Source organism: Phalacrocorax aristotelis, chromosome 4 (assembly GCF_949628215.1).
Source record: "Phalacrocorax aristotelis chromosome 4, bGulAri2.1, whole genome shotgun sequence".
In the NCBI taxonomy this organism is placed as follows: domain Eukaryota; kingdom Metazoa; phylum Chordata; class Aves; order Suliformes; family Phalacrocoracidae; genus Phalacrocorax; species Phalacrocorax aristotelis.
The window spans coordinates 78212922-78355712 of record NC_134279.1 but is presented as its reverse complement, the minus strand read 5'-3'; the positions used below and the strand labels follow the sequence as shown (position 1 = coordinate 78355712).

Genomic DNA, 142791 nt, shown 5'->3' with positions numbered 1-142791 from the left:
AGTCCTCGGTTCCTGCTCACATATGTTTATAGCCACTTCCAAGGATGATAACTTCTTTGAAAGGGTTGCAATTTGAGCATTTTATATACCCCAGGTGCATTGCGCCTATGTAACTCTTATTACCATATAACTCTTTCTAACTATAAAACTCCTTTAGGGAACATAATATTGTTTGCATTAACTCAGGAGCGAGGAGCCAGTAGGCAGGATCTGGGGCACGTTGCGCAGGGCATTGCACATGTCCACATCCTTTATTCCAGGATGAAACAGGCCCAAGAGCCCTTTTATTCCTCTTAATGGCCAAATAGATTATAAAAACATTTCTTCACAGGAGTGGCTCTGGAGAAAAGAAATGTTTATAAGGATTCAACAGGAGTGAATTTAATTCCAGTAAGTGTTATCTCTAACTTTTCTATTGCGCACCTGATGCCTTCTCACGTTTGGCTGTGATGGAAATAACATAACGCCATTACTGACAATGAAAAACCAGTAGCAGGAGATGAGAGACGGAAAGCTTGTTGCGCAGATGAGTATTTATAGCAGCATTGTGAGCATCTATTTTCTTCGATTACACTAGAAGATATGATAACAACACCGAAGGAAATTACTTTATGAATTTAATACCCATATATTTTCTGTACTGATTTCATTCATCTAGGTTTGGTGGCATTTTATGTGGATGGTAAACTCTGTTCTATCATTATTCTTCTTACAGCTAATAATAATCATTATTGTTATTGTAATTAATTGCCAATTTCCTCCTAAAAATCTTCTATAAAAACAACCACGACAAAGATACAATAACAATAGAAATAGATACACGGTACATTTAGAAATTGCTTAAGCGGTCACGCTGCCTAGGAGCTTGTGCTAAGGACTTCCCGCAGCTAAAATATGTCTCTGACATACTTAATGGCATTTTACTCAGCACTGAAGTGATGAGATTACATTCAAATTAGGAACTTGTGTCCTTTTTTAAAAAAAAAAAAAAAAGCACATACAGAGATAAATTGTTTCAATTGCCTTGAAAACCTCTTAAAACTGCTCCTGTAGGGAAGAGAGGACTTGGTTATAATGAAACAGAAGCTGATTTAATGAGCACCGGACACAGATTTTGGAGGGTCTATCCAGCTTCCAAATGGTTTAATGCAAAGCACAGTACAGTTTCCCCATCTGAGGTGCAGACAATGAAGAGACATACAGGCACAATTCAATGCCCACAGTTGGTACCTTGGCCCACCTGGGATGCACTGGGGTATCAGAGAGCCTCACAGAGCAGGCACAAACCACACAGGACCTGTGGGAGCCCCATGCCTTTCTGTCTAATGGGACATTTGGGGCATCTCAGATAGCACATGGTCTCTCCTTTAAAGTCACTGGACCCTTCAGGGACTTTTCCTTCACCAATGTCTGCTAAATCCATGCCACGGCCAGGCCCATCCCTCTCCTGTGAAGGTGGGTCTAGGAAACAGAAATACCTTCTACCATATTCAGAGTTTGGTTCTCCCAATGCTTAAAATGCCATTGTAGCCATAGGCCCTACCCAAGCCTCTGTCAGTAACCTGATGTCTCCTGGAGCTGGACCACGGCATGCTACCCTGACCCACCTCTGCCCTGAGAAGCCATGGCTCTAGCCCTCACCTGTGCAGGGCTGCCCTTTCCTACACCTTCTCCACTGCTCACCAGCACTTAAGCTGGAAGTATTTAAATGTTATTAACAATTAGTATATTTGCTAGCTTTCAGCAACACCTTCCTCATTTTCTACTGCAAACTGTGATTCAGCCTTCAGTGTTATTTCATGTAGACACTAAAGCCTGCTGAATAATAAGTTTCTACAGATTTTGCCCTAACTCTCCAGCTAGACAAGATCAGCATCGTTAATCCCCACGCTCAGCGCAAGAAAATAACATAGCACAGAACGTTAACAGATAACATTAAATATGGGAGATTAAGCCATCCCCCATATTTGTCCCTGTTGTTTTTATCATTACACAAACACAATAAGTGGCATCAGCTGGAAATTATCTCTCTTAAAGCATTATGCCGAGAGGTATCTTTAAAGAGATCTGGAGTCCACAGACAGTTCCAAAATTCAGTAAAACCAATGGGTTCTCCAAAGGTTCTCCTCTTGACAAAAGGAGCGATTAAGCCCTTGTTTCCCTAAAGACACAAAGGAAATGGAGTTGTGTTTAGCCTGATCCATGTCACTGATGGAGAAGGGAACTGCAGCAGCACAGCAGAGCAAACACCTGGAGAAGGTGGTCTCGCTGCCAAGACAACCTTGCCTTGAAAGACGACGGAGCTCACAGAAAGTGATTTTGAACTTAATATGTGAAGAAGCAGGTGGAATTGGCTCCAATTATTGGCTGGCTGCCAGCAGAGGCAGGCTGGGCAACCAAAATAAGATATCAGAAAGCAGAAGTCAGGGACAGGGTCTGGGTCTCCTGAAAGGCTACACCAAGCTCACCATGGAACAGCTATGTCTCTATATGGGTTCAGATACAAGAAAACAACTGGTGGCCATTTCAGTACATAAGAGAGACACAGTGTCACTGCCCAGGACAGGTCCCACTCTGCCAGTGTCCCTCCTCTCTCCACTGGTGCTTCAGATAACAACTAGTCCCACCGCCCTCACCATCCTGCTTAGCTCTCATGTCACTGTTGAGGTACCCCTTATCTCTCCCAGTCTCATCTATGGCCTTTCTCAGCTGGCTTTTCTCTCACCTGGTTAATGTGTGCTCCGAGATATAACCATATTTTAGACGTGTTTGCGGGGCGACTGAATTACTACTGCTTCTACTACAGGAGCATGTAGACACACTACAGTATTTATAGCCCTATTTCTCAAGGCACCATATAGATGCGTTTGAAGAGACAATCCCTTTCCTGAGCTGGGTATAGACGAAATAGGCAAAGACAGACCCAGGAAATTTATTATAGATATTCAGCAGCAGAGCAAGTTTAAAAAAAAATACTAGTCTCAAGCTTGGTGTTCTGCCCAAACAATTTTACCATTCCTGCCTTTTAATACATTTAACTCTCCCTTTAGCTGGCATTTTGTTGAAACAAACTTTATGGTCCATAGCATCAACGGTACTAAAATATGACAATTAATCACAGTCAGCCGCCAAGTTTCCACTGAGTTCAAGCATTTAAGTCACAATTAGCAGACACAATATTTCAGGATATCAGTTTAGTCGAAACATTGAAACACTGAACCGTATTTGATCTATGACATTGGCAGAGATGCAACCAGCCCATTATCATACAGCTGTATTCATCATAATTTATCTAGTCTCCATCAAACATTGCTTGTTCACCAGGCCATGAAGGAAAGGGCTGTAAGTGATCCTTGAATCTGCAGCGATAATGGTTCGAGCCTAGTTTGCCTAGCAAATTTTACTGTCCTGTTTCACACACGCACAGCCCGTAAAGCTCCTAAGAATAAGCACTTTAAGGCCAAAAAGATCAAATTTTGCAGTAACAGTAGCGCCAGACCAGCTGTACATTGAGCTCCCAAAGATAAAGCAATAGCAACCAGCTCCAAAGCAAGGTAGGGCTCATCCATAGCTTTCTTATGTTATTCCTCACTTCCAGACAAACAGCCACTAAACACCAAAACAGAGAAGAAAATACCTGTAACTGCCATTGACCACTCTTTCTCCTTTCACCTCTATCCCTGTGAGACCAACGCAGTGTTTCAGAGAGAGGCTTCGAGAGGACAAAAAAGACATTTGGAAGATGTTACTGGGTGATAGAGTAGCTGCTGAGGGCTCAGACTTCTAAATCAGCTCACCAGCAAATCAGACGTCCTTCAGGATCAGCCTCAGGCACAGCTAAAAGACCGGCACAGGTGAAGCAGATGGGGCTAAACCTGCCTATTGAGATGCACATCCTGCTTGGGCTGCAATTCCACCTGTCTCCAATAACAGGGGTGCAAGGCAGTCCTCACCTCTGAGCTACACATTCCTCCTGAGCCCTCCTAATTGCACCTCACAGCTGGCCAAGGCGTGAAACTCCCCTCCCCATCCACTTCTCTGGGCTTTATTCAGCATCGCCACCAACTTCATATGCACTTCAGATCAAGTCATCAGAGAGGAATAAAAGCAATCTGGCACATCTTGCTATAAGCACTGGTGTCACCGTGTCTATCTTAGTGCACACTAACACTGGACTCTTTCAGCCTGAAAGGTACTGCTGGAATTATAAATGTTATACACTTGCCATGACACCCACAAAGAGAGAGCTATAATTGGACTACGGTCACAAAAGGGCATCTCATGAAAAGAAGCATTTCCCCCTCCTCCTCCTGAAAAATTTTAACTAAATGGCTGAGAGAACCAAAAAGGGAAATGAATGAAAAAACATCAAAAAAATGCTAGGACTGGTTCATTGTCTGGCTAGTCACTGGTGAATAACAGGGTAGAAAAAGAAGAGGAAAAATTAACCCCAAAGCATTAACAAGGATGTGCCCAGTGAGACTAAAATGTTGCTTACAGATAAGCTGCATGCAAAGGCACATATCTGCATTGCACAAAGCAGCGCCGGTGAAGCAAATTCATTCCCTTCATCTTCCCATCCTCATGGGCCTCTGCAAGCCTGCTGAGCCTCCCCACTCCTCTGTCCATGAGGTCTGAGCAAGGTGATGGGCAAGAGGCAAAGCCAAGACTGCTGGGTCTTTCTTCCCCTTGGCCCCTTATGATTCAGCCCAAAGAGGCAGCACATCATTGCCCCCTGCTTGGTTGGCCCAATGGGGTAACCACCACTGTCATTCTCTGTCCACCTGTACCCACCTCCTGAAAAGGAAGAGAGATCTTGAAGCCAAGCCATTCATCCTGCCATATGGTGCTCTAGACGTTTGCCCCTCATGTGAGCCTGCACTGACCCTCTTCCACACTGGGCAAGATGATGTCTGCAGCCTGAACTCAGACTGCCTGGTATCCATCAACACCCTCTGCCTCTGAGCTGTGCCATACCCTGCTGGGCACCAGCCATCTGGACGGTGACATCTTCACGGTGTTGATATGGATGTCTCCAAGCTCTCAAAGCAATGGATGCCCTGTCCAAGTCTCTACATGTGACCAAAACGACCTACTTTCTCCACTTGTCTAGATCTAAAAGTCTTGTAAACAGGTTGCACAGAGCCTATTTCTGGCTTGGCAAATGCATGCTTTTCTCCACAGTGGACTTTTTTAACTGATGGTGCTTAAGATGATTTATGGGTTTTCAAGAGCCAAAGTCAAATCACATCACTGGGTTATTTTTGTATTATTATTCATGAAGCCCATTCAAAGCTCAATTCAAAGGGCATCTGTAAGCAGTTGGTAAAGAGCTGGAACCCCTACTGTAATAAATGAGTCATTTCTCAGTGGAAAATTAAAAACTTACCATGTCAGCAAGATGACTGCACATGGTAGAGCATTGAAAGAAAGATGAAATGGGATTAAGGGAATGGAAATACAAGGAAATCTTAAGAGAAACAGAGAGAGCAAACTATACAGGTGGAGAGAGCCTTAGATGGAGTTGTATAAAGAATTTTCTTATGAAGTTCTTCAAAAGCTCCAGAGCTTCAGAATGAGAGAAAATAACGTGGTTTATGAAATTACTTTCCACCTCCCTCCCCACCGAGCTTGCTTCAGAGACTGAATGGCCAGGTGCAGAAGAGGCGGTGCAGAGAGCCTCAAAGGCAAACAGGTTTTGTAGATGTATTGATCCATGTGCAGGGTAAATTTGCTAAGTCAGGACATTATTTTCTAGAAAGTACTTGGCTCAGAGCAGACCGGATGGCAGATGGGGCAGGCTTCCATCTGAAGTTTAGTCCACCAGCCTAGTACCATCGTTCTTTAAGGAGAAGGTAAGGATGCAGGTAGGAGCATTCGAAGTACATATGCTAGGGAAAGCAGTCAGGAATATTTTTGCTTGCTGGACTGTCCATAATAAGTTTTTGATCCTTAAGGACAAAAATTACTTTTGCACTGGGCAATGTCAGCCTTTCCCGAGCCATCTAGCTTTCCTGCCTGATGTTTGGTTAGAAAAATACAGTGGTCTTAGCTTTGTATGAGCTATATCTGAGCTAGGCTACATCAGTATCCATGCAGTCAGGGGAGTAACTGATCTACAGGGGTTGCCAAATCAGAGCCAGGCAAACATCTGTCTGATACACAGTCCTAACAGCATCAAAAATGAAGGTAGAAAACCTTCACAGTCGGCAGTCACACACTGCTGCTCATAGAAGAAAAGATTTCTTTCCGGGACAGGCCAAAGCTTGTTAACTTAGAAGCCAAGGTACAAAGGTTCATCTGCCTCTTGGGCAGGGCTCAGCTGGAGGTAGTTCAGTCTAATTTAAAATAACGAGGTGTTAAAACCATCACTAGCTCCTAGCCTGTTTAAAAAAATATTCCTGGGCTCACTAAAACCTTCCCCACCTCAAAGAGGAGGTTTCCACTCTGTCTACCTTTGCAGCTGCCTCCGTCCCCTCCAGCTGTCCCCAACCCAGGCATTTCTACCAGCCGTCCTGCTGCGATGGCTATGCATTTGGGAATGTGCTTCCTAGTTATATTGTCAGGCCAGAGAAACCACTGACATTTTGTTGTTCTTAAAAGGATCAGTTCCTTTAATTCACTGTGGTTTTCTCAATAAAATCTTGTGACTGAAGCTTTTCCAGATACTTCTTTATTTATTCAGAGGTGTTTGCTTTCATCACTTTAAAATGTGTTTCATTAGGATGGTCCTTGTTCTGGTATGACCAGGAAAGCCTGAGTGATAGACTTACCTTTTACCGCATCATCTTGTATTAATTTCTTCCAACAGAGGTTTTTTCATAGGGGTGATTATTTTCATCTCCCTTCTCTGAGCTTTTCTTATTGCTACCCTGTGCTTTCTCCAACATGGTGATCAGAGTTACACTGGCCTTATGGTATGGGTCTCAAACTGACACAATGCTAACTGTGATATTTGCAAATCTGTTCTTAATATAATCTATCATGTTGTTTGCTTCAGGGCCCTTGGTTGGCCGCTAAGCAGAGGTTTTTCACACTGCTGCCAAGAATGACAACAGAGGATTTTCCCCTGCATGGTGACTGTTGCTGTAAAGCCCAGTGCTCCAGCTGGGTAGCTCGAATGGCTCACTCCAGAGCAGGTAGCCCAGCAGATCATCACCCGGCTCTGAGAAAGCAGCATTTTTAAATTTACCACCTCACCTCTTTTGCAATGGTCATAGATGTAATCCTTCACGATTACCTCAAGGTGGCACTTCTCCCATTCAAATGATTAATCTTGTGCAGTGACCACCAGGGACACATCGGAAGAGAGAAAAAAGGAGGGATGAAAGAAGAAAGGGATAACTAAAAGGAAAGAGAATACAAAGGAACTTCTGCATTGTCTCCTTTGTCTCCCTGCCTCCCTTATTTTTCCCCTCAGAATTATAAATATGGCCCAAAACGTTCAGGTTATTTACAGATAACGCTGAAATAGTTTGCAACAGCAAAGGTGATGAGTGGGTCCCAGGAAGGTGGAGCGTAGAAGTGAAGGACCCTTCAGGGCCGCTGAGCTATGTTTCATGCTGCTTTCCACATACTCTGGTTTGGTTCCTTGCCCCTCCTTTCTCACTTCCCACTATAGAGCAAGACAGAACATTAATCCTTCCTTTATTTTCCTAGTTTCAGTAGAACCATGTCCAGCCTCTACCTTCCTGTCCTTGCATCACTATTGTCACTTCAGAAGCTCTTTTCCTTCCTTTTCCATCCCTGTCAATTATCTCCAAGCAACCTGGACCAATTGCCCATAGTGAAGATCAGGGCTCTTCTCACAGACAGCCACTCAGCCATCCTCATACCTGGAGCAGAAAACACTGGATGTTGCTGCATCAGTGATTCTGCATCAGTTCTGTGCTCTGCACTAGCAGCCTGGTCATGCTCTGTGGACTAGCATTTTGAAAGCTTTTCCCTAGACAAAAGCACTCAAACATCACATCCTTTCTCAAATGCTTGATGTTCCAAAGCAAACTCTTCTGGCCACCTTGCAGACAGTCCATTCTCCTTCCCTGCAGCCATCCTAGCTGACTTTCTCTACATGTCTTCAGTTTAATGCCATCTCCTTCTGAGCATGAGTACTTCAGTCATGATAAGGACTCACCATACCATTTACATGGGTATTTATTCTCCCTCTCCTGGAAGTACAGCTTGGGAACACTAGCGCTCTCTTTATGGCTCCATCATAGCAATGGCCTGGCCAGATACTGCATTAACCTAGACAATCCCTCACCTTTTTCTGTGCCGTAGCATTCGGGTTTTGTGAAGGTTGGTCCTTGGCCATAGAGAGAACTGCTAAATAAATCTTTATCCCACCTGTGCTCTTTGGTCCCCTTATCTAATACAAAAGACTTGCTTCACAATGTAGCTGTGATTTAAACAATGGGTATCAGAATACCTTGCTGTACAAGTTTCTTCTATATTGGCATATGGGCAATCTTCCATGCTTCTCAGTGAGGTGCCTGGGTAAACTTTTCAAAGATTAAGACTTATGGCAACAAATAAATCAGGTGCAGAAATACCAGCGTGAAGGGAGGTGAAGAACTTTGTGGCTTCTTGCTAGCATGGCCTGTTGTGACACGTATTTCACATCCCATGACATGATTGCATACCTGGACAGTCCCTGAAAATTGACAGTACGGACAGATCCAGCCCTGCCTAAATCTGACTGTCTTTGTGCTGCAGGAACAAGCACCTACCCAGAAGGTGAGACGGCAGCATGGGATTGTTGAGGAACAGAAATTTTAAATGCCAAACTAGTCTGAAGCCAGCATGAATTAGAGAGGAATGCAAAGTCTTTACCCAAACAGGAGGCAGACCACTGATGCAGACTTTCACAGAGAAATGTGAACTTTTCCAAAAACATCTAACAGTCCACCAAACCAGTGGCCATCCAGTTATCCTACAGTGCCTGCTTCTATGTCCTGTTTGCTCAAGGTCCATTGTTGCTGTACCAGACTTGTAGGGGTACACAAAGATGAGTCCCAGCTATTGAGTGTGACCTCTTGAACCATAGACCAAAGCATTTTAGCAAAAACTTGCCATGGACCAGAACCCCCAGGTCCATCTCTGCAGAGCTGCTCTCCAGCCTCTCGCTCCCCAGTCTGTCTGTACAGCCAGGGGTGCCGTGCCCCAGGGGCAAACTCCAGCACTTGCCCTTCTTAAAATTCCTACAGTTGGCGATTGCCCAGCTCTCCAGTGAGTCCAGATCCCTCTGCAGGGCCTCTCTGCCCTCCAGAACGTCAACAGCTCCTCCCAACCTTGTGTCACCAGCAAACTCAATTAGCATTCCTTCCAGTCCTGCATCCAAGTCAGTTATGAAGAGATTAAAGAGTACCGGCCCTAAGATGGATCCCTGCAAACCCGCCTCGTGACCGCCCGCCGGCCCGATGTAACCGCATTTACTGTAACCCTTTGGGCCCGACCCGTCGGCCGGTTGCTCACCCGCTGCATTGCGTGTTTATCCAGCCGTGTGCTGGGCATTTTGTCCAGGGGGAGGCTGTGAGAGACAGTATCGAAAGCTTCACTGAAATCCAGAGGGATCACATCGGCTGCCTTCCCTTGGTCAGCGGGTGGGTGACCTTGTCATGGAAGGATTCAAATGTGTTAGGCAGGCCTTTCCCCTCGTGAACCCGTGCTGGCTGGGACCAATGACTGCACTGTCTGTCAGGTGTTTTTCAGTAACTCCCAGATTAATCTTCTCCATGATTTTGCCAGGCCCAGCAGTGAGACTGACAGGCCTGTAGTTACCAAGGTCATGCCTGTTGACCTTCTTAAAGACTGGGACAATGTTTGCCAGCTTCCAGTCGACTGGAATCTCCAGATTCCCAACAGCATTAAAAAATCATTGAGAGAGGTCTCGCTATGACACCAGCCAGCTCTTTAGGTACCCTTGGATGAATCTCATCAGGCCCTCATGAAGCACTGCAGCGTGTAAAACACACAGAGAAAGGTCCAAGCCTTGTAATATCTCATTTATATCTTCCTGAGGTGTGGAGTTAACTAAATGAAAGAAAAGCCAAGAAATTCACTGGGTATATTTTTGCAAGTGCCACCTTCAGAGAGGATGAGTCTAGGGAGTAAAACTGAGTCTGAAGCAGAAGCACAACTTTCATAATTACTGTGATGGGCAAGAGCAGTATGATATATTTTCTTTTCTCTTGACACAGCTTAAAGATGAGTCACTCCACTTCTAGACCAGGCAATGAATACTGAAGAACAATCAAGCTCTACCAAAACAGACAATTCAAGTGTCCATGTAGACGAAGATCTTAAAATACCTGAACTCTACTGGGGCTGCTCCAGAATCAGGCTGCAAACATGAAACTGAAGTGCAGGGTTACTGTGGGGATAGCGAGCAAAGAAGAGCAGCTACACTTTCAAATAGCAACTTTCTGAAACAAACACTGCTGCCAGCCTGGGTTTGCTGCAGTAACCTCATAGTTGACCCTGCTTTGAGCAGGAGACTAAGCTAGAGGCCTCCTGAGGTCTCTTCCCAACTTGTATTATCCTATGATCCCCCAGCCACTCACCGCCTGCCATCTGGGCTGTCTACTTCACTGGAGTTTCCCCTGGGGATAAAGTGTTGGCAGACTTTGGTTAAAGCCCTCCAAGAACAGTTACCCACCTTACAGATCCAGACCACTATTTCACATGCTCTGCAGGCTCACATCAGGAGTGAGCCTTGGGTTGACACATGGAAGTCTGCAGAATAGAAATGATTTAACAGGTGTGTGGGTGTTAAAAGCCAGAAAGAGCCTTCCCGGCCATTGAGTGTGACCTCTTGAACCACAGGCCCAAGCATTTTAGCAAACACTTCTTTGCAACGATCACTTTGCTCATAAACGCAGAAGCATTGCAAACACCTTCAGAAGCTGAGATACTTTGAGATCTTAACTTCTTAAGAGGATGCCAGTGTAGGAAAGAGGCACTGAAATCCTTTCACAGTCCCGGGTGCTCGCTTATTAACCACAAAAGGAAAAAGGAGGCCCCATTTATGATTTAAGATCTCAGAGAAAAGCCTTTTTTTTTCCAACCATCCCCATTCTGTCCACACGGTTCACAGCCTGTGATTAAAGCTGGGTCTGGGGTTCACATCACACTGAAAAGGGCTATAAGACTGACCCAGACTTAAGGAACTTCTTAAATCTCTTGGCGATGAAAAGCGACACAAAATACCCTTTATGTCACAGGCTCAGGAGGAATTTGAACACACTTCTATTTTGCCAATTGAATTAATATATTAACAGCTGAACACAAAAAGACAGACTGATCACACTGGTCTGGCAGCACAGACCTGCTCAACAGCAGCAGAGCACAGAAATGTAGATGCTTGTCACTTTGGTCAGACAGGCAGCTTGACAGACAGACAGACTCACAGAGGAGGAAGCTAGTTAATGGACATATCCTCCTCTATGGCAAAATTCACACACCTCCCTTTTAATTTAGTAACATTGAAAATGGGATTCAGCTCCAGTGAAACCTATGCTTTGGCATCCAGGTACAGGAGTTAGCTGGTTGTTTAAGCTAAGTCTCAATGGAGATCTAAGGGTCAAGGTAGCAACCAGCTGGTGCCAGTTTGGATGCCCCAGACTGCCCTCCCTGGCCTCCATCTGCTCTCCTTTAGCCCATGAGTCTTCCACAGGTGCTGTATCATATTCACAAGCCCCATGTAGAAGTTTTGGCTACTTGGCATCTCCATGTGGGAAGTTGAATCCCACTCTTATATTTGGCAAAAGCCAGATTTAGGGGCCTGAATGCAGAGTTGAATAAAACCATCCTCTTCCTCTGCTGTGCCCGCTGTTGACACCATCAGATATCTCTTCCCCTTCTGCTCCATCTTACCACCTCCTGAAATCTCACCTAAGGAATCATTTGCTAGTTCATAATATTTCTAGAGTTTTCAGACTCTTTAGGGGGAAAAAAACAAATTACTAGATAAATCATTAATAACCAGGAGACCGATATCGTTATTGCTGATGAGCAGGATTCAAGCTGTCCCATCTGTGGAAGTAGTGGTTCAAATCTAGGTCTGCTTCTTCAATATTTTGCATGAGAGTGCTTTGCCAGGCCAGACAAAAGAGAGGGGAATGGTTTGAAGCAAATAGGAGGTGAACCAGAGTCATCGATGGCTCAAATGCATCATCAGACTTTGTAGCCTTCTGCCCTTGAGGGACCTTCTGTTACCTGGGATAATTAGCATTTATCAGCCATTCTTCAGAGCTGCATCTGTGGAGAAAATCGTTTTCAAATCCTGAGGCTGAAGTTCACTTCTCTAATCAGAAAAAGAGTCACATAAAACAAATAAGTGAACAGGATAAAAATATTCACGAATCAAATGTCAACAAGCTGCTAACCTCACCCTCTCTTCAGTCACCTGGTTCATTCAGCTAAGTCAAAGAATGCTGGCAACAGAAAGAGTCCAGGCTGCACCGTCTTCTCAAAATCTCCACAAACCTGAGCTCTCAGGGTACGTAATGTGGGGTATTTCTGCAGCCACATGGGAACAGGGTGTTTTATAGGCCTGAAACGAGCCAGAAACTTGGGTGTGCTTTTCACATGGGTTCATGTGCAAGAAGAGCCTGCCCTACACCACCTTTCCCTCCCCAGGAAAGTTCCAGCTAACCATCCTCTTCGGCTGTGGAAGATTGATGTGGGGCAATTACCAGGTGAGGAGAAAAGCTTTTAAACTTGCATTGCTTCCTTTCGCAGAAGGATGCGTGCAGGCTATTGCTTTCCCCTGTCGCAGTGCAGGCACAGAGCAGGTTAGAAAGCATCAAAGTGCAGCTCTCCGTGTGGAGACCATCTCTTGCCACCAGGAAACCCCCAGACCTGAGGCAGCTGACTCACATCAACTGAAGAGGTTTGGTCAGGAAAGTAACTTTTCCATTTCTTCCATGTTCAGATCTTCTCCGGGAACTTTGGCCAAGTTACTTAATGACTTCAAAAATGAGAAACTGCTGCAAGGGTTAGGAGGGTCCTCAAACTTCCAGCTCTTTAACACTATAAAAAAATCATTTCCTTGCTTATGCCCTTGCCAAAAGGAACTCTTCAAAGGATTTTATGGCTACACTCGTCTTCAGAGTGCACAGTGTAGTTCCCCTGATTTAAGTTTCTGAGCTCATCGGTTGCAGCCAAGTCAGGTTTTCAAGCTTTTCTCCAGTGTTGGGCTAAGAGCTACCAGGCTGCCACTCCCAATGAAGACACGGTCAGCACAATAGCCCGGCAACCTCACAGGGACACTTGGCTCCTGGAGCTGGGCATTTAAGGAGCAGAATTAACTGACAAGGCACACAACAAGAACTTGAGAAATGGCAGTATAGCTTTTGGTCCAAACTTTAGACTGACTTCCTCTAATCCAAACCATCTTCAAGTTTCTGCATGACTGACATTCAGGTGATCTTTATAGTCAAGAGAAATGAAACAAACCCCAGTTCATTACAAGTATCCTCTGAAAAAAATAACAGTTTCAAGCTGTAAATCCCAGCACACAGACTCTAACAACATAAAAACAATCTATCCAGGAGAAGATGTTCTCCCCATCCTGCTAGCATTATTCACACATTAAATCAGAACTGACAACGCAATCTTTTCAGCTGAGCTGTTCTCATTCTTCTTTTTTTATCACGATGAAATAATTCCCCTTTTTAACCACTTCCAAATGTTCGTACGGATGCGTTACTGAAGTGACAATGCAGATTTCCAAGAGAATGTGCTTGATTTTTTTCAAAGCAGTAAATAGACAGGATGTTAATGAATTGGAGAAGTATTAAAAATGTTTTGCAAAAGGAAATATTTTTAACTATATAAACCGTTGCAACAGCTATTGATTGCATTTCCCCCACAACAAGGCAGGCAGAGGCTGATTTATGGCAGCAACCCACCCTAACTATCTAACCAGATTTAATATAGTTGCCATCCCATGACACAATGATGTATATTTTTGTGGCAATCTAGAAAATAATTTGCAAGGAGTAACAGTTCGTTCTTCAGCCATCGGCCATAAAGCTGCCAGGGGAGGGTCTCCAGTGCTGTCTGTGGGACAGTGATGTAGCGAGGAGGACTGCAAAACCTCGTGGGCTGGGGGGGAATGAGGGGATCTCAAATTTATGGATATGAGCATTTTCAAGAGACTGTGTTGTTACTGGTTTTATTTTAACCATAAACCAAAGGTAACAGTCTCCACAAGAATACGCGGTGTTTACCAAACCTCACTTTTCACTGTCTGACAATAAAATTCAAATGGGGCCTTACTGTGTGAGCTGACAATGTGGTACTGAGTTGTCTGGAGATAGCTGGGAAACAGCTTTCCCTCTGGGAACCCTGAGGTCAAGTTTGAGGAGAGAAGAGGAAAGTAGAAGAAAAGTTCCTGTCCACTTCTTTTCTTTCTTCACGTGAAACATTCTTGTTTTAGCTAAAGCTGAGCAAAACTCTAATACCAAATACTGAAGCCATTCGGAAAACACAGTCTCTTCCAGCCTGAAATGCTTTACAAGGTTTCTTCAAGCATTTTTGTCTGGAGAGGATCAGGGGGTCCCCAAAAGCTGACAGGGAAAGAAACAGCACTTACATCATACCCAGCTGCCACTGTCGCCCAATGCACAACTGCCGCAGCAGGAGGGACTCAGATACTTGGATGGAGGTGACCGACACACGAAGCCTGGGGGCTCCTTGCTTCATGGGTGACAGCAGAGATGGGGCCCTGACATTGCCAAAGTGCTGCAGGGGGCTGGTTCTGGGAAGACTGTCCACAGCATCTCCTCGGGAGGGGCTGCTAGAAAGGATCTTGCCAGGGGAACAGAGCCAAAGGGATAAGGGTAAGGCAACAGTATGACTTAAGGGCTTTCAGGAAGAAGACCCGTGTTCACAGGCTGCTGAGACACAAAAAATTGTGCTGAGATATATACGTGGCTTTGCAGATCCAGCCACCACCTTCACTCTTGGGCTAGGAGGGTTTTGAGGAAGCTCCCGCTGGTTGAGAAGCTCATTTTCTATCCAGTCCTCATTAAAAGCCTCACACAAGAGGATTTTTACCTATTTATCAGAAGCAGAGCTGATAAATACCTTGACAAGCATTTTTTTCTGTGCTTCAACCTAGACTACATTAAATAAATGAGCAGTAAATAAAACACACACCCCTTCCCCTCCACCGTCTTCTCTATGAGGCTCTCCAACACCCCCATTTCATGAGGGTGTCACGATGGATTCTTGGGTTGAACAATGTGGCAGAGGTTAAACCCCCTTCCTTTCCAACCGGCCTCAGACAATTCCGGGAGGTTGGGGGTGGCTGGGCTTAACTTCTGATTGACTCCAATGTGTTATCCTGACTAGGTTCCTGTTACATTCTCAGAAACAGAATTAAGATTCAAAACAGGATCAAGTGGCAAGTCACCTTAGTTGGCCAACAACAAGTACACAAGAGAACGGGAGAGAACAAGAGAAAAAAGGGAGAAAGGGAGAGCTGGGATAGCTACCACCACGGATCTGCGGCGTCCCGTCAGTCCGATGTATCTCCAAATCCGGTGGGGGAATGTTCCAGAATGCTCCTCATGGTCTCTGCTGGTTTCCCCTTTTACAGCATTGTCCTCTCACAGTCAGTAACCGTTCTGCACAGCCCTGCCTCCCGCTCGGCGGTGGGGCGCAGGACCAGTACCAGCACTAGAGGGTGCTGGAAAGTTCTAGAGGGTCTGAGCCCCCCCATATGTTGTCAGTTGACCCTGGGCCCAGGCGCATGCGCAGAGGACACGTGCTCCGAGACAACAGGACACACACATTCTGGTCGGGTAGAACTCACTGGGCTGCCGTGGGGATTAAACTGCCCCCTCAGGTGCCGAGGTGATGAGCCTTCGGTAGTTCAACTGTCCTGCCAACAGTGCTGAGACAAGTTTCCAGTCCCTTACAGAGGGTCTGGGTTTTTTTCTTTCATTTTTGCTCATCATTATATCACCCCCATTTGGGGTGCACTGGCTTCTCCACCAAATCTCAAAGTAACTCCGATCCACAGGAGCAATAACACACCCAGAGACCCTCCAACCAAGTTTCAAGGTGGAATGCAAAGGGGACAGGAGGTGCCCACTTCAGGCTGAGCGACTGGCACCGCAACTGGCTTCCCTAGGGAAAAATCCATGTTTGCAGCCCCTAAGGATTCCTTATTTGCTAGGGGAAAAAAAAAAACAAAACAAACAACAGCAACAAAACCCCCTGAAGTTAACCACAGAACACAGCCCCTTCTTGAAACAAACTGCGCATATTTTCTTTAGTTGACTAATTCTTGTTCATTATTTGAAGGCTGCTGCTATAAAATTCTCAATCCAATTACAATTTCCACGCTGAAGGAATGTCTTCTAATTATATTGTTTTCCATCATCGTTAGAATCATTGCAAGAAAGACTGGATTAATGCTGTATGATTTCATTCCCTGTACAAGAATCAGATCTCAGCATTCTCAAATGATTTATAAAAGACACATTAAATAAACTATTAACAGTGTTTTTGCAACAGAAATGGGCTGTACCATAAAGAGGACAAATGGAAAAATATGGATTTGCTGCTGTGTTCCAATGCATCAGAAATGAGGATCACACAGCACATACTGAGTATAAACTTGAAATGGGAAGGAAGACTCGGGCGATACTTGAAATGTGGACCTCGGCCTCAGGAGAGCTGGCTTGGTGTCTGGCCTGGCAGAAGCCTTCGACATGACTTTGGGTAAGTCACTTGGCCAAGGGCAGGAGGAGCACATCTCCACATAGAGCCCACCTAGCTGTCCACCCAGGGTAGCTGTCTCCATGCCATGTGAACGTGCGTGCTTTGGGCGTCTATGGTCCTGTTATTATCGGGAGAGATCAACAATCCAACACGGATGAATAATCAAACGCATCTACGTGACTGTTTCAGAGGTTCTGCTGTCCTTGCCTGTTTCTCACATGCAGTCCCCATGCACCCAGTTCTGCCCTGTCTGAACTTTGGGAGGTGGATATGGATTCTCGTCCCAGTTTCCATGTTTCAGGACAGGGCTGAATCAGAGTCTAGGCTGGTATCTATGAAGCTTCAGCTGGATTTACTCCCAGGTCATCTGTACTGTGGGAAAGAAAAAAAATGTAGTGCCTGTCTTGAACAAACAGTGACAGTTGCCTAGAGAAAGATAAATAAAATATATCCAGTTAAATGACCAAAATGATTGGAGACTAACTCTCCCACCTATTGCTTCTCCTCCTTGCAGCTAGAGCTAGCTAACAGCGAGTCTGAAAACAGAACAAGGAGAGGACAACCTTGAGCAAGACACAGCCCTTCAGGCTGCGAATCCTTCCGAGACAGGTTTACACGCAGGTGCAAGCACACATCTGTCTCCGCATACACAGGAGCGGTTTCCAAGCACAGCTCCTAGCCCACAGGACCCCCTACAGCCTCTTCCCTGCAAGGGCGACATCAAAGAGCCTGAACCCGATCGGTATAGGGCCTGGTGGACAGAGAAGTCTGGAAGATGCTTTTCTTCCAAGCTCAGTCTCCTCCTGCTTCTCCCTAGGGAGCCAGCAGTTGGTGGCTACGTCATCGTTCCTTTTATTATGCACTGGTTGGGTTTGGGTTTTTTGTTTTGTTTGGGTGTTTGGTTCTTTTTTTTTTTTTTTGCTATTGTAAATAAAAGAATTCCTTGTACGTCTGACAATTCATTTCCCTCCTCCTTAACAGCCCCACCTCTTCTCCCCCTCTTCTGCTCTCCAGCCTTGGGCAACTGAATAAAAGCAAAAAAAAAAGAAAAGTCAGAAATGCTAAGGCCTTGAAGAAACAGTCTAAGCCATTTATTGCCCATTCCAAAATGAAGATAGGTATTTCTCTAAGGCAGGTCCCATTCGCCTGCCAAAGCCACACAGTTCCGACAACATTACTCATACCAGCCCGAAAAACAAGAAGAAATTTCAACATCATGGGCGTATTGAGAACACAGGGAGGAAGAACAGCTAGGTTCTTTACCACCTCTCCAACTCACATAAAAGGATACGATGATAAATCAATATAACAGCCAGAAAGAAGAAAGTAGTAGTGTTTTGTTTTCATCTTCTATTTCTCCAGCACATTTCTGAGCCCGAGTTCAGAGCGGGAACCAAAACCACATTTTAGTGTCAAAACCTGCCACCTAGAGTGCAAAACCGCAAATGAAAAGAAATAAGTTTGCAGGCTTTTTTGGTTGTTTTAAAGCAACTATCTCGTAACAATACAGATGTGCTGAAAGCTATACATTTGCTGTGCTGTCTTTTACAGCAACAGAACAGATTTTAAGAGACCCTTAATTATGTATCTGCACAACACAGACACCGTTACAGGCTATCGCGCCCGCTCCCAGCACAAACACTGCTGTGTGCGGGTCAGTGATTACAGGGCAACATTCTTTCTCCCGGTTCTACGAATTTATGTGGTTTGTGTAAACAGAGACCAATCTCTTCTCTTTCGAGATCACGTAACTGTTGCAGAAAGCAAGGGAGTTTTCAATTAGAAGTTTTGGGTGCACTGAGCGGCAGTGAACTGTCTGGGTCCCAGTCTGCTAGTGAGCTGTGATGCTCAGCAGCTCTGACAGATACCGGGCTGAAGACACCACGGGCCAGAAAGCCTAGACTGGAACCACCAATAAAATAATTTAAAAAAAAATAAATCACAGTGTGCTTCTGAGAAATTTTCCTGAGGTTTTTAACGGGAACAAAACTTTCAGATTTCCACTTCTAGGGAAATATCCTGTTTGCATCTCAAATTCCAGTGGAAAAAAATTGCCAATTTCCTTTTGAAAATGGAAAATGTTTCAGCATTTCTGAGCGAAGAAACATTTCCAGAACCGTAAATTTCGATTCCAAGTCAACTCAACACTAAATCATATTCTTACAGATAAGAGGAAAGGGGATATATTGAAATAACCCCCCTAAAAATGCTACCTTTCAGGCTTTAGTGCCTGCACGAATCACCTCCATAACATATCCAGCCTCAGGGCTCCCATGCTTCAATATACAAACCATGCAGAAAAAGGCTAGAGGAAGGAAGAGAAGAAGGTGAGACATTGCTATAAATTCAGAATAGCAAATTACTCTTAATCATGAGTTACCTTGCTTTGCTTCCGCTAGCTGCCAGCTCAGTTAACCCTCAGTCCTTTCGGCTGCACAGACCAAAGGTTAAGTGTGAACTAAACACCAGTTCCTGTATGTGCTGCTGCCTATAGCAACTCACACACCTTAACTACAGGAGACCAATATACCACGCAGCTCCAGGATGTACCTCCGACAGAGAAATACAGTTTAATCCCTCATTAAATAAGTCAGAAGAACTAATAATTTAATAGTACGGCCAAAGACATGTAGCACAAGCCCCTGTTTAATTGCTAGTGTGGTACTGCAAGTTGATGTCCAAGAGACATTTTTATTTTGGTGTTACTATTTCTGTGGAAAATGCCAAACCTGGGCTCTCTCCCCTCTTCACCAGCTACTTCTAGTCCCCACAAAGCCCGGGGCTGCCTCAGCACTCCCAGCACTGTACAGATGCTCTGGGAGGAACAGCCCGCTGCATAGAACACCCCGAAGCTGCTGCCTGCCAGGGGTCTGCAGCAGCACAACTGCTCTTATTGCCGCCTTGAGAAATCACCAGCAGGCTCCTGTCCTTACTGTCAGACTTGCACATAGACCCTCTCACTAAAAGCTTTAATCTAATCCTGACGAGTGACAGACAGCGGGAAAGGGAGGGCAAGGGCGATGGTAAACTGAACAAATCACTACGTTAGTGCAGGCAATACTTAATTCCACAGTTTCAACATAATTAGGAGCTTATTCTTCAGGCATCACTTTGAAGCCAGCAGCACAGAAGCCAGCCCCTGAGGTTCTTCTTGAAACCACCATCACGTCTCTCAGGGCTCAGATCCTGACATTTTCTGGCCCAATTTGCTCTGCCCCCACCCCTCCCTTGGCTGCTCCCAGGGGATCCAATCACTAGACCTGCCCGAATCTGAGGAGAGGTCAGCCACCACCCCGGGCCGAAGGGCAACGCGACTTTGTAGGTACTTTCAGCCTCCCTGATTAGCAGCCTTCTGCCAGAGGGCAGCCTCTAATCCACCTGTCACCGGTGGAGCCCGTTAGAGAGTGCTCGTCTCCTCACCTTAAAGCTTTAAACCTATTGTTTGATCTGCAAAGAATTAAGTTGCATTTTTGATTCAACTAAAACCACCGAGATCATCTCAATACAGCAGCTGCCCGATTTTGATTAGCACTGTGCTCGGGCCCTGTGGAACTGCAGTCCACCACAAAGGGAAGCAGGTAAGCAAGAGGATGAAAAGTAGTACCTCCAAAAAACGGGACAGCTTGAACTGTGATGAACCTCAGAAACTATGACAATAGTAATTGAGAAATCCACCCCTAATCATCTCAATAATCCCATACAGCTGACCATCTTTCACCAGCCCTCCCTCCCCCACCTCCAGTGCAGGAAGGAGACCTTATCTGACCAAATGAATTGGCATCAAATGTTTTCGTTTTCATTGGCGACCTTCGATAAAGTGAATCTTAAGAAATCCCCTTGCCAGAGTCTCACGCTTCAAGTACAAAGGCACAGAGAGCAACTTACCACTCTCTTCCCCCAAAATATTGCATAACAAAACATTCACCCTGGAAAACAGCATAAACACAGAAGAAATGAGGCATGAATACATTCTAAAAAACAGAAACGGCATAGCATTCGTTAGGTGTGACAGACCTCTCTGATCAACCTCAAAAAAAATTTAACACCCTCAAACTCAAGAAGCACCTCCTAGTGAGAGTGTTGGGTATCATTCAAACACAAATATTGCCCAGTAAGAGAAAAAAAAAAAAAGCATGAAGTGGATCTATATCCTCTTCTTTTTGTTCAAGAAAATCAGCGCAGCAATGAATTCCCCTGACCAAAATGAACACCTAGAATTCAAACGGAGCATCTAGAGTTTATCCCTCTAAAGCACAAGCGATTTATGGACAGACACCATTGCCAAGTCTAGAACGAGGGAAAAAAAAAGATTATTTCACAAAACTTCCTGAGAACTCACACAGTAACGTTCGCAATGTTTCTCTGGCACATAAAAACTACTAAGTTATAAAGTAGCAACACGTTTAAGGCTCAACACTAACAACTTTTGCCTTTAAAAAAAAAATAAACGAACAATTTTCCAGATTACTCAAAATATTTATTCACAAGTACATACGGTATTAAACAGATGTGAATACGTTTTCCAAAGAGACATTGTCATTAGCAATGTAAGAGGCTCTGATGATATTTGTCAAGTGCACATATTCAGGCAGCAAGAGAAAACTGAAAACTAAGCCTTTCTACCAGCCAAGGTCAGGTTTCTTCCCCACCCTTAGGTGACGCTCCGCTCCAGGCCAGTACAGACCGCTTGCCCAGGCTTGAACAGAACCGGGCAGCTGCTGAGGTGCAGCACCAACCGACTGCTGCAAACATTAGTATCAAGGTCGCGTTTTTAAACCCATCCTCAAATTTCAAGATAAGAGGGAACACTTTCTCAGGGGACAACAGTCATTGGAGTTTATGGCTGTCTTCTAAAACAGCTGGTACCTCTAAAAGAGCTTCCATGGAGCAATCCCTAGCAGGAAACTTACTACACCTCAGCTGACCTGGAAGGTCATCTGCTCTAACACTGGTGGCAACGATGAAGTTCAGGCAGTTCATCAAGAAGCATTACCCATCCCAAAAGACGCGCTGTGGAGAAGCCCATCGCTATGATGAGTTACTTTGATTAGCAGGCTCGTAAGAAGACAGGCCGCAATATCCTGGCATTGGTTGGTGAAGAACTGCACTCTTACACAGGCTGAGACACGTTAGCACTGGTACTTCTCTAGTGAAAGGGCACCATTCAGTCTTTTTGCTCCAGGTTAAATCAGGCACCATCAGAAAACTGAGCAGATCTAGTAAGAAAATTCCTATCTGTTGTCAGAGGCTTTATCAAATGATTTACCACTCGATGCTGCTTTCAGCCACCTAGTGACAGGATGTCACGTTCACTTCAGTAAATCATACCAAGGTGAATAATGCAGCATCTGCTCTCTGTGTCCTAGGGCCTGTATCATCTGACTGATGCCTGACCGTATACGAAGCACACCAAAACACAATCAGTGCGGCGGAGATAGGACCTGTCCTTTTATGCATTTCGTCAGGGCTTAGCTCTAGGAACTGTAAATGTCGCTGTCAAGACACCTGCCTACTGCTTGCATTAGGAAAGGAAATTCCACAGGCATTTAAGTAAGAAAACTAAGAACAGTTTTAAACAAATAACGACACAAGTTTTCGTAACAGCACCTTTATGGAACACAAGGTTAGCTTTAGACAAGTGCCAGGTTACATGAACTTTCAGTCCTCTTTATAAAGAAAGCAATCTTGGTTTTAGTCCATCCTGATAAAACTTGTAACACTCATTTATAGGCACAGTGCTTGGGCTATTTCCAAAGTAAAAAAAGGGCTTTCCATTACAGTGCTGGGAGTGGTTAACAAGAAAGTTACCTTACTACATTCTTCTCCAGAGAATAATAATTCTCCTCCATTATGTCCCAATGCTATTAGGATTTCAACACACACAAGCAATGCAATCCTAGTTAAGATAAAGAGGAAATTAAGGTAATGTTAAGCTACAGACCAAATCATTTTCATAGATACAGACAATTCTGAATATATGCATTTGCCTGGGAAATTAGATTCATTTTTATGAATAAAAATTCCATCTCTCCACACAACAAACAGAATTCCTTGCCAGTAGAGGACTACACTGCGCATGGCTCAGCAGCCTTGAAAAGGAAGTCTGGGCTTCAGGCATATCCCGCTACGTGGATCAACAATCAACCCCTTCAGATCCAGCAGCTTTGGTTTAATGGACGGAAACTTTGGCCTGTTGTTCAAACAAACATACTCGCCAGCAACAAACAAGACAGACTGGATTTTTTGAAAATAAAGGGAAGTGTGATATGTGCATAAAGTCAGTGCCTTGATCCTTTAAAGCATCTCTATAAGCGACTTTACCTTAAAAAACAGGCGGTGCTTAAGTTACAAAAGATTGTTTTGTTTATGGTGATTGAAGAAATGGCTCTGCTTCAGGAATTCAAAAGATGAATCAGATTTAGTAGTAGATTTATTAATTTGCTGTGATTTACAATGAGGTGATAATGTCTGAACCAAGGAGACATCAAAACCGGTTTAGCCAGAAGGTTTATGGCTTCCAGGTCAAATTCGTACACCAGTGTCAGTCATTTGGGCAACTGAGGATTAGCAGATGTAAGATAAGCGGAGGCCAGGTGCTGCACTGATGTTTTGGAGACAGTATTCCAAAGTGTCTTCTCTTACAGCAATTTCCTTTTCTCAAACTCCTGCAAATAGCACACAGCCATTACCGGTGGGAAAAGAAGAAAATGCTTCTATTACCATTTTATTTTAAATTACTTTGTATTTATCTTAGCAATCTGATTTTAGGAATTAAAAACCAGAATTAAAAATTAAAATTAAAACATAAAATGTATAAAGTTGCAAGTTAGGGGAAAGGAGACTAAGTATTCTCCCACCTCACATTACCAAACCAGCTACGAAAAACCAGTAGTGCTAGGCTGCAGCCAGCGCACTGCACTCAGGCTGCAATGCTGTCAAGGAACCATTTGCTCCCAGGCATAGTGTAACAGGCTTGAATAACACGACTTCTGCGTAAGAACTGCAGTAGAATCCTTAGAGCAAAGGATTCAAAGCCAGGGAAGCAACAAAGTAAAGATTTTCATTTCAGTAAGGGAAAAAACACAACAGAAGGGAAGAATCCCACAGCAGTCTGAAGATGCTCTATGATGCAGTCAGCACTGGCAAAAAAATCTACCTAGCACAGCTGAATTGTGCATTTCTTCTGCTGTGAAGCAATGCCTTTTTTTGGATACGAATTAAGAAAAATGCAAACAATCCTACTCCGTACATAAGTTTTTCAGCTGTATGCATTCAACCACAGTTCCGATTAGCACTTAAAATGGTACTTAAAAAGCCAAGGCTTTCCTTCCTCAAATACCCTATTTCTAAAGAATGCTTTCAAATTTTAAACTAATTCTGTATCTCTGCATCCAGAAAACACAATTCAAGAAGTTGCTACGCTTGAAAGCGAAATGTAATCTCTATTTTGCTATGTTTACTTTTCTGTAAAGGCAACATTACATAAAACTACGTGCACGTATTACCTAAGTAATAACTGCGGCTTGTTCAGTCAACAGAGTTCCTATGTTTAACCAAATTCAGAGCAACATAATATTTGGGTAAGAGAATTACGCCCAACTCGTATTCCCTCAAAAGTAGCTTCTTGCTCTGGGTAAGTATGTATACCAATTTCCAAGCAACGAACCTTGTAGATGGTGCTACCTAGCTGAGCAGGAGACATGCTGACAACAACACCAGCGCTCTGAAGAGCGGCTATCTTCTCTTTAGCTCCACCCTTTCCCCCAGCAATGATTGCTCCAGCATGACCCATCCGCCGGCCTGGAGGAGCAGTCAGACCAGCTATGAATGACACTACTGGCTTGGCATTTGGACCCTGTGAAGAAAGAAAAGATACTGTTTTACATACGGGAGAGTGAGATGAAAACTAATTCTACATGGCAGGTTTTGAGTCTGGGTTTGGTTTTTTTTTAATATCAACTAGCCAGGCAAAGACATCAAACAGTTAGGAACCTCAGACAACATGGAATCAGGAGTCTGAAGAGCCTGGATTACTTTCTCTCCTGATAAGCATCATAAACCAGAAGCGATCAGAAACTTTAAAACACCCCTCTACAGAGCCACATGTATTACAAAAAACAGAATGTTCACCAGAAATATGACTACAGGACTAAAAATCTGAAGTTGGCACGGCTCTCCGGTTAGATTTACTCTGGATAAAGCTCCTAATTTCATAGAATCACAGAATGGTTTAGGTTGGAAGGGACCTTTAGATGTCGTCTAGCCCAACCCCCCTGCAGTGAGCAGGGACACCCCCAACTAGATCAGGTCGCTCAGAGCCCCGTCCAGCCTGGCCTGGAATGTTTCCAGGGATGGGGCATCGACCACCTCCCTGGGCAACCTGGGCCAGTGCATCACCATTCTCACTGTAAAAAATTGCTTCCTTATATCCGATCTGAATCTATCCTCTTTCAGTTTAAAGCCATTACCCCTTGTCCTATTGCTACATGCCCTTGTGAAAAGTCCCTCTCCAGCTTTCTTGTAGGCCCCTTCAGGCACTGGAAGGCCACAATGAGGCCTCCTCACAGCCTCCTCTTCTCCAGGATGAACTACCCCAACTCTCTCAGCCTGTCCTCGTAGCAGAGGTGCTCCAGCCTTCTTTCAACTCTTTCTCTTTAATAACAGTAGGGCGGTTTGCTTTTTTTGTAAATAGAGATTAGAGATTGAACTGAGTTTTCCTTGACATGGCAGAAGAAGATGGCTAACTACCAAGGTGTCTGGGAGCAAGCTGTTTAAGACTTACAGAATTATTTTCTTTCAAGAATGCTGCTGCATCTTCTTCGGCATTTCCTCCAATCTCCCCAATCAATATGATACCCTCAGTATGAGGATCCTTCAAGAAGACATCAAGGCAGTCAATAAAATTAGTTCCATTGAAGGGATCGCCTCCAATCCCTGAAAAAAATTAAAACCACAAAAAAAAAAGACTAACTCAAGATAATGATACTGCATTTACAATAAAAGCGTCAAAGTAAATTTCAGCATTCCCAAAGGCTCATAAGAAGGGCAACTCCGAAGGCTCTTCCCAAGTCCAGTGCCAAATTCCCACTCCAAATACCTCCCCGACAATTTACAGAAAACTTTGATATCTGAATAATCACCTTCCAAACTGTAAACACAATGTTAGGCCTTACGCAGAGGTTGTGTAAGGCACCCCAGGACCCAGACCCCAGCTCTAGAATTTTGCTGGAAGAAACTGAATTTACTTAACATACCCAACTGAATGCCTAACAATGCTTCTTGGGAAAATCTGTTTCCAAACTGACATTATATTTGCCGGCAGTTCTCCATTCAAAGCTGGTTTACAGGCTTTTATTAATCTGATGTGGAAATGGTAATAGAGGGGGGTTATACTCTTCACAGCACTTAGGGATCTCATTTCTCAACACAATTGCCATCCAGTAATTTCTACACTTGCAAAAAGGAATTACTTTGGATTTCTTCTAGTAAAGAAAAAGCAGGTTAGTACGGGTGCAATAGGCTGTTTCTGAGGAAACCTACCAATGCATAGAGACTGCCCCAATCCAACTTGCGTCGTCTGATGAACAGCTTCATATGTCAGGGTTCCAGATCTTGACACAATACCTTTAGGAAAGAAAAGGAGATTAACTTAACACTAATACAGCTAAGCACATGACCGGAGGCAGCTGTCCTCATATTCATGAAAATCACCTTAATAAACTGAACACAAGACGCCAGGTTTTCCAGCTATCCTTGCCAAAACATGAAAACTCATTATATAAGATTCTATCTGTACTGTTTTCTGGTTGGCATTTTTTGACACTTAATTGTCAACAGACTCAACCTGCCCAGAAAGTCAGTAATATCGGCTGAGACAGCATTCCTCACGCTACAGCTTTACCAGGAAAGAAAACCGAACACAAAATAGAAGAATATACTTGTCTTGCATGAGAGTAGCTGATGCACTGAACTTGGAACAGAGTTGCAGCTCAACAGTTAACGTAAGAATTCTGTATTAATCACATCTCCTATATGGCCTGGCTCATAGGAGATCCTCCAGAACAGGAATACGCCGCGCAATTGCAAGTTATCACCATTAAGGTATTTGTTGAGGCAGCTCACTGCTCTACAATACACATTCAGCATTTATATTACAATATTACAAGGGATCACAGCCTTAATTTTAAATTTGGGATGGAAGGTCATACAAAGCCTAGATCAGGGGCAAAAATTTGCATGCTTTTTTGTTCATTTTTACAAGATTTCTGTTAATACTACAAGAGGGAAGGCTTCCAGGAAAAACAGACATCATCTTCTATGTATTTCAAGCCATCTAACAAGGAATATAATAAGTATATTGCATGAACAGAGGAAAAAATACACCACTAGACTAACAACATTGGTTTTATCAACTGTTTATACTGTTGAACAGCACAGATGTCTACTAGCAAAGGGTTTTTTTCTTGCTAGGTTTGCAAAGGGCTTCCTGTTTACTATTAAGATCAGATTGCCTCAGAGTAGCTACAGATAAAGGTCCAAAGACTGTGGCTATTTTTATAGCTTGCATCCCAAAATTATCAAATGATTCTCGGATGCCTCACAGTAATAGAAAGCTGGGGGGCATATCACCAAAGGTCAGAGTGTTAGATGAAGCTGAGAGGATGGCAAAGTTACATTTTTATTCCCTGATCGTTGGATCACCATTGAAAATGTTTCCAGCAACGGTGGGGCAACCAGATTCAGGATTTAAAATATTCTTTTGCACTTGATGTGTCTTGCATTCAGATTCTGATATCTTGTCACTACAAGATATTTCTTGTAGATATTTAGAAAATCTTAACAGAACTTTGATTCAGAAGGGAGCTCAGGGCAACAACGGCTGATGCTTTTACAGTCCTAGAGCAATATCTTGATGGTATCTACAAAGGGCATAATTGCAGTCATCTGAGTTTTCAATTCCAGGTTTATAGGTATTTCTGAAAGCTGGAGGTGTGACACGAGTGTTAACGCATCCTCCAGCATTCACTAGGTACAGCTTATTCTCAAGTCAGAAGTGGTTAAGTAGCAGAGATAGTTTCTTGTGTTAGAAAAAAACTGCACTGCATCCACATAGTTCAAGAGCACTAAACAGGTCTTCCCACAGTAAATACGCTTTTCAGCAAAAAAAGTTGTAATGTTGCAAAGCGTACTGTGCCCAAGTTAACCTGGTTACCCCACTGACAGGTGACAGCAGCATATGCTGTCGGTAACAGTGTTTCTGGAGCCCTGTAAGTACAAATGCATATTTTGGAAGAATTTTCTTTATAGCTCCTGCACAGCACTATTTTAAAAATAATCAAGTTGTTATTTCTGCAGTTTAGAACAAGGAACTAATAGAAGTCAGGACAAGAGACTCGCATGCAACAGGGTGTGTAACTAACATATGATTATGAATAAGTCACTGCCTTTTTGACCTTAATTCCACTGAATTAGGTGAGTATATTTGTCACTTTCTCCACTCACGATAGCATAGTTGTCTAACTTGTCATGTTATAAATTTGCCTGTAATCTCTTCTCTTTGCTCTAATACCGAGTTCACTACAGGTGGAGGATCCTAGTCCTCAGGAGCCAAGTTGTTGGAAGGAATAGTGTTGGAGAGCTTAGTGCTCTCAAATCCCAAGATAAATGGAGGTATCCTCAAAGGAGGGTGTTAGGGAAACTTAAATCAATCACATTACCTAAGGAAACTTCCACTTGCTTTGCCTCTAACATCAGTACTCGGTGCCAGCTATGGTAGACTGACTCATTTTGGCCTTCGGGATTGATAATGGTGAAGTTCACTTACAAACTGAAGGGACAGACAAGCTGTTACACTGGGTGGCAACTGTCTTCAGGGCAGGATGTGACTAACCTCATTAACAAGAGCGCTAGAGTACCAAACTTCTGTTTTAGATGATGCATAAATATTCAAAAACTCACCAATTCTTCCCTTCTTGTGAATGTGACCAGGCATGATACCAATTTTACATTCTCCAGGCTAAGGAAAGAGTGGGAGAAGTCAGATGGAACATTCACACTATCACTAAGAATGGTTCAGCCTTGGAGCAAATCCAGAAGTCACTTACATTGATGACTCCAGGGCAGTTTGGGCCCACTAGTCGAGTCTTATCCTGCCGAAGCAGCCTGTGTTTAACCCGGACCATGTCCTGCTGGGGAATACCTTCAGTAATGCATACAACTAAGGGCATTTCTGCATCGATTGCTTCATTGATTGCAGCAGCAGCAAATGGAGGAGGTACATATATAACAGTGGCAGAAGCACCAGTTTGTTCTTTGGCCTACAATGGACATAACAAAAGATATCAAGCATTTAGTGTGGTGGAAGAGAACACTGGACAACTAGTCATTTAAAATATGTCCATTTACAGGCATAAATTAAGTGAATGGATATGAATTAATTTATTATAAGCAAAGTAAGCGTTAAATACACTGACACATAGGACCGTATAGGACACATACAGCCCAACTAGGGAACTGAGAACTAACCACTGTTGGGAAAGGATCTGCCCCATGAACACCACTATAAATACGCTTAGGTAACAGTTTACTAAAAATTCACTGTACACACCAGAATCACTTAGAAATGAGCTGCATGCATGAAGTAAGTGTATCCAGACTCTGTGAACTTCACAGTGGAAGCCAAACTCACGCTTGAACACACTGAATGCTCCCTCTTTTAAAAAGCTTCTATTTCACTCCTTGCTGAGTGACATCCATGGCTCAAATATTTCTCTCTTCAGTGTGAGGAATTAAATAAGGAGCCTTTTAGCAGCATTAAATTGTCTGCCCTCCAGTCATTGCTGCAAATTACCTCCTTCACAGAATTAAACACAGGCAGATCCAGATGAGTTTTTCCCCCTTTCCCCGGAGAAATTCCTCCAACTAGATTGGTGCCATACTCCAACGCCTGCTGGCTGTGAAAGGTGCCCTATGAGAGAGAAAATAAGTAAAGTTAAAAGGCATGTAGTAGCAACTACAATGAAGCAAAAGAAGTTTATGTTATCTATAATTTTGAAGGCAATTTATGGCACTTAAATTGCCACGAGAAGGGAAGTTTCCACTACATATACACAACCAGCTGTTCTGAAGAGTGCATCAACATGTTTTAAATGGATTCAGGATATGCTATGCTGTCTCTTTTAAATCAGAGCACTGTGGTTGCACACTGGAAGATATTTTGTAGTGTATTGCTAATACACCTGCAGACATAGCAGCCACATTTTATTTTCCGCATCAAGTCTGGCAGATGACAAACACTATAATGAAATAGAAGAAATTAGCATTCTCATCCATGACTAGCTGCTACTTTTAGCAAAAGCAGTCTCCTCCCCTTGCAAACGTGTAAAAGAGTGAACATGCGAAAATTATTAAATATGCTGAAATAAAACCAGAAATGTAACTCACAGACATTGATACTCAAAGGCATTTGTGAAAAAGGCATGTCTAAGATGGTAAGGTTTTTGTAGTTTTTTGCAAATCTCCCTTTACAAAGAAACCCTTTCAGCTGTATACAGTAAACAGGTTTAAGACCAAAACCAACAACAAAAATCAAAAGTACTATAACACACATGACTCAAAACCAAGTTTTAAGCTTGTGCACAAGTGGAAAAAACCAAACTAGTCTATTTAAGAAAAAAAAAAAAGTCTATTTCAACCAAAGAAAGGAAAGTACAGTGGTGAAGGGACCCTCCTGACCATGAAGTCCAGCTTCCTATCAATACAGACAAAGCCAGTACATACTCCCTTTTATATATATTATACATATTGCGGGGTTTGGCCAACTAACTTCCCGAATTGAAAGGGTAATAGAAGAAATCATTTGTATACATACCTGTTTGCCTGTAAAACCCTGGCAGATAACCTTTGTATTTTTGTTAATGTACAGATTTTTCCTTGATGCTGAGTAGGAGCAGTGTCGTACTCCATTCTGTTGCACTAGAGAAAAAAAAGAAAAAGAGAGGACAAACCATTAATCCACAGCTTCATTAGACTCTAAATCAAAAAACATCCTATCAAGTAAGTGCATATATATTAATGCCTATATCGAAAGAAGAATTGATCCAGTAGTTCATGTTTTCAAAGAGCAGCTCCGAACGTTTTAAGTATTTAGGACTTGTTATTCTAAGATATTAAACACCTGCAATTCATTCTGTTTAACATTGTGATTACTCAGTTTGCTAGGAGTCAGGCTAGGTATCTCTTATATTGGGTACTTAATATCAGAACTCCAGTCACCACAAACAGCAGACGGAAACACCATCTTAACCACTATTTTCAGTTAAAAGTGAGCACGTTTCTGTCCTCTAAGAAATTCTGCAAAGTGACAAAGCAGAACTAATATCCTGGTATCCCAGAGGCTGTTATAACATGGGTACTGTTACACCTTCTGTGTACATAGCACAGTCTATACGAGACAATGAGAGATACTGAAGAGGTCAAGGGTCCCTCACCCCAGGTGAAACCTAATGCCAAGCAAGACATACAGTGAAAGACCTTTTTTCAACAGATGCCTAGCTACGGGAGCCTAGGCATCACTGCTTGAAACAGGCTTGGGCTCATGAGGAAACACAGCTCTCCAGATACTCCACTAGAACCATTTTCAATTTAGTTCTCACAACTCTGGTACTGAAAAAAACAAAAGAACACAACTACAGAAAAACAGCACAGTGCATGCTGGTATCAAAAAGACAAGGAGAGTGACTGCATCTCTGCTGAAGGGAGAGATATGTTGACATCAAACGATGAAAAAGAAACACACAGTAATTTACCATGCAAGAAAGCTTGAGATGAAGAGGAAAAAAAGGTCTTCCGGTATAAAAAGGATGTATGCATTGCCTATATTCCTTGCCATATGCTTTTTCAAATACCAGACTTTTGAGGGGATCAGAACTGATTTACTCCCTCTATGTGTTTTAGATAAAAAACATATTTCATGCTCAGAGTGAACACGGGAGGTACCAATCCTAATACAGAAACTAACACCAGTATGTTGCTATATACCTCTTTAGCTCTTTTAAAACTTTACCACTTAAGATTTGAGGAAGTAAAATGTGAAGTTGAAATAAAAATAAGATTCTGCATCATGGTCCCTGGACTGTTCCACATATTGGCTAGGCATGCCTGAACAAGGGACGGACTTTCTTTTTCTATTTTTAGAAAGGAAGCAAAAGCTATTAAGTGGAAAAAGGAAAAAAGCATTCTTCAATATAAACTGCTAATGCACAGAATTTATTGGGAAGCTTTATTAACATCTAGTAATAACACAATTTCTATGGGGTAGTAAAAAAGTCCAGAAAATTTAAGAGCCGTGTATATACATATTTCTACCACAGAGCTACGTAGGACTCCTCCAGAAGTACTTTTGCCAACTAAATTTTAGTGATACACTGCTTTTACGCTTTAATTCTATTCACAAAAAGTGAGAAGAATAATAAACCCATGCCAGAAGCAGCCTACAGACACCGGTGTTATTGCTAAATCTGAAGTCCTTACTCCGTTCTTCAAAAGTGCTGACAGAAACACAGGACTTCAGCTCCAACCACCTCCTGCCATTCTCTAAGGAGTTGTGGCAGCACATCATCTTCAGACCAACATAAAATAAAATTCAGCTAGATTTTAAAGAGAAATCGACACACTAGCATGCAGTAAACTTGTAAGAAAAGTGCTAAAAGTGCGTGTCAGCATATTGACCATTAGGGTTTTAACCTAAATCACATCTTTATCCACAAATACTGTTACAAAACTTTTTATGCCAAGGAAAAATACAAAGCAGTAACAGACCAAATATGTCTGAAGCAAAGATTTAAAGACCAGGGTTGTGAGTTTGTCTGTGGAAGGGTACAGGAAAGTTTTGCTGATCAACTGCCACAGCTACAGGAGACAGCACAGCATGGTCTTAATGCTTGGCCAACAGCTTAGCCTTCCTAGACAAGGCTGCAACGCTCTGCAGGCTGCACCTGAGCTGCAACACCAAGTCACTGAAACACACAACTGAAACAGCAGCCTGCCTCCAACAAAGGAGAGAGAAAATAAGCACAGAAACAGCTGCCCTGCTGGTCAGGAGAACAGGGCATCGCCCTACCTGATCCCGGCCATCTAGGCAATCCCTCGCAGGTACAGGATACAACTGGGTGAAAACCAAGCTTGAAAAAAAGCAGAGGATGATCCCCCTGTGAAAAAGCCGTTACAATCAAGACCTACCACCAGCAATGCCTTTCGGAGGACGGTCTTGGATACCAGAAGTATAAGAGTGCACGTTTTGAAAGCCCTCTGATGGGCCTGCAAGGGTAAGGAATAAACAGGCAACACTAAACCAATTCAAATCTAAGTTCTACACATATTGACTGTGCTACAACGCTGACAAATCCACCTGCAAACTAAGAGAGGGCAGCTTGCCAGGCACACAGCGTGCATCCAGTAATTTCAGTATTTGGGGAAAATAAAAAAAAGAACCCAACCTTTGACAAATAGTCACTCCTTTCTCTATACCATAAAAGCAATTCTACAGTCCCAGCTCAGCTGTTTCATATCTATTTTCTACTATTTATAACCTTGCACAAAAATGTTTTGAAAGCTTAGTGTGTCAGTTCTCAGTTTTGAGAAGTCTATATAGATATATTTTTCAAGGATAAGAAGCTTTTGAGCATTTTCCAAGCTATCAAAGTACAACAGAAAAAAAAAAAAATTGAGGCACTGATAACTAAGAGACAGCTTAAATTGCAAGCTTTGTATGGATTTACTCTTGAAAACTTTATGTGCTGCTTACATGCCCGAAGAGCCCTGGTTCAGAGAAAATACAGCTGGTTCAAAAAAGCCTGGCCATAGCCTTGAGCTGTTTGCTGTCTTCAGAGAGAGGCAGCTTAGCATGGGCACATGTCTGGGGAGCGATATAGTTTTGAAGAAATTAAAAAATATATATATATCACCTTGAACTTTCTGGGCTGGATGAGTCTCAGTTTTGGGGGGTTTTTAAACTGACATGATACAACCCTGTATTCCTCTCCACAGCCTTGCCTGAAGCGAAAAGTTTGCCCCAGTTATCAGCACAGTAGGAGCAGCAGGGGCATTGGTCAAGATGAGGTTCTGCTATACGTGGCACAAACGGCAGGTCCCGGGTGCAAACAGCTGGCAATTTAAATAGTTGAGACAGATATAAGATAAGAAGGAAACAGGTGGGAAATCAAAATGGTATGCCTAAGTTCACAGCAAGTAAGAGTCAGAAATAGAATCCAAGTCTCAATTTCCACCCAGGACCTTCATTCACTAACTCGTACTGCTTCACAACTTCCAACACCTGTCCAGGCAATTGCTTTTACTAGAACAAATGAGGGTGCCCGAGTGTAAATGCACATTCCTTCAAGAAGACAGGTCACACAGAAAAAAAAGTTATTTGCTCTCCTGGTTACCAGGATTCAGCCGTGAACCAGTAAAAGCCAAACTCATTGGCGATGCTATTTTAACGCACAAGTCTAAATTACAGGCCACAAGTTACAACAGTGCAGGCTCCAGACGAAGCCCCAGAGCATAAGGACAAGTCTTATCAAATACAAATCTTACCGAAAGCACACAGAACTGCTGTATTTTGTATAATCAGAGGTCTAACACAACATTAATGTGTCCGACAAAGGCCCATGCTCTTTTGAAAAGAGTATTAAAGCTAAAATAAGAAACTGGATAATCTTTCCCAGGCAATCCCTTTCACTTCAGCCCCATCCCTGTTCCGTTTTGCATAGTTTGTGGTTCAAAAACAAGTTATGCAAACAACAAGACACATTTATTTTGGCTTTCCAGTACTCCACCTTCTGCATAGCTGTGGCAAGAACCTACTTTAGTCCATTGTACAGGATGACCAAGTAGCTATGAAAAGTACTCAAATACCAAAACTTTGCTATCGCAGGACAGGTTTGAAAAGTGTGATCTAAATTTAGCAGAGGGGTATAAGTCTGCATATTTAAAAAAAAAATCAGTTTTTTTACAATAAAGAAACCTTTCTAGAAACGAAGAGACAGAAATACCTCCAGCACACGTGCGGCTGGTAGTTACTCTTCCGTTTCCAGGGAACAAGGCCCCAGCCAAGCCCAGAACTCAGCGCAGCCCAACTTAACAGGAAAACCCAGCTGTGTTTACTTCTTAAAAGAAAACTCACAATTTGTAGCCCTGAGTGGGGCTTTAAGCCCACTTTTGTATTACAACTAAAAAGCCTTTATAGAAAAATACACTACTATTTATCATGAAGTCCAAACATGAATTTACATGTCAAAAAGAAAACTGGTCTATCTATTTGCAAGGTATTTTAAAGCACACATCGAATGCAAATACTGTTTACACGGAGCTTTCAGGCAGTCATTGAGGAGCAACACCTCCCAGAGCAAATCTCAGTTAAAGTTATACTACACAAGCTACATTTACCCAGCTTATTTGTGTTGTGTGAGCCAGCTGACAGTACAGATACTAAGGGCTAAATCTCTTCCTCACTCAAACTTTACAAAGCTGAAAACTTGTTATTTTCAGGACTTCTTGCAAGACCCCCTAGAGCTACAGGCAGGATCCAAGTCACCGCGCCTCCCTCTTGCCCACATTTATCCCACACAAAAACAAAGTTTGGAAGCTGGGGTAGCATCTGAGCGTGCTCACAAAATGAGCACAACACAATAGCATAGCAAAAGAGCAGATATTCCTTTCTAGAAGGACCTGAGCAGATACCTACATTGCCAGAAGACTGAAAAGTAATAAGTTAAATTCTTCATCTCCAAGTTCTCTGGCTATTTCAAGGAGTAATGGAGGAAGGAAGATAGTCCTTTTCCTTTCTATTACCTACATAAGGAAAAAAGAAAGCCTTGGGTATCATATGGGCTCCAGCAGAAATGAGGAAAACTGAGATCAGTGCAGGGGAAACTCGTGGAAGGACTGAGGTACAAAGAACGCTAGTCAAAATGCTAGAAAGTGGGTTTTTTTCACAGCCCTTCCCTTTATTTTCCATCAGTTACGGACCTTCAGTTTGTTTTTGAGAAATCCTTCCAACATTTTGTATATTTTTAATGTGCTTTTTTATGACCGTCTCCCTTCTCTGGCTACAAATGCATGGCCTGAAGAGGACACAACAAAAACAGCTCTGGACAGCTTCTTACATTACAGAAGAGTATAGACATTGAAAAAAAAGTTTGGCAAAGACCAAAGTGCTGCAGCAAATTTCAGAGCTCGCTGACTAGAAGCTTGATATTAACAAGAACATTTCAGGTTCCCATCCTAGTTCTTTATTAGCTTTTAGTCTTCATTATCAGGCCACATGCATATATTCACACCCCTATTTATATTTGGATAATTCTCCCTCCTCCCCAAACCCATCTATAGAATTCACCCTTAAAGGTGTCAGTTGCATTAGAAGATGATCCTTATTGACAAAGTTTTCATGCTATTGAGGGATTGCTCAAAATATCTTACTCGTGTTTTTAAGGAGAATCATGTACTCAGAGAAGGACTTCTAGGTATTGTACCCCAGCCTCTCTTCTCTCACCATTCCCTTGCCAAATTCCTGTTAATTACAGAAAACCCAATTTATGTACATGGCATAGGAGCTGAGAAATTAAGTAAATTAATCGGTCTGTAAAGGACAGACGCAATGACGATGCTACACCTACCATATTAAACAAAACTAGGACTAACAGGCAAACGACATTCAGAAAAATTTCAGTCCTTTCGACACACCTCTCTTTCCTAATCAAAAATCCCCGCTCATTGCGATGGACGTTACAGGCTACATGAGGTCATGGGAGACACGGTGGCATCTGAAAGAAAAGCCTTCTTCCAAACTTGAGAAGCTGAAACAAAGTGAAGCATCTCAGTGAAACTGCAGGCCCTCGAGGAAACAAGCACATTCTTCTCAGTGCCTTGTAAGGCAATCAGTTTTTCCCATGTATACTCCACAAGAACATGTGCAGCTAAAGGTTTCGGAGCTTTCCTCCCCCCATACTATTTACATAAAAAACTACTAACAAATTCTTCAATTTACATTGTTATTTCTGCAGCAATTCTTTGCAAGGGTTATTCACATAATTTACTGTAATCTTTTAATCTAAGAGCTCTACAAAGCTTTCTAACATGCCTGGAACATAAAATCCCTAATCCTGACTCTCCGATCACAGTTAAGGTGCCTACAGAGACTCAAAGCGTGGTATAGCCCGACACCAGTCTTTCTTGACTCTGTCCATATAGAAACGCTGCTTTGAGTTGACCTTTGAGCAAGCACTTATCATTCACTGACATGTTTCATGCTACGTTTTCACAACTTCCTGAACTGAACTTTATGGATACACACCCATGTGCATCGCTTTTGCAACAGAAAACACTAGGAACTCATGATTTTAAATCACCCCTCAGAGAAGCAGATGTTAATTATTTCTTACTGAAAATGTGCGTACGAAGTCCAAATTTAAGGTTTCAGCCACCTTTTAACGTTTTCTAAAGAGTATCAAACCAAACAAAGGAAGGTTTCCAATGAAGGACCATTTCATGTTGCAGGAGTTTCTTTAAAAGGCTTCATGAACTGTTGCGAACAGAACACTTATTGAGCCACTTAGACTACTTCTTCCCCTCCACCCACCCAAAACCATCTTAATCGCTTTTCCCTGAATCTCTTACTGCTCTTTGTAAATGGAACAACGTGGGTTTTTAACACGTAAAACTGCACTCAAGAGTAGCTTTGCTGGGAGCATAAATTAACCTAAATTGGAGGTACTACGTTCCCATCTGTTCCTCTTCATCAGAACCAATTCTCATGAGACTCAGGGGAGACAATTCAAAGAGCTGAACTGGAAGAAATTAACAGTACAGCAAGAAAATAGAGTTTTCTGCTCCTGCTCATGGAGGACAACAGGTAGGAATGGATGGATACCTGAGGGGATGGTAGGTGTGCCACAGGAACAACTCATGCCAGCTTAAAATTTTGTGGGATCACATCACAAGACCCTGACCTGCTACTTACCACCACACCGAGACAAAAAGAAACTGCGTGCAGTGAGATGAGGTACGTTTAAGTTTGTCCATTTATTCTCAGTTGCAAGAACCGAGACTAATACACCAATTCTTCAGTTTTGATTCCAAGAAACAGCTCTTATGCCTAGGCACACCCACTCTGATTTCAGTAGAGAATACGGCATTAACTGCACAAAAGTGCAGTGTAAAGAAAAAAAAAAAGGGCACTTTATTTTTTTATTGTGTTCTTCAGAACAATACACATAAAAACTTTCAGGCTGAAGCCCACACCTGCGGCTGACCACCCTCAATGCGGACACGCGGGCCGAGGCCCGGGAGAGAGGTGTATCCGTCCGCCGCAGCCCCGCGCCCACGGGCCTGCCGGTGCCCCCGGGGACAGGCCCCCCCTCCCCCGGGTGACCTTGCCCCGCACAGGCCCGGCCCCTTCCCCTCCCGCAGCGGGCGGAGGCGGCCGGGCCCCGGCGGCAGCAGCGATCCCCCCCCTCAGGCCCCGCGGAGGCCTGCTGCGGAGGGGCGGCGCGGGCGGCCCGGGGGGAGCAGGCCGCGGCGGAGAGCGGTTGCCAGGGAGCCCGGAGGGCCCGGCAGCCCGGCGGCGACGGCTCGGTACTCACGGCGCAGGACGCGGCCCAGCAGGCGGGCGGCGGCGCGGCTGCAGTGAGACATCGTCCCCTTCAATGGCAACGGCAATGACAGCAGCCCGGCGGAACGGAGCGGGGAGCGGCGGGCGGGCGGGCCCGAGCGGCGCCTGAGCACTGCCCGCCCACCCCGGCGCGGCGCCGGGCAACACCGCGCGCGGATTGGCTCATCCCAGAGTACCGCCCTTTCCCTTCCCGTGGCGGCAGCCAATCAAAGGCGAGGCGGTGGGGCGGGGCCGGCGGTAGCCCCGCGGTGCATTGTGGGTGTGGTAGTTCGCGGCGGGCCCGGGGAGAGGCCGGGTGGCTGGGCACAATCACAGAATCACAGACTCATAGAATCATTAAGGTTGGAAAAGACCTCTAAGATCATCAAGTCCAACCGCCAACCCAACACCACCATGTCTCTTAAACCATACCCTGAAGTGCCACATCTACAAGTTTTTTGAACACCCCCAGGGATGGTGACTCCCCCACCTCTCTGGGCAGCCTGTGCCAATGCCTGACCACTCTTGCAGTGAAGAAATTTTTCCTAATACCCAATCTAACCTCCCCTGGAACAACTTGGGACATTTCCTCTTATCCTATCACTTGTTACTTAGGAGAAGAGACCAACACCCTACTACAACCTCCTTACAGACCCGCAGGGCGGGTGACAGCAGGGTGATGGTGACAACCAGCCCTGATAGCGCCTAAAATGTGCTAAATTCAGGCCCAAAACACTTTTTGATCGGTGCCTGGCGTGGCTGCCTGTTAAAAGCCAGCACGGTACCTCAGTGGGCGGTCAGTAAAGGTGAGGAGAAGCATTTCCAAACAAGCCAAAGGCATTAGCGGACAGGGAGGGCTCACTGCCTCCTGTGGCTGTGGGGGCGTGCAAAATCCAAAAAAAGTCACATTTTTCAAGAAAAGGTGGTATCTTTTAATTGAGTAACCAATATATAAACCCACATATAAATTAGTTGGTCAAACAAATTAAATATGTGCTCCTTCTCTAAAACCTGACCTTGTATGTTATCAGTTTGTATGAAGTGCTGTAGAAAGAGAGCAAAACCCCTGTCCTGACGGGGGTGGGGGTGGGGGGGGCATTAAGTGAATGCTGTGAGGCACGAGGATGACACAAGGAGGACACAGACAATGGTCCCAAGAAGAGTGACTCGGCCGTAATAGCCAGCCTGATAAGCAGCAGTCCTGAGCATTTGCTGTTTTATTGGGGCTAAATGGTTTGAGATTAAATAATTTTTTAAAAACGGTGAACAGACAATCCTCTTTCTCATCCACCATTGTCAGTTTACTCACCTGGGGCAGGAAAAAGAGTGTATTTGAATAAATCAAACAACACAGTTCTGAAACAATAATTAGTCTTTTCTTTCCTCCCTACAGAGATTCTTAACAGCTGCATTTTCTTTCTGCTAAGCATCAGGGGGCCTTTGTTCCGGAAGAGAAAATGGTTAATGAACCACAAGAAAGGCTCATTTTTTTGACAAGGGAGTTTAGGTAAACATTCACAAAAAAAGAGCATGTTTCAGGGACAGTGATTATAGGAGAGGCATCTCCAGAGCAAACAGAGGATATGTCCGTACCCGGGACCTGCAGGAAAGTTAGAAAAACCAGGGAAAGCCGTGAAATCAGCTCCTTTATTAGAAAATGCGCAATTCTTGCAGCCATGAGTAAATTGACCTTAGATCAGTGTCACAAGAGCCACTGAACTCTACAGTGAGGCTTCCCACAAGTGGTTTTAAAATGCTTTAATTTCTACACATGAGCTTCAGACACAGGTCAGTCCATCATCTATGCCATCAGCTGCCTTCAGAAACAACAGTGCATATACTTGTGTGTCTGTGGGCAGAGGCGTGTGGGCATGGGGCAAGAAAAGACAAAGTGTTCTTTTAGGACAAAAGTGAACACGCAAAGTCATACTCTGGTTTCATTCTGATTATTTCATTCCCTTCATGGCCATAAAACTGAGGCCGGAATGAAAGCGTAATAAATAAATGAAGCAACCGAATGTTCAGCTTCATATGAGGTATATATGATCCCCTTAGGAGGACGTACAGACTGATTTTATAAGGAACCCACGCACGTCTAAAAGATTTATACCTGGATCCATTTCCAAATCAATTTTCCCTTGACCTGAGGCTTTCACTAAGACTCTTGTGGAGATTATAGAATTTGAGTTAGATGCATTCATTCTGTATACAGGGAGACTTTGCTTTTAGCAGTTTCTCAACAAAACTCTATTTTCAGGAGCGGGAGGGAGAGAAGCTGATCTAGAAAATAACACACAAAAGAAATGAGAGAGACTGACTGGATAGCAGAAAATGAAAGGGATCAATAAGAACCCCAACTGTTTCTAAGTGATCCCCCTCACTTTGCTGCATAGGTGGCAGTGACAGGCAGGACTGTCCCGCTGCCAGGGGTCAGAGAAGAGTCCCAGTCCTGTCAACAGGGAGATCTGGAGCATTTGACCCCAGCCAAATGATAGAGTGGGTTCTTCTTTCTCTCCTTTTTATGTTAAGCTATGTAGTGTCAGAAGTCCATCTGTTGGATATCAAATGCACTTAAAATAACTCAGCCATGAAGTCAAACAATATGACAAAATAAGGACAACCGCAATTTTTTACTGTTTTTAGTAGGATCATGCAAGTTGAGGGGCTTTGGGTTGTTGGGTTGTGTTTTTTTTTCAAATCTCAGTAGCAGAAACATCTCTTCAGTCATTTGCATTCAAAACCTGAATGCATATAGAGTCTTTTGAATCTTAATATTGATGCAAGTCATTATCACCCTGACAGTAAAAGTTTCAGGGTACGGAAACCAGCTGTACAGTATATAATTGGACAGACGTACATGGAATTGAGAAAAATAAACCTCTTTTCATTTGGTTTAACGCAATGATTTGGTTCCTGCCAGAGAACACTCTGTCCCACTGACATTAATTTAGCTGATTTAATCATCTGCCTAGAAAGAAACCATTCAGTCCAGGGAGAAACAATACAGCAATTAGCAACACTCAGGTATCAATGACAGGGGCTGCCTTACAAAGTTCAGGACAGACCCAGTGCTGGCTCAGCCAAAGGATTAAGACAAAATTATGAAAAATTTGGGGATTTAATCTAAGAACAATAATTTTCAACCATTGCAGAAAGCCCAAAGGTCAGATAGGGGGTGGAGTCTCTCCCCAACACATTTTTAAGTAAGCAAGTTCATTTTAAGCGCAACACAGATCCTGGAACTGAATCTTACAAAAATCACAAATGCAGGGACAGACTGAATTCTAGGGAAAACATTTTTCTTGCTTTCTTACTCATAGTTGGGCTTTAATTCTGTTCAAAAGCAGAACTTCACGATATTAAACACAGGACTTTCTGCTTAGTGTCCCTCTACAGAGGACTCAACCTTTTGCTAATAAAAAGCCCAGAGGAACATTGTGTTAATGTTTACCTACCCAAGGAGTTTCAGCTCTAGCAGAAGAGAAAAACATACTGTCTGCTAACATTTTCCCTTTTATAGATCTTTAGATGAAAGGGACATTCACTAAATGCACAAAATGCAACTTCTTTTCATACTTCCTCAAAGCGAATGGTAAAACGTTTCTCTCTTCTTTGAGATAGTGGGTGGGCAGCTGAGGGACCTGGGTGTGGTGCTTGGTGGCTGCAGGCTCCCTCTGTGTCATCACTGAAATCACTCAATCTCTCCCAGCCTTGGTTTCTTCTCCATGAGAGAAGTCATTGCTAATGCTTTGTTTACTTGCACCATCAGCCAAAAATGCGCAATGCAAATAAATCACCAACCCCTTAAGTGTCTAGATTTACTAGCACTTAGACATCCAGATTTTTCAGGGTGTCCTGTTTACACCCCAGAGTCCAGGTTGGATATTATACCACAGAATAAAAACTGGCTGTGCTTCAGGCACTGGCACTTAGAAACACCAAGATATAGTTGTCAACTGCACCAACCCGCCTGTGTCTCTCTTCTCCACAAGGCCTTGATGGATACAGCAAGTGCCAGCCTCCATCTTCCTCATCCACGTGAGGAACTCACCCATTAACTCACACAGTACCCTCTGTTCCATATGCACATTTCCATGTATGAATCCATTTATCTCCACTTCTGGGTTTCATACTGACCTTGGCCTTGCTGCAAATAACAGAGAAGACAGTTGAACTGCAGCTCAATTCACTTGCTTGTGGACTGGTGTCTAGTGCAGGCTGAGCTGCCCTGCGGCACCCTGTCCTGCTCCCTTCTTTCCAGGAAAGCTTGGGTTTCCCTTAAGTTCTCTATCCCATTAGCCAGTCCTCCACAGAGGTCTCAGATACCCCAGGGCACCCCACATGGCTCTAGACACCTATATTTAGACACCTAATATGAATCTTTGCTCTCTGAACGGTATGCAGCTAAGGCTGAAATTCAGGTCCAGATTCAACCACCTGAAGGTATCTGCATGACGGGTGTGTACGTGTGTCGTCCCAGCTCTCATTGTGCCAGTGGAAACCTAGTCCATGCAGTCAGCAGAGACAAGGGAGCAGTTCCCATGCTGTCTATAGGTGTCTGCTGCAAGGAGAGGGTTGAATTGCTCTCTTGAAGCCCTCGCAGTGCTGGACAATCTCCACTAAGCTCAACAAGAGCTTAGAAACCCACACATGTGGAGGGCGCCCACGGTGGGTATATCTGCAGGAGGTGTTTGAAGCTGGACCTGACTCCCACCCAAAAGTATTTTGAACCCAGTGAAATCTGTCGCTAAATAAGAGAGGCAGGGTCAGGCGGGCTAATGTGGTGGTTGGGGAAAGGCTTGGTTCCAAGCTTGTGAAATAATGGGGGCTGCAGACCACACAGGTCCATTATAGCATAAAACTGAAGTACGGTTGCTTTTCTTGAATAAAGCCTTTAACACTTTTTTCTACCCCATAGTCATGTCAAATGACTCTGAGCCCTGTTACTGCTTTGCCAGAGAGTGACAATGTAAAACGATCACCAGGGGAATCCCACTGCCAGCATGTATCACAGGGTATTTGCTGTTCACGTTCACATTTGCACAGCCGGAGGTTAAACGCTGCCACCAGTTACTTAGGGATTTGAGCCTTGCATTTGATTGACAGCTTCAGTAGACACTGTTTTCATAGCTGACCCGTCAATACATTCATGTCTCTGTTAAATGTTATCGTAAGAGAGTGGTAGAAAGCCAGCTGCCGCCTCCTTTGCTCCCATGCAGTAGTTCCTCCTGCCATCTTTTTCTGCAACATTGATTTGTGTGGGTGCTTGTAGGACTCCATCAACCTCTTGCCACTTCCCAAAAAGGAAGATCAGAACTTAAACAAGCTTCTTGCACACCGAGGTCTTCAGCATTCACTGCAGCACAACTTCCTGGGAATACAAAGTGCCTGGACTGCCAGCACGTATCTCTGAGCTGAAGAAAGCACTGGTCAGGAATGTCATGCTCCTGCAGACTTCTCTGTAACGCAACATGCACCCACATCATGGCAAAAAGTAGCAAACCTCAGTCTTCCAAATCATGATTGTATATGAAAGGGGAAATAAGAAGTGGTGTTTCCCTTCTGTGTAGCAAGGTCTGTTCCGAGCTCTGCTCAAGGAGGTTTTCGTGCCAGCGAGAGACCTGCTCCATCATTTCCCTACTGGCTGCTCACTGCCTTAGGACTACAGCCCTTTATGCCACAAACTGTGTGTTGAGCTTCACACCAAGCAGAAATCCTTTGGGGTGATGGCAGGAGTCACACACTTGATCCTTACGGTAAACTCAGACATATTAAAAAACTTACGGTTGTATTCAGTCCAGCAGCAGTACAAACAACACCGCTGGTACAGCAACAGAATGGACTTTGTGGGCAGATATTTAATAGCATAAAATACACCCCAGACTTCCTACTCAGAGTCAGAAACAGGTTTGTCTTCTGGTGCTGGCCAGAGCTAAAAGATATCCCTTTGACAAATGCAAGAGGGTTTAACAGGAGGGCCGTCCTTAGAGGGAAAGCCTGTATTTAGGGGATTGCTAAACCAGGGACAAGCTTTTCAGCTCGTTTAGCCCTTACTCATATTAGTGATGACTCCTGGCACCAGCTGATGTTTGATCACGGTCTCCCATTCTTACCCTCACTGAAACAACCCTGCAGCTTGAAATCCTCATGCATCATGTTAGCTTTAGTGGCATCATCACCTCCTATCACTGGAAGTTTAGAATGTGCAAACATATTGGTCATTCCCCTCATCTCCCTGGGATCAAGGCAGGGACTCAAGCATGAAGCTAAACCCTGGCCTCACCTGTATCCTGCTTCCAGCAGCTAAGGGTATCGGCCCTTCTAAAAACAGACTAGTTTGTGGTTTTCTATACTTTAATATAAAGGTTGTAAGCAAAAATAGTCCCAGCATCTCAGCCCTGGGAGAGTCACCAGGAGAAGCTGGACCACTGCTCTCCTTTCCTTTGTAAAGAGCACAGAGAAAATCAGAGTTGAAGATTCCCTCTGGAGGCATTGGCTGCACTTGTGCTTTAACCTGCTTTTTTTTTTTCCCTATGGCCTGTGTTTTTGCAGTAACAGAGCTATGGCTGAGAGCATCTACTAAGGAATTAGTTAGAAATGGGCTTACTGGGACTTCTGGTGTAACTCCAGATAGCAGATATAAGGACCAGTTGAGAGTTTACAGTGGGGAGGGAAAGGTGGTTGTTAGTGGCATCATCTCACTTGCTCCTTTTCTGTGCAATCCCCATCCTGCTTTCAGCAAACAAATTTTATATTCTGATGTGTGCTTCTGAAACATCATGCAAACTTATGTGGTATTGCTATTGGTATAGTCATTTTAATATTTTTTCAGTATCAGTAGTGCCAAATGAAAATAAATAAGCACACAAACACTACCCCCTTCTTCCCTAAGCAGTGCCATGGCTTGGTATTTCTGCAGAGCCTGACATTTATATGGTGCTTCAAAAACGGTGGGGGGTCAAATTTCAGCTTGGCACCAATCGGGGTCACAACATCAACATTGGAAGGACGCTAGGGCGAAGTACCCAAGGATGGACACCAAACTGGTACCCGCAGCCCGCCAGTCCCAGACTGACCCTTTCAGGTCCGTCACAGCTTGGATTTCTCCAGGAAGAGAGAAGCTGCTGAAGACCTGCGCTTATCCTCATCTAAATACTTTTTTTTTTCTCCTTTGCTGTGTGATCTGAAGCAAATCTGGCTCTGTCACATATCAGGGGCTTATCGGAGCTTACTCATTTTATTCAGTAAATTTTGCCAGAAATGCCTCAGCAGCTCCAGGTCTTAAAGAAAAGCTTGACATTTGATGGGCTTTTGTAGCAGTTCACTGGGCTGCAGCCAGAGCAGCCATACACATCTCACTGCCTTTCTCCCTTCTGGAGGTAGGGCAGCCAAGCACAACGATGTGGTTTATTAAAAACACAGGTGTCAGACCTGGGACTCCTCTGCAGTGCTGGGAAATGTTCATGTCTTGGAGACCTGCTCTTGCAGATGATCAGGTTGCCCTGCTGGTCATGAGGAATGGAGCAGACCAGAAGATGGGAGGGGTTCACAAAAGGAAAACAGCAGTTTGGGGAAAATTCTGCTCCCAGAGACCCTGCATGGGGTTCTCCTGGTGTTGGAGCAGGATACAGGATCCTGTGGAACCTCTGCCATCCAGGAAGAAGTGGAAGCAAAATGGGATATAGGTTCCTTGAAATGCATACACCAGAAAAGCCTTTCCTCACGGTTTGTCCACTTGTCGTAAGGAAATGGGTTTGGCTGTTCATTCTTTGCCCTGAAAGAGACTTCCACAGAATAACAATGACTCCCTCTGTGATAAACTCAACTCTCCTTCCCTGGAGGCTTCAGGATTGTGGTGTGTAGCTCAGCATAAGCTTAGCTGGAAACTGATACAGCCCTGAGGTCTAAGGGCCAGACATCAACTAGCTTAACAGCAGAGCTCAGAGGGCCGTGATCAATGGGGCAGAGTCTGGATGGGGGCCTGTCACTAGTGGTGTTCCCCAGGGGTCTGTGCTGGGGCCAGTCCTGGTCAACATATTCATCAGTGACCTGGATGGAGGGACAGAGCGTCCCCTCAGCAAGGTCGCTGATGATACCAAGCTGGGAGGAGCGGCTGATGCACCAGAAGCTGTGCTGCCACCCAGCGAGAGCTGGGCAGGCTGGAGAGCTGGGCCCAGGGGAACCTCAGGGGATTCAACCAGAGCCAGTGCAGGGTCCTGCCCCTGGGGAGGAACAACCCCCCGCACCAGCACAGGCTGGGGGGGACCTGCTGGAGAGCGGCTCTGCTGAGAGGCCCTGGGGGTGCTGGGGGGCAGCGAGGTGACCCTGAGCCAGCACCGGGCCCTTGGGGCCAAGGAGGCCAATGGTGTCCTGGGGTGCATGGAAAGGAGCGTGGGCAGCAGGGCGAGGAAGGTTCTCCTCCCCCTCTGCTCTGCCCCAGTGAGGCCACATCTGGGGTGGTGCGTCCAGTCCTGGGCCCCCCAGTTCTAGGACAGGGAACTGCTCGAGCAGTTTCTTTGCTCAAGAAAGGTCTGTTCTAAAGCACCTTGACCCTCCTGAGGAGATTTTTCTTTGAGGTGTTCCCTTTTGCTGAAATCTTGCTGACTCGGCAATTTCACGGTGCAATGCTTTGCAGGACCAAGACAATGTTCTACTGAAATTCTTTGCTTCAGGATTAGTTCTTAAAAATGTCTACAAAATGTAGAGAAATGCCTAAACTGAATACACAGAGGCTAAGCCTTGTTTCACAGACTTGCAGTTAAATCTAGAGAAATAGCAGTGAAGAACTAAAAATCCCCCCAAATAAATGGCACTTTTACCTTGAATGGACTTTGAGCCAAACCTCCAGTGGGTAACAGAATTTTTGTCCTGCAGCTCCATCGTAGAGGAAAGGTGCAGGGTGGTCATGAAGGCTTGTCCTTTTGATCAGTTGGTGGTCATATCCATGTTTATGGTGGTATTTTTCTCTGTACTGCAATAACTACAAGCACCACTAGATGTCACGGCTGCTTCACTGTTTCACTTTTCTCCCAGGGCTGTTTTACTGACCGGCCCTAGTTGGAGCCGGAGCTTTGCAGGTTTAGCTGAAGACTGAAAAGCAAGAACCATGCAACTAAGCAAAACCAGGTTTTTATCCTCAGGAAGTTCAAGGTGCTTTAGAACAGATCTTTCCTAAGCAAAGAATTCATATGCTGCTGAAATCCTCCAGCTGGACTAGGCAGACGCAAAAAGACTCTGCAACTTGTTTAGTCTGAAGGAAACTATCAAACCTGCAAGACCTTCCTGACTCTTTGAAGCAGAAAATCAGGGAGGAGGAGAGGTTTGAAGAGGGGCAGAAAAAACTTTGCTGAAGGCAGGAAAGCGAAGTGACCACAAGGATATTATTTCCTCCTTTATTTTGATAATTTCAGTGTCAGAATTAACTTTTCTGTACTTTCTCTAGAGTTAGCATATGGCATTTGTGTTGTTGCTGTGGTTATTGACGCTTGCTGGTCCTGGATCTCATGAGAACCTGCCTCCTCCTTCTGAAGTAGAAAAGAAATAGCAAAAACATCAACTGACCGTAATTAGCCCAAACTCGGGGCATTTTCTGTCAAAGGGAGCTAATTATAGTGCTGAACTACTACAGAGGCTGGCTATATCTCTGCCCTATTTTAGCAACTTGTGGCAGAGAGGGAAATGATTGGGCCGCAAAGGAGCAAGCACAGTTGCTTTAGCCCATGCAAAGGTCAGGAAGAATATTCTTCTCCCCCCTTCCCAGGATAGTCTGATTTCTGTCTTCTAGGAACCTCTTCACCTTCAGGACTTACCACTGAGGTTACCACAAAAGAAAAATACACCTTTTTCGGAGGGAGGTTCAAACTAATTATCTCCCACAGGCCTTCAGAGAATTTTTCTTTCTCCTCTAAACCCACTGCAGTCAGTGCACCAGCCCGTGTCATCATTACGCACAAGAAAACAATAACAAAGCTGAAGATAATTAATTCATTTATTCACTCTGTCGTGACCAGTAATTGCTCCTGTGGATTCCTTTTTCACGCCAATGACAACATTTATTACAAACAAAACCAAAACTGAGTTACTGTGAAATTGCTATTAAAACATACCCTGAAGGTAAAGAATAAAGAATAAAAATAATTTTAAAAGAAAAAAAATAAAAAGAGCACAAAAGTGATTGTCAGAACAAACTGCATATTACAAAAAGCAGTGGATGTGTTCCGTGGGGGTATTCTTGCTGTGCTGAATTTGTGCAATGCACACCAGCCTTGCACGCCTTCAACGTTCCGTCGTTTCCACAGCATCACACCTGCGTTCTCGACAGACGCCAACTGGAGCCTTACGTCCCTGCCCAGCGTCGCTCCATGTGTTGCTTCTAGCACCAACCAGCTGCTTTTTATGGAGTTCATTTTAGACAGCCCAGGGTGGACAAGTGTTAATTCCCCTTGCTGTTTCCAGACAGAGTAGGGAAACTCCCACGTATCCACTGGGATAACCTGCAGGTGCCTCCTCTCCGGCATGGTGTTGATGAATTTTCGTGCAAACCAGACGTGCACAGCTCACACCTGTGCCGTGCCACACTGCCACCCATACAGACCCGCTGTAAGCTCCCCACCTCGCTTCTCAGACACTGTCCATCAGCATCCAGCCTAGCACACACACCAGGGGGGTCTTTCAGGCTCGATTCATCTGGATGCTCCTACTCTTCATCCAAGGCAAGGATTAAACCAAGGAAAAACCTGGTTTAACGTCATCCCTAAAATGGAGGTGAAATGGAAAAACCCAGGAGCTTTGTGTCCCACCACTTCAACTCTTCAGCTAAGTTCATTCACATCCTGAGTGTCCTTTTCTAAATGCTGAGTGCATTTAATGGGAAAATGAATTAAAATTCCCACAAACATAAATGGCAGTTTTACCTTGAATGAGCTTTGGGTCAGACCTCTTGTGGGTAACAGAGGAAACCCACGGAAAGCTCTCCCACCCACGGCTCTCCCACCTCCTTGCGAGACATCCCACCGCAGGGCATCGCAAGCACCCAGGCGCAGAGTTCTTTTCTTGAGCAAGGGGCATTCTTCGGCTCAGTGGGGTTTCTGCTTGGTTACACCACTTACATGGGTACCGCAGAGGATTATTAGCCATCTGCCCTCACACACCGCTGAAACACCCAGAGACGTTTACCATCAAACAGAAATATTTGCAATACTGAATTCAGTTGAAAATCACTGGTATTATTCACAGGTTTAGAATTACAAGACCCCAAGTCCCAAAGAAGGCCACAGTGAAACACTCATCATACAGCTTCAGGTGATAAAATACGATTTTGATTGGATACACTTTGTGCAGTAATATGAAAATCACACCTTCTGTGATGAAACACATGAAGACATTCAGAAGATAAGTTTTAAAATGGCCAGTTTCTAAGTAATTTACATCATCCTTATGATCAAACAAATTAAGGAAATATTGTATAATGGAGAGCTAGGGTTGTAGTGGGATCTCAGATAGTCATCATCTTAAAAGTCTTAATGAGTCAAAGATGACAAGTAAATTATAACATATGAAAAGGCAGATGTAGCCATGGAGGAGACCTTGAACACGTCATCTGAGAGTGCAGGAGGGCAAAGCCACCAAAGGTCCTAGCTGCAGGGACCAAGTCATCTGCTCACTGAATGTCCATCCAACACCTTTATCTCCACAAGCTGGAGCAATGTTCCCCTTGTCTCCAGTTCCCCACATCCATCGCCTGTGCACTTGCCGATTGCCTTCGAGGTCAGCCTGGTGTCCCCTTCTCATCCACACTGGCCTTCTGCCACGGCTCTGCTCCTTCCATTTGGGGTGGACTGCAGAGGAGGAGGTGGACCGTGGATTAGGAGATGGATCATGAGGGAGGAGGTAGCCCATAGCTCTCCACTGATGGTCTGTAGCGTGAACCCAGAGTGGCATGAAGTGAACTGCCTCACCCATCTCAAAGCTTGGTCAGATGGTTCCCACCCCGTTTGACTACATTCACCTAATTTGCGTGATTTGCCTGTCATGAGATAATTTACTACATTGACTTTATTCAAATTCCTCTTCCACACTTTAAAGCAATCCTTTTTTGTCTGTTGGCTTCAGATGCAGACTAAAACTAACTGAGGCCAATAGGTCTACTCATGCTTACACGTTTTGCTAAATGAGCATTTTTGTTAGGCTCAGTGATGCTTTCTTTTGAGATAATACCAAATCACAGCTCACCCGAGCCTGATGCCAACTGCTCTTCATGTCTGGAGGAAAAAGAAACTTAGCCCATAATTTACCCCAGGTAGGATATGAATAGAACAGAAATATAGAATAGAATAGAATAGAATAGAATAGAATAGAATAGAATAGAATAGAATAGAATAGAATAGAATAGAATAGAATAGAATAGAATAGAATAGAAGCAAAACCAAAAAAAAACCCACCAAAACCAAAACCAACCTTTTTTCCCCCTCCTATCCTCAATATATAGCCCAGCTTTTCCTAAGTCAATCTGGCAATTCCTAGATTAAAACATTAATAATCGTAGCTATAGACACAGCCCATCTCCTGCCCCATGTCAGCCTGGAGAAGCACTGTGTGAGACCCAGGGAGGCTTCCTCCCTTCTGCGTACTGCCCAAGCTGTGCCATTTGGACCAGCCTGTCCTTGGGGCATGGAGGGATGGAGCTGCACCAGACGTGCCCTAGGTGATCATCTTCAAGACACCAAAGGCTCATTGTGTATTTTGCCTCCATTGCATCGACTGACCTCCCCAAGCATGGCATATATTTGTCTGGAGAGTCCTTGCCCATTTCCAGAAAAACAGGATGTTTTCAAACCATCTGTTTATCAACAGGGGTGACAACTAGTATTGCCAGGTGAAAACTGAGAGCCCTTGTGTCTTTTCTCTTCTTGGCACTGTATCGGAAAAAAACAACCCCATGGCTGGTGAGGTTTGGTGACGACCCAGCAACGCCCTTTAGCAACCTGGCTGCTGGCATCTGAGTGCGTTAAATCAGACCCTCACAGGTGGTGAAGGCGACGGCAGGGCTGATACGGTGGCAATCACTGGATGCAGGGAGTGACTGGCTGCCTGGCAAGCAGCCCCGTCCCCAGCGCAGCCACGTTTCACCACCCATCTGATGGGAGGTAAACAATGTAAGTATGAGTGTGTTGCCCTCTGTCTTACTCTGCAAAAATCAGCTGTCACGTTTCTGCTGTGCCCTGGCAGGTTCCCAGAAAGCATGCCCAGCTCCCACCCAGGCTTTGTGGAACCTTTCAGCTCATGAATGTCCATATCCTCCCCCTGAGCACACCCTGGTGCAGAACAAGCCCAGTAAGTGTGTTGTGTCAGGGTTTTTTCTATGAATAACCTAGATTTTTAAAACCACATCTCACTCAACATTTCAAAACATCTTCCTTCTCCATCTTTGGATCCATCTGCAGCTAACACCGATTTCTTGTTCGATAGCTTCACCCCTCTCACCGGAGTTGTTCCTGCTTCGTGCAGAGGCGAGGAACTGTGGTCATCACCCTCTGATGCTTTTTACCGGATCGAGCTTTCCTAGCAAGTAAGCAACAGCTTGGGCTGACACGAAGTACTCTGTATGTTTTCTGAAGTAGCTCTGAAAAACTCTTTCTGCATCCTCCAATGAATATTGTGAATTTGAGAAAATTTTGTATCCATCCTTTTCACTTTGACCCATCTCTACTAAAATTGCATTTTCTGCTTTAAGTAATGCGATATTTTGCTAAAGTTTTGTCTTGGTTCTTTGATGTTGAGAGGCTGGGAGGCAGGGGGGGATGTGGGTAGCATTTATGTGGGGTAGACAATCCCAGGAATTGATGGGTCCTGTGTAAAATAGATGGGGTGAATCCATTTGGCTCTTTCCATGTTTGTTCAAGCTAACTGCTCACGTAGCTTTTGAGTGGGAAGGTAATTGAGGTAAATCCTGTTACTGATGTGGTAAAACTAGGAATAAGTTGCTCCTGGTCCTGCTATAGCTGTCGGTTTGATGGGTGCAAAATGCGTGCCGAGGTAGATTGATAGATGGATAAATGTGTTGTAGCAGACAATATTTGTCCATGCCTGGCCAGCTGTCTGGCTACATAGCACTATTGATCCTGCAAATAATGACATTCCTAAAATATCTAACTTACTCCTCAAGCAGTAAATACAGGCCTTAGGGCATGAATTTCTCCACTGAATTTTTCTAGGGAAAGGCAGCCATCCACTGCAGAGTAACTGCATGATGTGGACTCTCTCTCACACTGGTTGTATCTTATATATTTCTCTTAAATTGGTTAAATGAAGAATAGAAATGTATCAAGTTTCTTTTCCCTCTCATTTACTGAATATTCAGTTTGGAACTTTGAGTATTATTTAATTCAGAAACGTTCAACTTTTGCTAGCGGTCATTGACCAAAGCAAGCTTATTTGTTCCTTTATAACCAAAATGTTCCCAATCGGGATGATTGAAACAAGCTACAAGAACTCGTATTAAGCACTTAGTGGCTGCACCACTTTCATGAAGGCAGGTATGAGAGTTGTGTTAAAACACAAAACACATACAGAAATGGCATATCATCCCCCATGTGAAATGCAGCTTGCCTGGGAGCTTAAAAACATGTCCATCTGACTTCCAGAAAAGAAACATCATATCTTTTCCATCTCTTTTACAGAACCCAAAACTAATTTATTTGAAAAGCAGTAAAGGGAAGAAATTTCCCAGGCAGGATAGATTAAAAATACCAAACCTGTGAATAATATTTTGATGTGATTTTTGACTGACACTTGTGGCAAAACTTTGCTGGCACCTCTAGCTGTACAGTCCTGCAAGCAAAGAAGATTTTTCTAATGATTCTTCTGCAACTGAGGGTGCTCAATCTGTTAAATGTTTCTTGCTGACTTGCTTTAAAAGTGATAAAAGTGGACAGCCCTTGGCCACTTAGCTGCTGCTGAGGCAACGGTGTCGGTCGGGCAGAACATCCGAGGGACTGGAAAGAAAGCTTGATGGGCACCTGTGGGCATCAGAAATATCAACGCATCAACCCAGCCTGTCCCGTGAGCTGGTGTCCCTGCTGACAGGGCGAACGAGACAGGCTGGGGAGCATGCAGGTCCCTGCTCTCCTGGGATAACCATGATGGGGGAGATCTGTGCTGGAAACCACACCCCGCTGTACAACAAACCTAGGGATTAAAAGTCAGATTTTAATGGTCTTCACCAATTTTTCCATCCTGGAGGAAAGGGGTGCTGCAAGGGCGTGGAGGAGGGAAGAGACCCTTCATGGAGTGGCGGTTCTGTAGCTTCCACGGATGCACGCAGAAAATACTGCTGCAGGGGCTTCACTGCAAGCGGGACCTGGTGAATTACAGCAATGGTTATCACAGAGAAACACAATAATAAGAGGGATCCAGATCCTCTTAAACACTCATTTCTATTCAAGTTGAAAAACAAGCTTTTTTAGCAAAAAATTCTCTCTCCAGCCCCACATAAAACTGTCTGATACCCTTCCCCCTCCAATACCCAAGACATATGGCTAAGTAAAGAAGGGATTAATTGGTTTTATAACACAACATTCAAACCAAAATAATTTGTGAAGCATCATTTGCACTGACTGTACTGTTCTGCTTTCCCAGCTAGTGCAAGTGCCCAAACGCCACCTTCGGTTTCAAATATTCCAGCAAAATGGATTCTTTGCAGATACCTGCAGATGTTACTCCAGCCTCATTGAAAGTATTTCCAAATCAGTTAAGTAATAGCTACAGAGACAATTCTCTATATTCCCAATTACTATTCCCAAATTTGTTTTCCAGTATAACCTTTTCTCCATTTAAAACCCAGATAGAAGGGTCACCACTGATGAGATATTAATAACTCTAAAGGATCTGTAGTTGCTTTTCACTTCCTTTAATCCATCCTTTGCCCTCCGATAGAATGGGCTCCATCCCTGGCAGAATGACTAATGCCATCTTCCAAACTCAGAGTATGGAACTGGATCTGTCTGTGGCATCTAGATGTGTACAAGCAACACTGCCAAAGTCCTGGATCAGGGCAATGATTTTGTTCAAGAACCTGCCCTAGGGAAGGGGCTCCTAGGATGAGTCCCTGCATCCAAAGATGCAATTGTAGGCTCAGCTGGCTACTGCCATGCTTGTTTTCCTCCAGATACTGCTAGACACCATGTTGGAGGCATGATAGGCTGGGTTACAAAAGACCAACCCAAATACTAAACCCTCATCCTTGGGGATTTTGGGTGCCCAATGACATTTGTCCAGGTCATTGCAGGAGAGCACAGAAAGAAGGGTAGTTCAGGAGTGAACTCTTCCAGCCCAGGTATCCCTCCCAAACCTTGGTAGATCCATGGGACATATGGGCCTCTGTGCAATAATATCTCCTGACCCACAGCAATCCATCCTGGCTGAAGGGCAGAGCTCAGAGGGTCATTACCAATGGGGCAGAGTCTGGATGGGGGCCTGTCACTAGTGGTGTTCCCCAGGGGTCTGTGCTGGGGCCAGTCCTGGTCAACATATTCATCAGTGACCTGGGGGAAGGGACAGAGCGTCCCCTCAGCAAGTTCACTGATGATACCAAGCTGGGAGGAGCGGCTGATGCACCAGAGGCTGTGCTGGCATCCAGCGAGAGCTGGGCAGGCTGGAGAGCTGGGCCCAGGGGAACCTCAGGGGATTCAACCAGAGCCAGTGCAGGGCCCTGCCCCTGGGGAGGAACAACCCCCCGCACCAGCACAGGCTGGGGGGGACCTGCTGGAGAGCGGCTCTGCTGAGAAGGCCCTGGGGGTGCTGGGGGGCAGCGAGGTGACCCTGTGCCAGCACCGGGCCCTTGGGGCCAAGGTGGCCAGCGGTGTCCTGGGGTGCATGGAAAGGAGCGTGGGCAGCAGGGCGAGGGAGGTTCTCCTCCCCCTCTGCTCTGCCCCGGTGAGACTGCATTTGGAGCACTGTGTCCAGTTTTGGGCTCCCCAGTTTAAGAAGGACAGGGAACTGCTCGAGCAAGTCCAGCGGAGAGCTGCCAGGGTGATCATGGGACTGGAGCATCTCCCTTGTGAGGAAAGGCTGAGGGACCTGGGTTTGTTCAGCCTCAAGAAGAGAAGGCTGAGGGCGGATCTCATCAATGCTTATAAATATCTGAAGGGCGGGTGTCAGGAGGATGGGCCGGACTCTTTTCAGTGGTGCCCAACACCAGGCCAAGGGGCAACGGGCACAAGCTGGAACACGGGAAGTTCCACCTGAACATGAGGACAAACCCCTTCCCTGTGCGGGTGCCAGAGCAGGGGCACAGGCTGCCCAGAGAGGCTGTGGGGTCCCTTCCCTGGAGACATTCACACCCCGCCTGGACGTGGCCCTGTGCCCCTGCTCTGGGTGTGCCTGCTCCAGCAGGGGTTGGACGGGATGAGCTCCAGAGGTCCCTTCTGACCCCAACCATTCTGTGATTCTGTGAACCCCTTGACAAGCTTCCAAAGATCAGGTGAGGGAGCGATAGTAGCCTTGGGCTGCTGGGGAACCTCCTGCCAGAAGAGTCTAGGGAGGAGGCTTGAGTGATGGCATGCTTGACAAGGCTTTAGATAGCCAGGGCTAGTGACACAAGTAAATCCATGGAAAAAATGTAGAGTCTCAGCAAAAACGTGCAGTGCAGACCCCAAATCCCTGGCCGGAGTCAACACATGTTGCTTGAGCTGTTAAACAGGGATGGAAGAAACGTCATAAATGATAAACCACAACCACAGGAGCCTTCTGCACACAGCTGACCTGCAGAGACACCTGCAAGTAACCTGCCACACAAGTAAGCGGTGGTCTGCAGCAGAGTGGCTGAGGTTTCCAAAGATGATCATATAGTGGATGATATCCTGAAGCCACGTGACCATCTCAGTAGGGAGAAACGGTAGCTCCTTGCTCTTCAGTTATACAAAATTTTGGTACGTTAGTTATGAGCTGTTGGATTTGACTCCTCGCTGATCTGGTCCAGCCCTCACTAATCTATATATAAAAGTATTGAAGCGAGTGATAATGTCCCCTTCGAAAAACAACACTCATGTAAGGATTAGAGGAAGGCAAGACCATCTTTTTTTCAGCAAGGAATTAAGATAGTAAGAAAAGCATGACAGTGTACAGCCTAGATTTACAGCACGGTTTTTCAATTTAATTTGTCATTGCCAAATACATTACGTTGGGATTAAACTGTACAGGTTATTAAATACTGATTACAAGAAGACAGTGCGCTGTGGCAGGCAAATAACTTACAAGTTATTTAAATTAAGGCTTTGAAAAGGTTTTAAGGGAATTAATGTTTAATTAACGATTTTGATATATAAGGCATTCCAGTAATAGCTTCAGTAAGAGATTACACAAACCTGCTAGACATTTGTAAGCAGAGGGATACTTGGTGTTAGTGTCTTTTTTAATTAATCCTGCATTGAAAGACCTCCATGAGGAATTTGGAGTTTGGTGTACAATAAAAGGGTCATCCCAGTTAGCCGGCTCTTCACCTTCTGTGCTATTTTTTAGATGTTCAAATTTATGTGCACATCTTTTTAACAACGCAGCATTAGATGAACTCTGAATTTAGCGTGACTGAGAAAATTCCTAATTCAACACCCCAAGTTAACTTGGATGTTAAACTGCAGGGAGGTTTACAGATATGAGATGGTTGGCTTAATAGTCACTTTTTTCTTCCACTGAATTTCATCTTTCTGCTACTGACTTGCAGAAACAACATAAATCAGCAGCAACATTTAACTTTCCAATGTGACTGCTGATGTATGTTAGAAAACTTATCTTACCCTAAGGAATTGTTACGCAAAGTCTTTTCTTCTTTTCACTAAAAAAAATGTAGTGTATGTAATTTCTTATAGTCAAACCCAAGTCACGGATCCTTTACTGTTTTGCTCACTACATTCACCTCGATGATCTGACATTACTTTCACAAGGCTGTAAGCGTCATTAAGGAAGTTTAAAAGATGTTTGTGTCGGTAGCTGTTAAAATACAAACAGGGAAATCTACGGAACTGAAAACAGTACCTGGCATCGGTGCCTCTGCAGAGATGATGTTACAAAGACTCTTCTACAGAAAAATTTTCATTAGGGTATTTAATTTCATGGTAACTTATAAGTGCCTTGGCAGGAGATAAATCCCACATGAGATTCAAGATATCTAAATAGTGGACCTGTCAAGTTCTGTAATTATATAGGGGCTTTTTAACTCTTCTGATCCTGATGGGTTATGGAGATACCAGGACGATACAACTCCCATTACAGATACTGGAAGGGGAAATGAATATGTTTTAGAAGATTTCAGTACAAGAAAATGGCAGTTTATAAGTCTTTAAGTTCATCTTCAGTCTGCAACACGTCACCTATTTGCTGATGTACTGAGTAAATAAAACTGCAAAGAAGTTTTGGAGGATTCACAAGGCGTGATAAGTTTGCAAAATCACTTTGAAAATGAGGACTTCTTTCCTTTTCCTCCTTGTCTTCTGGTGCAGCTGGACCAAAGCCAACATCACTACACAATTTTTGGTTAAGTCCATCTGGTTACAAAATGGATCTGGCTTTATGTTTAAAATATATTAATACTCATTACAGCTTACTAATATTCATTACAGCTAATTTTTATCACTGGTTATAATATGCTTTGTTTCTCCTCATCACTTTGGCTATAATCAGTTGGTTTAATACACAGAGCACGTGTCCTCTATGCTGCCTGCTTAATTATTTTCACCTCTTTTTATGTCACATTTTTCAGAACAATAATTATGTCAGATCATAAATCCCATCCTACAGTGACAATAATAAAAACCTGACGGATAGTAATAGTTGTTTTGTAACACAGAACAGGGTGATTCACTTTAACTAAACACTTAATTTCTTTCTACTTAGTTTAATTAATTCAGCTTAATTATTTAACCTGCTAACCAAAGGTTAATTAAATTGAATCTCAAGTACTCTCTTACTATATTTATAATGCTTATTTTTTTGGAATGGGACTAGTCTTTCATTACCTCTCTTGCTCATTAATTTTAGTGCTGCTGTTACTCGTTCTTGAAACATTTGTTTTCTCCAGGGCCAAATTAATCCATAATTCAGCGCTAATGGTAAATCAGTTGTGCATTACCCGCTGTGCACGGCCCACAAGGCGACGCCAGGGTTTGCATGCAGGAGATGGACTGCACTGTCTCACCGCGGTTAGCATCGGGTGACAGGACCCACTGCAGGAATGCACCTTAGACAGCCTCAACCGTCCTGCCTTGGGCTTTAAAAGGACACCTTCCACCTGCTTTTCATACTTTTTTTTCCAATGCCGTCTTCTAAAAATATGTCCCTGCTCTTCTTCCCACGCTGCAAGCGGGCAGGGTGGGACAGAGGCGGCAGCCCCGTTTCTAAAGGCTGTTTTGAAGAGCACCTTGAAAAATGAAAGTTCAAAGCAAATGCCACAGTACAAACCAGCCAAGGTGTTAAAATCGAACTCAGCAAACCCAAGCCCAAGAGCTGTTGGGAGCAGCCCAACTGTGTGGCCACAGCTGAATTGAACTGCCCCCATCAAGGGAAGTCGTGGGTACCTGCAGTGCCTGCTCTCGTCTGCAGGGCTACCATGGCAGGCTCACCTATAAACTGTTATCTCTCCAAACAACTTACATAATGATAATGGCAATAGTCTAGAAAAACAAGGACCAGGGAATAGAAACACCTCTATTGCCTGTACACTTAATTTTCATCGGACACGCTCGTGGCTAGGCAGCTAAGCATCGGCGTAAGCAGGCTGTGTCGGTGACAGGGCAGAGCCACGGCACGCCAAAGCCACGCCGGGAGGGGACGGACTCCCTGCACCACATTGAAATGTGCCCCACACGTGCCAGCAAAGATATGGATGGTTAAGACAGGCTGGGGAACCTGGCAGCCTCTGAGGGAAAGGACCAGACCTTTCTTAAGAGACACTTAACACAAAAATCCATCTACTGACTCTGAAAGACTGAGCTGGGGGAGTTTACACAGAGGAAATGTGCACAAAGGCTCCAGAACGGCTTGACATCAAATTTTCTCCAGCACTTCAGAGATTTTAATTCCATCTCTGTAGGACAGCAAATTCTGCACCTGTAACCCACAGCCCAAAACCCACTTGAAGTCCCAGCCCAGCAGGTGCATCTGTTGCAAAAGCACTCACCTACCTACATCCCAAGTACCCAGAGAAGCTCAAGAGTCAGACCCGCCACCTTCAGGCTTAGATTTAACAAGCCCCTGCTAAACAGAAAGCCGGATGAGATCACTATCTGGTCCACAGCCAGAAAGTAATGGTGCAGTAATGGTTTTATTGGCTTTTTGAGAAGGAGCTGTGTGATTCGAGAGACAGAGGAGAGTCAACAGAAACATTCACTCCTGCTAATCTCATTTCCAAAAGCATGCTGAGTGAGAAGGCGCCTGGGCACAAAGCTTTGCTTGATTGCTCTCTGTTTATCTAGGATTACATTAGGAGCCCAAGACGCATCTGAAAACAGCCCAGGGCAAGAACGAGGGTTTTGCGAATGGCTTCTGCAGCATCAGGTTCCTGGGAAGAGATATTCCAGTGTTTCCAGCAAGTTGTTGGCTGGATCGCAGCCAGTGTGCTCAGTACAAGTGCTTCAGAATTAACAGAATAGATGTGCAGGAAGGGCAAGATTTAAGGATGTAAAAATAGCTCCTTTCTGTAAAAAAAGATTTTAGATGTGCAAGCTTCAGACATGCAAATTTTAAGACAGTGACAAAGCAAGCACTACAGCTAACAAGTGTTGATTAGGTAATCTGATTAATTTAAAATAAGATGTTTACCTTAAGGAAAGAGAAATCAAATGCAGGAGTGTGAATTTGGCCTGGGTGAAGGGACCTTGTACGGGGAAAACGACAGCAGAAGTTAGCCTGACGATGATCTGGCCTGTTGTTCACAAGATAGTTGTTTTAAGAACCAAAATTACCACCAAATCTGGTATATCAGCTCTTTATTTCAGTGTCTACAACACAAAGAGATGGCTTGCATTTTGACACCAGAACCACACAAAGCACCTATACACTGAGAACAAGATACTGAATGAGTGTCTCTCTCCTGCTACATGTGGAAAAATTTAGGCAGGAAGACTCCGTTTTCCTGTGCGTTCTGCCCTATCCTTCCACAAATCAACCAGCTGCCAGGGGTGATAATTAACCTTCATTCCAAATCAAATCATTTGCCACTGAACAGTATTCCATCCTGCCCTGAGCTGTTCAAATATGCTTCTGTAAACTTCATCAAGGACCCAGTCCTGCTCTCGGTTTACAAGGATGAAGTTCCAAACATCTCCAGCTACAGGAACAGACTTTAATCAGAGGTACTGAATTAATGGAGAGCAGAATTTGGCTCAAAGGATGATCATCTCCATACAGAGGCCCAGAAAAGGCCCTTATTAATGTCCCAGGCAGAGGGATGTAGAGACCACCCTAGGCTCAGAGAATTGTCATGTGCACAGAGGACAACTAGACATCCTGAACTATTAAAAAACAGTGGTATAGAAAATTAAAAGGCATAAAATAGTGGACCAAAAAGGTTCCAAATAAGGCATCGGTAGGTCCCGACTGGATGCGTTCCCATTGCGTGCACCACCCTCCTAGTCAGGGTGGTGAAGGATGCATTAGGATTGTATTTCTCACCTCAGTCACTAAGCACTCTGAGCAACCAGAAGGGTTCAAGTTCTGTTCGAAAAAGGAAAAAAAAACCAAAACAAAACTAAAAACAACCCCCAAAACAAGGAATATTCTTTTTGGTAAGTATTTCTTAGAAAATAAAATAAAAGGTTAAAGCAACTTGTTTAAATGATTCTTTAAAAAAAGACAACATTCCTGTAAAGTAAAAATATATATATATAGAAATAGAATATAATTGTTTTTGTTGTTTTTAAAAAAAGACATTCAGTATCACATCAGCGGATTCTGATCAACTTCCCATCCGTCTTCTGCGATAACCACTGCTCGTTAAGGCAAAACGTCAGGTTGGCACCGTTACAACAGCTGAATCAAACTGGCCGAAGGCGAAGCAGAGCAGGCAGTGTGCTGGTGTCAGCGAGGCTGCTTCTCCCGCACGCTGACCGAGCCGTCCTCCATGCCGAAGTACACCACCTCTGCCATGTCAATGAAGAGTCCCGTCTCTACAACACCTGGGGAACAAGGAGTCACATGCCAGTTAACGCCAGAGCCACTCCATTACTTGAATCCTCTGCTCTGACCATGGTTTTGTTCATTAAAAGACGCTAATGTCTCCATCGGAGGCTTGGAAAGAGGTATCCAACCTGGGTGACGTTGCATCAGCCACACAGGGAGCCTCCAGAAAGTCTTTTCCATGTGGCCACCCCAGAAGAAACTCTCCCCAGAGTGAGAAACAACTCCCAAAGCTCCCCACAACATTCACAGCCTCCCGGCCACCACCGTTACACTGACATAATCACGAGCGTGGCTTTTTCAGCCACCTGACGACCCACAGGAGAAGAGGAAGCTACACACAGCCCCAGGCTTAACTCACTCTGCCATTAAATGCATCTAAAAACCTATCCTGTTAGAGAACGCCTGGATAACGTTTGAACAAGTGTTAAGACACAGCAGAACTGATGCAACCTCTGCAATTTGTAGCTTGTTTGCAAATATACTTTTGGTTGCATTTAATTATGGGGTGCTCCTAACTTCACAGTGATCACAGAGCCACAGCCAGGAAGGTGGAAAGAAATGGAGGACAAGCCCTAACACAAGCACGAAGTGGCCAGAGCCCTGCTATCACCACTGTGTTCAGGCTTTAACAGTTCTGCTCATCCACTTTTGGGTAGTGAAGATGCTCTTCTCCCCTTAGCAAGCCCATTTCTGAGCAGCAAATGGTGCAGAGACTATCTCCATACCAACATGATGGAGCAGGTACCATCACTTAATTTACCCCTTCATCTCTTGACCACAAGAGATAAAAGGAAGACAACCTTGCGGAGAGGCTGTTTTGTTCACAAACAGCATAACCAACCACTGTTTCTCTCTTGCACAGAAACAGCTCTAACGATAGACATTCGGACAGCCACGGGCAGCAACCACATCAGGATACAGAGTGCTGCACCAGGGACAGCCCAGACCAGCTGTGGACACCAGTTCATTTACATCAGTCGCTGGTTCATTTAGATCTGCTCCTGCTGAAGGTCCAAACCTGCCATATCTACTGCTGGCTGCAAGAAAGTGCCAGGTAAGCAGGCTGCAAAGACACCAGGACAAGCAAGGCAGAGGTAGCATCCTAACAGTTTGCTCCTAAAGTAGGAAAAAAGAAAATGGGTGTATTTTCAGTAAATCAGCCTTCTAGGCAGCACTGAGGGAAGCAAAGCCATTGACCAGAAGCAACTAGAAGTTACTGGCAACTCTTCACCCGGCCTACACCCGCAGCCTCTGCCTCAGCTTGTGTTTTAATCAAGGTGCCAGGACAATATATTGCCACTTCGTGGGGATGTCGGGGTTTCTGCAATGGGATTCCAACCTGTTCCTGCATGCTCTGACAACACATGGTCAGTGAAGGCAGCTGCGTTATGGACTTCGGGGGCAAGCAGGTATCTGGGATAAACTCAAAGATTAAAGATACAACAATAAGCTGACCAGATTTAAGAGCAGACTTTGCCAAAATAACCAGACAAGGTATCCAGGTGTGGTTGAGCCAGTCTATCTGCTGCTTCACTGAAGTCCAGCCAGCGCTGCTGCCACCGGACAGACCTGGATCACCCAGAAGCAGCTCTGGCCTGGGCAGCAGGTTTCATGCAAGGCAGGAGTCCTTGCAGAGAGGCTGTTTTGTCTGCAGTGGAATTGGCCGCTGCTTCTCTCCTGCACGGCAATAGCTGCAGCAATAGCTAGGATATGCTGCACCCTCACAGCAAGGTGAGCCCGTAGGACTACGCAGTCGTAATGGGATGCAGAGCTGTAAGCAGCTTCTTGAAAATGCTGTAACCCAGTGCAAACCCTTGCTCTAGGGTCCACCAGTGTTTCCATTAAAAGCCCCTCTCTAAAAGGGCACAAGGAGAGTAAGAAAGAGCACAGGATTTGCATATCTAATGGAAAACAGTATCAGAAGTCACCCGGCATCACCCCAGGTTTTCACCACCATACGGGGATGCCATTTGGGTACAGTTGTACTAATTCAGCTGATAGATGTCTCGAATAGAAAGAAATGTATGGACCCATAAGAAGGCAGTAAACACACACGCATTTCCTCCTAGCCAGGGGAGAGCTCCCACAGTCAGGGTTATTCTCTAGCACAGACCAAGCCTTAGCCAGCTTTTGCTTTTTTTTTTTTAATAATCACAGACATTACCTGGTATCATTTTTATAGCAGTGTTAACTTTACTCCATTCATGAACCTCGTCAAACTTCCAGTCCAGGATGAAGTTTCCATTGTCCGTCACCACGGGGCCCTGGGAATCAAACACATATGCCAGCACTGTGAGCTCCTTGTCTAATGAGCACAGCCAGGGACTGTCACAGCCTCTCGCCGGGAGCAGCCGCCCCTGCTGCAACAGTTCAGAGTCATCATTCAAGTAAATCAGGGCAGTCCACAATAAGCCTGTAAGTAAAGCCACTGCCCAAGGTAACTGCTCGTTCCTCATTCTCTGGCGTACAAATAATCATGCAGAAGCTGGAAACAACAGTGCAACTTCATCACTGCAACAGGGGATCCTTTTCACAAGAGTAAAGCTACATTAATGTCCTAAAAAGGCTATTACAGGCAATTAAAGCCAAAACAAGATGCCTCCACCCCAGTGATAAAAGCGTGCTGCTGGCTGCCATGGGGAGGTTTTGGAGTTGAAGACTTGCTGGCCTTCAGCATCCCAGATGTTCCCAGCACTCTCTCAAGCCCAACAGAAGGAGCAATTGGATCCTTTCAACAGAGCAGAGACAGCCGGGGCTGCGGACAAGGCGTTTCAGCAGCGCTGAGCAGGGTGTGCAACCACATGTGCCATGAGGGACCGGCATCCTCCAAGGACACGGCTCGTGTCGGAGCAGTGCATTCCCTGAGCGAGGCTGGTCTCAAGTTCAGAGAACGGAACGACTAGTTTGCTCTTCTCAGGCACCCGAATGCAGTCTCTACAGCCTCTTGGGATTAGACACATTAAAAACAAGCATTCGGCCTTTAGGCATTAAGTCCAGCCATTACTGCAGACTCCTCCTTCCCCTGCCATGCAACGTGGCCTGGCAAAGCCCTGCTGCCCAAGTCAGGATAGGACAGTGGCGGCGGAGGCAAAGCAGTTTCAGTTTTAATTTAGTTTGGCTCTGTGTGGTACAGAGGAGGCTGGGACGGACCGTAAACTGCCCCCCAACCCAAGCCTCTGTTTGGCAACGCAGACCGCCCTCCAGCCCTACAATATCCCCGCAGAGCAGCGGGTCAGACCTGGGCTGGCAACCCCTCCTCTCCCTGCTCAGGGATGCTTGCTTTAGGAGACATAAGCCAGAGAGAATTTCCACGAGCAGGCTGAACACCTAAACACACAGTTCATTAACCAAAGTATAATTAGGAGGAATTACACAAGATGCCACTTGCAGGAGTGAAAGCCCAGATTTAATTAGATGAAAGGCCAGACCTCTGGTCCTCCGTTTGCCCACGTTCAGGCGGCTCCTCAGGGACACGTACCGCTTTGCTAACAGCCATCCGCAGCTCCGCACTGCCTCCAAAGTTTTTGGTCAGGGCTCTGGTGACGGGGACATAAGCCATGGGGATGACTTCAATAGGAATTCCCTTCTTCCATTGCTCCCCAAGGCTCTTTGATTTTTTCCTGAGGGCACAGTTTGAGGTGGGATTAGCATCAGACGTTGCATTACTAACACCACTAACATTATCACATTACCTCTTGCAAACCCCTCAGGCACAGCAGTCAGTTCACATGTGCACACGTGTAGGAAGAATTTAATGCACGATGCTCTATTCGCTCATAAACCCTGTTTTGACCTGTTTTGGACAAGGTGGACATGAGTTGCTTTTTTCTACAGCCCTGCGGCTGTACATACAGGAGGGGAAATTTATTCCCTGCTGACAATCACTGAGCTCAAAGAGCAGAGCAGCCATTTCCCCACAGGCTCTGCTGACTCCGAAGGAGGCTTGCTAGGTTGAAAATCAAGAAAAAAAGCTAAACTGAATTGCTGAAGCACGGGGAGTCAGGCTCATTTCCACCTATTCTTGCTCCCTGATCCCCTGGAAGGACAATAATGGCCTAAGACAACCGAATACTCCCATGAGACAGAGAAGTATAATGAATAGTAGTATTTTTACCTGTAATCAGCAATAACAATGAAGCATTTTGCATATCCTGCAACTATCTTCTCCTGCGTCAAGCAACCACTGCAAGGGGGAAAGAAAAAAATTATAAAGATCAGAAAACAGGCTGATGGTCCTAAAGCCCATCCCCTCCACCACATTCTTGCTGGTTTTGGTGCTCCTGTTGCCCCATGCCACAACTCTTTCCCCAGCCCCATCACTTCAGCCCCTTGTCCCCTGCACCCGCTCTTGGTCAGGAGCCATCTCCCACTGCAGGTGCACGCACAGCCCCGCACAGGATCCCGTCAGCCTCTCCAGCCCACCCCCAGAGACACGTGCAGCCAGAAAAGGACGCTTAGAGGCCACTGTCACCAGCGCCGCGCAGACAGATGGGCAGCAAGGCTCACCCGCCACCTTTGATAAGGTTGAGGTCAGAGTCCACTTCATCCGCGCCATCGATGGCGACATCAAGCTGTAGGAAGAGGAGAAACTTGGTGTGGAAACCTCACCCATGCAACATGAAGGCGCTGCTCTTGGCACAGCTCGGGAGGGTGTCAGGTCCCAAGCAGCAGCCGAAGATGTTTGGTTCAGCGAAAAGCTAAACCAAAACATGTGGTTTAGTTGGGACCATCTTGATGCCAGTCTTGCCAGAGACGAGCACTGGATCAGCCACCTGAGCCTACCGGCCCAAGCTAAACCACAGGCATGTGAGAGCAGGAGAAAGAAATACCAAAACCAACTTCTAGCCTTCAAGGCACATCATTTCAGCCTCAAGCATTGTCACCTAAGGGGTGGGCGGCTCCTGGGGAAAATCTTGGTCGCAACACTTCAGCAATGTCATGTTCCCATCTCAGGCCATCAAGCCTCAGCCTGCAAGAGGTGCCAAACACTTGGAGGAAACATAACTCGGCAGCCTATCCGCCATCTAAAGGGACAAGCACTAAGACGAGACTAAGGCTTGGGGAAAAAAAAATAAACTAAGCTAACTCTTGCTCATGTTCAGCAGTGTGGCTGCCTAAACTCTCATCCTCAGGGGAGGACAAAGGAGCCTGATGGTTTATGAAGGACCAGATTACAGGAAGGTCAGGTGAGGTCTCACCTCCCTGGTCCCACTCACCTCTGGATGTCGGTCCAAGTCACTTAGCGTTAAGCCGTTCTGCAGGATCAGCTGACGGGCCTGTGTAACAAGAAGACAGCAAACACCATTTACTGGCGGCAGGAAAGGAAAACGGACTCGTGGCATCATTCCCATGGCTGCGACACGGGTGGAGTCTCCCTGGGAGACCTCCACTGCTCCACCCTGAGCTGGTGGAGAGGCAGCAGCCAACGGTGGGAACACATGGCAAGGAGAAAACAATGCTTTCAGACCAGATTATTGTAATCAAAAGAAAACCCTGCTGCTGATTCGAACTAAAATGCTCATGTGGTGCTCCTGGGTCCAGGTCTCTGTACTACACAGCAGGAGGCCCCATCAGCTTGGTGGGAACCACTTGTATCTAAGCATTGCAGCAGATATGGGATTTTTGAGTCCCATGTTCTTTCAGCTTGGACATCGTTCTCCCTCACACCCATCCAGCCCCTCCGATTTCCTTTGGCTGAAAAATGGGAGCAAGAAAATTAAATGTTTACACCATAACAATGTGGGACCAACAATGAAAATATTTTTCATATTGGAATAAACCAAACAAAAAGGCAAAAAAGGAAAGCACAACTCATGGAAAAAGTGTGGGAAGCCTCCTGAAACAGCTGTTTGGTGGCTCGGATCTACTTTTCCTGCAGTGGCTGTGTATTTCCCTCTAGTGGCAATACAACACAGAGCACCCGGAGCTACCCTCCACTCCGCCCGTCAGTTTAAACAGGAGTTCGAGCTTGCAGAACTTGGAATTGGGTGAATTTTCTGCGTTACAAATCATCACCTGAGTGAGACACCCTCCTTGCATGGACACTGCTCGAGTCTGAACTTCCTACCATGCTGCAGCTAGTCCAAGAAACCCCAGTGCAATAGCCTGGATCAACTTATTGCCCTGAATTTTACGCACTAACACTAACAAAGCGCATAGTCACATGTATTGGCATCCCAGAAGCATTAAGAACTAAGCAGGCGGTAGTCCTGGCAATGAGATCTGAAATGCCATGGTAAATGGTTCAATTCATAGCATGCAATCTTAACACCCATGGGCTGCGGGTTCTTGATCTGTGCACTAGAATTGCCCTAAGAACTCACAAAATTAAGAGAATGAAAATCAGTGGGTTTACATTCATTACGTGGTGTCCAGGTAATGAGGTATCGGGGATCTGGGCACTGAAGGCTCTGAAGAACATTGCGCTGCACATGCAGGCCAGATCCTGAACAGGCTCAGGGTCAGCGGTGTGGAAACGAGGTGGCTCTTTTCAGGCTCTCTGCTTGCAAGGCGATGGGAGCAGACCAGCGGGAACCAAAAGCAAAGCTCCCGCAGCTGGGGGAGGAGCGTCGGTAACTGCGCAGCACTTGCCAAGAAGGGCCTCGCTCTGTGCTCTCGGCACACGTCCAGGTGAAAAGAAGAAACAACGCAAAAGCCAAGGGACAGATGCTTACCCCGGCTCTAGTTTTACTGATGGTGATGGAATAACCCAACCTGACCACGGGGAAGGGAGGAGAATAAAAGCCACTGAAATAGTTCTTCCTTGCCAGTGACCTCAGGCAGCCATTTACACCTGTACGTAGCGAAAATAAGATGCTGTTTTGCTGACCTGGGAATGCTTCACTTGGGACTGGCTGGGGTCTAAGACTGCAAAAGATACGAGGCAGCCCCGTTTCTGGGGGATTTTGGCTCCTGCAGGTGTATGATCTAACTCTTCCCTTTAACAGCAACGTTTTTGTTTTACTGGTAAGAAATTCTATAGAGTTACATGAACTATCCAAACGTTTCAAGGCAGGACAGGCTCCAGCCCATGTTCACTACGAGAGCTTTATCAATATTTTCTGTAAGACCTAATGACTGAACTCAGAGGACTTTTCCTAGGTGAAAATGGGATATGGTATCTCAGGGTGGGGACCATTTTAGACAGATCAAAGAAAGACCCTCACCTCAGTCTACATATGCCACAGAAGTAGTGATATAGGTTAAAAAAAGAAAAAAAAAAAAAATAGTTTTTTATTTTTTGCCCTTTGCAGCAGCCTGTATTATACCCCAGTTGGCCACTGGTTGTTTGCAACAGCTGGGAAAAGGGAGAATCCCATCGTCCCACACTCACACTTAAGATCTGCAGGGTAAGAGGATGCCAAGTTTTTGTAAGATTTTAGGGTAATTCAGGTTGGTCTCTATCTAACCTCCAGGTCAAAGCAGGGTCAGCTACCACTTTGCTCAGGGCTTTACCCACACAGGTCTTGAAAACCTCAAAGGACGGACTCCGCACAGGCTGCCTCACTGCTTGATTGTCCTAACGGTGAAAGAGTTGTGACAAAAGTACAATCCCAAGGTCCACACCAGGACCATGGGAAGGACGCATGCCCAATTTCTAGACCAGGACAGTGCCACCCAGCCTTGAAAACCCTGCAGGTGGTCCCCATCATGTCACATCTCCCTGCCCAAAGGGGACAAGGTGACAGCTGCTCCTCCACAGCACCTTCCCCTCTGAGGGAACAGAGGCAGAGAGACCAAAGCCAGTTGCCTAAAGGCATGGAAGCAGCTCAGAAGCTTCCCCACGCAGCTCTGTGTTTCACCACCAAGCCACGTTCTTCCTCTCCAAGCAAACCTCTCAACAGCTAGCTTGGTATGAACCAATCCCTGCAAAAGCTGTGCAGCAAAGGAAAGATTATAAGAAATTGCAGAAGAGAAATCAGCTTAAAAGCCAGCTGATGCATTTTAAGTTCCTCCTGGAAACACATGAGCTTGCTACTATTGCTTGCAGTGTGATTTTTACAGCTCTCAGGACTTGATAAGGAATCAAAGGAGACTAAGTGCCTCCAATGAGTTTTGCATTATGAGTCTGGTTCACCACTAAACAGCAGTCTTCTACAAGCAGGATCCAGACCAAGCCACACACCAGCACTGACATAACCAGCATTACCACACTGGTTCAAAGCACGCCTCCTGGCTCTACAGCGTCCCTGCAGCTCAGGTCAGCGTAACACAGCACCATCACCACCAGCTTCATGAGGTCCACCTGCGGGCTGCATCGCGGGCTGCATCACAGCCTCTTTCACCACAGTGCTCACACGGCGATAAGCCAGTCCAGAAAGCGGTGAGGTTGCCTCCTGCAGCCAAAGGGAAGATCCCCTGAGTGAGTGTTTGGACTAGCAGAAAGTAAAGGAGGAAAGTGCTTACCTGAAAAGACGTAGGGATGCAGACAATCGTCAGGTTCTCCTGTTTAACCCGCTCGGCTGTAGGGGAAAAAAGCCAGAAGCCTCGGTTTGTTCGTTGCAGAAGGAATAAAAATAAACCAACTTTCACTTTAACAAATCTCAGTCCAGAGGAGCCCCTTTGAATCACTGCAATTACTTGCTTGGCTTGCAAATAACTCAGTCACGCTCAAAATGCAAACAGGTGCCACCCTGCTCAGTTTCTACAGTCAGAAACGTTTACACACCCACCCCGGCTCAGCCCAAGACACCACGAGCCATTAACCTTCCTGTCTCCAGCAGCAGAGAAGCCTCGTCAGCAAATCGTCACCTGGGAAGTGAGCCCCACTCCCCTCTCTCTCTCCATTAGACAGGTTTTGCTGTGCTCCTTGTAAACAGCTTCAGCAGCTGTCTGAAAGGTTTTCTGGCTTGTTGCCTTGGGGACATCACATTCATTTATTATAGAACATTTAAATATATGGCAGGAAAAGGACTAATAAAATAAAGTATTCCATTAAATGGAAGGAAATATTTCCTCCCCCAGGTTAACCTCAAATGACTAAAATCTATTACTGCGAAATCATTACAGACAAAATGTTGTTTTAGTAATTACAATACTTCGGCATAAGCCAACGGCCCATGAGAGCAACAGCTCTCACACCACAGCAAACACACGGGCTACATGCTTCAAGGCAATGCTGCTGCTGAAAGGACTGAAGATGCAATACATGAGGCTGTATGTTGTTACGACCCACATCCCAGTGCCAATGCGTTCAGTAGGCGCGAGAAGTCTGAATTTGCAGCCTGGAACAGGCACTCCACTTAAATACTATACTCATTTATTTGGAGGCTGATTCTGTGTTAGAGTTGGGAGTGGTTGCAATACTGAGCCAAACCCAGGAAGCTGAACCACAGCTCCCAGACAAATAACTATATTATACACACGGCATGGGGTGCTGTTTTCCTGCCAAGCGAAGCGCTGAGCTGTGCTCAGACCTCAGCCCCGCTCGCCCGTGGGCTGGGGACAGTGCTGCCCAAGGGAGCTGGGGGTCACAAGGTGACTTCCCAGCCACGCAGAGCCACCCAGGTGGGACACACTGAACTCTGCTTCCGAACGAGAGTCGCCCTCCGTGTCCAAGCAAGGCCCCCAGGAACGACAGGGCTGATGCTGTACTCCAGACCTGTCGCACATGGCTGCTCTGTTTTGCATCCAAGGACAGTGAAGCAGGATGAGGTACAGCACCTCCTCAAGCAGACCTGCCCTAGGGCTGAGAATGCCAGCAAAAGAAACTTTAAACCCCTCCACTCTCTGTAATGAGGCGTGAGGACAATTACCCTCACGTTCACTGTGCCAAAATGCCTTACTTAAATATTTTGCTGAAATTTTCTGAATCACACCTTGAGCAAACTTGCACCTGGGGCAAGCAGACAAACCTAGCTGTAAGGTATATTAAAAAAAAAAAATACAGCTGGATTTTTCATTCCTCATTTTCATCACACCTCAGCAGGACCCTCCATGTGAATAACGTGGATGCGAACAAGCAGCATCAGCCGCATACAAATGGGTTAATGGAAGCAGAGCAGCTGCATGGCCCAAAGCCACAAAGCAAGTTAGGACTGGGCAGAGTTGGAAGGGAACGGAAGCATTTAGCTCCAGTTTGTGGTGGATGCCAGTAAAGCTCTTTGCCTGGCTGCATGGGGAGAACAGGTGGCAAATCGTTACCGCCTCGGGACTCCCTATGCAATAAATTGGGAGCACAAGACTTGGTTTTAACCTTCAGCTTCAAGGAGGACACAGCCCTCAACGAACAGACCTGACGCATCAGCTCTAAGTCAGCATCCCGATGATTTAGCGTGGTTTTCAAGTAGTTGGGACAGCCAGAGAAGGGGATTTTCTGCAGTGGGAGGAACATGAAGGGGAGCACCCTACCTAATCGATGCACTGCGTGGACAATCGTAGAACCACTTCCAATCCCAAGAACTTGATTGTTCTGCAAATCAAAGAGACACAGGAGAGCTGTTACTGAGGGCTCGGCACAAGGGCTGTCCGCTTTTCCCAGTTGTCCTGCTTTTAGCTGGGATAGAGTTAATTCTCTTCACTGCAGCTGGCACAGTGCTGCATTTTGGGCTTAGTATGAGAATAATGTTGATAACACACCGATGGTTTGGTTCGTGCTAAGTAGTGCTCACACTAGTCAAGGACTTTTCCAGCTTCCCAAGCTCTGCCGGGTGCACAAGGAGCCGGGAGGGGAGGGGGCACAGCCACGAGAGCTGATCCAAACTGGCCAAAGGGATGTTCTATGTCATACGACATCATGCCCAGTATATTAACTGGGGGAGTTGGCCAGGGGAAGCAGCGATCACGGCTCGGGGACCGGTGGTGTTGGTCGGCACGTGGGGAGCGGTTGCATCACTTGTGGTTTGGGGTTTTTTTCCCTCTTCCCAAGGTTTCACCTCTCTTTCTCTGTCATTATTTTCCTTTTCATTATTATTACTACTGTTTTATTGTAATTATTAAACTGTTTTTATCTCAACCCACGAGTTTTCTTACTTTGGCCCTTCCCATTCTCTCCCCCTCCCCACAGGGGTGGGGGGAGTGAGCGAGCGGCTGCGTGGTGTTTAGTTGCTGACTGGGGCTAAACCAGGACACCGGTAGACCCGACATTATAAACACACGCAAGAGGAACCTTGCCCAGAGATGCACACTGACACACGCCATCTTAGCACACTGTAGGCAAGGAAAAGAACACACCACACTAGCAAGGGCACAACCACTGCCTGCTGCTAAGGGATTCTAAGCAACTCACCCTCTCCTTACAGGACATGTGCTTACTAAATACCAGCACAGTCTGACTCTCAGGGTGTTCAATGCACACTCACTGCTGGTTGCTGGCACTCCATGCACCCGCTCCTGCCGGAAAGCTGGGAGCTTCAGACAATACCACAAAGGAAGAAGCTGAAACAACCTCAAGATAACATCTCCCGCGGAAGCCACACAGTAAAAGCATGGGTTTGGTGCCAACGGTATTGTTAGTAAACAGTACGGATGTACTGGCGGCCAAAGCAAAGAGCACAGCAGCAGTTTCTGGAGTCTAATAAAAAATGCCCTCCAAAATGGAGTATATAACTGTCTATATGAGAGTCCAGCAACTCACTTGAAAGATGGGTGAGCCTGGCAGGGTATGCTGAAGACGATCATAGTTTAACCACAGCTCAGCCCTGGCCTTTCTCTGCTTATGGTCTGGTTTAAGGAGGATTGCTACTGCCTCATCAGTAATACAGACACACTTCTAAAAGGTGCTGCAGACTAGGGGTGGACTGCACTAAGGGTGCGACTGTGTTACCTCCAAAAAAGGATGTTCTGCGATGTAACTCTGTTTATTATCAGCTCAGTCTCCCACCCATGGAAAGCTACGTGCAGCCCCTTGCACACTTCCAATTTTCAATGTACTTCCCCTTTTTTGGATGGGATCCAAAGCGTAAAACGACTTAAGGAGGCCCAATATCCCTACAGAGACTTCAGACAAGAAAGACTTGAACCCAGACAGAGATGCAGGCACAGAGTTGTTGTGCATTATCTCTTGGACGTTAGACAGGTCTGGAGCTCCTTCTCCATGCGCAGCAAATCCAGAGTTCAGCAGCTGTTGAAAAAGCCACACCTGCAGCATTTCAACCATCTGAAATCTTCCTGGAACACAAACTTGCCTGGAAAGGTGGAGCTCAAGACAGGTCATGCTCCCCTAGGATTAGTGATTTCCCTTGCTTCTGCAGGTTAAAAGCTTAAAAACCCAAAAGTTCTCCAAAACCCAGTACACATACCAGAGACTCAGTTTATATGCCAACCTTCACTAATCACTGTGACTCTGCAAAAGACGTGGAAGGCACCGATCGCAGCTGCACGCCTGCAACGCTGCCAGCAGAAACCCAATAGCTCCCGAGGTTTCTCGGTTTCACCTGCCCAGCAGGCAGAGCCAAGCGTGGCCAGCCAAGGAAGGGGCAAGCAAAGCTGCACGGAGGCTGGCAAGACACAGGCAGTACTGGTGTTCCCAAGAGAATTGTTTCGACCTGGGAAGAGGCTGTTTCTTCTCTTTGCCCTCATTTCTATAGGGCGGGACAGCTTCTCGGAACAGCTGGATGCCCTAAAGGGATGGGGAAACACCCAGCATCAGCCACTCCACTGTAATGAAGTGGGAAGAGCTTACAAGGGTCCCAGCCCACCGCTGGAAATAAACTTGAAGGCATTTATCAGTGATGAGTGGTGAAGCGGTGGAAAGACCTTGGGCTAAGTGGGTTTCCCAGAAAAATGGTTGAAGCCAGTCTAAACTGGTGCTGTCACAACCCCTGCCTTACCTCAGCTCCCACCTCTCCCTCCTCAGCTCCAACCCCAGCCAGACCAGGGGCAAACCCAGCCGAAAAACATTCCCTTTTAAAAACAGGCAGGGCAAACATGGGTGAGAAGCAGACCATGAGGTCAGTGTGCAAGGGGCAGGCCCAGCTCACAGCACGGAGGAGCAGCACCCCATGCAAAAAAAAAAAAACCAAAGGAAAAAAAAAAAAAAAAAAAAAGACATTTCAGATTGTTTGCTAAAACCCCAGCAAACAAAACCAAGGCTCTGAGCCACAGCACAGCTGAGGACCCGTATGTGGACTCCACGAGCAGAGCAGCACAAGCACGAGCAGCAACCACAGCGTTTTCTCCGCTACCCCAAGGGCCTGGAGACGCTGCCCAACGTTACAGATGCCGACAAGGCAGCACACATTGAGTGGGTATCGGCAGCACCACACGGGCTGGCTGGTCCAGCCTAAGTTTCCAAGACTACAATTTACATGGGCAAAGAGCAGGAGTTAAATACAGTGCAAAGACTGAAGCTTCCTCTTCTTAATCTTCAGCCCTCTGCGCAGCAGGACCTACAGCTCTTGCCCATCTTTTCATTTCTAATGGAGACGCTAACAGGGCCTGCCTTTGGAGGCACTGTATAAATGCAAAGCCAGCTCTCCCCAAGCAGCTTAGGGCCCTAAAGCCCCGAGCCACGTGCCAGCCCTCTCTGCCAGCCGTCACGGCACCACGGCTTCTGAGGTTGGTCATCTCAGGGTCTGCTCCAGTACTGGAGGACTCTGTCCCTACAGCTGCCCAGGAACAAGTGCTGTGGGTAAACACACCGATCTGGCTTTAAATATAAAAAAAAATAAGGAAAAAAAGAGTTCTCCTCTCCTAATCCCCACACCGACCCCCAGGGTTATATCTGCTGCAAGCCGCAGGAGAAGCTGCTGTACTGGCACAGATAAGGATGGACGTGAAGGAGGATGCCAAGCAAGGAGCCTGATTTAGTACCGGTACCAAGCCCCTGGTGCCACAAGTTCATGGCACAGGTAAGCAGAAGAGACTTGTCCAGCATAACCAAGCCCTGAAGTCAGTGGCGTCTCCCACACGTCCCTGCCGTGCAAGGGAGGGAGCCTGCAGCTTTGCTTTCAGAGATCACGTTACTCCCTCTGTTAACAGCAATAGCTCTAACGGCCAAACACAAAACCATCCGTTACAAACAGCAGCTGCACCTTCCCAGCACAAGCTGAAGGGAAGACAGGTTTTGTCTGACAGCCGAGGCCATTTGGCTCCTTGGCGGCGACTCTAACCTGCTTCTCCACCATTGCTTCAAGCCAACCTGCGCAGCAAGCGTTGCAGCGTTACCCTGGCCACTGCGTGTTTTACTTAGTCAGCCTCACTAGCCAGGCCCCAAACTTTAATCAGCTGGGTCGTGACTAGAAACATCATCCCAAGTTTGCTTGACCATAAAACAGCGCAAAGGCCTGCTATTTCACCTAGGAAAAGTCCAAAATTAAGAGTCGCGTTTCAGCCCAAATCAAAGGCGCGCCCAGCTCGTGACGACCCGCAGCAGCAGTCCTGCCTCGGCTCCAAAGTCCTTCCTCGTGCAGCCCCTCAGTGCACAACTTTGGGGCTTGCTTTGGGTAAGAAAGGAGTTTTTTACGCAATTGCTGGTGCATCCCCCAGGCTCCCCCCACCCCACAGACTGCTTTTGAGCGCGCTGGCCTGGCAGGGGGCTAAGTCTCACACAGCACGTGGCTGTGCTCTCTGCAGGCAGGTTCAGACTGTTCAGAGGAAGGAGAGGCTGGAAAAGAAGTAAACATTAACAGGACATAAGCGAAGCCATCAGCAACTGAACCTCAAGTCACGAACCCAGCAGGGTGGGAGCAAGAAAGATAAGGGAATTTTTTCCCCCCCAACTGCTAACATCTACCTTCTTGGCAGCAACTCTAGGACCGTTTCATCACTGCTGTTGCAAAAGGGCTTGCAGAGCAAACATTGCGATAAACCACTGCGTGACTTTAACCGTTGATCTTCCAAGCGTTCACAATCAGACTGTGCCAAACACCAAGCAGCTCCAGCCCTATTTGACCTTCAACGGGTTGATTAAAGCCCTTTGCCGCGTTTCCCTCCCTGCAGGGGACAGGACACGACCCCCTGATTAGAGGCTGTTGCTTCTTGCTTGGGTGCTCTGAAACAGGATGCAGCAGCCGAGCACCCAGGACTTGGAGAAAGGAGCAGGACATGGCGTTAGCCTGAACTCCCACCGCAGCCCAGCTCACAAACCGGTGCGCAGTGAGGTGCAAGCCATTACCCCAAACTCGGGGTGCAGCGTGCTGAGCCGGGCAAGGCACGGAGCCGCTGCCTGGGAGGCGTGCGCTGGGCGAGCGCAGAGACCAGAAGGGAAAAGTAGTTTTCTCCCTTCTCTCCAGGCTAAAGGAGCGCGGTCCAAAGCCAAGGAGGAAGAGGCTCGGCAGCGCCTGTCCATGCGCCCCAGGGTCCCTCCATGCATTCCGGGACCCTCAGCGCTTGGGGGGTCCGGGGAGAGGGAGCAAGGGGTCCGTGTACTCCACAACCCGTGTGTGCACACCGGGGCTGCTCCGTGCACTGGAGGGGTCTGTGCAACCCAAAGCCCAGACGTGCATTGGGAGCCCTCATACACCCCATGGCCACTCCGTGCACTGGGGGGGGTGGGGGTGTGTGTCCCTGCACCCCGGAGCCATGCCGTACACGACAGGGTCCTTCCCTGCACCCTGTGGCCCCTCGGTACATTGGGGGGACTCTGTGCACCCCATGGCTGCTCCATGCACTGGGGTCCATCCCTGCACCCCACGGACGCTCCGTGCATTGGGGGTCCCCGCACCTCACGGCCGCTCCGTGCAACCCGGGGTCCGTCCCTGCACCCCACGGACGCTCCGTGCACCCCGGGGTCCGTCCCTGCACCCCACGGCCGCTCCGTGCATTGAGGGTCCCTGCACCCCACGGCCGCTCCGTGCACCCCGGGGTCCGTCCCTGCACCCGAGCAGGGCTGGGGTCCGCGCTGCCTCACCTGGACGTGCTTGTCCACCGCCGCGCAGGCTGCCAGCCGCTTGGCCTCCTCTGCCATGGTGCCGCCGAGCCGCCCGCGGGCCAAGGCGCGCCTCCCCGCCGCCGCCGGCCCCGCTCGCAGCCTCCCCGGCGGCCGGGCAGCCAGCGCCCTGCTGCGGAGCGGGCCGAGCCGGCCGGGGAGCCGCATGCCGCCGCGGCCCGCCCCCGGGGGGCTCTCCCGCACGGGCTGCAGGCCTAGGACGGGCCGGCTCCCTTCCTCCTCCTCCTCCTCGGGGAGGCTGGGACTTGTAGTGCTGCGAGCCGCCAACTACAGCTCCCACAATGCACGGCCGGGCCCGCCCGCCGCGCCCGGCCGGCGGCACCGGGGGGCGCCCGGGGTGGCGAGGTCCGGCCGCGGCACAGCGGCACAGCGGGCGGGCCCGGCATGCGGGGGTCGAGGCTTTCCCGGGAATGGGAAATGCTCCACCTGCAAGTGCTGGGGGAGGAGGGAGGGTGGCGGGGGCAGCCGCTGCAGGGGGCTGGGCAGCGGGGTGAGCTCGGATCGGGGCTTACCGGAGCTCTGCCGGGGCTTCCAGAGGGTGTAAGGAAGAGCCCCTTTCCCGGACTTGTACTCAGACTTCGTAGCACGAAGCTGGGAGCGACGCTGCGTTGCAGGACTCACGAGTGGGAACAAGCCAGGGAAGTGGGCCTGTGAGCACCTCGTGAGGTTCAACGAGGCCAAGTGCAAGGTCCTGCACATGGGTCGGGGCAATCCCCTGTATCAGCACAGGCTGGGGGGTGGGGGGATGGAGAGCAGCCCTGCGGAGAAGGACTTGGGGGTGCTGGTAGATGAAAAGCTGGACGTGAGCCAACAATGTGCGCTCGCAGCCCAGAAAGCCAACCATGCCCTGGGCCGCATCCCCAGCAGCGCGGGCAGCCGGGCGAGGGAGGGGGTCCTGCCCCTCTGCCCCGCTCTGTGAGACCCCCCTGCAGCGCCGCCTCCAGCTCGGGGCTCCTCAGCACGGGAAGGACATGGAGCTGTTGGAGCAGGGCCAGAGGGGGCACAGAAATGCTCCGAGGGCTGGAGCCCCTCTGCTGTGAGGCCAGGCAGGGAGAGTTGGGGTGGTTCAGCCTGGAGAAGAGAAGGCTGCGGGGAGACCTTATTGCAGCCTTCCAGTGCTTAAAGGGGGACTCTAGGAAGGATGGGGGCAACCTCTAGCAAGGCCTGTTGTGACAGGACAAGGGGTGATGGTTTTAAACTAAAGGAGGGGAGATTCAGACTGGATATAAGGAAAGAATTTTTTACAATGAAGGTGGTGAAACCGTGGCCCAGGTTGCCCAGGGAGGTGGTTGATGCCCCATCCCTGGAAACATTCCAGGTCAGGTTGGATGGGGCTCTGAGCGACCTGATCTGGTTGGGGATGTCCCTGCTCACTGCAGGGAGGTTGGGCTAGACGACATCTAAAGGTCCCTCCCAACCCAAACCTTTCTGTGATTCTGTGATCTAACATGGACATGAATAAAGATGCTGGTCGTCTGACACCGCTACTATCAACCCGCAGGAGGGTCATGATAAAACCTGATGGAGGTTTTCTGGAGCACGTAGTGTCTTTTTTTTTTCTCCCATCTTTTTTCCCCCTCTATCCTGGGTTAGCATCTGCTGAAAGCATTTGTGAAAAATATTCGAGAGGCCAATCAATCTCCCAAGTGCTTCTGCAGCAGCATTTCAGACCTGGGAGCCACGTTAAGGCCACGCACAGTTTCTCTCCAGGCTGCAATCCCACCAAGAGGGATGAGAACTGCAGGTATTTACCCCTTACTACTCGACTCCAAGGACAAACCACAATGCGCAGAGAATAATCTTTATTAGTTGCACGACAGAAAAGCCGCTGTTGGCTTTTTTTTTTTAAATTCTGTGCATGACTGACTTGTTTTGCTGCCAACCTCTGTGATTCTGCTGTGATTTTTAAGGGCTAGAAACGTTTCCTTTTGTTTTCCCTGGGTTGGCTCACCAGCCTTTGAACAATGCGGTGGTATTTCAACAAAGACTCTATTATTGTTGCCCAGGCTTAGCTCGGTGCAGTTAGGCCTCACCTTCCTGCAGAGAGCAGGTGACCTGCTATTAAGAGTAGCACATGATTGTTATTCTGTTGTTCGGTGTTTTCCGCTAGCTGGCAATGATCTTTCCTGCCAATTACTCCTTTAAAAGTGTAAATACACACATCTAGTGGGATATATATTTCAGAAAGAATCAGGCCTAAGTACTGTGTTATTCCACGATACATTAATGGCACAGCCGAAGGAGCAGCTGACTGGGTTTGGGGTTATTCCCTTCAGTATCCCAAGTGTCTGACTGCTGCTCGAAACAAAGAACAGTCACTGGGGTTTTACACCGATTCAGGAAGCCCGTCCCGACATGTGGGCATCTCTCAAGTCTCACTGGGATGGGGAGTGTTAGCCCAGAAGTGTGGGGTGATAAACCTGTTTGTATCCTCACAGCGACGGCTGATGCCTTTGGCTTGAAACACACCTTGCAGTGCGCCTGCCTGGAGGAACGCAGGCGTTTCCACTTAGGGATAACGGGCCTTTCCGTTCGCAATTCATCTGAATCCGCTGCTGAGGTACAGTCTCAGTGAACACAGGAAAATCATTTATGGTGTGCTGAGCCTTCCTTATGCACAAAAAGGCAGTGCTGGACATTTTAGAATTTAAGTTTCAGCGACAACCAGCTCCGTCTGCAAACAGCTCAAAGTCCTTTTGTACCAGCCTGTGCTTGTCCCATGTCAAGGCCTCTTCGAGAGCCAACTCTCATGCTCTCTGCTTCAGTACGGAGGGAGGTGTTTGAACCTGCTGTGTTTGAACAGATGTTTTGCTTGTCGAACAGGGTGGTAACTGCGAGGCGTTAACCTTAGCGAAATGCCACACTGAGGAACGGAGCAGCTCGGGCCATCAGGCTGGCAAGGGTGGCAGCATGATTTTGGGTACTGAATTCTGCATCGGAGGCTGGAATTACCTGTTAGGAAATTACACGGTAGCTGAGATAACAGCTTGCTGTTGAAAAAAAGGGAAGCTCCTGCTCTTTCCTCCCTATACCATCCATCCACCCTCCACTCTCAACCTGGGTACAGAGTTTGTGCTGGCTCTGGCATTCCTCTGGCCCTGTGTGGTTCACCTTGCGTGAGGAGCGTTCCCACCCTATGGTCCATAGCTTGCCAAGTTTTCCCGCTACTTCCATGTGTTGGCAGAGAGGTGTTTTTTCTGAAAGGTAATGCAACCAACAAAATCAAGGTCATTTTTCCTTGACATTTCCTGAGGAAGGCAGCAAGATCAGTCAGTAGGGAGCAGGAAGGCTGTAGGACCATCTTCTGTGGGAGACTTAGCCCAGCTTAAACCTGTTGCAAAAGTGCATGCTAACCTGAGTGAAACCCTAGTGAAGGCACAGCAGCCTCTGGGTGTCAGATGTGTCTATTCAATTAACTCTGTGTCTCTCTCACTTGATAAGGCATGAAACAGCTAAAAACCAACATGACCCATGAAGGTAAAACTTCACCGACTCACTGGAGAAACCAAGTGGAAGATGAAGCACCTCTAACTCATCTTTCCAGATAAACCCGCTTTCTGGTTGGCAGTGGCTCTCCAAGTCTGTCATAGAACCATAGAATCATTAATTTTGGAAAAGACCTCTAAGATCGTCAAGTCCAACTGCCAACCCAACACCACCACATCTCCTAAACCATGTCCTGGAGTCTACGTCTACGGGTTTTTTGAACACCCATTCAAAAAATGGGTGTTGAATCTCCCACCTCTCTGGGCAGCCTGTGCCAATGCCTGACCACTCTTGCAGTGAAAATATTTTTCCTAATATCCAATCTAAACCTTCCCTTGCACAACCTGAGGCTGTCTCCTCTTGTCCTATCACTAGTAACTTGGGAGAAGAGACCAACACCCACCTCACCACACCCTCCTTTCAGGCAGCTGCAGAGAGCGAGAAGGGCTCCCCTCAGCCTCCACCAGGCTAAACCCCCCCAGATCCCTCAGCCGCCCCCCAGCACACTTGTGCTCCAGACCCTGCCCCAGCCCCGCTGCCCTTCTCTGGACACGCTCCAGCCCCTCAAGGCCCTTCTTGTCCCGAGGGGCCCAAACCTGAGCCCAGCATTCGAGGTGGGGCCTCCCCAGTGCCGAGCACAGGGGCCCCATCCCTGCCCGGCTCCTGCTGGCCACACCAGTGCTGACACAAGCCCGGGGGCTGGTGGCCTCCTTGGCCACCTGGGCACTGCTGGCTCATGCCCAGCCGGCTGTCAGCCAGCACCCCCAGGGCCTTCTCCGCCAGGCACTTTCCAGCCCCTCTGCCCCAGGCCTGGGGCGTTGCCTGGGGTTGGTGTGACCCAAGGGCAGGACCCGGCACTCGGCCTTGTTAAACCTCATAAAACTGACCTCGGCCCATCGATCCAGCCTGTCCAGGTCCCTCTGCAGAGCCTTCCTACCCTTGAGCAGATCAACACTCCCAACCTACTTGGTGTCATCTGCAAACTTACTGAGGGTGCACTTGATCCCCTCATCCAGATCATTGGTAAAGATATTAAAGCAGACTGGCCCCAACACTGAGCCTTGGGGGGCCCCACTCGTGACCAGCTGCCAACTGGATTTAGCTCCATTCACCACAACTCTCTGGGCTTGGCCATCCAGCCAGTTTTTTACCCATTAAAGAGTACACCCGTCCAAGCCATGAGCTGCCAGCTTCTCTAGGAGGATGCTGCTGTCATGTCCCAACAATTACATTCTTGCTACCTGATTTTTTATCCTGCAAACTCCAATTCAGTGACATTTCTTTTGAAAAACACCTACTTCGCTTGCCTCTGGTTGATCTGTTGGATGAAGGATTGCTTGGTTTTACTCTGCTTGTGCAAAGACATCAGCAGGGGTGCTGGTATACTAATTACAACACATGCTGCTTTTTGATGGTCTGAATTCTCCCGGGGGAAGATGCAGGCTATAAATGATCATTTTACAGGGGACTACGAAAGGCCCTTGGTACAGGGCAGCCACGAGGTGGCACGCTGGGCTTTCGCTGCTGCGCCTCGCTGCTCCGAGAGCAAGTTATTCAAGAAAAGGAGGCAGATCTTTAGTGGAGTTATGTAAAACATCACTCCTATTAACATCCATCCATCCTGCAAGAACAGGCTGTGATTTCCACATAAATGGCTGGTCAGATTTGAAGTTATTGTCATATGATTGAAATAGATCTCTTATGTCAGTCAGTCAAAACAGAATGGAGAATGTGAGTCATGCTTTGCAAAAAGCAGGAAGTTTGGTTTTGTTGGCACGAATTTTTAATACAGAGAGAAAATTATACGGCTGTATTGCTGTGTTTGTCTTAAGGATTTGAGGATTTGTGAATAACATTGTCCATGCCTTAGAGAAAGGTTTCCAAAACAGAAAAGTAAGAGCTTTTAGATTACAATTGTTATTGCTTATGTCTCAGTGCTAAGGAATCTAGGAGGAGTCTAGAAGAAAACATGTACTCTCATGCAAACTCTTAGAGCCCCCTAAAATAAAAGGCTGCAATGGAAGTCTGCTGATCTGGGGCAGGGGTGGGAGGAAATACAAGAAAATGAGGTGATACTCATGGGTGTGATAGGCACAGTTGAATAGGGCTGTTGTTGTTTTGCCTTAAGGGTAATAAACCTTCATGAACCAGCACAAAGATAAAAGTGCAACCCTACACGTGAAGTATTCCGATATTCTGAAACTTGCTGGGGTCTGTGGTTACTGCATATCTGTCTCTAAGCCCCTTGAATAACTAGGGGGACAAGAGGTAAGTTACTGTAAAAAGCATGGCAGAGAATAGTTTTTCTGCACAGTCTATAATGGAGTTTTAAATTTAAATATATTAGAGTTACCCTTCAACATGACTGTTCCAAACATTGCTATGTAAGAAACATCAGTGTAAATGCGAACAGGTGCAGGGGAGGGCTAGTGAGATGAAGGGGGGGAGCAGAGAGCCAAAAGTGTAAGGGAAGGATAAAAGCCTTTGGTTTGGTTTGCCTAGTGAAACAGAAGGAATTTGATTACTCTTTATAAACATACAAATGGGTAGACACTCGAGAGAGGAGTTATCTAAATAGAGAAAATATTAGCACAGGACCATATGGGCACTATAATAAAATGTCATTTAAGTTACCAAAAATGACATGAACCGTTTGGTATGCGGCACAGGGTAGACTCTTTCGGACTGTGTTATAATGAACTAAGTAAAAAAAACCCCAAAACCCTCTTAATTGCAATTGCAGCAGCATTCATGACCTGACTTTGCATATACCTGGTGCTTTAAAAGAGCTGTATTTCCAACTCACCAGAAAATAAGACTGCAAGCAGGAAGAACAATTTAGGTAGAAGTCTAAAAATTACACTGACAAGCTCTTTAAAAAGAGTTCACCGAGCGATCAAAATCAAGAGAGAAAAATACATCGACAAGTCCTGTTTTATTAGTGGACCAGAGAGTGTGATTAAAAATGAAAAATAAATAGCCAAAATGAAGAAAGCAGGAAATAAAAAAGTGTTGGTATAAATGAGACATTATGAGAAGCAGAGTAGCTATTGGAAGTGAAGCACGTCAAAGGAAATCCATAGCTGGCAAGACTAAATCCCAGAAAACCCTAGTAATGGTACAGGCCCATTACTAGATGAACATGATTAATATGTCAATAATGATGCAGAAGTGTTCATTGAACATTTATGATCTATGTTTGTAAAGAAGCAGGAAGATATGTGGGTGGATTACTTAACAGCGATGTGATAAATTTGAGTCCATTAGTAACCCATGAAGCTCTTGTCTTTGAGGGATAACTGTGGCCCAGTAGCTCTCAAACAGCTGGCTGCAGAGACCCCTTGTCTGTTGATGTTCATCTTTGAGTTATTTGATATACGAGGGCAATTCTAGAAAGCTAAAAACGTGCCAGGTTGGTATCCATTTTCAGAAAGGACAGTTGTATGATATGTAGTAAATGCAGATGTAAGAACAGTTCCTGGCTGAATACCAAGAAAGTTGGTATGTGGCTCAGACTAAAGAATTAGTTATGCCAGTCAGAGGTTTAATAGAAGTCCCAACAAAGAATTCAATTTCCTCTGGAAGGTGTAATAAACTTTTTAAAGGATTTTTACTTAGAACTGCACAATATTTTAATTTAAAAAAAACAGGTAATAAAGCATCAGTTAAGCATATATTAAACACCGGCCACATTTTTTTTTTGAATGGTTATAAATCATTACTGATCACTACTGGGATCCCTCCAGGATCATGTATGCTATACTACACATGTACATAATCAATATTTTCATTAGTCATTTGAAAGTAAATACAAAATCACTCCTAATACAATTTGCAGACTTATGCGCCTCAGCAGGGCCGTACAACCGGGACGACAAGGGCCATTGTTCAAAACAGGGCAAAATGGGTGTAGATAAAGAGACTGCCCCTAAGACAGTCAAATGCAAAGCTGCACATCTCAGGTATGCACATGTATGCAGAGGAAGAAAAGCATCGTGCTGTGTGCTCTCTGGTGGCCTACGGAGACCCTCTGTCCCTGTGCAAAGGGGAGGCACACCTCGGGATATACTTCAGCCTTTTCTGCTCCTGGATACAGATGAACACAGCACTCTCTATCTCCATATTGTGAAATGCAATGCTGAATAAACTCGAAAAGGGGAAGGACAAACAACTGTAATTTAAGGGCTGGAGGAGATGCCGTACGAGAATTAAATAGTTTGTAGCTAATCTGATTTGTTACAAAGAAGATAAAGGTGTGGGTTGATATACTACATACCTAGATCTACATGGATGAACGCTGCCACAAAAAGACTCATGGTAGCAGCACAAGGATCATGGTGTGATCCATTGCAGGCCACAGGCATGCAGTTGGTGTGGGCAACAGCCAACCTCCTTGATGGGAGCTGAAGGAGCAGCACCTTCTGTGGCCCAGAGCAAACGGGATAACGGTAACTGCTGGAAGAGGGGGAAAACAGCCCCTGAAGGATGCAGATAAAGGAAATGAACATCTGTGACTATGTGGGAGAAGCATGAGTTCACAGAATCATAGAATGGTTTAGGTTGGAAGGGACCTTTAGAGGCCACCTAGCCCAACCCCCCTGCAGCGAGCAGGGACATCCCCAACCAGATCAGGTCGCTCAGAGCCCCATCCAACCTGGCCTGGAATGTTTCCAAGGATGGGGCATCGACCACCTCCCTGGGCAACCTGGGCCACGGTTTCACCACCTTCATTGTAAAAAATTCTTTCCTTATATCCAGTCTGAATCTCCCCTCCTTTAGTTTAAAACCATCACCACTTGTCCCGTCACAACAGGCCTTGCTAGAGGTTGCCCCCATCCTTCCTAGAGTCCCCCTTTAAGCACTGGAAGGCTGCAATAAGGTCTCCCCGCAGCCTTCTCTTCTCCAGGCTGAACCACCCCAACTCTCCCTGCCTGGCCTCACAGCAGAGGGGCTCCAGCCCTCGGAGCATTTCTGTGCCCCCTCTGGCCCTGCTCCAACAGCTCCATGTCCTTCCCGTGCTGAGGAGCCCCGAGCTGGAGGCGGCGCTGCAGGGGGGTCTCACAGAGCGGGGCAGAAGGGCAGGACCCCCTCCCTCGCCCGGCTGCCCGCGCTGCTGGGGATGCGGCCCAGGGCATGGTTGGCTTTCTGGGGTGCGAGTGCACATTGTTGGCTCATGTCCAGAGATGAACGTACCACAGATGGCTTCCAGGGCTGCTGCAACACTTGGCCAACACTTGGGCCTACTGACACCACATCCCATCACACACACACCCCTACGGGGCCGAGCTCGTCCACTGGAGGCTGGGGCAGCCGTTAACTGGGGAGCGAGCTCCTCAGGGGAGCAGCTCATCCGGCCATTCCCCTTTCACGAAGAGAAGGTGATCGCCAGGAGAAGGTGCTGAGGCAACATAAACCGCCGGCCTCGGGACAGGGTGGCCGCAACGAACACCTCAGCGGAGCGCGTGGGTGTAGCCGACCCCGGCTCGCCGGCCGGCCCCTCACGCCACCCGGTGGGCAATGGTGGGCCCCGGGGCGGGGCACCGCCCACCGCCCCTCCCGCCCGACGAGCCCATTCCGCTCCGGAGGGGCCCTTCCCCCGCCCTCCCCCACCGCACCACGCGCCGGGTGGTGCGCGCCGCTCGCCCCGCCCTGCCGACGCCGAGGAACAGCCACGTCTCCAGCCCGGTGGAGGGCCGGCCGGGAAGGGGCGGGGCCGCGCCGCCCGGCCCTCCAGTCAGCAGCACGTGTGGCGCTTGCGGCCCCGCCAATCCGAGAGCAGGTCGGTGAATCATGCGCTTTCGATTGGTCGGAACAGCGGTAGAGGGAGGGGAGGGAACGGCGTGACTCCAATTGGCTCGGCGGCTGTGTTGACAAACACCGCTCCTTCCCACCTTCGCCGCCGGTCGCTCCAATCAAGAGGAAGAGGCGGGCGGAGCGGCGTGGCGCCGACCCAATGGGTTCTCTCCCCGCCGCGAAGGGGCGGGCGGCGGTGTCAGGGGCGGTTGCGCGCGGAGTGCCGGTACGTGGCGGGCGGGCGTGGTGGGGCGTGGCGTGGCGCCGCGGGGAGGGCTGCGGCGCGCGGCGGGCGCCCATTCTGTGGCGGCGGCGGCGACAGCGGTGGCGGCGTTCATGTCCTAACGGCTGGTGGCGGCGGGCGAGGCGGGGCCCCTCCATGCGGGGGCCGCGGTGCCGCAGCGCTCTGGTCGCCTTCACCTTGCTGGTGGTGTTAGGGGTGGCGGCGGGCGGCCCGGAGCCGCCGCCGGGCGATGCCGCCGCTGTGGAGGCCGCTTTTGGGTTGGGGGCGGCCGCCGCTCCCGCCGCTCTGCCGGCCGGCTCCGCTGACGTGACGGTGGAGGATGATGAGGCCGGTGTGGCCCCCGCGGCGCCCGGCGAACAGGAGCCTGAGGAGAGCGGGGAGGCCCGGACCGGCGGCAGGTGGGCGGGAGCTGGGGGGTCGGTGCCTGGGCCCGCTGAAGGGGGCGGCTGTCTGGGTGGGGGGGTCAGTGCCTGGGGCTGTTGAGGAGGGGTTCGGCCGCCTGGGCGGGGGGGGTCAGTGTGTGGGGCTGCTGGGAAGGGGGTTACCGCCCGGTTTGGCGTGCTTGGCGGGAGTCAGTGCCTCAGGGGAGAGGGGGCAGCGTCCAGGGGTGGTGCCGGCGTGGGGGGTGTGCCCAGGAGTGGTGCTGGGGGTTGGGGGACCGTGCCCAGGGGTGGTCCTGGAGGGAGGGGGGGAGCATCTGTCCAGGATGGGAATCAGCAGCTGGGAGTGCTGGGGAGGGGGGTCGGTGCGTGGGAGAGGAGCTGCACGGTCCCGGGGTCGTGTGAGGGGAAGCGGCGGTGTGGGAGTGGGCTCGGAGCGGGGATAGCGCTTGGTAGGGTCGGAAGGGTTGGAGTGGGAAACGTGGAGAAGAGAGGCGGGAAAGGTGGGCTGTGGGTTGTTGGGAAGGGGGTGCGTGGAGAAACAAGGGTGCCGCAAGGTAGCGCGCGGGGTTGGAGTGCAGGGACACGCGGGGAAGTGTCCGAAGGAGGGAGGAGAGCCGAAGGGGTGGAAGGGTTGAGTCCCGTGATGGGGCTGGAGGTAGCGCTGCGGCGGACGGACAGGCTGGGCCGAGGGGCGAGGGAGAGGCTGTGGCAGTGAGGGAAGGGTACTTCAGGGCCTCACCGTCACCAGGGGTATTTCAGGAACTCACCATCGCAAACGTACTTATTCATTTCTGTGGTTGTCAGTAGATTATTCGTCTAAATTCTTAGACAAGCTGCCGGATGTCATGCTATGTGACATCTCGCCAGTCTGTGCACCCTGGTAATACCAAGTCTCGATCCCTTCCTTGACTTGTTACCGGGTGGCGGTGCTGCGCCTGCTGGAAGGAGACCCAAAAAGCACCGCATCTGTAGCCTAAACTCTTTCCAGCACCTGCAAGTCACAGTTGTTCAGAGCATTGTATCCCTTGCTGTCATCTTTTTCTTTTAAAGGAAATGCAGTTCTCCTGTTTACTTAATTGTCTGTTAAAGACAGACACTGGTGAATGCTTGAAGGGAAGCAAAACGTGCAAGACAAATTGCCGAACAAGTTTCAGAATATAACAAGGGGAAATAAAATACTTAATAACCGCATGTGGCAAGAAGCTCTGGCAAAAGGAAGACTTTAATGAATGACTCAAGTGCAAAAATGTTACTGAGCTGTTTCCAGTCTGTTCCTGAATTGGCTGAGAAAGATGAGGTGATAAGCCACAGCCAGAGTTTAAAGGAAGAGCATGACTAAATGCCTGCTATATTTAAGAACCTGTTCTAAAAATTAAAAGCCCAAAGCTTTTTGTTAGTATACCCGAGCATTCATTTAGAGCAAGAAATTGGCTAATAACTTGACATCCTGTTTTCCTTGGGGAAAATCTATTCACCTATTAGCAACAGGATCATCCTTTTGTGTATCACATCATCCAAATCCTGCCTAGTTTATTACAATTCTACTGTATTCAGTTTTTAATAAGACCTTCATTTATTTAGCCCTGAAAATATTTAAAAATTAAGATTTGTTTGACTGCTAGAGCTAAGTAAAATACACTAAAGATGTTCGCTTCAGTAATTTAAGCCTGAGATTAAATGTAGGTGTTCTCTAATTGATTAGTGCATAGGAATAGATTTGCTGTCATCAAATAGGAATAGAATGCCTATATGGCCATAGCATTGGCCATAGTATTTGCCTGCCTTTATTTTTTTATCTGTATTTGCGAGATCTCTACTCACCTCAGCTAATTTCCTTCATTAATAAAATATCCATGTAACATAACAGGTCAATATAGTCTGAAAAAAAGCCCCAAAAAACCCAAACCCCAACTGTTTTTGCTGTAGGCAAATGAATGTAATCATCTTGGTTTTGAGGCTTTGTTTTTAATTTCCTAGAAGAAAATGTGAGGGTTAGTGAATTACCATGCTCTTTACATACAAACATGCAGGTTTTGAAATTGGAATAGCTGTTTAGAGTACAAGTTTAGCAAACAGACGTATTTCCAATGCCCCAAATGGCTTTTGAAGGTATTAGGGTATTAGGGTTATGGGTTTGTTCTGTTTTTTTTTTTTGTTTTTTTGTTTTTTTTTTTGTTTTGTTTTTTTTTTGTAAACTGAAACAGGAATAATGATAAATGTTGTACTAAAATGATGATAAGTTCTGCTTTGTTTTTCTAACAATAACAACTTATTTGAATAAATACGAAGTTTTTGTGCAATGAAAGGGTGTAGATGCACTAAGTAAGTGTTTCTCCTGTATCCTGTTTACATCTTCCCTTCAATTGCTAAGTTTGCCCTTCTGTTCGTAGGTAAATCAGAAGCCTTCCTTCGGTAAAGTAGAACAGAGCTGTGTTCAGGACACCTGATCTCAGAAAGTGGACTGTGTTCATGATAGGATGTAAACAATGGTTTTAAGGCCCAGGACTGGCCTTTTGTCAATGTATGTGGAAGTCTGTAGTAGATTTTTGCATAGTTTCAAGGGGGAACAAGGGGGACTGCACTTCAAGCTCATGTCTGTGAACGAAAAAAGATAGGAAATGGTAAGAAATCATTTCATTTAACCATAGAGGCTGTTTGTAGGTGGTTGGGATGGGCAAAGTAGGTCCAGATGTGTTTTTGTATTGACAAAGTGCAAATAAAATCTAACTATATAGTATTAGCTTATTCTCTGCCAGCTGCTGAGATTACAGATATCTTTGTATGCACTATGTTTTACTGGCCCCTTGCTTTAGTCCTGCTGGTCATCTGTAAGGGCCCAGAAGGGATTTTCTTCTCCTTCATTATTTGGTTCATAATATGCTTTGGAGCAGCAACTAGAGGCAAGGTGAAGTACGTGTCTTCATCATTTTACTGATGTTCATTTTTCAGCTGCCTGGTTGATGGATCCTGGGATTTAAGTAATTCCCCAGTTTGGAGTGATTCCTTTCTGTATCTTTTTTTGTTCTGGTCCAGCCTTGTGGAGACTATTAGAATTCTGGTTTTGTGTTGGTGGGGTTTTTTTTCCCTTCTCTAGTATCTGTGTGATGTGATTCGCTCCCTAGTATAGTCTGTGATTTGCTTTCAACAAATGCCTTGCCATTTGAGGAGTTTGCAGCCTTGATGCTGTTTGGCTCTATCCTCCTCACTTCCTTGGCATTATAGTTGTGGCTTTTGAGCTTTTTACCTTTGACCTTAAGTTGGGTAATATTTTGTGTGGGATGGTATGCAGAACTAAGGTCTAGTTCGGTAGTGTTCGTAGAAAACTTGTATGTTGGTGGAAGCTGGCTTCTCTGGTTAAGGTAGTCTTTAAGCTTTACCCCAGTCAGCAGGTGGTGTTGATAAAGCCAGTGATAAGGTATTGTTTTGCAGAGAAAAACAGAGTTTATCAGCCTTAACGGAAATAGAAGCTAACATAGGAATTCCTTTTCTTTGCAATTTGTCGATTAGGTGTCCCAAAGACACATCCAGAATATCGCTATTTCAGTTTAATGCAGTGGAATTGCAGGTACAGTCCTAACCTCTTCAGCCAGCAAAGGCTTAAAGGATGGTGAAAAGGATGGCTCTTTATTCTTGAATTGTGGCCGTATTCTATTGGTGTTTAAGAATTTGCTGTAAGAACTGGGCATAATACATGACAGTAAACTTATGATAGCACTGTGGGGTGACAAAAAGCAAGTTGCCTGCCTCTTTTTAAGCTCTGAAATAGTTTCTTGAAGTAGTAATCTAAATTGCTTTTATCAGAATGTGTTAATCTAGTGCTTGATTAGACTACATGAAAGATGGGAAGGTCTCTTGTCACCGCTTCATACTCTCAGTATGCAAAGCTGCAAGCTGTGGAATCTCACAGAAAGGAGGGAAACTGGAAAAAAGGGAAATCTGGTGGTGAACAAGTAAAACACTAGCATTGGTCTATGGCACATGTAGAGAAATTGCAAATCTTATACCAATTAGAGTTCAAGTGACACGATTTTAACTCACTGGAGTTGGTCAGAGATGGGAAGAACAGGTACTAAGATTTTAATTTCTAGAAAAATAAAGTAACAAAGGATTTTATTACAAGAGTAAGGATTTATAGCGGTTTTTTTGTGACATGCAGGATTATTGTTGAAGAGCAAGACGAAGATGGGACCAGAAACAGGACTATTTAGTTCCAAACGAGTCACTCATTAAAAACAGCAGAGAGAAATGAAAGCTTTTCTTGCACCTAGTTTCAGTTCTAAAAGTAGCCACATGCAAGATTTAAGTATAGCTGAGCCAGTCCTGTTCCTGTGTCTAATCAAAGTGTTTGCTCAGTAGGTGGAGTTTGTGAAACGAAGTCCATTACAGAGCTGGTGGCCAAGGGGACTAATAAAGAGTACCACTGCACCCAAGAGAAACCAGGATTTTTAGGCTTTGCAGAAGTGGTCGGTTAAACCAGTTTCTCAAAAGACTGGGCTATTGGTACAAAGGTTCCCTCTAAAGACATGATTCCCCCCACCCCATCCCCTCTTTCCTAATCAGCTAAATTTAAAACGTAAGTGCAGTTACACCACAATTTGGGTGACTGGAGGTCATGATGCAGGTACAGATTCCAACACTGCAGTCTTGGGCGGAGGTGGTGAGGCTTAAATAATGAGCTAAGGTTGAGGTTTGCATCTGGTGGGGAAAGATAATACAGAAAGGTAAGATATAAAGGCATAAAACATTTGTTACTTGAGGGAGAAGTCAAGCGGGAAGAATTAGATGAAGGAAAACAATAGGAGTAGATGGGAAGGAAACATTTCACAATGCGATTTTTAGGATTTTTCTTTTCTACAGTGTTACTGCCAAAATTCCCTCTGTTCTAGCTACATTTCTGCTGTTTTTTTATAACCTAGTTGTCAGCTGGATCAACATAACATTTAAATAGACTGACTTGGAATAATATTTTTATGCTATGCTAGCGGGCTTCAGATAAATTGTTTTACCATAAAGCAAACAGATTATGTTAAATGTGTGACCAAGGCTTTAGTGTGCAAGGACTTGTTTATGGTGCTTGAGCATAGAGTCTCCTGCAATCTGGTTTAATATTAACCCAATCTAGGTTTCTGTACAGTTGGAATAATTGTATGTACTCAGCTTGTAAAAACTCGTGTATTCTGCTGTTCAAATATTTGCACAATTGGTATTTTCTTAAACTAAGTTTTTGGAGGAATGTGATGCGTGGCCACCTTCAGAAGTAGGAGCTGCTGTGATATTTTTTGTACAGGTTAAATATATATTTAATTCCCTATTTATTAACAGTATAGTGCTAAAGTACAGTATAAGGTCCTATAAAATGTGTGAGTTACTTTTACAGGTAAAGCTGCAGTTTTACATGACCTTTGTTATAGGTGATGTAATAAGCCGCTGTCTTTAAACATGTTTTTAACATTGTGATTTTAGTTTCTCCCTCTTTAAAGAAAAACAATAGCCCTCATCATCTCCTCTCTAAACTTCAGCTTACTACACTGGTAACTTTGGACAAGTGAATATATTTGGCTTCAGTTCTAGATAATAATTTAGTGTCCCTTGTTGTTTAAAGTAATGATTCATATACATATCTGTGTGTGCGTTACCTCCCCCCGCCCTTTCACCCCCACACAAAAACAGTTAATCTACCCATCAGGTTTATTTGCACAGTTCCTTATTCTCATTGAAACCAACGTCTATAAAGGTCCTTCTGGGTCACTAGATCCAGACCCGCTCAATGCAAGCAGTCTGTAAAGTGACCAAGCTCTACTCCCACAGCCTTTGAAGATCGGTGAGCCTGCTGCAAGCCAAAACTGCCAACACATCTCAGCTTTTTCAGGTCAGAGTGAAACAATCTTCAAGGAAGAAAAGGCCCTTCAAAAATGCCTTGTCAGTGTTTTCTTTGGTGTGTCGGATAGGCTTTTTTTTCCCTCTTTTTTTATTATTTATTTTAATGCTTGAATTCTAGCCCAGTCAGAAACACTTATTCTAATTGTACTGCTGTGTAAGAAACAAAATTTACTAAAGTCGATGAGGATCAGGCACTGTAGAAATCAACAGCTAATCTGCCATTACATGCATCCCCAGACAGGTAGGCTGCTTAAAGCCTATGCTGCGTAAGACAGTTCGCTTGCTTTGTTGTCTGCAGACATTGGAGGTTGTTTCTAGTGTCCTGTGTATGCCTTAGGGGAGACTAGTTTTATTCTAAGACTTGTCAAATCTCCAAGATTTCAATGTCTCATCCATAAGCATTTAAAACTTAGTTGCTACTTTTTCTTATGTACTGATTTGCTTGGTGAATTTTATCACGTTTTGGTTGTTTTGAAAGGGCATATTAAAGTTCAGTGTGGAAGGGGCTGGGAAAAATAGGATCTATGCTGTTCACATAAATATCTCAAAAGCTGATGTCATTCAGTGTTGTAGTGGTAACACCTGCATGTGGGAGCAAAAAGTCCACTATCTTCCCCTGAAACTGAGCTCTGAAAGTGTCTTACAGCATGTAAATTAGTTTGATATCCAGCCAGAGACTTCAACTTTTCTACTCTCTTGTTGGTCTGGGTAGAGCTACCAAGTTAAACTGCTGCTTTGCAGAATGCAAAGACTTTAAAGTTGGAGTTGCACTGGGTGAAATATAGCAAACAGCTCATAGATAAACTCCATGCTGCTGTAGTTTTGACTGTGAATGCTTCCAACTTGCAGATCTCTAGTAATTATCAGCACTTTGGATGGACGAATTGCTGCCCTGGATCCAGAAAACAGTGGGAGAAAGCAGTGGGATCTGGATGTGGGATCAGGTTCTCTTGTGTCATCCAGTCTCAGTAAACCAGAGGTAAGGCTTAATCTCTTTCCTCACCAAATCTCTAAAACCAGAATATTCTATAAGAAAATGAATGCAAATTCCTCTGTATTTGATAGATGTTAAGTAATGCAGCAATCTTAGTATGGATAAAGTTTGATAGCTATTGTCAAACTTTTTATTGAGTGCTTACATCATGTTGCCATTTCAAACTAGAGTGTGTCAGCAGTTTAGTCTTGCCATTGACGTATGTGATAACTATCGAACCAGATGATGTAACTGAGTTTGAGAATTGTATGCAATTGCTGATTGAAAACAAGTTACTTGTAATTTGAAGCAAATAAAAGGATCTTCTGCTTTGTATTACTAGAGTATGTTTTGGCAAGTACTGGCTTTTTTTTTTTCCCCTCAAGAAAAGCAGAAGTCCTTGTGACTTAATAAATGAACAAAGGATTGGGTTTTTTGTACTAGGTAAGCAGGCTGCCTATGAAATAGAATGTGTTAGCAATGTAGTAGAGTGCTGAAGGTCACCCTGAAATACTGAGTGGTAAAGGGTTGCATCACTTCTTGCTGGTGAACTGTAAGATGGAAATCTAAAGAGGTGGCACCAAACAAGAGATTTATTTCCACCATCAGTTTGAATAAACTTAGGCTAAAAGTTAGAAGGAAGTTTGTTGGGTTTTTTTTCTTCCTGCACTGAAGAAGTAAGATCCATGAGTCATTCTCTCCTAGAATTAGGAGGAATAAATATACCAACTAAGAGGTAGTTTGTGGTGATGACAGAGTGCATGGTCCGTCACTGTCATGGATGGTTGGATTTGATGACCAGTGCTATATCGTGCTTTTACACGACGACCTTCAGGGAATGAAAGTTTAATTCAGGTGTATTCAGGCTGTATGAGCTTCTTGCTTGTGGTTCTTTGTTGCTGTCTAGTTTACGTGACCTCTGGTTCAGTATAAAGAAATCTGAGGGAAGATTTGATCTGTTGCTGTGCTAGTGCAAGTATGAGAGCTAGTAATGGTATCTCAGATTGTAAAAGTAATGTGAATGTTAACTCATGTTCCTTTGTTTCTGAGACAGAATTTTATTTACGGATGCAACTTTTTGAGGCTTGTTCAGATATATTTTTGTGTTTAAGAAAAAACACTGGGGAAAGAACTTTCTTAAAAATATGTTCTAGAACAGAATTTAAAAGCATATGAAAACTGAAGAGCTCTGTAAAAAGGAAGGTGCCAGTTATAAACTGTGGTCCTTCACAAATGTTTTCAATACTAGATATGTAAAATATTGTTCTGTTATCTGTTGCTGCAAATAGCTTCTAATGACCACTGTGAAAATAGAACAACTGGTTATAAAACGCACATGTGAAATATGTGCAAATGTAAACTTAATTTTTCAGTACAAATTAAGACATGAGCCCAGGTTTTTAAAGATTTCATGAATGCAAGCATTTAATACTATAGAAGCACTTTTGCATGTCTAGATTTTGTTGCTCAACTGATCTGTCCAGAGTTTTTATTTTTTTTCCCAGTGTGGTATGACTGTAGAAACTAAAGGCTGGTGCTTAGACAACAAAGATTGTAGCTTGTCCATGCAACATCTAATTCCCTTTTGTAGCTACAAGTTAGTAGGTTGTGTGAGTCCTAAAAATAGGCTTTCAAAGAGTGTTATGCATATAGGAAGTTTTCAGATTTCAAATTGTTACATTTCTACAACTGTGGCCAAAGGCACTGATGGATTTTGGCAGTTAAGATGCAGAGCCTACAAGAGAACTAATTTTGGAAGTAAAACTTCATTCTGGCCTCTTAGAAGCCGTTAAGCGTTATGAATATAGGACTTTTTAGACTTACTGTCATGTAAACAAATGCTGTTAAGATAAGACAAAATTTAACAAGCCAGTGATGAATATTCCAAATAAGTTACACTTAAACATTTAAATGTTTAAAATAAATAGTTAAATGTTAAATCTGCTGTCAGTATCAGGTGAAAGACTGTGCAGTGAATCTAGGTGCTACTTGAGTGAGTAACTGGCCACATGAAAGTTGTTGGGACAATTCTGTTTTGGGTCAAAATACTAAATTCATTGGAGTCTCAGTGTCTCTTATCTCCCCAGTCTGCAACACTTCCCCTCTGATTTGGGCATGTGGCATGTTAAGTTTTACTCTCTCAAACTATTGAGGCTTCTTCCTCCTCTTCCAACATTTTAGAGGTAAAAAAGGTCTCTGCACTTACAATCGCAATATTTATCATAAACCAGTATCACTATGTGAATTGTTAACCTACATCTTCTTGCAAGAAATGGCAGATGAGAAACTCTTTGTGTTACACTTGCAGTGTTAAAGATTTGTGTTCTTTCAGAGTGAGGGAAGTGTGTGCTGCTGTGTCTTAACTGTTTTGATGAGTTGGGGTTTTTTTAGCTATCTTGGGTGAGAGTGCAACGAACTGTAGTTCCAGGTCCTGGTGCAAAAGCATCAATTTAGTTTCCAAGTGCCTTTTAAGAAAAGACATTAGATTTTCAAGCTTTCAGTGTTTAATAGAACAGTAGTTCCTTCCTTTCCCTAACCGTAAAATGTCAACTTGGCTGTCTGGAGCTCATGTGTTAATTAGGAAAGTGAGGTAGTAAAATTTCAAATGTTCCAGCAGCTCTGTCAAACACTTCAGATCTTGAAACTGCTGCTTAAGACACTGACAAGTGAGATGTTCATCATTTGTCATGTGAACAGATCAATTAGAAAAGAAAGGCTGCTGAACTATTAATTGTGTGTCTGGGTAACTCAAATTCATTCCTTGGCTCTAAGCTCCAACATAAACAATCATGGTCAGGGTGCCAATGCTGAGAAGGTGTGACTCTGCATTTCAGTTGTGTGCATAACAATTTAAAAATTTTGTTTCCCTATCCATTGTGCTATAACGAAAAGCCCTTCTCTACAAAAGCTGTCCATTTACAACTCTCTAGATTTCTTGTTACTTGCACATAAAGATTGCTTGTTGAAGTTCAGGGTGAAATCACTGAATCTCAACTTTTCTAAAAGGGAACTTACTTTTAATGAAAACACTTTATTCTTTAAAATTTAGCTCTGTAATGAATACTTCATCTATACTTAGAAGAGAGTACTTTTGGGGGAATCAGCCTCTTAAAATGATGATGCTTAATCATAAAGAAAATAGAGAACTGCCTCTGAAGCAGTGGAAATGGTTCATAGCACATCATTATGAGACTGTTGATGTTTACAAACGAGGGTGACACGTCCTCTTACCTGCATAGCTTTATACTAAATTACTTAATGGGCTTTTGTCGGTCTTTTATGAGGATCTGTTATGTGAGGGAAATGCAAGTGTGAACTTGCCTGTATATTAAAATGACTGGCCGGTAGTGAGTAGCATGCTGATGGGATGGGGAGAGGCTGGAGAAGAAATGGAGACAGGAAAAAGCCTACTATGGGATGGATAAACAGCAGAGATATTCCCGTGAAAAAGCTGGTAGCTGATGTTTGATGAGAAAGGGGAAAAATAAGTGGGATACTTGATGTTGATGATGTGAGAGTAACAGCTTAAAAATACATTTATGACTGCTACAATTTTCCTTTGCACTATCAGGTGTGCTGCAGGGAGTTCAGCGTGATGGGGCAGCTCCACTCGTAGTAGTTCCAGTGGCAGAGGCTGCACAGGGATGTACTCAATAAAATTAACTGCCTTTGCTCATGATTTGGCTGTTGCACACTAATCTCTAAGTAAGCATCTTATTTCCTTGTTTGAGAGACTGGGAATCATGGGACAAAAAGAGTTTCAGACCACAAGGCTGACATTTATAGCAGTCATAGTAAACATACCACTGTATCCTGGAAAAAAATAATAGGGTTATGCCCTGTCACAAAATCTGTCTACATCCTTATTGCTCTAAAGGCTCTCAGAATCTTTGAATTGCATTGTTTATATATTCTTGTCATTTTTTTCTTGTGATAGCCACATAAAATAAACTTTTCTACAAACTTTGACATCTGTGTGATCTTTTTTGTACATAAAAGTGGCATATTTTTGTGGAACAGCCCAGTATTATATTTTTTCCTCCAGAGAAAAGTGGATATGCAAAGAAGTTTTATACTGAAGTCAGCTGAAAACTAATCGCATTGTAGGCAAAGTGAACCCCTAGATATCTTTAGCAGATTGTTCCTTTTCTGCCCTTTGGAGAGGACAGACTGATGCTTAGAGCAGTGAATTGAGAAAGGATTTTGAAATCTCTAAAGCTCCACTGGTGACAAGATTTAATGTGCAGTATGAATGTATCTTTTTTTTTTCCCCTTTATCAGCATGACAAACACTTTCAATTTTCAGTGTTTTGATTCCCCAAAAGAAGTACTAAGTTCTGCTGTGAAGTGCCAGGTACCTGGGAATCACTTTAAGGTACTGACTGCCTGCACTTCCCTGCGTACTGGGTAAGGTAACCTCTGTACCTGGTCAAGCCAGCGAGCAGCCAGAAGCTGTATTATGCTTCAGTGCAGAAGAAATTGCAAAACCTACACTGAAGTGGGTCAGGGCAAGACAAGGTGTCCAAACGCCCTCTGAGGGGCTTCAGTTGTGACTTCTGGATTCTTTTATGTGTGCGCCCAGAGGTTAGGGGAGAGTAAATAATTTAACAGTCTCTTTGAAAGAGAAATCTTGTGATACCAGTTTTAGGAAAGTCACACCACCCACCACTTAGGGCACCCCTGGAGCAGCATTTTATTAACCTGAATAAAAATGAGGTTTTTGTTTGGTCCATGGCTTTCTACTTATTTTTCAGTTAAGTTGCTGCCTGGAAATATCATCCAACAAAAGGTGAGATGTTTGTTTTGGGCACGAGTGAGGAATACTGTCAGTCAGACTAATTTCTTTCACTTAAACGTTATTATAGCAGCTGCTGAATATTATGAATTTCTATTAAATATGCATAAATCTGTTCTGACTCAGCTAACAGTCACTGGACAAAAGGAGATTTGTTTCAAACTACACAAACATTCTGAGAAAATGGCTTTCTTTCTGGCTTTCTGCTTGAAAATGAATAGGTCTGTCTAGCTGACTAGGGTTAATCTTAACTTGTAATGTATTTGTGCATCTTCAAACATCTGGCATGGGATGCATCAGCAACAGAAGCAATCTTTCCTGCTTAGCACTTGGAAGAGTCTTTGTGCACTGAACAGGCTGCTTGCAGGAGCAAATGCTGTGCAGGGGGTCATGCCCCACATCCATTCAGACTTGCATATACAGAGAATAATAGGTTTCTTCTCTTAAGCATTTGAGGGTGTGCAAAACTTTGCTTTAGAAAGTTTTACTCAAGGAAGTGAGGAGTCACAGACTGGTGGGAGTTGGAAGGGACCTCTGGAGCTCATCCCGTCCAACCCCCTGCTTGAGCAGGCACACCCAGAGCAGGGGCACAGGGCCGCGTCCAGGCGGGGTGTGAATGTCTCCAGGGAAGGGACCCCACAGCCTCTCTGGGCAGCCTGTGCCCCTGCTGTGGCACCCGCACAGGGAAGGGGTTTGTCCTCATGTTCAGGTGGAACTTCCCGTGTTCCAGCTTGTGCCCGTTGCCCCTTGGCCTGGCGTTGGGCACCACTGAAAAGAGTCCAGCCCATCCTCCTGACACCCACCCTTCAGAGATATTTATACACATTGAGAAGATCCCCCCTCAGTCTTCTCTTCTTGAGGCTGAACAAACCCAGGTCCCTCAGCCTTTCCTCACAAGGGAGATGCTCCAGTTCCCTGATCATCTTCGCAGCTCTCTGCTGGACTTGCTCGAGCAGTTCCCTGTCCTTAGACTGAGGGGCCCAAAACTGGAGACAATGCTCCAAATGCAGTCTCACTGGGGCAGAGCAGAGGGGGAGGATAACCTCCCTCGCCCTGCTGGCCACACGCCTTTCCATGCACCCCAGGGCACCGCTGGCCTCCTTGGCTCCAAGGGCCCGGTGCGTGCTCAGGGTCACCTCGCTGCTCCCCAGCACCCCCAGGGCCTTCTCAGCAGAGCCACTCTCCAGCAGGTCCCCCCCAGCCTGTGCTGGTGCGGGGGGTTGTTCCTCCCCAGGGGCAGGACCCTGCACTGGCTCTTGTTGAATTTCATGAGGTTCCCCTGCACCCAGCTCTCCAGCCTGCCCAGCTCTCACTGGATGCCAGCACAGCCTTCTGGTGTATCAGCCGCTCCTCCCAGCTTGGTATCATCAGCGAACTTGCTGAGGGGATGCTCTGTCCCTTCCCCCAGGTCACTGATGAATATGTTGAACAGGACTGGCCCCAGCACAGACCCCTGGGGAACACCAGTAGTGACAGGCCTCCATCCAGACTCTGCCCCATTGATCACAATCCTCTGAGTTCTGTTGCTGAGCCAGTTCTCAGTCCACCTCACTGTCCTCTCATCCAACCCACATTTCCTTAGCTTGTCCTTGACGATGTTATGGGAGACAGTGTTGAATGCTTTACTGAAGTCGAGGTAGACAACATCCACTGCTCTTCCTTCATTGACCCAGCCAGTCACGCCATCACAGAAGACTATCAGATTGGTCAAGCATGGGCCTCTTGGTCAATCCATGCTGACTGCTTCTGATAACCTTCTTTTCCTCTACATGCCTTAAGGTGACCTCGAGGATGAACTGCTCCATCACCTTTCTGGGGATAGAGGTGAGACTGACTGGCCTATAGTTTGCCAGGTCCTCCTCCTTACCCTTTTTGAAAACTGGAGGGACATTGGGTACTCTCCAGTCCTGAGGCACCTCTCCTGTCCTCCACGACCTTTCAAAGATGATCGAGAGTGGCTTAGCAAGAACATCCCACCAGCTCCCTCAGCACTCATGGGTGCATCCCATCAGGGCCCATGGATTTGCGAGGATCCAGTTTGCCTAAATGATCTCTAACCCAATCCTCCTCAACCAAGGGGAAGTCTTCCCTTCTCTAGATTTTCTCTCTCTCCTCTGGGGGCTGAGATGCCTGAGGGCCAGCCTTAGCAGGAAAGACCAAAGCAAAGAAAGCATTCAGTAACTCTGCATCCTGCGCTGCCAGGGCCCCTTCCTTGTTCAGCAGCAGGCCCACAGCTTCCCCAGTCTTCCTTTTACTGCTGATGTATTTAAAGAAGCCCTTCTTGCTGCCCTTGACATCCTTTGCCAGGTTTAGTTCCAAGTGGGCTTTGGCCTTCCTTGTCACATCTCTGCTGTTTAAAATAAAATTTTAAACATTTCCATTAATGCTGTAAAATTATTTTCCAGCTCTAATATGTTGTGACCAGATACAAAGCCCCAAATTGCCACTCTGTTCAAGCAGGCAGAGTGTAAATCAATGGACTTGTTATTAGGGTGACTGATCTGGGGAAATCCATTTCTGTGCAGGTAAGCTAGTACGATTTTAGTTGCCTGGAAGAGTATTCTAGTAGAGTTCCTTGTGTCCTGTAGCTGATCCTTATTTTTGTGTGCTACTAAGACAGACTTAGAACCACCAGATGCTTTGAGGAGATGGAGGTATCATTCCTGTAGGGGAGGACTGGGGTGTTATCCAATTCTCCATCGTACAGGTTTTCTATAATAGAAATGGAATTAAAGTGTACTAAACAAAATACAAGATGCAGGGATTGATAAACAATTCCACAGTTTTGTTGAAGGTTGGAGGCGACCAGTTTAAAACTGCGAATACTGTGTATTAAGAGATCCCATGACCGGTTATCAGCTGCCATCTCGATTCCTCTGCAGGGGAAGGAAATGTGATCCTGTGCTGCCTGCGGGTAGAGAGAGATATTAGTGTCTTCAATGGTCCTGGAAAAGCTCATAATGAATAAGAAGTGAGTGTCCAGAATTGTACTTCAAAGGAAGATAAATTCTAATTGCAATTGAGACAGAGGCTTCTTAGGGCTATCAAGGGGAGCGGAGCCTGTGTTTTGCAAGAAGAGAATAGATGTGACTGCTCTTTAACTACACAGATCTATTATGATTACTTATGGCACAAGCGGTTCTTTTCATTTCTGTTGCTGGAAACGTGCATAGTGTGCATGGCTGTGAAGAGCTGACAGGCTGGGAAGCTTGCTGGAGAGTTCTGTGGATTTCTGAGTATAGATCTTTGCTGCATTCTTGGTGAAACAAAGCCACTATAGATTATAATTCTGCTGAGAATAAACTTAAAATTATGTTTAGTGGACAAAAAATAATTTGCAAAAGACTAATTGTTTTAAAATATTTGGATAGCTAGAAGTTGTGCTTTTCTAGGAAATGCAGCCAAACTTTTTAATGTCAAGTGGTAAACCTGCGGAGAAGGGGAATTGCTGTCAGATGCCTGAGCTGAGTTAGTGGTTAGCATGATGCAGCATTATGATTTTTGTCGGGGTGACAAGTAGGGCTATTGCTTAGACAAGTGGTCTTATGTATTTATCAAACTGCACATCTTCAAAGGCAGTCATCCTAGTTCAATGTCTTGTTCGATTAAAAAAACAAAAGACTTCCTATAACTGCAGCTTGGTAGCTTTCTTGCTGACACTTGATGTAGTTAGCACTGATAAAGCTCTGATAAAGCGCTGACATGTGTCCTCTAACTCGTACTGTGAGGATGTTTGGGGGGATGATAACTTCCGTTGTAAGACACGTGGGAAGCTACAGAACAAGGTCTTGTGGCTTGTATGATATCCGACCTTTCAACCCCAATCCTCACAAGTGATGCTTTGCTTTGAATGAAGCCAGAAATGTTTCTCAGAGTCACTCTGGGCTAATTATATGTCCAGCTTTCATCTGTCACACTCACAGACATGGTCAAAATGCATTGTTGCAAATATTGGAAGGGATGTTTATCAGCTCACTCACTCTGCTGTTTAGTTATCTTTACAATAGCTTGTAATTTAATTACATGTGGTACACTGCATGCTTTGTATTGGCTGTTAAGCAGGTCTAGGGTTTACAGATATTAAAATGGACCAACTCTAGTAATGCCTGGTCAAATACCTGTTTCAGCACAGGAAATGGGTAACTTGGCTATTTGGAACTCGGTTGCCCAAAACACAACAAAGGGATTTACTCTGCCCTAAAGCGTTTTTGAATGTTCTGCCTGCATCTTTATCTGTAAAAGAAAGTGCCTGTTTCAAGCGCTAAGCATTTTGGGCATTTCAGCAAATCATTCCTCTAGCAGCACAGCTGTTGACATCTCATTTCTGAATTTCTTCTGGACTTGTCCTCCATATGCAGGTACTAATCTCTGTCAGAGTCACTGCATGTTTTGTGCTCTCTACTTCATTCACATCCTTGAAAGAGGAGACTGGGCGTGTGCCATGTTCTGGTCTTCTCCTGTACTGGGCTTTGCTTTCCTACAGCAGTTGCTCTGTCACTTAATTTTTCAAGATACACGGACTCTGTGTCCTTCTCTAAGAAAGCACCCTGTCCAGGCAGGGCCAGAGGAAGAAACACACAAGGACTGACAGAGATCAGCTTAAATCCTGCACCCCCAAAGTGGCATGGGCTTCTGCTATTGCCCATTCTCCCCATCTCTGAAGAGAAGCGTCTTGCTTAGGTTTGGTGCTGTAGGAGCCCGAGTAGGCTGCAAGAGAGTGTTGGCGAGGAGGGTGGACATCTTAAAACATCCCAGTGCTAGAACAGTACCAATTTTGACATGGTGGCTAATAAGCTTCTATACAGGGCCTGCTTCTGTAGAGGCAAAGTTCTGGGTAATTTTCATTTTCTTCACTAATCTTCTCCCTTATGTGCTATGAGTTTTAAGGAGCTCAGTGGTGGGCTCAGTAGCAGCACCTCTGGTTTGTCTCAGAAAGGACTGCTCTTAAGTTCCAAAAGATTGTTGCAGTCTTTTCTTATTAGTAAAACTTGCCACGTTAAAGAGGGGGATGGAATAATGTCAAAATAAAGTCTTTCTTAAAGCACCATGAGGGTTTTTTTTTTATTATTAAGGAGAACAGTTTTTAAAAGTCTGTTACCATGGAAGCAGAGCAGGCTGGCATCTCTGTAGTCAAAACCCCGAGTCTTGTTTGACTATGATTAAAGTAACGGTGGTATTTTAGTTTGCTAGTCTTCAGAAGAAGGGTCTGTTTGATTGCATGGCAAACAGTATTGGGGACCTGATCTCTTTTGAAGCTGGAGTGGTCCAGTTAACACATTGCGGTTGTTCCGTTTCCCTGCACCCGATCAGATTTTAAGATCTGAAGGGTAGAATCACGACAGAGATACCAACTGTAGTATTTAATAAAGTTGTTGGAAGGGCGTTGCAGGTGTTGCTTTGATGAGAGAGAAAAAAGGAGCTTTCAGACGAGTTCTCTAGTGCTCATCCAGGTACAGGATTACAGCATCACTTCATGCACCCAACATACACAAAACACAGGGCTGTGAAAGTTATGTTTATGACTTGGCCCAATCTTCTCTAATCAATTAAAAATGAAACAGAAACTACCAGCTCATGGAGTATGGGCGATGGCGGAGGGAGAAGACAGACTGTATGTAATAGATATAAACTTCTGTCATATGGATGTTAACATGGGCAGGAGCAGGGGACCAGGTTTGATCACTTGACAAATCCTGTGAGCTCCGGTTTCTGGGTGTACTGTAGAGCCTGGTGATAAAAATCATCCTGAGGTTTGAGAAACACCTACACTTGCTATGGCTGTGCAGAGCTGGTGTGCCCTTTTGGGGTGTCACACCCCAGCTGAGATTAACCCTATTTCCATGGCTTCTCTGATACGCTGCTCTGGCACAGGCTGGCTCTTACCTCTTCAGAGGAGGACGGCCATGTAATCCGGCCTCCATAAACTGCCTCATAAAATACTGATTCATCAGGTGTCCAAGTGCAGCCTTTCTCACCGTCCTGGTCTTGAAGATGGTTAACAGAAGCAGGGGACAGGTATGCACTTCGTAAACAAGTGTAGTGCTGAGATCAGAAGTAATGGCATTCACAGGAAGGAGAGTTTCTGTAGACAAAACAACCACCTGTCTGTTGGCGTTTCCTGCTTCAGCTTCCTTGTTGCCCTTGAACATGTCTCAGAAGGTTGTTTTGCTGATGTAAATCATGGACTCCCCTTTGCAGTCAATTTTCCTCTTCCTTGACTGGTTAAAGAGCACGAAATGCTCTGAAGAATACTTTGCTATTTTACCAGTGCTTTAGGCAGTGGAATAGCTTAACTTGACAGCCTTTGTTTTTCAAAAGATTGTACTAGTGCCTGGTTCTTTGTTCCCTTCTTAAGGAAGCGGTGATGTTGTGGGCCTCGCAGAAAGTTTGAAGAAAAATACCTCCTTAGACTCTAGCTGGCCCTTCATCCCAGCATACTCCTGTTTGATTAGGGTTTGCCTTTTAGTAATAGTATGCTGTCAACCTTGTAGAACCCTGTGCTTCAGGATTTCTGCAGGTAGCTGAATGGAAAACAGATGAATCCACATCCTGAAATCCAAGCTGAAGAGGAGAAATAACATATTATATTGGAAGGAAGTAATAAACCAGTGCATCTGTGCAGATACCTCCCTGCACGGGTACCAAAGAAGCGCAGACAATAAATCAGCTCCAGACGAACCTGAACTAGGAGTGTCTCAAGACCTTGCCAGTGTGTGTGTGTGTGTATGTATGTAACTTGCCTGAGAAATATGTAAACTCTTATAGTCGGGACACCTGTATTACTGTATGCCTATGAATTTTTTTAAAAAATGTGGAAGACAATGATTGCTTTTGCTTTCCCAGATTTGTTTGTGCAGACTCTTGTTTCTACCCTTTAGAGTAAAGCTGCCATATGTGACTTTTAATATGTTGCCTAGATTAATTTTCAAGGGACTTAAAAGCTGTAGTTCTCACTGAGAAGTAGCTTTCTTAAGAACCTGTCTGGTATTGGCTTTGATCCTGTTTGCTACAGTGATCCTATTGTAGAAGTAATTGTAGCAGAAAAAAATAGGTACCCTTCTCATTTAAGATCTTATAGGTTAGTCTTCGTTAATCAGTAACTGGAATGAAGCTCTTGCAGTTTATGGTAAAAGTAAGGTTTGAAACCCACAAGCTGAAGTGTTAGAAAAACAAAGATATAACACTTTCTATTCTAAGGAAAATATTTTATCTGTGCTTAGTTATTTCCTTGGAGTTACTGGAAAGTCCAGCCCATCTGAAAACAATACTGTTGACTGTTTTGGCACCAGGCTTGTTTCAGATGTGCCTGATTGATTTTTGCTTCATATGATAGAGTGTGTTGGGCATGGGAAATGAATGTCACGCTTACTGTTAAACAGCTCGTGGAAGCTTTAGTACTTCAGCTTGTTTTGATCTCTGTTTACACAATTTTTTTTCTTTTCTTTTTTCTTGTTTTTTTTTTTTTTATCTCCACTGCTATAAATCAGCAGCTTTCTTCCTGCACCGATCAACCTGCTGTGGAACCTCGCGTGCAGTGCCCTCCTTTCCAGTAAAGAGTCTAGACAGCAAATTCCCTGGTAGCGTATGCCATTTCGGATCGTTATGCCTTTTTGCTTTTTTGTGAAGGCTTTTTAGAAACTGCATTACCTCACCCGTCGGCCTGGAGATTGAGCAGCCAGCGCCGCTGATAGGGCTGCGGCACCCTGCGCCGAGCCAATGGAGAACTTCAGCTTCAAACTCTTAATGAGCAAAAGAGCAGCGTCTCATTTAGGGCTCGATAGTTAATGTGGGGGTTTTTTTTTAAGTGTTACTTCTGAAAGACAAGCCACTTAACAATTATGTGCCATATTGCTGACCAATGAAGCTGAACAAATAGCTATTTACATTGACAGATCAGAGGAATGTGTAAGTGCATCCTGGTAACCTACATTTTCTGTGCCAAGAGATTTGCAGCTGACTGCCTGGGTGACTCACTCCTTGGATTAGGAGATGAGGTAATGCTTTTGAGATACAGGGTGATGTCATTCCTTTACCTGAGCTGCATGCCGATGCTAGCTGCTGGTACTTTCAAGGAAAGTCCCTTTGCTGCTTCTGATGTACTAGAGAATGAGCTGCATAACTCGGATACGAGTTGTTACTATTAAAGTCCTTCTAAAGCCTCTGGCTAAACTGCTCATTTAGAAGATGTCAACACAAGTGCCCACAAATGCCTTTTGTTATGTGCCTGTGTGTGCACACCTGCAAGTATGCACATTTGCATACCCGCTCCATTCTTTAAATAAGGCTATTTTAGTAAAAGTGGACCTTTGTGGTAATCAGGTGCCAGTCCCTTGTCAGCACCCTGCATATAACCCAATTTATAGATAGATTCATCTTAAAAGAAGGTGATTATTTTTTTTTCCTCTGTTCTGAAATACCACCTTTGTGATGCTTAGTAGCTCAAACATCTAGCTTGCACTTACTTATGGTCAGTTTAACCCCATCTGCTCGTACTCTGGCATTGTCCTTCAGTGCAATAGCTCTTTCTGCTGCCCGTGCTCCCTTTTGTGATGTGTTCACCGACAGCAGTTGTGTCTTTTCTCAGCCTTTCTTTCCCAATGTCACACAGGACGTGCCGCTCCCGTAGGCACCCTCAAGGTGGGAGCACGGGCAGGTGATCAGCAGAGCTGACTGAAACACTCTCATCTGTCCTCTGCAGATTATGGGGACGAAGGTTTTAACAGATGAGCAGGCAGTACCCCACTGTCAGGGAATTTTTGAAGGCATACAAGCCATGACCTGATTTGACCCATATCTTGGGAGTACACGAGCATGTGTCGCTGAGTGAGCTTCATGCGTGTTGGGAATTAGGGTGTGTGGTTCCCAGAAATGGTCAACATTTTGCCTGTTGTTTGCTAGTGGAAGATTTCCTACTCAGGCCCTGGAGCAAGAGCTTCAGGACAAGCCAGATGCTTAAGGTGACACGCGTCACGCTGTCCCCAGAGCTCACAGAGTTACCCACCGAGAGTCTCCTTTGCTCGGCAGCGATTTCCAGGCAGTTTGCACCTCTGCCTCCTCTCTTTGCACAGTGATGGGATGGTCTGCAGCCTTCGGAGCACGCCGTTACAAAGCCATTGCGGTTGTGGCTTCCAGCAAGTGTATCTGAAAGTGTGAACTTGCGAGTGGCTGTCTAGCTGCCACTGGCACGTGTCTAGTTTGACCACGCTATATGAATTTAGCTGACTGATGGCCAGTAGAATTTCTTCAGGATCCAACTTAAAGTCAGTTGGTGGCTGGGTTTGATGAGCTTGGGCTCTGCGTGCTGAAACAGTGGTAAAGGAGTTGGTTTGGCTTTTGTATATTTGGAAAGCTGCTTATGAAAAGAACTTTTGCTGTTTTTTTCTATTTATATATGGAATATCTCATATTGGTGGAGGTGAGCATGGACCTCCAAACTACTTGCAGGTCTCTGGACCACATGCAGGAAGAAACCTTCCAGAGGATTTATTAATGCAAAGTGACAGCTGCACAGCGTAACAGTCATTATCAAAATTATTATGTATTTCTGAAAGAATATATTACAGAAACGTTTTATGATGTTACTCTTCTGTGTTGAATGTTTTAACAAGATACTCCAACATGGCTACAGCTGCAACTTTGGCACTGGCATGTTTTGTTTCTAAAAAGGTATTTTCCAAAATCTGCATGCTTTTGTTTCTCAGGATCGCAAGGCTGCTCTTCAATGTGAATGCTTATGTAAACCTTATTTGTTTGTTTTATTTTTCCACTGATCAGGTGATTTCTACAAATGACTCCTCCCTGCACAAATTTTTGCTTTTTTGTTGGTTTATTTCTGTAAGCATATATATAGAGCCATGTGTGTGTATTTTTCCTCCCCAATGGTAGACCATAATGTAACATTTCTTGTGCATAACAGATCTCATGCAATGTCTCTTCCAGGATGTTTGGCCTTTTTTGCCATAAGGTAAATATCTGGGAAGGGGAGAGCATACCTCATTTTGCTTTGTAAAGAGCTTTGCAGCTACTCTCAAGGGTTTATTTTTATCGTCTCTTCAATTACACATTGTGCTCCTGAGAGGAGTTTTTTATTTTAATTGTCAGTCATCATGAGGCTTTTCAAAGCCAGAAAGCATTGGTGTTGGATCATTTAGGGATCTTAAATACAGTCACCAGCATTGTCAGGTAACTCACCTAAATTTTCTCTTTGAATAAGGCATGTCAAACAGTGCAAGAAGAGGTATTAGTCGTGACACGCACACATTTACCAGATCTGTCTTTCCCTGCTTGTTTAGGTGAATCCCAACTATGTTTAATGCTGTTTGCTCGTCTGTGACCCAGTTAGAGGAATAAAAAGTCTCAAGTTAGAGAGGATTTTAATCACGTACAAGATGTGGTTTCAGATCCTCACAGCGGCTCCAGAAATAATAACCAGAAACCTTCTGGATCTTTTGTATGGCGTCATAATACGTATCTGTGCCTTGGAGTCTGAGCAGGAATATTTTGTTTAAAGTGGCTAATATACATGTACCAGAAGTAGTCTTTAAATCCTGATGTGTAAAGTATCTGAATTTAATGTAATTATGTTGTAGGATACTGCCCAAATGGCCAGAGGTTCTGAAAACACATTAAAATCTTCTATATTAATCCATATCCTCAAAAGCTAAGATTATGTGGATTACAGTTTCTCACTGTTCTTGATGGGCACAGCCACTGTGGCTCCACAGTATTAGTTATGGTCTATCATGCTGATAATGAGTTTCTTAATAAGTCCCTTAGTACCCATTGACAATGACTCATACTTCCGAACTACGATCTCCTTGAAAATCTCAGTGTAATGGATGAAACGCTGTATCCTGGTGAAGATAGTTTTTTGACTTGTTGTCTGTTTAAGAAAAAGCCAGGCAAGTTTTAAATGAACGGTATACTTAAACATAAGACTTTCTGGGGAGGAGAAGTTAGATTTAACTGTCTGGAAAGGCAAAGGGTGGAATATGAGCTCTGATCTCAATGGTAATTGCTCTTTTTGCTTTATAGGAGGACAGATATTCTACAGTAGTCATTAATTGTAAAAGAGTTAACATACAGCCTCAGCTTTTCTTTTAAAACCAAGTTCAGTCTTCTGATCCAGTGAGAATGATTGATTCTGTGTTCAGCAGTAAACTAGGTCTGGAAAAAAAGCACCAGTGAAGTAGAACTTTACCTACAATGTCACTGTCTGGAATCGATCACAAACAATCTGCAAAACTTGCACTTTAACCAGTGACTGTTTCTTCAAGAATGCTTCTCATATCATATCTTCTACAGTTTGGATGAATACTCATCTATCAATCAATTGAGCTTTAAACTGTTTTGCTACAGTGGAAGAAGTGTCACACCCTGAACTGTTTTTTAACTAAGAATAGTGAAATACAGGGTTGATTTGAATGCCTGAACGTTTTCTGTCTTTAGTATAACTTTGAAAAATAAAGATTCAGGGATACAAAACCATAAAACAGGACACTGGAATAGAACGCACTGTTCTTGCTTGTACACCATTTCTGTTTCTATTTATGATCTGTGTGTTTTGATAAAATTGTGGTTAAATGGTAGCTAACTTTCAATTATTTCAGGTGTTTGGAAATAAGATGATAATCCCTTCCTTGGATGGGGACCTTTTCCAGTGGGATCGGGATCGAGAGAGCATGGAAGCAGTTCCTTTCACGGTTGAATCTCTTCTCGAGTCATCCTACAAATTTGGCGAGGACGTTGTCTTAGTTGGGGGAAAGTCTTTGACAACCTATGGGCTGAGCTCATACTCAGGGAAGGTAAGATCCTGAAAGGTGCCTTGTGTATGTGTGCTTCGAGCACTGACTTGCAAATAGGTTGCTCTTGAGAGTTAAACTTCAGTACAGCTCAAGTATACAGCTGCATGGCACAGAAGAGCAGAATCCGAGCTTCTTGGGCAATAGATTCAGCGGGCTGGAGTAAGGCTAAGGTGCAGTTAGATGGTGTGGCTGAGCCCCTCGCTGCAATCTCCTCCTGCCTGTGAGATCCTGCTGAATCCCCTCTGCTGGCTTTAACACTTGTCTCACCCTTTGCTAAGTTGGTTCAACTTGCTAACACCCACAGAAAACTGTTCATTTTTTATTGGATTAGTTTTGTGCTGGGTTAGCTGTAGCCAGCTCAGCCAGGGGTCGGGGAGTGCTAGAGCCAGCACAAGGGAAGGGACAGGGGTTTTGTGACCAGAGGTGAGTGAGGGGAAGAAAGAGGGATGACCTCTTTCTGCCGAGCTGGGAGAGGAGTTCAGCTTTGTCATATTGCTCTGCTTGAAGTACTTCGTTGTTCAGCTTACTGCATATCAAAGAAGGCTTTCAGTGACATAGTTCTTTCACAACTAATTTCAGATTTTTTTGCAACTAATGAGGGATAGCTGGTTAAAAACAAGAAAAACACTCAACATATGCAAAAGTTTAAGACACGTAGTTGTCAGCAAGTTTTCTATCTGTTAGAAGAAGTTCTCCTTACATTTTGGTCATATGCAAAAGTTAAGTTGAAAACTGCTTGCTATCTGATGGGTTCAGAAGGTATTCTTCTAAAATCCATTGGTTAAAAGTTGTATATTTTGAAAAAACACAGAAGAAAAAAGGGCTAGAAAAAGCACAGGAATTAATTGCATTATTCAGAGACCAAGAATTGACGCCCCCCTTCTGCTCCTTAGTGTCAGATGTCATTAAAATGCTTGTAGATACTTTGTGTAGTAACAAACACTTACTAAATCAAAAATGTCATTGCATTTTAAAACAAGTTAAAAGATAGATTCAGTTAAAAAGTTTTAAACTTCCAATGTTTGTTTTCCACAAAATCAGTTTTTTCATTTTGACCGTAAATTTTCATGTCAAACACTTCTATGGCATGGTGTAGAGCGATCACTAGCGATAAAAAGTGTAGACCCAATGCAAGTTCATGAAATCATTTTGATTTCTTCATTGATAGCAGAGGGCACTGTGCACCAACAGACCGCTCCTCCCCCACTGCTCAGGAAGTGGAAACTTTGGTTTCTGCTTTGATTCCTGGCTTATGCTCACAGTAGCAAAGGTGCCTCATACAGGAAATAGTGCCTGACTCTTCGTCGCTAAGAGTTTGGGCAGTCTGTTGTCATTGGCAGTACGACGTCCATTCAGACTTGCTGAAAGTGTGTTCAGCTCGCTTTTTCAAAATACGGTTGCCCATATAATCCAAATTCTGTTTGAGACTGGGACTGTTGCAAAGTCTCTGTGACTGAGAGTTAAGTACGGTCATCTTTCCCCTTTAATAGCTGACAAGGCAAAGGGGGAAGGCTCTGCACTATTTTATATAAATCAATAGTACTTCATTTGAAGCTAACAGAGTTATGCTGAGACAAATACGGCACGAAAGCAGGATTATGCTTTTGGGTCTTGTGGGAATGTTTTTTCCATGTCCGTAGAAGTAGTGGAGAAAGAGAGAGCTAAAGTTTCTGTCTGTTAGAAGTAGGAATGTGTGCAAAATACAGTCAAAAGGTAGTCAAAATAGCCCAAACTGTAGACTTACTAGAATCTTTTGAAAATTCTAGTTCTGAAAAGCCCTTATCACTTAAACCAGGCTTTTCAACATCCCACAAGTCGAGCATATAGAATCACAGAGCCCCAAATTGCCTGCGAGCCAAAAACGTGTTGTAAGGATGGTTAGCTTTGAATATTGCTGTTGATAACATTTGTTTGTCTTGAAGTTCTTCAGAACTTCAAAGCATGTGCAAGTCTCTTGCCTCATCCCTTAGGTGAAGTACATCTGCTCAGCTATGGGCTGTCGCCGGTGGGATGATGATGAAGCAGAGCAGGAAGAGACACTCCTGCTACACCGAACCCAGAAAACAGTCCGTGCCGTTGGTCCACGCAGTGGCAATGAAAAGTAAGTGTAAGAATTGTTCAGAAACAATCGAATAGAGGGAAGTTCTTAATACGTAATGTTTTAAGGATTTGATCTTTTTAACTCTCATTAGACTAGGAATTGCACAACAGAGTTTAGACTGTTAACCAAAGGAATCCGCCAGATTGTTGACTAGGATCTAACCCCTTTGCTCCTCAGTGCTTTTGAAAAATGACTTCAACTTCAGTTTTACAGATGATTAGGCAGAAAAGACATGCGCATGTATTTATTCCCTCTAAATCAAGTGCAAATTACTTTCCTTGTCCTTGCATACCTCAGAGAGTTTGTCACTGCTCTAGTGCACAAGGCAAATGTCACAAATGTTTGTTCCCATTGTTGATTTTTGTGCAAAGGAGACAGTTTAAAAGTCTTCTTATGACCTACTGATTCACTTTTAAGTTCTGTGCCATGGTAAACATGGTAATTGTCACTGTGGGTTTTTCTTATACTTGATGTCTTTAGCTTTCGTTTTAAGTTGATATTTTAAAATGTCTTCAGTCTTATTTTTTAAAAGTCCCATTCTTAAATCTACTTTGTTAATTTCATAGGAAGGTGGTCCTTTCTTTACAAGCTGTAGGAACTGGTTCGATCTGTGACTTTTGTAATGCTGTCACACTGAAGTCTGAATACACTGAGATTTCTATACAAAACCAGACGTGTATTCTACTAAAGAAACCGCAAACCCCACTTCATAAAATACAGGTTTAAAGGGCTGGTTGCCATACATATACAATAACTGCCCAACAATTTAGTGCAGAACTAGTCATTCCCTGTTCCTCTTGCTCCCTCTTCTGTTTGCAGCAGGATTTGACAGGTTGTGCATCTGTAGCATATCAGAGATAACCTAATTAGAACTCCAATAGATTAGCAGATCAGATGTCTGAAAAGAGAAGTCTTGGGTTCTGTGGTTGTTGGAGACTGATATTGGCAGGGAGAGATATGTCATAAAAACATACTTTTCCCTTTGTACATCTCTTTCAAAAATGTAGCATGACATCTTGTGCACCAGAATCCTCCTGTCTTTGTCAGAAACAGAGGTGCTTTCCTGGTGACACAGTATGGCTGCTTTGGAATTTACAGGATAGACCTGCGGTTTTAATCCAGAGAAAGAAAAACTTTTAATAAATCTATGTAAAATATGCCAAACTTCTACCATAAGGGCATAAATTCTTTAAGGAGGCAGTTTGGGCTCCTGGTGGTTGCCAGACTGGTCTTAAGAAACTTGGGTACCCAAACATACTGTTCAAGAAATATTTTCCCCCTTCTTGCTGTTCAAGACACAAACTTGCCATCCTTCCCCATCCGTATCTTCTCTACAGCATTGGGCTTTATCATGGAAAAAGGAAAAAAAATATTTTTTCTCTTTCTGAAAATAATTTTCAGTTTCTGCCCTATTTTGTTGCTTTACAAAAATTAAAGAGCTTTTGGCTATGCAAGACCACTCTGTGTTCCTTATACAGTTGTATTTTTTCAGTGTTAACCTATGGGATATGAGCAATCCTGGTTTTATGAAGTACCTGTAAGAGATCCTGCATTAGGTTGTTCATGGGATTAAAACAAAACAAAAAAAAAGGCATTGTCCCTCCCCAGCTTCAAAAACATTATGCTTCAAATTAAATCTGCTTTATTAATGAAATGTCTTGTGTAAAATGCTGCTTCCTAAATGCTTTATGCTTGTTGCTTTCATCAGCTACATAACGTTTTCCTACTAAACAGACCCAACTGCGCTACTTGGAGGTTTTAATTGCCCTCTCCATATACTAAACCTTTAATGCTATTGGGCCTACTTCACCAGCAGTTTTCTCAGCTCACCCATCAGGTTGAACAAGATTTTTCAGCTCGTTTGGTTTGTATTCTGGATTAGCACTCCCCCTCCTGGTACGGTTGTGTTTGTCTGACAGTCTGAGAGTTTACTGAGAAAATATGGGCCAAATATAGGTAATTCAGTTTAAGAATCTTCTGGATGGAGGCTTTGGGACTTCCTTGGAATATATAAGTTGTTTCTACAATATTTTTCTCTTTAAGGTGGAATTTCAGCGTTGGTCACTTTGAGCTGCGCTATGTCCCAGATATTGAAACTAGAGCGGGATATATTGAGAGCAATTTTAAATCAAATATGAACAAAGAAGAAACAAAAATTATTTCAGATGTGGATGAGCAGGAAGCTATAATGAAAGATACAGTGATAAAGGTCTCGGTAGCTGACTGGAAGGTGATGGCTTTTAACAAACGAGGAGGACATCTGGAGTGGGAATACCAGGTAGGGGAAAAGGCAGAATATCAAATGTTACAAAAGCAGGAGTTTCACAGCATCATAGATGATGTCTTTCATCTTGGGTTTCAGGTGCTATCTTTTGTAAAGAAGCACACATCTGCTTGTAATTTGGTTACCTGAAGTTGCGGCTTTGAGCTGCTACATCTGTTACAAAAAGTAAAACAAGGAACTTAAGCACGTTGATTAGCATTATTTTTATATAATAGCTAGTTAATTCAACATTAATTTTCCAGTTACCTCTCTCTCCTTCAGTTTTGCACTCCAATTGCTTCTGCATGGCTAGTTAAGGATGGCAAAGTAATTCCAATCAGTCTGTTTGATGACACAAGTTACACTGCAAACAATGAAGTTTTGGAAGATGAAGAAGATCTTGTGGAAGCTGCCAGAGGGGCCACAGAATCCAGTGTCTACTTGGGTGAGACACAGACTGCTGCATTTTCTGTAGTAAATACTAGTCTTTTCTCTGTTGGTGTTGTAGTAAAGCAGATCTTTCTGTACTGGTAGATTGCAGTTAAGAGGAGCTTTAAACGTCCAGTCTGATATTCTGCATAATGAAGGCTGTTAAATTTAACCCACACTGCTTTATAAAGCCACAAAATTGAGGCTTCACTAACTTTGTATCCCAGAAAGGCACCCTGACTTGATTTAAAGAGTTTCAAAAGGTAGAGATGCATTCTCATCTCTTCCTAGCCTGCTCTGGTCATCTTTGCTGTCGTCATTCAAAGTCAGAGTTCTGTGTACCTATCTTAGAAATCCTGACAATTACAGAACATGCAGTATTCCTTTGGCTATGGCAGAATTAATATCTATGACCATTGAGCCTAAGCTGTGATAGTTAAGATTGATTTTTTTAATTTTAAAACTGTAAATCTTTTCCTTTTGATTATGAAATGTTCACTGCTTTGTAGTTTCAGGACATTGGAGATGACTGAAAATCCGGAAACTTTTAAAGATAGTTTTATAGCTAACAAGGCAGTCTTACTGCTCGATAAGTGATATCTCCGTCCAGCCTGCTAATTTGTCACATTCATTTTTTCCTCTACACTGACTACAGTAACTTACCATGAAGAAATTTCAGTTAAAATTTTATGTGACTAAGTTTTCATCCAGCTGTCAGAATTCATTTGATATGTGGTTTGTGACAATTAGAAATAGAGTGGCCCCAGGGCCTTCTTCCTCTCAGCTGTCTGTCTCTTTCTGGGAGGCGAATGTGCTTTGGTTTTCTAAGACTTTGTTTGCCTTAGCCTTTTTCTGTAAGTCTTTACACCTTGTAGCTTTCCCGTTAGTGGTTACACAGTTAAAGAATAACACTTGGAAGAAGCTATATTGTTCCAGCCTTCCTGGTAATGGCTGTTGAGGAGTAATATGTACTGGTATTAACAAGGGCAGGAAGTCTGAAAGAAGTCTCAGCTGTGCAAAGCCCAAGCTGCTTCATAGCTCTTAAAAGTTGCTGGCATTTTTCTGTAGCCTCAGCTCTCCAGCAGTGAAAGTGAGATGTTCTGATCACTTGCTTTTCTAAAATAAAAAGGAACGTATTACTTGAATTCATCCAGCCTAGTAACGAGAGTCAGTATCTCAGATTCTCAAAGTATAAAGAAGTATTTTAAAAAATATTGTTAACCACGTATCTTAACTGGGCAATTTTATTCTGGGGGTGAAGAGAACTAAATGTTAAGACTAATATGCTCTATGGTTTATTACTCAGGTATGTACAGGGGCCAGCTGTATCTTCAGTCATCAGTCAGAATTTCTGAGAAATTCCCAACCAACCCAAAGGCTCTGGAATCCAGGAATGATAATGCAATTATTCCTCTTCCCAAAGTCAAATGGAAACCTCTAATCCGTAAGTAACAATTCAAAGTTTCATTTACTATCCTAGCTCTACAAAGACAGGACATCTTTCTGGTTTCCAATATGTATCAAACTAGTCTAATGTTTCCAGCTGTAAACCGGTTCAGGAACTATCCTTGTGCTTTATTAATAACTTAATTGTTTCTAATTAAATGTTTAATGTCTGCTTTCTTTTACTATGGACTTTACAGGGTCTTTTTTTAATAATGAAATGTTGATTTTCTAAATCAAATTTTTCTACAAAAAGAAGTAGTTTTTTGCAGTGATATGAATGAGTGAATTGACTTGTCCAAAACTAGTATTTTGGCAGGCTCAACTAACAGTTACCTTAAAATACACTTCCTAATGTTCCTTGCATTAATTTCGGTTCTCATGGTCTGGTCCAACAGACATTTTCTAAGATTATGCAACTGGAGTTGCCATGAAATTCATACAAGAATATAATTTTTATAACAGTTCAGCTCAGAAAATTGTGTTTTTTCTATGCTTAGATTCTCCTTCCAGGACTCCAGTGTTGGTGGGGTCTGATGAGTTTGATAAGTGTCTCAGCAATGACAAATATTCTCATGAAGAGTACAGTAATGGAGCACTTTCAGTTCTGCAGTATCCATATGGTAGGTGGAAGTCCCAAATTTTGAAGCTTCAAATAGCCAGGTTTATGCATTTATTAACTATGAAATTCAATAACTGGCCATTTGTTTGATCTTAAATATGTTTTGGGTTTTTTTAACATGTAATGAACCGGGAAATTATTGCCCAAGCTAGGATTTCCAAATTGTGGTGTACGTACAATTAGTGCCACACAAAGCACTTTGGAGCGCCACAGATTGCTGCTGTAGAGATACTGTGTGTGCTGGTATTGTCACTGATAGTGGGTCTGAGTGGGAAAAGCTTGTGAATTTTTTTTTTTTTCAGAATTTGCTAACGGTGCTAGAGACTCAGCCTGGCAGTGTAAAGTTTTCAATGTGGGAGGTATTCTGGTTTAAAGCCATCAGAGGTCAGGCCTTCTGACGTGGTAAACTTTGACTGGAGATGCAGTTGCTGTGGAATCCACCGCCTTGGTTGACTGAATTTGCTTATGTACTGTTTAAAGTCATGGGACGTGAACAAAAATACCCTGTGTTTGTTGAGGAAACCTATTAATGAGAAGACAAAATTGTGTTGTAGTTACCTACAAGTCAATCTATGCCCTCTTTGTGTCTTTTTTACACAGATAATGGTTATTACTTACCCTACTACAAGAGAGAGAGAAATAAACGTAGCACCCAGATCACTGTTAGATTTTTTGATGATACTAATTACAAGAACATTCGCAAAAAAGATCCTGTTCTTCTGCTTCACTGGTGGAAAGAAATTGTTGGCACCATTATATTTTGCATTGCGGCCACAACTTTCATCGTACGCAAACTTTTCCATCCCCACCCTTACAGCAGAGTGAGTATATTTTTTCTGAAGGTATTATTTGAGCTTTTTCTTTCAGTTTTGATTCTGCAGTGAGTACTGTTAATAAGTTAATAACTAATGAGGTAACAAAATCAAGAGAGCCGAAATTTACTGTTTAATCTATCTGTGAAGGCTGTCAGCTGCCATGTGCAATTTGCTTAACTGCTTCAGCAAGCAGATTAGACTGCTTCTACCTTATCTGACATCTTTGGAGATATTTACACTGAAATTATTTAATGCCGTACCTAGGGGTACAAACTGGTCTCACGTTCTTAAGGAGTCTAATTTTTTTGTTTGGTTGGTTTTTGTTCTTGTTTTGGTAACCCTTGTTAGCTGCGGAAGGAGTCTGAAACACAGTGTCAGACTGATAGTAAATATGAGCCCAATTGTGGAGATGTTAAAGACACCAGCTGGAGTGATGTCAAGAACTCTGGATACGTGTCAAGGTGAGCTCAGTCCAACACCACAGGTACAGGGTTTTTAGTCAGTGTGAGAACCAATGCTGTCTGGAGGAAAGAGTTGGTGTTCACTTGTTCTTACCTGTCCTAGTCCTGTGACTTTGCAGGATAATCGGCAACTGACACAAAGAACCCTGTCACCCCATTCCCGATGGGAGATTGCAGTTATGATTAGTCTAAGCAGTCCCAGAGAGTCCACAGGATACCTGTGATCAGGAACGTTGCTCCCATATTTCCTGCTGATACGTGAAATGGAAGATAAGAACTTCAAGAATCAAATCGGTGTTTATTCCGCCTGTTTCTATATTCACGGATTAAAGCAGAGAATGGCAATTGCAGTTGGAAACAGATAATGTTTTATACACTGCGGAATAAGCAGACTATATTTGGAACAAACTTTTGTTGCTGTTACAAAGGAATTCTTTAAGACAGAGCATATAGAGGCATGTCCTGATACGCTGGAGAAAATGTGACCATTTCCTGTACCTTTGTAACTAAAATTAAGAACTGGAGTATTTAAAATGAGGAAGAATAAGAAAGGTAGTGCGATTTAATAACAGCAATGTTTCAGAAGGGATGCTTAGAAGGACTAGTTGCAGAAATATTTATTTGGGGTGAGGTTAAAGGCAAATCATAATTTAGAAAATACTTAGCTGTCACCACCTAGTTTGGGTATAGAAACTTAGACTACATACTCGTGGTCCATGATCCAGTAAGCATGCAACCCGATATTCTGAAAAGCTTCTTTAGTTTGTCATATGCATGCATAATGGAACTTGCCTGGTTGTGATAGACACTGAATAAATGCATAATCGGCAACTGTCCATTTCATGAATAGGTAACCATCTGATTGCCTCAGTGGGTGAGCAGGGAAAAAAGATAAGAAATGCTTCAAGTCAGTCAACATGTCTTGCCTGTACAGAAATATGTCACTCTGAGTCATAAATGACTTTATTTTTCTCCTCTGTCATCCCTCCATTCTTCTGTCCTTTCCTCAAACCCTTCTCCTAGATATCTGACAGATTTTGAACCAATTCAGTGTCTGGGTCGTGGAGGTTTTGGAGTTGTTTTTGAAGCCAGAAATAAAGTGGATGACTGCAACTATGCTATCAAAAGGATCCGTTTACCTAACAGGTAATGAATGAGTTTGTTGAGATATAGAAGAGGTAATGAATGAATGGTGGGATCCCATCCTACACTGAACCATCTGTTCCTGAACCGGTTTCCCAGATACTATATTAGGATGAACGACACACTTTTTAATGCGGGGGGCTGACATAGTTTGGCATCGAGAATTTGGCATGTGCAGTCACAGCGGAAGGGTGACCTGCTTGGCTAAAATACTTGCATAGCAGGACCCTTGTGAGGATGCTGCAGCTACATGGGAACTCCTTTGATGTCCTTGATGAATAGAGCCTTTGATAACAGGGCCAGTTATTTGTAGCACTGTTAATTTGCTTCTCTCCTTCCTCTCCTTACCTTTCCTACTCCACCTTCTCTTTCTCTTCTCTCTCCCTCACCAGCTTTTCTGACTCCATTTGTCCATTTGTTTCATTGTCTGGTCCCACAACCCCTACCTTTTCTTTCAGTCATAGGTGGTCAAGCCATGCTCCTGAATTACCCTACACAGAGCTTGCAGCACTTCCTTTTAGTGGGAGATGGGAGACACTGCTTCTGGAAATCTCAAGTTAGAACAGCAACAGGCAGGCCAGTAGAGGGAGGGGGTAAAGCTATGAAATCTAGAATTACTATTTATATTTAATGTGTTAAATATAAGTGACTATTTAAAGGTTTTGTTCAGAATTTTAAGGTAGCCTGAATTCTTCTTTTCCAAGCATATTCAAACCCCTTAAATAAAACCATCTGACTTCACTTGATCCAGTTATGGTCTTATGAAGAGAGTTTAACTTCAGTAAGATAGCAGGCTACCTGCTTTCCTGTCCATAGAATGGAGATAGTCTTTATGCAGTCTCCTTATGTTATGCCAGTTAAAAAAGAAATACTAAGGCATTACAGTCTGTCTTCTTTTGTGTCAGTGTCTTCTACATCCCTGTAAAATATTGCTGTTCAGTGGTCTTTTTTCTATCCTTGTGAACAGTGAGAGAAAGATGAACCTTTTCTTCTCAGTTTTACTGCCCGTAATTACTTGAAAAAGGATGACTAAATACTTAACTGTTATGAGCACAATACTGTTCCTCCACACTTCTAACCTAAAGGAGTTACTCTGGGGGATTTAAGACATACCTGTTTTTTTGGTGTGAAGAGCAATACTACTGGCCTGGTTTATACTGGGCTATCTTTGATTGAATTCCTTTGCAGAAATTTCTGTGCTATGTTGTTGTTTTATGTGACAGTGTCTCTGTTTTTCTTCTCACCCCAAATCCTAGGGAGCTGGCTCGTGAAAAGGTGATGCGGGAAGTCAAGGCATTAGCTAAACTTGAGCATCCAGGTATTGTTCGGTATTTCAACGCGTGGCTGGAAGCTCCACCTGAGAGATGGCAAGAAAAGATGGATGAACAGTGGTTAAAAGATGAAAGGTAATTTGTGGGATTGTTTAACAGTTGAATTTGAGGTTGTACATCAACAGATCTGGAGAACTGGTAGACGGTCCAGGAAGATGAAGTGATTATGTAGGAAAGAGAGTGTTACTAACTTAGCCTGTCAACTTTTCAGTTGAAAAAGGTACAAATGTATCACCCTTGTCTCTTGATTTTTGGGTCCTCTGTTGTGTTAAGGTCCTCCTTTCAGCTTAGGAGACATTTTGTAGTTATTTAACTTCTGTAACTGAATCTTTGGGTGGTTGGAAGGTTGGAGCATTGCTACTGTGATTTGATTTTAAAGTTTGGCATCTCTGTCCTCTCTGTTCCTTTCCACCACTTTCCTCCTCTTTGTTGTTTTGGTTTAGATGGATGTGGTTCAGTACTCCAATGGTTCGACGGATTTATTCCAGCATAAATCTGTGAGGGATAATCAGAGTGGTGATTTATAAAGCTTGGTAGAAGTAGGTTAAAAATGGAAAATTTAGATAAAGGAGTTAGGGCGTGTTAAAGGAAAAAGTGGGTGTATGTTAGCATTCAATGAATGAGGCCTAATACAAGACTATTTAGTGGACTCATAATAACATCTTAACATGCCTAGCAATTTTTAGAATGTAGCAACCTTTATATTTCAGGCACCAAATTAACATTTCACAGCTGTAATTCTTCCAAGGCACTTTAAATAGTCATTGCAATGCATGTTCTAAAGGACTGAAATCTTTCAAGCTGAAGATGAGTCTGATTGCATATTGGGAATCCAGGCAGTAGAGCTTGCTAAATTTTCCATTATCAACACTCTTGTCTCAATGAGAAAATATTGTCCTCGCTAAGAAAAACTGATGTTAAATCCTAGTGATTCCCACACTTGGGTAGTTATTTACTGTTTTGGTATGACACGGTTCTCAGAGGTAGCAGTTGTTAAAACCTGGGCTTCTGAAAATGCATTCCTAGTGGAATTAAGTTCTGTAGTATTGATCTCTCGATTTTGTTTTTCTAGCACTGATTGGCCACTCAGTTCTCCCAGTCCGATGGACGTCCCATCGTTTAAGATCAGAACAGAGCCATTTTCTACTAAGGAGCACATTGAAGTTATTGCCACTTCGTCGGAGAGGGTAAGGTCCGTGGGAATACCCTGTGGTCAGTCTGATTCATCCGGAAGCCAGTTTTCTCCTCTGGAGTTTTCTGCCATGGACAACAGGGACTTACACCAGTCAGAAGATCCGCTATTAAACCTTCAGGACAGCGTCCTTACAGGCTGTGATGTAGAAGACAGTACTATCAACAGCAACGAGCTGGGTCACTTCTTGGAAGTTTGTTCTTCAGCTGTTCCTGTTGTACAGCTGAGGGAAGGGACCTCCTCTTCTATTGTGTTTGAGGATTCTGGTTGTGGAAATGCTTCTAGTAAGGAAGATAAAATCGATGTGTCACATGATGAAAGTCTTTCTGAGGATAAGGCAAAAAGTACAAAGGAATCCAATAACAAGAAATCTGTTTCAGGAAGTCCCCTCTCTGTTTCTCCACCAAGACCAACAAGTTTAAGCCTGGACCTTTCTAAAAATATTACAGAAAAAGTCAAGCCCACCTCTCCAAAGGTCTATCTTTACATCCAGATGCAGCTCTGCCGGAAAGAGAACCTTAAAGACTGGATGAGCAGAAGATGCATCATAGAGGAGAGGGAGAGGACAGAGTGTCTGCAGATATTTCTGCAGATAGCTGAAGCGGTTGACTTTCTGCATAGCAAAGGATTAATGCACAGGGATCTCAAGGTTTGTATTCACAGGTTACTGGAGGAAATGTGTTGGGTTTGGGGGTTTTCTTGGGGTTTGTTTGTTTTAATTTATTGGCATTATCATCACTGAATACCTGAACTTTCCAATTTCTGGTTGTAACCAGTTATCTCACTGGCTGTGTCCTACAGGCAAACGTATTCTGGTTTAGTATGCAAGATTATCTTTGGAGCTACCATAACTTGTACCTGTGCCTGAAGTATCATACAAAAGCCTCTGGTGCTGTGAAATCCCTGAAACACATGGACTGACTCCATTGGCATCACAGGGTAGCTGTCCCTCCACTGTATTACAAACACGACCATCAGCAATTCCAAATTTGACTGCTCCTAATACAGCAGTGCCAGGCTGTTTAGCTCAGCGTCAAGTTCTGCTTTAAACTGACATATCATGTGTGTGTGGATACAGGTAGAATTTTTTTGTAAGTGGGAGTAATATGGCACTGGAGACAAATCCTGCTAAAACAGTTGACTCTTATCAGTGACTTCAGCATGGGTGTTACAAAATCCCAGTTAACGTCTGTACAATAATCTGGAGGTGTAGTGCTCCAGGAAATAAACATTAATCATTCGTTATTGCAATTAAAGTCTTTCTTACAGCAAGACTTCTTGTACCTGGCACAGATCAGCTGCATTTGTTTTATGGCATTTTTAATTCAGGTTCTTTATACAGGGTTGTTCATTGCTGAGCCATGTGGCAAAGGAAGCTGTTTTGGATCCTGTCCTACCATTTCGAACACAGTAGAACTCGAAGCAGATAATTGGCAGTGTTAGGTTTACAATTGGACTCGATGATCTTAAAGGTCTTTTCCAACCTAAGTTATTCCATGTTTCTAATCCTGGTATTTTCCTCCTCCTTTCTATAGCAATACTGCCTAAGGGCAGCAGTGTCACTCCTGGTTAGAGAAAGTAAAAATGAAGTATTGCTGCCCTAGGATTGAAATGTAATCTGTCCTGGAGTTGAATTCTGAGTCGATGCCAACTGTCATAATGCAGCTTTCTGAAGGATTAATAATCTTTATAATGTCTGATTAACATCCAGGCAGTTAAGACCAGGAATGGTGGTTTTTACCTCTGGCATTTCATGCAGCTGAAGTCAGGAGTAACTTTTAGTACCTCTTCCTTCATTTTGCTTCTGATCCTATGTTACTGCCTGATCTTGCTGGAACTTTTAGCACTGGAAGTGTCAGTAACACATATTGAATGCCAGAAATTAATTAAAGAGCCCAGCTGAAGTTAGTTGTCCTATAATAATAAGCTCTGAGGAATGGATTGCTTTTGCCGAATGGTAGAGAGGCAGTTCCTCTTTCCCTCTGCTTATTTGAGGAGGCATTAATACCTACCTCAGTGGAGTAAATACTGAAATTATTATAACCGTTGTAGCTTCTCAGACAGTGATTGTTTGGTATCAGTAGAAACAAAAGAAAAAATCGTCATCTCAGATGTGGCAGAAAAAGGCGATTCAAGTTCAGTAACCCTGAAAGGATATGTCAAAGTTGGAAAAACTCACAAACCCATCCAACTATTTTCTTTCAGCATTAAGCAATTACCTTGAACCAGTTCTCTGAAAAATCTCTAGCGCTTGAGAAACTGACCAGAAAAGTAATTAAATCTCTATACTAATATGTTGCTAGACTTGTTAATTAATAACCTTTCTTAACAATACTGTCAGTTGTAACTCTCTGCAGTCCTTACTGAGATCACTGTTCAGTAAAGCTTATGTAGATCTTCAATTAATGCTGTATTAGTCTTAATCAGCGGTTGTGTAGCGTTTTGTTGGAACATCTTAAGTTCAATGTTGGCAGCAATTTGAACAAGAGATTTTATTTTGCTTACTTGCTATAAATGGGTTGGAAAAGCTCTCCCTGAACGAACAACTTCCTGCTTCAGAAAACTTCCCATGTGTGTAGAGAGGTTATTCTTGGATCCTGGAAGTTTGTCTGTTATGTGTTAATTTGATCGAAACAACAACCAGCATATTTAACTTTTTCTACAGTTTTCAGAAGCTCCTTGGAACAGATCTCACTTAACTTTGTAATTTGTCCAAGAGATTGGTCACGCAACCTGAAGTTCGTGCCAGCACTAATAAGCAAATAACCTCTAAAGCTATTTTGTCTTTGCTAGAGGCAGAGCTAGCTGACACCAGAGGGCAGTTCTTGCTCCCACTGGCACCAACAAAAACTCATTGGCCTATGTGAATATAAGTTTGTATGCATGCATATTAAAAAATTCGGTAAGGTCTTTTAAATATTTAAATTAACATTGCACGTTATGTGCATTAATTAGACTCCTGCTAATCAGAGATACCGTAATGACAAGATGGCAGGAATCTAGGTAGGCAAGTGAATAGGTCACAGTTCAAATTCTTCTGAAGAAAACAAAGTACAGTAGCAGAAGTCTGTCAAGTGAACTTACTGTTATTCCCAGCATAAGCCGTCGGTCATGCTTGACAGCTCAAAAGAAATTATGGGTTTCACAGAACTGCAAGAACAGTTTTAGATGCATTTTGCAGCCTTAATTGAATTAAACAGTAGTCTTGCTGATGTGTGAGTAGCTTATTCATATCTGTGAAAAAATGGGAATTCTTATTCTGATTGAAGAATCTGGAGAGAAATTTCTTTGTGCGGGTGGCAAGATAACTAAACTAGAGGGTGGTTGTGTTCTTCTGATTTAAATCAAAAGTGTGTGCATCTGCCTTAACTTCCTCTTTCCGAATCTGGTCTCGATGGTTTACTTTTGCTGTCAGTTTGTGACAGCAGAGAGTCCGTTCTCCTTAATTTGTAGAAACTATACAGCAGTCTGTTCAGAGGCAATCTGTTTTCAACCAGAGAAGTACAAGAAACAAAACTTTCTGTTAAGAAGAGTTTTGTTCCGTGAAGCAAGACAGATCTTACTGACTTCTTGTGTGCTGGTTGGAGGAGGAGGGCAACGGAAGTCAAGGCAATGGGGTACGAATCCCTAATGGAGACATTTGTGCCTTGAGCATTAAAGTTCTGATACAAAGATTTCTGACAACATGGGTGTGCAGTCATAGGGTGGGTGCTGTATAAATGCTTCAGAGAGAACCTGGAGATGCTGTGGGTTTACAGGGTAGCAGCTTTTGTGCACTAAATGAGCTGTGACTCCAAAGGGCACGACATTCACAACAGGAAAATATAGCGGGAGATAAGACCTGGCTCAGAAGGCAGTTTTAGAGGCAGGATGTGGGCACTGTGGAGCTAACACGTTCTATCTAACTATTTCTGTAGTGCTTATCTCAAAGCTGTCTGTTGCTTTTTAAAAAAAAAAAGCAAAGCCTTTTTTTCTCTCTTGTTTCTCTCTTGGACAGAGTGGGTTTGTCTTAACTGAGGAGGTCAGATGGACTTTGAAATGGGTTGGCTTTGTAGTCCTTTAATCTTGTGGAAAAATATTGCTCTGTATCTCTCTGCCTCCTCCTGTTCCAGGGTTTATGTCAACAAAGCATGAACCGCGTTGTCCCAGCTTTGAAGGTCCAGGAGCATTGAGAGGAGCTTGCCCAGCACCACCTGCCTCTTTACCATGCCTCGGCCCTTTCCCCATACATAGTCCTGCTGCTTCTTCCCCCGTGCAGGATCAGTCTGTTCTTCCTCCAAAACTGTGTCTGTTTTTACTTGTAACTGAGGCAGAGGGGTCACGTTTCAAAGAAATAATAATTCTTTTGGCATGTGCTGTTCTATCAGCTACGATGCCAAGTCTCTTGAGAAACCATCTGAGATACGCACCATTAGCAAGGGGGCATCTCAGTTCCAGTCTCCTTTTTCAGTAGCTTAAGCCACAGATAGTGGTACCCGGCAAACAAGCTAAAGGAGAGTTAAGCCAGATCGTCACTGTTGCTGCTTCTGTGAATTGCAAAGTTCTTAAGCTTCTATCAAAAACAAATTTTTAATTCTGTTACATAAACAGCTGTTGCCGTAGTTAAATTGCACAGCACCAACTGAAAAACAGACCTTGTTCCCACGCTTCCACTGTATCTGTAATTTAACACTAAGATCATGTGCTGGTTGTTAAGATGGTGAACGAGTTTAGCTCTCAGTTTAGAATAAAAAAGACTAAGAGTCAGAACTGCAGCATGTGGTGTGAAGTTGCCACGTGATGGATAGTTGGCTAACTTATCTGTACTGCTCCCCGCAGCTGTTGACTTCTGTGCGTGTTCCTCAGCAGACCTATGTAGTGTTAGTAAACCCCTGCTGGAAGAGAAGGAGTGAGCAGCCTGAGTTTCAGGAAGGGAGGTTGTTTAATGCAGGAGTAATTCCTTTTTCCTGAATAGTCAGGATTCCCAGCTGGTTCTGCTAACCTTGTGTTTAATGAGCATTTTTAGCCTTGACAGCACAGCTTATCTGAATTTGAACAAAGTGTTGTATCTCCTGAAACACAGAGACTTGCTTCTTACTTACATATTTTTTTCTTTTCACTTGTTTGTTTTCTTAGCCTTCCAATATATTTTTCACAATGGATGACGTAGTAAAGGTTGGGGATTTTGGACTGGTAACTGCTATGGACCAAGATGAGGAGGAGGAATCAGTACTTACCCCAATGCCAGCTTATGCCAGGCACACAGGACAAGTAGGGACCAAACTCTACATGAGCCCGGAACAGGTTTGTGCTCTCTCCTCTAAAGCTGTATCTGGCAGTGCCTGGCAGACTCCTGAATACCTGGGAGCTCAAGGATCAGGCATTCTTTCTAGGAAACTGTTGCAATCAAGTTACTTAAATTCTTTCTCATCAAAGAAGAGTTTTAAGCTAAATTGAATACCAAAATGAATATTTTAACATATATTTATTATAGCAAAAAAGTGGCTAATGATTCGTATTTAGATGCATTAATTTATCTTGCTTTTAATGTAGTAGAAAGATAACTGTATAATATTCAAGTGAATTGAGCAAGGATGCTAACGCGCACAAAGTCTAAATAAGTTGAAACATTTTACATTACAGTTGGGTCTGCAAAGAGGAGCTGATGATCAGGACCTTGCTCACCCGTGCTCATTTGATGAACTCTGCCAACGTGCCTGTTTTCAGCTCTGCACAGGGCTAAGCACTTCCATACGTTGACTCGAAAGGGGGTAGTTTGTGTCATACGTAACTACGTGCAGTGAGCAGCTTGATTGACCTAACAATTTTGAATTTTCAGATCTGTGGGAACACCTATTCGCACAAAGTGGATATCTTCTCTCTGGGACTGATTCTCTTTGAGCTGCTTTACCCTTTCAGCACACAGATGGAGAGGGTCAGGGTATGTATGGTATTGGATTATCCTCGGTTCGATCATTTGTTTAAAATAGCTATTCGCTTGGTGAAACACTTGCAAGAGGTTCTTCTCAGTTTTGAAGAAGCCTTGCAATTAGGAGCACAACTTCTTTATCAGCCTTGTACAGACTCCCTGAATCACAGAAAATAAATTGCAGTCTTCCTAATGTGTGAGATTGAACTGAGGCCCTAATTCCTTTACAAAGCTCCTCTGTTGTCACGCCAAGTAAGAGAAACTGTTGAACTAGGATATCCAAGAACTCAAGCAACAAATATAGCTTGTGACTTTAAGCCTACCAGCTTGTTTTTCATTCAAGAATTGGAACCATGCTGAGCATTTTTATCATTTCTTCCTTCGTTTGCATCTGCAGTGCTTTTTCACCCAAAGCAGTTAGTGAAAAACTGCTGTTCCTTTTCCTATAGTGAGTCTTAGCTGTGAGTCTCACTCAGCTTCAAGCACAATCTTCCCAGTAACTGATGACTTTCATTACATCAGCTGTGAATTTGGGAGGTTTGATGGTGTACAGTAACTCCTCCTTGCTGTTAAAATTCATGTGAGATCCATCTTGCTCAGGAACAAGTTCATAGAGAACAGGGGCTACAGCCAGAAAGGCTTTTCCTCTTCTATATGGTGACCAGTGACCTGTGCGGGAAAGAAAGTCATTGTCACCTGTATTTATTATCTATATGTGCTTGAGGTGTTTAAACTCTCTTCTGAAGATGGATTGTGTTTAGCAGAGATGTAAGAGAAGCAGCTTGAACCGTACCATGAATGCAGCCTGACCGAATGCTTCGCCTATGCTGATGTTGCATTCTTTTGCTTAAAATGGTCTGGCTTTTCATGGTACAAAAGAGCTCAATCTAGAGGAAGAATGACGGTGCTTAACGTGAACCCCTTGCACTGGAACCAGTTTCAGTTTCCCTAAATAAAATCAGTTTTACTGAGAGACATACCCGATAAAGAGCTATCCTGGATTCTGAAGGTCTCCTGCAGCAGTGACTATAAGTTTTGCCCTTCCAGTTTCTGTCCTGAGTGTAGAAGCAAAGCAAGTAATCGGAGCGAATCCTAAATGGCATCTAACTCCAATGTTTTACTTCATAAGAGGGTAAAAAGAGTGTCCTACCTTCCCTCGTTTTCACTGTCGTGCCACTCTTCTTGATAAAATCTAGAAACCCCCAGCCCTTTTCTGTCAAGCTCTGGAATTCAGCTACTTCAGTAGTTGTTTCCGAGTCGTTACACTGAAGTTTTCAGTGGCATAGCCCAAGCGTTAGCATTGCTTGCTGAAGCAAAACATGCTCTGCCTGACCAGGTAGCCCAGCAAATTCTAGGAATCTGTGACAAAGGGCTGGAAAAATCCCCAGAGGAGAAGCGTGAGACCTGCCTCTGTCTCAAGCTGTTAGCAGTTAGTCTGTGGCAGTGCAATTCATTTCCAAATTAGATGTTTGAAAACGGATCACTACGCGCAGACTGAATTGGTAGAGGAAGAGACAGTTTTTTTGAAGCATTTTATTGTCATAAAACTCAGTTCTCTTGAACAGGAGTCTGACTATTGCCCATCACTATTAACTGGTCAGCTTATACTTTCAGTGGGGTAATATTGAATTGAATTTTGTTTTACCTTCAGTATTCTTATATTTTGTGTACACGCTTTTGTAAAAGGAGACCCTTCCTGAAAGAAGTTAAGTGCTAAATATTGCCCCTCTGCGCTAAAAACGTGCTAAAGTGGGTCATGGGTTGGTGGCAGTCACAGAACTTGCCTGCTGCAAATAATTGCGTGGCTGAACACGGGAACACTACTGGCACTAGGTGGAGCCAGTGTGCTGGATACGGAAGGCACGCTGAAGGAGACCAGCTGCCTTGGAAGGACGGAGAAACATGCAACATGAACTGCTTTCGAAATTGCTGATAAATCTGCTCGTTAGTCCATAAACGTTAAGCAGAGACTAGTGCTTACGTTGTTAAGACAAAGCCAGTCATTTCATGTGTCTTAATACTGGTGTAGGTGATCTTGGAGATTATGGGTGTTGCACAGATTTGTTGACTTTGAGCAAAAGTGAGAAATTACAAGTTCGTGCTTCTGGCTGATTTAAAGCTGCAGAGATCAGAATTCTTGCAACATGATTCCTGGTGCAGGCTGGATCCCAGGGGAAGCAGCAACTTGCCCGTTTAAGTATGCTGTGATTTTTAACCACTAAAGCAAGACTTTAAACCAAGGGTTTTTCCATCAGGCTGATTTGTTTGCATAGTTAGCTTATTTTTGAAGAATAATGTAGTAATATTATTGAAGAATGGTATTTTGGAAAAGTTACACTTTCTTCTTAACATTATTGCAGACCCTAAGTGATGTTAGAAATTTGAAGTTTCCACCATTGTTCACTCAGAAATATGCACAAGAGGTAAGTATATTTGATGCTGTGAATGGTAGCTTTTTCTTTAATAGTTGTAGCTTTTTTATTTGCTTTCCAATTGCGTTGCAAGTAAAAACAACAAAAAAATTTGCTTTCATGTTAAGACACGTTTCTCTATCCATATACTTTTTACTACTTTTCAAAGATGTAACATTACAGTAACATGGATGCTGATATTTTTGTCACAGAGTTTACCTCCAGTAACTATACAATATTACTTGGCTTCCCTTTGTCACTTGACATCATTCATTTCACGTGCATCCTGACGTGATTTCTTGCAACAAATCCATATGCACAAAGAGAAAGTGCAGAGCTCTAGACAGGTAAAGGGGAGACTGTAGGTAGCACCTTGGCTGTATGGGATCTCAGGTCGGGGGCTGACCTGCTGGCAGGTGGCTCTGCTGAGGAGGCCCTGGCAGTGCTGGGGGGCAGCGAGGTGACCCTGAGCCAGCACCGGGCCCTTGGGGCCAAGGAGGCCAGCGGTGCCCTGGGGTGCATGGAAAGGCGTGTGGCCAGCAGGGCGAGGGAGGTTCTCCTCCCCCTCTGCTCTGCCCCAGTGAGGCCACACCTGGGGTGCTGCATCCAGGTCTGGGCTCCCCAGTTCAGGAAGGACAGGGAACAGCTTGAGCAAGTCCAGTGGAGAGCTACGAAGATGATCATGGGACTGGAGCATCTCCCTTGTGAGGAAAGGCTGAGAGACCTGGGTTTGTTTAGTGTGGAGAAGACTGAGGGGGGATCTTCTCAATGCATATAAATATCTAAGGGGTGGGTTTCAGGAGAATGGACCGGACTCTTTTCAGTGGTGCCCAACGCCAGGCCAAGGGGCAACGGGCACAAGCTGGAACACGGGAAGTTCCACCTGAACATGAGGAAAATCTCCTTCCCTGTGCGGGTGCCAGAGCAGGGGCACAGGCTGCCCAGAGAGGCTGTGGGGTCCCTTCCCTGGAGACATTCACCCCCCGCCTGGACGCGGCCCTGTGCCCCTGCTCTGGGTGTGCCTGCTCAAGCAGGGGGGTTGGACAAGATCATCTCCAGAGATCCCTTCCAACCCACACCGGTCTGTGATTCTGTGATCTCACTCCAGGAACTGGATCTCTCAAGTAGGAAGCCGTATGGGCAAATTGTGCTGTGTTCTTATTAGTCAGATCTTTAAAGTGATATGGTTGCAGATAAAAAGGAGATGATGTACAAAACCTCTCCAATAAAAACTGAGATGCTTTCAGGTTTTCATGGTAGCTTCAGACCAGCAGCTAAATGAGACTAGGCGTTCCTGCTTTACAGCCACGGGCTGCCCAGGGCAGTGTGATGTGCTGTGCTCGGCTGGGGCAGGACACTGTAATTCTGATGAAATTTGAGACAAGTATTCAAACTACCTTTATATTTAAAGGAAAACCTCTAATTCACTGTGAAAAATTACTGTGTGGCTTAAAACATTGTGGCTTAAACTTGAAGCTAAAAATTGTATTTAATGTGTTTTTAAATTCCTTTGATTGCAAATAATGTAAAGGTTTTATAACTCTATTGAATCTTGGGTCAGATTTGATTTGCCAAATTGGCTGTAGCCCTTGTCAGCAAAGGCAGTTTGACGGATGCACAGTGATATATTTTCAAATGTTTAATGCACTTCTAACTACTGTGCCAAAGCACTAATAACCCAATTAATCAGAAGGCAACTGGGGACGTTCTCCACTTGTTCATACAGCTGCAACTGAAGTCAGAATATTAAATAAGAAAGAATTTACAACTTGGTTCATGTAGCACATGTCATGTTTTCTTTTAGTACACCATGGTGAAGGACATGCTCTCTCCAAGTCCCACTGAAAGACCAGAGGCTGCAGCAATCATAGAAAATCCTGTATTTGAAGACTTGGAACTCCCACCAAAGCCAGTGCTTAGGCAGAGGTCACGGACAATGAGTTTATCAGGAAATAAGCATTCAAGACAACCAAGCAAATAATTATCCTCAGGATCACTTCTTCCACTCAGCAGGTTTTACAGGGATTGTTCAGCAGAAGGATCCTATGATGCAGAATGTCTATCTTGGAAATAGTTTACTTAAACTTTTTTTGCCATCTTTAATGTGTAAGACATTTTGGACAGATTTTCATTTACTTCGACAGCCAATGAAAGCCAGTAACCACACTTTTCACATTCCATTTTTCTTACCTTAACTCTCCTCGGCGGATGGGTCCAGCTACTGTGCTTACCGATGCTGTGCTCCGTTATCGGGTTTTTTGGGTTGTTTGGGGGTTGTTTTTTTTTTTTTTGAAGCTTGTAAATGTCAGCTTGCTGGGTAAGTGAGAGATCTGTAACATGTAAATAGAATTAAAATACTGTATTTTTATAGAGCAAATTACAGTCTCTAAGCCTAGTGAGTATCTATCCAGATCACTTGCTCTTTGGTGAAATGAAGATGATTTTGAAATGAATTATGACTCCATTTTTGTCCCTGGTGGGTAAACTGGGAATCTGCACTATTTTTAAAGCAAAAAAGTACCACGGTTGTACATACTGTCACTCTCCATAGCCAGTCATTAGAGGAAATCGTTTCATACTTCTGCACTATAATAGATCTTAGGGAATGCATTTTATACAGATAAACCTGTAGAGAAGGAAAAGGAGCTTTTTGCCATTAAAAAAGAGGGTTTTATAGGCAGTGGTTGGAAGAGCCATAGTAAAACTTATGTACAAAAATGTTGTGGTTCTGAGAATTTAAACCTAACGAAGTTATATGTGTCGTATGTAATCTTGTAGATTTGTACTTTTTACAGAATCAACTGGTAGGCATTTGTGTAATCTGCTAATTTAACTGCCTAATGCCATGCTTTTATTTCTCATTGTAAATATGTTATTTTTTATTTATAAATACAGAATCAATCCGTTTGGGTTGGTGGTGTACAGAATGCACTTGCTATAATTGTTGAGTGCATTAATTATTGTGACTTCTTTCAAGTCTAAATGATTTAATAAACTTTTTTTATTTATAAAAAAAGAAAAAAGTAGTCGTTTCTCTTCAAAACCTGTGCCAGCGCGTGCTGCAGGAGGCGGCCTTGTGCAGCTGGAACAGGAGGACGGGCGCTGTGTTTCGGAAACTTGGCTTGTTTCCTGTCTCATACGCGCCCCAGCGCAGGGGATGATGCAAACACGAATGTGCTGCTTGGAAGTGAGGTACTATCTGAAGGAAGAAGGGGACTGAGCTCTCCTCACCTGAGTGGATCACGCAGGCAGTCTCTCAGTTGTTAACAGAGAAGGGATAATTCTTACGCTGTTAGAACTGGGTTCGCATAAATGCATTTTCCTGTTTTACAGGCTCAAATTTTTGAAGTCGTAGGCTCTGAGGTCAGTTTCTCAGGATGCTGGATTCAAACCCTTCTGGGGATCACTGTGCTGTGGTGTGACACTAGGACTAGCAATTAAACCAGCTGACTCTGCCGCCATAGGATAAGGCAGAAGTGGCTTACAAAGGTTGTCGTCTTGTGCTTTTGCATGACTGTCCTAGATAGTGGCTTGGCCTGCTGGAGCCAGAATGCTGCAGTGAATATTTGGTCAAAACCAGGACTTTATTGAGTTTATCTGGGTTAAACAGAAGACAGTTAAGTGTGTCCTCTTCCCTCAGATTTCCCTGGTAGCATCAGCTATAAATGCACAGTTAGATGGCCACGTTCGAAGCTTCTCTAGCTTCCCTGCCAGTACAGTGATGACTAGTGGAGCACAAGAAGCTAAGAATAAGATATTTTTAATTTGCGGTGTATCTGCTGGATGCGAGTAGCTGCCTATTCCAAGAGCCCTGCAGCATTTCAGTGTCTTGCTTTTTGGTACGTGTTCACACCGGGCATGTCTGTGTGCTCTGGGATGTTACTCTTACCTCCAAAGGCATGTACAGACCCTGCGCTGTGTGGTACGTGCCCAGCCACAAAATCACCTGGCCATGCTCAGCTTGTAACTGCCTCTGTCAGTGAGTCTTTGCTTCTCTTTGCACTGGATGCTGGAGTGTGTTGTCCTGTCTTTACTTCACGGTTTGACTAAGCAAGTCTTCTCTAACCAGCGAGGTTTTTCTCTGAACTCGGGTCTTGCCTGCAAACCCTCATTTCCCTGCCTCTCGCAGCTCTGCTTGTTCTGCCCCACCAGTGGGAGAAGAGAGGACATTTCTCCGTGCTACGGAACATCCACCTGGGCTTCAACACCCCCGTCAGCTCCAGGACTATTTCACCAGCTCTTCAGAACCGGGCTACCCAGAGGGGTGCACCTCCCATGTTGTTTTCCTTCTTTAAGTCAGGTTTTAATTATACTACACTTCCCTGTTCCATCCCTGTCCTTCTGCCAGCTGATGCTCTTCTCTTAACTCCGACCAAATGGTCAACCATGAGTGAAAGACTGAAGGCCTTGGGTCTGATGTGGATTTGCTCTATGTCACATCCTGGAAAGGAAAGCAATGAAAGCGGGCTTTTCTTAGTTCTGTACAGGTGGCAGCAGCCGCTTTCCACCTTCTCTGTGTGATCCCAGCCTTTACATGATGGCCCTGGTGGCAGGAACATCAGGTGGCTCAGAGACAAGTTTCTTTGTGTTCTTTCAGTTTAGGAACATCTAGAAACCAACTGTTCAGACTGTCCCAGGTCTCCCTGTGGCCATGGAAATCGGAGTGTACCTTCCTGCCACCTTTTTTGCAAAGGGTCACCTGAACACAGAGGTTAGCACAGCTGCCCTCTTGCAGCCCTGCAAAAGGGAGCTCTGGTCTCAGGCTCCGCTGCTCTGTGCAGCACTGCGGTCCTGGCCTGTTCTTGCCTATCCCTCAGCCCCCTCCCCACCATAGCTCTTGGGCCTGAAAGGCAATTCCTTGTCCCGATTATCAAAATGAACTGGGTGCCAGGGGCAGGAATCCCGCCCCATCCGCCTTTGTGCCACTGGAGCTAGATGCCTCCCTGAGAAGAAGGGCAGGATTGTGTACTTATTCTCCTTAAAGCTTCCACGTTGTTACTGGAGTTGCAGGAGCTGGAGGACCCAACCCACTCCATGAAGGCTCATTTCACAGGAGTACCTGTGTTGCAAGCCCAGCTCAGGGCTGTTTCTTCTACCAGGCCCCTGAGCGAGAACTTCTGACCCTTGTGCCAGTGTCTTCAGTAGCTGAAGAGCTACTTGCTTTCTGCTACACCTCTGAGGATAGTCCTCTGCTACCTTTGAGCTGGGAGAGCAGAAGGACGCAGGACTTTCACTAACCTCCCCTTTTTTTATTTATTAACAAAGTGACATTCTTCACCCCTCTGAGTGTCTTAGACCAGTAGTTTTAGCATTGAATGTTAGCCTGGGTATCTTTCTGCTGTGTTTGCTCTGCTTCCCAGGCTGCAGAAGCCTTGCCTGTCCCAAATAGGTGATTGAGCACTCAGAAAAAGCTATTTCAGAATCTGCCCTTGAAGTGTTTCACGGCCACAGAAGGTCAGTCTAAGAGCAGGCTCTGAGTACAGTGACTTTCGCATGTAAACCAGTGTGAGACCCCTCCAGAACCATGCTGGTGGAAGCGATGGCTATTGTCTGAGCAGTCACCAGCCCTCATGTGACCCTGCTACAGGCAAGCTGTGGTCCTGGGGCTCAGCTCCTGCTTTTACTCACTATTACGATGCTACGGAGATGTTCAGGAGCAGCCCTGCCTTTTCAGGGTAATCCTTCACTGATGTACTCCGTGGCCCTCCTGTGCGGAGCTGATGCTCTTTGATGCTGTTTGAAGTCCAGACAAGCACTTGGCAGTGGTAAAGATAATCACTCCCACTTACCGTCATGTTTTTATGGCTGTGTGGTCCAGCAAGACTCTGTAGCTACACTTACAGCATCAAGGCATAGGTATCACAGTGCAAAACACACAAGTAATAATTCTTTTTCACTTCCCTTCTTTGGCTGGTCTTGGTCACCTGTAGTCCCCTTTGAAGCCCCTGGGTGCTCGGTACTGCGGGAAGTCTCGCTCATCTCCTGGAGTCTCCCACACAGGATATTCCCTTCCAGAATTAATAAGGGAACTCACAGATAATTCACAGAAAGCTGCAGAAAGCTCTGAACCTCTTCAGAGCTACAGGCTTGGGGAGGAGTGGCTGGGAAGTGCCCGGCGGAGAAGGCCCCGGGGGTGCTGGCTGACAGCCGGCTGGGCATGAGCCAGCAGTGCCCAGGTGGCCAAGGAGGCCACCAGCCCCCGGGCTTGTGTCAGCACTGGGGTGGCCAGCAGGAGCCGGGCAGGGATGGGGCCCCTGTGCTCGGCCCTGGGGAGGCCCCACCTCGAATGCTGGGCTCAGGTTTGGGCCCCTCGGGACAAGAAGGGCCTTGAGGGGCTGGAGCGTGTCCAGAGAAGGGCAGCGGGGCTGGGGCAGGGTCTGGAGCACAAGTGTGCTGGGGGGCGGCTGAGGGGGCTGGGGGGGTTTAGCCTGGAGAAGAGGGGGCTGAGGGGAGCCCTTCTCGCTCTCTGCAACTACCTGAAAGGGGGTTGTGGTGAGGCAGGGGTCGGTCTCTTCTCCCAAGTAACAAGCAATAGGACGAGAGGAAATGGCCTCAAGCTGCGCCAGGGGAAGTGTAGGTTGGACATTAGGAAAAACTTCTTCACCGAAAGGGTTGTCAGGCACTGGCACAGGCTGCCCAGGGAGGTGGTTGAGTCTCCATCCCTGGAGGTATTTAAAAGAAGGGTAGACGTGGTGCTTGAGGATAGGGTTTAGTGGTGGACTTGGCAGTGACAGGTTAGCGGTTGGACTCGATGATCTTACGGGTCTTTTCCAACCTTAACGGTTCTATGTTTCTATGACATTTCTGAAGGTAGTGGAACCCTGAGCAAGAGCCCAGACTGTGGAGTGGTGCCTTTGTACAGAAGCAACCTCTGCTCTTTTGCCACATCCCTCCTAACTCACATACACAGACTGACACACATGAAGTTACTAAAACTGGTCAAATCTGTAATGTAAGCTGCAAGATGAGAGCTACAGAGGCTTTTTAAGAAAGAAATACTGTCCCACCTTACATTGTAGATCACCAGGATGCACAGAAAAACAAGTTCACATTATCAAACAGATTTCTTTTTTCCCCAGCTTGAAGATGGAATTTATCTGACGAAGTGCTCATTAAAAAAAATAATTACCTAGGAAGGAATTAGCTCCATTAGTTATAACAAATTGCCCCTAAAAATATCAAAGTTCCTCATTCATAAAACTGTGGAAGATGAAGAAATGCATCTTTGTCATAAGCCCCCAGCTGTAATATTCCAACCCCTTCTTCCCCTATTTTCCTACCCGTTATTTTCCCATTAGGATGTGCTCTGGCACTTCCTGTACCATCACCTCCAGCAACTGATTCTGAGTCTCTGTTACTTGGGCTTGCCCTTCAGGGCACCACTGGGCACTGGCACTGTAATGCTATATTCTAGGTCTGGAGCAGTCTTTGAAAACGTGGCTATGGAAACCATGTCTTCTCCAACGCCCACCTGAGACCTGTGCCTGCAAATGAGCAGCTTCTTCAGGGCCCGTTGGAAGTCCCGGTTCAGGAAAGCATAGAGCATTGGGTTGATGGTGGAGTTGCAATACCCTAACCAAGTGATGATCTTGAAGGTGTCAACCAAGAGAGTGCTGGTGGAGTCGGTGCCTCTGGCAGCGAGCCAGACATTCAGGACAAAGTACGGCAGCCAGCACAGCACGAAGACTGAAATGATAATGCTAATGGTCTGTGTGGCCTTGTTCTCCAGCTGCAGATGGTTCTGCCGCTTGCTGTTGGGGTGGTAGTGAATCTCCAGGGTCTGAGACATGATACGAGTGGCCTTGAGCCGTGAAGCTCGGTAGATGAAGAAATACATGCTGCACATGACCATGAAAGGAACGAAAAATGCCAGCGCAGAAGCCACGATGGCAAAAATCCAGTTGGTGACAAAGATGCATTCTCTGCCTGCATCAAAGTCCACCCCGGGGATCTCGTTCCAGCCTTGCATGACAGGGAGGAAGGAAATGAGGGAGGAGTATACCCAGACCATGCAGGTCATCACGATGCATCTGTGGAAAAGATGGGGAGGGGAGAGAGGATCTGAGTTACTTTGAGAACATCCAGTAGGATTCAATGCCCGTGGTAACCCGTGTGGGGTATCACTGCTCAGCAGTCCCACAGGGCCTGGAGAAGGGAAAAAGCTGGGGTACAAGAAGCCCATGTGTGAATGTCTCTAATGACTGGGTGATTGGGTCTGTGGTTTACAGAACTAGGGTCAGTGTAAAGGGTGCTCAGGACTGGCTGAAAAAAGAGGAAGAAAGGTTTTGCAGAAGTTTTTTTGTTAATATTTAAAACAACATCATGTAGATTTTTCTATTTGGTTTCAGCTTTAATATCTGGCCGTTACCTCATCCTCTGAGGGGCAATATGGGTGGAGCTGATGGATCCTCGGTACCACAGCCCCCTCCTCATTTTGGCGACTGCCTGTGCTCCACAAATCATACACAGCAAGAGTTGCAGTGGGGAAAACATCCCCAAAAGAGCCTGAACCCACCTTGTAAAGCATCCCGCAGCTGCACTGTCTTCTCTGCCCACCCTCAGACAACTTTCCCCACCCTGCAGTCCTCGTTTCAATATTTCGCATGAAACCTTGATAGGAGCTTAGAAACGCCTCCTGTTTTCTCTGCATCTCTCCCATGAATATCACTTCAGAAAATATTGTGAGTTTAAGAGGGGGAAGGCTACTGCTGCATGCATTCTTCTGGGTGTCATTTCCCCTAGTCCTTGAGAAAATTCCTATGAAATACCTGGGAAACAAGTCAGCCCACACCACTGGTTTCTACCCCATTTTGCAACCTATCCCCAACTCAAAAAGTGCTTTCCCATGAGCACCACCAAACCAGCTCAGCTGCATTCTCCTTTTCTCCTGCACCTCATTAAATTTTTTCTGCAAAGTTATAAATGGTGCAAAGGTCCTTTGCCACATCGCGCTGCTTTTGGGCAGCAACTGTCAATAACTCATTTGGTCTCTAGTCAATACAGGCCATGGCCAAGTAAAAATTTGGAGGGATGCAAAGGGAGGAGCAATGCCACTCACCTGCCACGGGACATCCTTCTTGAATAGTGGTACGGGGTCACCACGGAGCAGTATCTGTCCAGGCTAATGAAGCACAACGTGACGATGGATGCGGTGCAGAACATGACGTCAAAGGAGATCCAGACTTTGCAGAACAGCTTCCCAAACAGCCACATCCCCGTCACCTCGTAAATGATACTGCCAGAGAAAATGGGTAGAGATCAGAGCTAGAAGGACTGATTTAATGCATTTCTTCAAGACTCCACTGAAGTCACACCATATTTTAACACAGAGATACTAAAGATGGGCACACAGCTCAGTTAGAAAGCAGGGATTCATCCTCAAAGTGCAACCCAAGGCAATAACCCGCAGGTGGAGTGTGGCTGAAGAAGGCCAAACCTATGCTTCTTGCCTGCACTCTGTTGTAAGTAGGTGCCTTGACAGAGGTCCTTTGCCTGCCCAGAGCTCCCAAATTCACATCTGCACAGCTTGCTTTATCACAGCTTTTTCCAGCGCCCTATGCAGCACAGACTTTTATGATTTATCCCGAGTTCCTGAGGCATGGAAGGTGCTCTCTCCCCCAAGAAACTCCCTTTTCATCTGATCTTTCAGCTTCAAAACTACATAATTTCAACTCTTAGTTTAAAAAAAAAAAATCCTGGGAGGAAGCCTATGCAGCTTGTACGTTATATAGTTCACAAATGCTTCAGTGAGTTAAACACAGAGCAAGAAGCAGACATTATGCCAAAATTATTTCTAACAAAGTCAAGAGGGTCTGTAAGAAGTGAGCAGCGAAGGAAGGAACATATGGCAGCTGTAGGAAGGCTGATGTGTGTTTCTACAGCGTTCAATTAGATGCCATTCGCTTCCCCTTTCTTTCACCAGCTTTCTGCAGCTCCTGGGGTGCTGCTGAAATAACCATCATGTGTGAATTTGATGTGAAAGGCTGGGTAACTGCCTAGTCCTGCAAAGCTTTAATTATCCTGTAACTTCACAGCTTGCTGGTCAAATACAATGAAAGTAGGGCTGCTGCACTGCCGTGCGCTCAGGTGGGCTCTGCCATCCGGCAAGGGCAGAAAGAGTCAACTTGATGTCAGAGGAGTTAGAAACCAACCCTTGCTCTGTGTCTAATTAGCAACAACTTTATGAAGGTTCTTTTAGACCATGACTAATGTAAGTGGGTACAGTGGTGGCTGAAGGGCCCCAGCCCTCGGCAGCTTTTTGTTATGCAGGATGCTATGCAAAAATTCAGGCAAACATTGGTCTACAGCAGACCTCCCTACACCATGGCGGCCTCCTCGTGGGCAGCATGGAGGGTCCCACTGCACACGCAGAAAGGTTCCATGACTCTTTCTTAGATGGGGAAATAAGACATATAGAAGTTGAAGCACAGGTCCAGCAATGGACTTGGGTGTCTTGGTGGCACTCCTGAGAAGCCCTCAAAGCCAGTGGTCGGAGCACTGCGGCCATTCAGAAGTGGAACATGCTGCTGTCATGAACATCCCCGTGCACAGATCCCAGCTGAGCAGGTACCCAACCTCCATAAGCATCTGGTGGGATGCTCCTGACCTAGCAGATGTTCTCACATCTGCTGTACCCAGACAACAAGGTAACACAGCTGAACCATTCCTGCAAACAAGCCAAACCAGGAACAGTGATCTGCTTGAGGGCAGGAATGCTCTGCAGTGGGATCTGGACACGCTGGATCAATAGACTGAGGCCAATTGTATTAACTTCAACAAGGCCAAGTGCCGGGTCCTGCCCTTGGGTCACACCAACCCCAGGCAACGCCCCAGGCCTGGGGCAGAGGGGCTGGAAAGTGCCCGGCGGAGAAGGCCCTGGGGGCGCTGGCTGACAGCCGGCTGGGCATGAGCCAGCAGTGCCCGGGTGGCCAAGGAGGCCACCAGCCCCCGGGCTTGTGTCAGCACTGGTGTGGCCAGCAGGAGCCGGGCAGGGATGGGGCCCCCGTGCTCGGCCCTGGGGAGGCCCCACCTCGAATGCTGGGCTCAGGTTTGGGCCCCTCGGGACAAGAAGGGCCTTGAGGGGCTGGAGCGTGTCCAGAGAAGGGCAGCGGGTCTGGGGCAGGGTCTGGAGCACAAGTGTGCTGGGGGGCGGCTGAGGGAGCTGGGGGGGGTTTAGCCTGGAGAAGAGGGGGCTGAGGGGAGCCCTTCTCGCTCTCTGCAACTACCTGAAAGGGGGTTGTGGTGAGGTGGGTGTTGGTCTCTTCTCCCAAGTAACAAGTGATAGGATGAGAGGAAATGGCCTTAGTTTGTGTCAGGGGAGGTTTAGACTGGGTATTAGAGAAAATGTCTTCACCAAAAGGGTTGTCAAGCATTGGCACAGGCTGCCCAGGGAGGTGGTGGAGTCATCATCCCTGGAGATATTTAAAAGACTTGTAGACATGGGCTTAGGGACATGGTTTAGTGGTAGGCTTGACAGTGCTAGGCTGACAGTGGGACTTGATGATCATAGAGGCCTTTTCCAACCTAAATGATTCTATGAAAATAAGGTACCACGTGACAACCTTTGTTTTCCTTTTTATCACAAATCCTCTTCTTCCTGAGCCAAACTGGCTTCTAAGATAATTTCTTTTCCTTCTTTTTGGCACATGCTAACATGCCAACTGAGGAGCTATTGTGATTCAGAAGCACAATATAGATATGAAGCTGAGATGGTGGGAAAGATGTATAGCAAGAGCCACTCCATCGGCAGGGCCGAACAATGCCCGATGGAGATGGCAGGGTCCATTCCTCAACACGTGGCCCACCAAGACCTGGAAAGGCTTCAGGCCAGGCAATGCTGGGGCAATTCAGGAGGGGCACAAAGACATCAGTTTCCTAGGTGGCATGGTTTAGGAGGCATGGTAGTGTTGGGTTGACAGTTGGACTTGATG

At 45.0% G+C, this 142791-nt stretch overlaps 4 protein-coding genes and 2 long non-coding RNA genes across 6 annotated transcripts in view; 1 reads left to right on the top strand and 5 right to left on the bottom strand.

The window, feature by feature from the left end:
* Window positions 1-14164: 14164 nt before the first annotated feature.
* Window positions 14165-19169, bottom strand: LOC142056771 (uncharacterized). The gene is made up of 3 exons (XR_012660432.1): window positions 19118-19169; window positions 18017-18163; window positions 14165-17109 (listed from the first exon to the last, which is right to left on the bottom strand). It is a non-coding gene; the product is annotated as an uncharacterized LOC142056771 (long non-coding RNA).
* A 2023-nt stretch (window positions 19170-21192) lies between these two features.
* Window positions 21193-38529, bottom strand: SUCLG1 (succinate-CoA ligase GDP/ADP-forming subunit alpha). Its single transcript, XM_075092182.1, has 9 exons — window positions 38379-38529; window positions 30608-30711; window positions 29588-29704; window positions 28842-29054; window positions 28696-28753; window positions 26278-26361; window positions 25520-25671; window positions 24404-24592; window positions 21193-23402 (listed from the first exon to the last, which is right to left on the bottom strand). The coding sequence occupies exons 1-9, from the start codon at window positions 38428-38430 to the stop codon at window positions 23376-23378; spliced, it is 996 nt and encodes a 331-aa protein (XP_074948283.1). The 5' UTR covers window positions 38431-38529; the 3' UTR covers window positions 21193-23375.
* A 21817-nt stretch (window positions 38530-60346) lies between these two features.
* RPIA (ribose 5-phosphate isomerase A) lies at window positions 60347-77617 on the bottom strand. Its single transcript, XM_075092181.1, has 9 exons — window positions 77346-77617; window positions 71906-71966; window positions 69962-70017; window positions 66772-66831; window positions 66062-66126; window positions 65670-65738; window positions 65034-65175; window positions 63720-63819; window positions 60347-61551 (listed from the first exon to the last, which is right to left on the bottom strand). Exons 1-9 carry the CDS (start codon window positions 77529-77531, stop codon window positions 61454-61456), a joined length of 837 nt encoding a protein of 278 aa, XP_074948282.1. The 5' UTR covers window positions 77532-77617; the 3' UTR covers window positions 60347-61453.
* Window positions 77618-79176: 1559 nt separating this feature from the next.
* LOC142056768 (uncharacterized) lies at window positions 79177-86410 on the bottom strand. Its single transcript, XR_012660431.1, has 3 exons — window positions 86064-86410; window positions 85147-85348; window positions 79177-80336 (listed from the first exon to the last, which is right to left on the bottom strand). It is a non-coding gene; the product is annotated as an uncharacterized LOC142056768 (long non-coding RNA).
* A 511-nt stretch (window positions 86411-86921) lies between these two features.
* On the top strand, window positions 86922-133884 carry EIF2AK3 (eukaryotic translation initiation factor 2 alpha kinase 3). Its single transcript, XM_075092179.1, has 17 exons — window positions 86922-87305; window positions 94020-94149; window positions 110548-110742; window positions 112713-112843; window positions 114887-115121; window positions 115389-115551; window positions 116842-116979; window positions 117479-117601; window positions 118201-118421; window positions 118764-118876; window positions 119900-120022; window positions 121276-121425; window positions 122423-123191; window positions 127658-127825; window positions 128361-128462; window positions 130811-130873; window positions 132666-133884. The coding sequence occupies exons 1-17, from the start codon at window positions 87043-87045 to the stop codon at window positions 132840-132842; spliced, it is 3264 nt and encodes a 1087-aa protein (XP_074948280.1). The 5' UTR covers window positions 86922-87042; the 3' UTR covers window positions 132843-133884.
* A 3905-nt stretch (window positions 133885-137789) lies between these two features.
* LOC142056975 (histamine H2 receptor-like) overlaps window positions 137790-142791 on the bottom strand; it is a 7073-nt gene continuing 2071 nt past the window's right edge. The window contains exons 2-3 of the mRNA XM_075092475.1: window positions 139920-140096; window positions 137790-138891 (exon numbers count right to left, since the gene is read on the bottom strand). Coding sequence (XP_074948576.1) covers window positions 138216-138891; window positions 139920-140096 — 853 coding nt within the window. The 3' untranslated portion in view covers window positions 137790-138215. The remainder of the gene's footprint in view (window positions 138892-139919; window positions 140097-142791) is intronic.

Bases quoted from the DNA above. Each gene is read 5' to 3' on its own strand.
- SUCLG1 (XM_075092182.1), bottom strand. From the start codon at position 38,430: ATGTCTCACTGCAGCCGCGCCGCCGCCCGCCTGCTGGGCCGCGTCCTG. The intron at 26,362-28,695 runs GTGAGTTTTTGA...TCTTTCCTAAAG, and splicing joins TCACAAGAAGGGAAGAATTG to GTATTGTGTCAAGATCTGGA. The intron at 25,672-26,277 runs GTAGGTTTCCTC...AATTTTTTTCAG, and splicing joins GGGGCAGTCTCTATGCATTG to GGATTGGAGGCGATCCCTTC.
- RPIA (XM_075092181.1), bottom strand. From the start codon at position 77,531: ATGCGGCTCCCCGGCCGGCTCGGCCCGCTCCGCAGCAGGGCGCTGGCT. The intron at 71,967-77,345 runs GTGAGGCAGCGC...TTTGATTTGCAG, and splicing joins CGGTGGACAAGCACGTCCAG to AACAATCAAGTTCTTGGGAT. The intron at 65,739-66,061 runs GTGAGCCTTGCT...TCCCCCTTGCAG, and splicing joins AACCTTATCAAAGGTGGCGG to TGGTTGCTTGACGCAGGAGA.
- EIF2AK3 (XM_075092179.1), top strand. From the start codon at position 87,043: ATGCGGGGGCCGCGGTGCCGCAGCGCTCTGGTCGCCTTCACCTTGCTG. The intron at 112,844-114,886 runs GTAAGTGTAAGA...TTTCTCTTTAAG, and splicing joins CCACGCAGTGGCAATGAAAA to GTGGAATTTCAGCGTTGGTC. The intron at 121,426-122,422 runs GTAATTTGTGGG...TTGTTTTTCTAG, and splicing joins CAGTGGTTAAAAGATGAAAG to CACTGATTGGCCACTCAGTT.